This window comes from Sylvia atricapilla, chromosome 1, assembly GCF_009819655.1.
Source record: "Sylvia atricapilla isolate bSylAtr1 chromosome 1, bSylAtr1.pri, whole genome shotgun sequence".
Taxonomy (NCBI): Eukaryota; Metazoa; Chordata; class Aves; order Passeriformes; family Sylviidae; genus Sylvia; species Sylvia atricapilla.
This window is the reverse complement of record NC_089140.1, coordinates 30021513-30165691: the sequence shown is the minus strand read 5'-3', so window position 1 is coordinate 30165691 and position 144179 is coordinate 30021513. Positions and strand designations below refer to the sequence as shown.

The 144179-nt window shown below is 37.7% G+C and overlaps 1 protein-coding gene across 7 annotated transcripts; it reads left to right on the top strand.

Annotated features, from left to right (window-relative positions):
• The first annotated feature begins 53453 nt into the window (after positions 1-53453).
• Positions 53454-118205, top strand: SNX13 (sorting nexin 13). Of its 7 annotated transcripts, none has more exons than XR_010743509.1 (26): positions 53454-53659; positions 74476-74588; positions 79149-79251; positions 83308-83397; positions 83820-83941; positions 86300-86421; positions 86567-86668; positions 87348-87436; positions 87892-87975; positions 90342-90480; positions 90918-91006; positions 91660-91759; positions 93286-93479; positions 94464-94568; positions 95999-96131; positions 96876-96913; positions 101137-101206; positions 103703-103875; positions 106305-106412; positions 107188-107298; positions 108605-108766; positions 109968-110039; positions 110889-111034; positions 112803-112871; positions 113998-114127; positions 114608-114740. XR_010743509.1 is itself a non-coding variant. In XM_066318346.1 (26 exons), exons 1-26 carry the CDS (start codon positions 53648-53650, stop codon positions 114853-114855), a joined length of 2907 nt encoding a protein of 968 aa, XP_066174443.1. In that variant the 5' UTR covers positions 53456-53647; the 3' UTR covers positions 114856-118205. The 7 variants fall into 7 exon arrangements, 6 of the variants coding, with proteins under 6 accessions (XP_066174462.1, XP_066174473.1, XP_066174443.1 ...); XM_066318346.1 differs by having other exon boundaries at positions 53456-53659; positions 114015-114127; positions 114608-118205; XM_066318354.1 differs by having other exon boundaries at positions 53457-53659; positions 103736-103875; positions 114015-114127; positions 114608-118205.
• Positions 118206-144179: the final 25974 nt, after the last annotated feature.

The following is a 144179-nucleotide window of genomic DNA, read 5'->3' as shown; positions in this document are numbered from 1 at the left end:
GCAAGCACCTAACACCACCTGTCAGTGCCTATGAGAAGCTTTATCAAAAAGATGGAGCCAGGCCCTTCACAGGCATGCACAGCACAAAAATCAGAGAAAATATTCATTAATTGAAACTGGGAGCCTATCACTCAACATAAAAAAGAAAAAGTACCATCAAGATAACTAAGTACTGGGTGTGGGTGCTCAGAGAAGTTGTGGAATCGCTTTCCTTGGATCTTTTCAGAATTGAACAAACCCCTAAACAACATGGTCTAAATTCAATGTTGACTCTATTTTGACCAACAGGTCCCTTCCAACTTCTGTGATTTAGCGTAATCATGAGCATTACAAAAAGTAACAGGGAACTAAACTTTCAGATTGAACTTAATACAACCTAGGACACATCCCTGAAGCTTTTTAAAAAAGGAGGTGGAGTATTGTCATCCTTGGACAGCACAGTAAAGAGATTTCAGTGGGCACAGACTATTATTCTGATCACATTTACTGAAAATATCTAAATTCAGACTGAAAAGGATACAGAGAAGGACACAGAGATATTTAGTGGAATAGAGATATTCTCACATGAAAATAAACCAGAAGAGTAAATTCAGGCTGACTAAATAAATACTCAGCAGATGTATGACTTCTCTTTGACCAAGCAGCAAAACGAGGAAAGTTATCAGATAATTTCTATTTACACAGTTATAAATTGACCATGTTCACCTATGTACCTATTCACACATGTACCTAAACTTCTCTTTACAAGTATGTAAACATCTCTATGTCCCTTCCTGATTTACTTGCAGAATTTACAGCTGGTGACAGTCATCAAAGCTAACAATAAAGGTTTCTTTAGGGGGAAAAGACAGAAGGAGGAGAGATAAAAACATACAAAAAGGAGAAAGGTAACTGGAAAAGCAAAAGGAGAAAATGAAAAGGGGAGTGGGAAAGGGGAAAGGGAAAGCTTCTGTGGCTAGTCAAGAAGAGAACTGCCAGGGTTTCCCCATTAAGCACTTTCTCTCAGGTATCCTCTCCAGTGTACCAGGTGATGCACCATACTACTTTTCCCACAGAAATCACATAAATTTCCTTATGATCTGTTCAAATTCCCTAGTGCCTGTCCTTCTTATGATGCCATCAGCCCTGAAAGAAGTAGGTTTTGATCAGAGGCTGGTGTTGCAAACTAACTGGCTGTTAAGTTTTGCATATATTATCAGGGATCACTGGGCAAATACTTGTCTTCCGCCTATCTTCCTAATGCAAACTAAAAGCTAAAAAGTTTTTTACTAAAAGTAAAAAACAGTGCAAATAAAAGCTGCTGAAAGAGCTTGACACTTACAGCAGTGTCAATTACCACCCTGACATAAGAGCAGCAGCACAGTGTGGAGGTACAAGGCTGTGAGAATAACAGTATGAGACCAAGATTATGAGGACAGGAAGGCAAAGACTGCCCTAGAAGCTTTGGTGAAAGGTGACAGAGCTGCAATGGAAAGGCAGCTGCAAATGGAAGATCCTTGTCACTGTAAAAGGTTGGGGCACCAAAGGCACTGTGCAGCACCACCTCCTTTATTAATAACTTCAGCAGCAAGTCTTCACATATCTTGCACAAACACAAGATTGGCATCCTTCAGGTCTGCCAATTTCTCTTGTGCACTGGACATCACCTTTTCAGAAAACTCTTCACCTCTCTTGCAGGTTAAAAGAGCATGGAAACAAAAGCTGGATTCAGTGAACGCGACAATAGAGGCTCATGCATGCTGAGACTAAACCAGAAAACCACACTCAAGTCTGAATAAAGCCCCAAGAGTGACAGTCATCCATTCTAGAGAAGGAACACTCTTATCTTGAACAGAAATGGACGAAAAGGCTGAGCATCTCAGAGCAGAAATCAAATTAAGAGATATAGAATCCATCATCTGCAACTCCAAAACTGAGAAACTAGGGACAAATAAAAGACACACTGTAAGGAGTCATCTTCTTGCAGGCACTTCTGAGCTACCTTCACTGAAAAGCAATTCATTTGCTTAAACAAAAATAGTTTGCAGTTATCCAATAGATTTAAAACAAACTATCCTGATAGGTGCTACATATCATAAACAAACTTAAACAATGCATCATGATTTGTGAATGACCAATGTTAACATTACATTAAAAAAATTAACAATAAATTTCTGGAAAATAAGAAAAAGTACTTGCTTCCTATTACCTTTCCTATCTCACAATCAACATCATACATTGAATAAAAACTAATTAACTCAAGTAAACATTTGCTTGAAGGTTGTGTAACAAAAGTTTTCAATCACTTTTCCCCATAAAGGAATGTATAAATTGCATATCACCTTGTCCACCTTGACTGGGTAAGAATGCATGAACAGTAAAATCTAACCAAACCAAAGACCTGTTCAGAATTCAACATCTTTTCCCCAGATGCCCAACAGCAAATGCATAAGCAAAAGTGAGGAAGTGCAAAGCAACCATGAGAATGGTACCTTCTTGAAATACTCTGAAGCTCCAGAATATTTGCTGGTTAGGGACATATTGATTCAGAATCGTTATATCTCTGCTTTCTAGCCTTTGATTTTTTTCTTTCTTTTTTAAACTAGGAATTTGTCCAAATCTTGTTTTTGAACTCATGTTAACTTTTTGCATTGACAAACTTCTTTGGCAGAAAGTAATACAACTACATACTGTACAAAAATGGAGAAGCGTGGGTATGTCCCTACAGGAAAGGTCTAAGCTGGCCTCAAAGTATTGAAACATTAGTTTTGAGCAGTAGTTAAGCACTACTTCACTATAATTTCTTAGCTGCTTGAAGATGAAGCTATAGATTAGCAGCACAAATAAACTTTGTAATTTATTATTAAAGTTGTAACAATAAATTCAACACTAGTACAGTCTTACCCAGCACACACTGATGTTCACAACATAACATATTAATTCCAAGTTACACTGACTAAGGAAAATATTCTTTGGTCATGTATGATCATCCTAATTTAAAAACTCAAAACCAAAAGGAGAAAATGAAAGGTGATTTCATCAAGTAATGTTAGCTCTAAGATGCGTTACTCATCTACCAGTTTCAACGAACAATATAACCTTAAGTGATTCAGCAATGCAACATTCTCTGCCTATTTATCTGGAAATCATTATTGAATGAAGTAATGGTTAAAGCATGACAAATATGGTTCATCATAGAATAACCTAATATTCTGTCTTTACAGGAGAGCTATCGTTAATTTAACTCAATGGATGAATTCTACTTAATTGCGACTTAAAGAACAATTCCTTACTTTCGAGGACACTGGAAAACCCTGATGAATACTCATTCCTTTAATTTGAATTTATATAGCAAATTCATGTTAACAGCATGCTTACAGGACACAGCATATAATACAGCATACAAATATGGCCCAGAACTCTTTTGTAAAAGGGAAAAAGCCTCACTCCTGTGATGCACTAAGCTCTCTCAGCTCAATGATTCAGCTATGAGCAGCTGCAAGCCACAAGTACTTGGTATTGCAATTTGGACACACATACCCTAAGTAGCTTTAAATTAACTAGTCTGAATACTGATTAATGTGAAACAACAATAGTACATGCACTCTGGTAAATATGTGCTTAATTTACCAATTTGGAGATGATTAGACTACATCCCAACTCTTTTGTCATTTTTCATTGGTTACAGTTGTTCATTCACAACAGGATTTGATGACTTTCAAAGCTGCATTTCGCCTGCTAAGCATTAGTTGAATACTAAGAAACTAACTTCTCCAACTACATTTAGGTACTGTCAGTATTCATGGCAATTCATACCAGGATTCATGTAATTTTCAGAACAGGTAAACTTAAATTTTTATATGCAAGTAATATTTTTAACAGCAATTTCTATGGGGCTATTTCAGGTAGTGAGAGGAAGAACTGAAAATTATTTTCCCCTATACACGCTTTTCAGAAAGTGTATCATTTCTATAACTGAATCTCTTTTCAGTGTTATTTTTATCAAGAATTAGAAAATACATATGCCACTTAATCATAGTATTATCTCTTTTTTTCACAGAAATAAATTCTATTAGGAACAACTGCTCTAAATGAAGCATGTACTGACTTCCAGCAGTGAAGACACTATTTCACTTTTGTTTTTAAACTGCTCTGGGCACAGGAAGATGCTGGTGAACTGAAGATACACAGCAGCTCACAAATTACTGTTCTCATTTAGTCATGTAGACCAAGCTTCATTTGTGGAAAAGCAATTTAATGGAAAACCAAACACTGCTGTTTTCAAAACTAATATTTTAAAGTCAGATTCAAAACATTTGGGTGTATTACACATTCACACAGACTTACAGAAGAATCTGACACTGAGACCAGTGCTTTGGGTAGGCTTAACTGTGGGGCTGTGTTTGCATCAAGCTGGTCACCAAGAAGTATAATGGCATGTTTTTCTCTTTTTTTGGAATTCTGAACTGGCAATGAGATTTTTGTTAAAAAGACAGCTATTTCAATATTTATATGAAGAAACTGGCACCAGTGGTACATAAACATGACTGACTGCAGCTTTTCTCTGGAGCCATGACATGTTTACTCCCAATGTTTTGGATCACATCTTTGCCGTGACAATGAAAAAGAGGCATTAAAATAGTATATTATTTGCATCATTCATGGTAGAAAGTTCTACACAGTTGAGACACAGCTATTTTATGAAAATAACAATGCAACTTAAGTGTATGAAGGGATGTAATTGCCTTCCAAGACTGCTCTGGTGTTATGACAGAGAACAAGCTGGCATCTCTGTCTGAACAAAGTAGGTGTTCCTGGTGCAAAACATTTATGAGCTGGGGCCACTGACATAGAAATGTATTGGACATGAGAGAAAATTTAGAGACACTCAGGAACAAGGTAACTTCAAAAGATACAGGGAAGCTGTTGCAGAGCTAGGTGTGGGGGGAGAGAAGATAGGAGTAGGACAAGATACTCGAGTAGGACAGGACATTTGAAAAACCTTAATGTGAAATATCTCCCATTTTTTGTTCATGAGTTCTCATCACAGCTACACGCCTTTGTGAGCTTGCAAGTTATATCCTGAATAACTGTCACAAAACTATTCTTCTGTCACAGAAAACAAAATGTCAAGGAACTAAAGCTGACAATGTTGAAAGACAAATGTTTAAAATTCCTCGGTTTCTGTGTCAGCACTTGTTCTGTGCTATTCGTGACAGAGAATCTCAACAGCTTTTGCATCAAAAAAGCACATTCATGCATTTTCATATGTCAAAAGGTCTCCACAATTCACCTCACTACTTCTTTTTCAAAGATCCGCTTGTTTTAAGTATTTGTCTGCGCCTAAATTCTCACATTGTTTAACACTGGGTTTAGACCTCCTCAGAGCACTTAAAAACATAAAACTGCTGTGGGCTCGGGGTAGATGTTCAAAGATGAATGCGCATGTTGTGCATTAGGAGTAATACCTGTTTTTCTCTATACGAGTGATAAGCATGAATGATTACTGACTGTTATTACGTTCCATTTCATTTCTAAAACTCAGACATTTTAGATGAGTCAACGCAACTGTACCTTTGCTGGAAACTACCTTGTCCATGCCCTGCGCTGCTAACCGGGAAGCTGCCGGCCGGGATGCACACACCGCTGTGCCACCGTAAATATATACACAATTCTGGCCACCCAGCCGGCACGGGAACGGGATGGGACGGGAGGCACCCGCCCTCCGGCTGCCGCCGGCTCCGGGCAGTCCGACACCGGCCCGGCGGCGGTGCCCGCGGAGGGCGCACCCACCTGTTCGGCCCCTCGGGGCAGCTCCCCCGGCGCCCTCCGGGGCTCCGCGGTCCCGCCGACCGCGGGGAGCCGCCACCGCCCGCACAGCTCCAGCAGCCGCTCTCGGCCACGGCCCCGCAGGACGCGGCGGTCGCCGAGGATCCCCCGGAGCCAGAGACGCGCCACCCGCCCGGCCGGGCAGGCGCTCGGGGAACCGCTCACGCTCCCGCGAAGTAAAACTTGCCAGGGGCGGCCGTGTCCTCCCTCCCCCGCAACCCTGCCAGCAAGCTTACACGGTCCAACTTCCCGAAACCTTCCCGAAGGTCCCAGAAACACCGCCCCGGCAGGTCGAGGACAACGTCCGGGTGGCGGGACCGGCCGGCCCCGCACTCGCTGCCCGCCGCAGCCGGGCGGGGCGGGGTGGAGCGGAGGGGCAGCCGGCCGGTGCCACTCACCTTCCCGCTCCTCCGCCTTATCTCTTCGCTCGCGGGCTGCAACTTCCAGCGCTCCCCCCAACTGCCATCCTCCACCGGAGCCACGGGGGAAGCAGCGGCGCGGCGCGGGGAGGAAAAGTTGCGGCGGCGGCGGCCGCGGCGACGATTAGGTGGCGATCAGGTGGCGATTAGGTGGCGATCAGGTGGCGATTAGGTGGCGATCAGGTGGCGATTAGGTGGCGATTAGGTGGCGATTAGGTGGCGATTAGGTGGCGATCAGGTGGCGATTAGGTGGCGATTAGGTGGCGATCAGGTGGCCATCGCGCCGGCGGGGCGAGCCTGTGCCGTGCGCGGCGGGCGGGCGGGGCGGCGGCGGCAGCTGGCGCGGGGCTGCGCGCTGCGATCGCCGCCCGTGGCGACGCGGGGAGGATTTGCTAAAAATAGCGGCTGGCTCGGCTCGGCGCGGCGCGGGGGGAGGCGGGGGAGGCGGCCGGGCTGCAGCGCTCCCCGCCGCGGCCGCTGGGGGCCGAGCGGGCACGGGCAGAGCGCTCCGGGCCCCGGGGCTGCGGCTGCCCGGGACCGGCTGGCGGGGGAGCCCGGGGTTATTCCGCGGCCCTTCCCGCTGCTGGGCCCTGTCAGCCTTCGGGGGAAGGGACACACCTGCCTGCCCTGCCGGCCGAGGGGCGGCGGGGAGGCGGCGGGGCCCGGAGGGGTGGAACGAGGACACGCGTCTGGGACGGCGCCCGCGCTGCTTCCAGCGGGGCCGGCTTTCGCCACGGGGAGAAAGGAGGTGTTACAGGCTGTGTGTGATCCTGCTCCTTTGGGCTATCACAGCCCGGGATGATTGCACATTTCTCTAGCGCTGCTATCCTCTCATGGTCTTCTTATCCGTCTCAGTATTTCTTGATATCTTTAACTAGAGGATGCCCGCTTTGCTGAATGCACGCTAAGTCTCTTCGGTAGCGATCGAGAGTCCCCAGAATTCTCTTTTCCTAATACAGTTTTATACAGTATACAAAGCACTTTAGTCAGTGGAATCTGTCTTTACCACGTTTATTTCCAATCTTAATTTTTTGATAGATCTCTTCATTACTCAGGAACGATTCACCTTTTATTTTTCTCCTTCCAGGGAAAGGTTGAGAGCTTAGATTTAGAATATCTAAGCAATCAAATGAAAAAAAAATAAAACCAAACAAAACAAAAACTTCCACCTAATGTCTTTGGAAGTTGTATGCTGCACTTTGGTGGGGGTTTTTTTGGTTGGTAGGGGTTTTGTTGGGTTTGCTTTTCGTGTTTTGTTTTTTTTGTATTGGTTTGGTTTTTGGGGTTTGTTTTGTTTTGTTTTGGTTTGGTTTTTTTTTGGGGGGTTGGGTTTTTTTAAGATTGCTTGTATTTATTCTTTCCAGACTTTATTGCTTTCAGATGTGCTTTTCTGAAACAAATGTTTAAAATTGTTGTTGCCAAGACTGGTGAAGAACTAGTTCAGTTAGAAAAAGGTAAAGCTGCTAAAAAAAAAAAAAAAAAAAAAAAAAAAAAAATTTGGAATTTGGGCCTGAATGTCATTTATTGCTCAAGGAATAAAACAGATGAAGACTCGACTGTGGTAAGCAGTGATTTCTGTGACCCTCAAAATAAATCTCAGTTCTCAAAACTAGAAATAGAACTGTGTCTGAGTATGTTTCAAATTGGAGAGGAATCTCATTTGTTTGTTTTGGGTTGTGTTTTAGTTTGGGAATCAGTTTCAGTGGTATTGCTGGATGTTAAGTCATGGAGTGATATGAGACAGATCCAAGTCCTGACTGCCTAATGAAATCACACAGCACTCTTTCCCTGACTGATCAATACACTTCAAACTGATCCATAACTTTTCTTTCATTATATGCTCTTGCCCTCTGTCTACTTAAAGGAAGCATCAGCATTATAATAAGGTTTTAAAAGACTAGTCATTGTTCTAATGCTATATTGGGAATTCCTGAATTTCTATTGGAAAATAACAGGCATCTCTGAGACACCTCCATGTTATGGTTATTGCTGTGCTTGCCCCACTTATTTCCACTTGGTGCTAATAAATATAATCAAGTGGTGGTGCATGGTAGTTATATTCACCAGTCTTTATCTTGCTTTTGCTATATCTACTCAAGCTGTTCCATTTCCTCGTTATCTACTTCTAATCCTACAGACCAAAAAATGATTTATAGGCTTGACTGGCTTGCTGGAGTGAATATGTGCAGTTCTTCATTCAAATGTAGCATTCTCTATGTTATCACTGTCTTTCTGAGTTATTACAAACATTTACTGAAAGTCATGGGGTGACAAAAGAATGTGCTGCGCCTGCATTACAAGCTTAATTTATAAAACTTGAGATGGGGTGCTGAAATCTTTAAAAGATTTTTAGCCCTAAAAGGAGACACACATCATCCTTGGAGCTTCATCTCTGTCACATTGTGAACTGGTGTCTGCTGACTATGAAGACTACAATGCCCTTCATATATGCTCTAATTTACAATAATTACTGGATTTTTTGAATGGAAAAAGCATGTGTGTTTATCATACAGATCATTAGGTCATTTTTGGGAGGGCCACAAACAGTTTTGGAAACCATACTGAAAAAGAAAAATTGTCTTCCCCATGGTTTCTTACTTTACATAGGACCTAGTGAAAGCACTAGGAGAAAGAACATAAACATTCTTTCTCCTTTTTTTCCCCCACTCATATAGCAACACTGAAAATATTGAAAACTAATACATATAAAATACTGTAACATTCAATAAACCATTTGACACATATTTTAGTGTGGTTAACACTGTGGAGAAATAGCTTTTGGAAATTCCATGCTTTCACTGCAAACTAACTTAGGTATTAAAAGTGCCCTGAGGTATAACAGTTCATCAAGCAGTACTAGAGACACATCAAGTGGTGAGCAATTCCCTCACTATGATACGGAAAGGGAATGCCTAGGATGTTCTGTACTGTGTGACCGTAAAAAAATTAAGATGATATTCAACTATATCCCTTTCCAATGCAGTTCATAACATCATTTCACAAAAAGTGAAACCAATCAAGATTAACAGAAAAACTCTTGGACATTTAACAAGACCAAACTGGACTTCCAGTGTACAAGTGCTTTGTTAAATTGTGGCTCTGAGTAAGATTAATTTACTAAGAATATTTCCATTAAGTCCCTCTCTAAAATTTTAAGATTTTACTTCTGTAAGAACACCATCAAAATTTGCTGAGGTGAAGGGGTGCAACTTATTTGTGATGCCAGTTAGTTAGACGGAGAATTAATTAAAAGCTCTTTTGTGCAAGTCTTCCAGTTTTTTAGCAAGTATCTTGCTCAGTAGCTCATAAACAGCTTTACATGTTTTAGATTGGGTATAATTGCTGATTTTTTTTTTTACAGAAAGTGGTTGGTTTTTTCCCCTGGGTAAAGATCAGCCATTTAACTGATCAGTTTTACACAATTTGTACATAACCTCTTAACTGCTAGAGTTAATTGCAGTCTAAGTATATTAACACAAATGCCAACATTTTAAAGAAAATAGAATTTTTCAGACTAACATTTTAAAAAAGGATTGTTTTATATAAACTTAAATGCCTTATGAAAATAATTTCCCATACGCTGGAGATAATTTAATGTGTGATTAGCTCTTTCAGTGCCTGGGCTTTCAGGAATGTGTACACATACCTACATTCAACAGCACTATTCAGGTGGTTAAAATTAAACATGTTATTACACATTTGTCTTAGTGCCAGTGGTTAGCCAATATTTGGAAATTTGTGAGCTATTTCTTCAAAACATGATGAGTCAAGAGGTGTTTGATCCTGACCTATTTGTACACAGAGAATATAGAATATCTTGTTTCTCTGCATGCAGTAAGTTGACACTGTTTTACACTACAACGACACAGACTCCAAGCTTCAGAAAGCTGAAAATGAGTCTGTTGTTTTTGGGATATGTCTCCTCTATATACTATTTTACACAGACCAATTTGATTGGTGACACAAAGGCAAACCTCTTCACTTACATTGTTCAGACCAAAGGGACATCAAGAAGTCCCTCCTAGGAAAAGGAATGAATACCATAGTACAGTTACAAAAACACTTCTCTTGTTTACAAAAAATTCCCTGAGAAAAGAATTTCAGAAAACCAAAACATCTCAGGCATGAAACCAGGGCTGCAGTAAGTCATGAAATGAGTGACCATACTGGGCTGCTCACTCATGCCAAGCCTGCATACAACCGTGCTCCCAAAGTGGTTCTTTTACTTACACAAGCAAGGGTGTTTAAGTGCCCCTTGATGCTGTGGTGAGCAGCACAAAACTCACAAACAATCATATAAAAAGGGGGTCTAAGTGCTTGGGCGTCTGTTGGAAGATTTCCTGTTAGCTTTGGATTAACTGGAGCTGAATCTGAGTCCTGTCCTTGCTTTCCTATACTGCTCTTGATCCTTAATCCTCTTCTGTCCATATCATAAATACTTCTGATGCTGTTTTGCCTGCTTTTTGTCCAAATATTTTTTCCCCATTTTCAATGTTGCCGAACTGTTGAACTTTGTCTTGAAGACATTGGTATGTCCCATTATACTGGTGCAAGGGACACCTCAGGTATCCCTGTTCTGATCTCTGACTTTGTCTTTTACTCGTTCTGAAGCAGGTGCCTTTCTCAAAGTCATCTGACAATAGACTCCAGTGATAGTCTTATCTAGAGTCTTGTTCAGGCAAAACAGCAAGTTCTGCCACTCGATCCTTGTTTACATATTTGTCATGTTTTCTTACCGTCTCCTTGATTTTCTGATGCCCTTGCTTCTTCCTGGCATAAATATGTCAGCAAAGGAGTGCATTTGTATTCACACCTTATTGTACAAATCTTGGCTTACAGACTGAGTATCTTTTTCTGTCTTATGCTGATCCCCAGTTTGGAAGGTAGTTTGTATTCTTTGCCGTTACTAAACTAGCAGACATTCAAGTTTTTCTTTATTTACCCTGAACAAAACATGGATAGGATAGATCACAACTACATCAAGAACTACCCACAGATCATAAATATATCTAGCTTACAAAAATTCCAGATGCATTAGTCTTTGCAAAAGTGCTTAATAATTGCAAAAATAAAATGACAGGCCTTTGCACTTCATGTGTTTTATGTGTTGCTCATAATCATTGTTAGAGAGTAAAGAATTGTTATAGAGGTTATAGAGGTGAATTTCTTTAGTTCCGAACTGAACAAGCTGTTTAATTTAAGAAGAGGAACTCTGTTGGGGAAGATGAATCAGGGAAGCCTTATAAATATGATTGCTTAGCAAAAGATTCTGAAAAATATGAAACCTATAATCAAAATAGAAATGAAAGCTTACTTTGAGTTGTAGGATACCGAGTCTTAGTTACTATATAACCTGAAAACAATGGCCTAGCTAGCTGAAGGAGAATCCCTTTTGATTGAACAATACCTTTCTACTGGCTAAGGGATCCAAAGGTCAATGTAGCAAAACAGAAGTCTAAAGAGTAGCTTTTAGAGTTTAAAATATAACACAGTATGGTAATATAGTAGTTCTTATAGGCTGTATGTAGATTCTATAGGATTTTGTGTCTTGTGTTGGTTGGTCACTGTAAATTAGAATATTCATCACAAAAAGAGATATAATGTATTGTAACAAGGACCTCGCTCTCTTAACTCTTAACCCTTAGCTCTCTTACTGCTCCACTCTTACCCCTGTCCTTTTCCCCCCGCTCTTACTTCTCTTACCTCTTACCGCTCTTACTGCTCCTCTTCCCCCTACTCTTGCTCTCTCTCATTCTCTTATCCCTGCTCTCTTATCACTGCTCTCTTCCCGCTGCTCTCTTCCCCCTGCCACCTTGCTCTCTCACTCCGTTCTCTCTTAGCTCTCACCCTCCTGTTCTTTCTCCCTCTCTCTTTAGGACTTCCCTTCAGCTGAGGCTGGTGGCTGAAGGCAAGGCCCTTTTACCCATGACCCTTGCAATAAAACCATGTGTTCTAGAATATCTCATGTCAGCAGAGTGCCTTGTCCCTGCCGTCCGCGGATGATCCCCTAAAGAACTCTTTGAGAAACACGCTGTCATTAAACCTGTCCAGATCGTGCTTGTTCAGATGGCTGCTTGCATCAGGTTTTGTTATGCATTTATTACTTTTAACTGCAGTAACAGATAATATGTGGTCCTGAATGAAAGAGTGAGTCTGAAATTACACAAACCTTCCTCACTATAATGATTCATCAGGTAAGATTTGTTTCAGCTTTCTGATTTATCTCTTTTTTTTGTTATTATTATCCCACACTCTGTAGTGATGATGGAGGTGTAATGGAGAACAGGCAGAACTTACTGCTGGGAGCTTTTGTCAAAAGCAGGCAGCCTGGACCTGATGATGATTCATTGATGATCAAGTGCATCAAACAACTCCATGAGAGTATCTGAGCAAGCCATTTCCTGGGGTACAAAACAATTTGGTGACATTATTTTTCCTTCCTGTAATTTCTTGTTGTGAATTGCTAATTGCCTGTGTTGCTTCTTGCCTGAGATCCCACAGCTTAGTTCTGGGGCAGTATGAACCCATGATGTTCACAGAAAGAGAGTTTTCAGCCAAGAGGAAAAGGTCTTGGATATTCAGACAGGGATACACTTCCATGATATGGGAGGCTATTGGTAAAATAAAATTTGACATGTTACTGCTAATCTGGTAGAAATGGAAGAGATGGGCTTAGTCCCCATGTCTTTTCTGAACTTTTGCAAATGCAGTATGCACTTCCCACTTACAGGTATTACTGTCAGGCTGAGTAACTCCTCTTTCAATTTAAGGTGGGGCTGCAGACACCCTACAATTATCAGGTCTACTTGGCAACAGCCTTGTCAGCTCCTTTTTGGTGTTCATGTATTATCAGTAAAATAACACTAGTTTCTGAAAATGACCAGTTGCATTTACATTTCATAAACCGTTGAGAGGAAAAACGTTTGTGACTGAGTAAGAGAAGGAAGGAGCTGTCAACCCTGTTTTGTGATTACTGCCCACAAATGTTCTCACATTTTGCTTTAAGAAAGTGTTCTGACAAAAATATTAGCACTAATAGTACAGTATACATATGTTCTCAGAGTATAAATAGTGCAACTTCATCTCATGAGATACCTCAGGGCTCTATCCAATGACTTTAATGAGGTCTGAGGCTGCTCAGCACCTCACAGCAGATGCTCAGCACACCCAAGGAAGGTGACATGGTAATCATGTGAGGTTAAAAGCACCATCCATGCTCGTTCAAGCCAATGAGAGTCACAGAGCCTTGGCGCCTGCACCATCAAACCTTTCATTCTCAATCGAATGCAAAAAAACGCATTCCTTTCTCTATCACGCTGGATCAGCATACTCCAACAAATGCATCCTCCAAACCACAATATGTGTTGGCATCCTGCTTTCCAAAAGTGAAACTCTTTTGTCCTGACTTGGGTGACTACATTGCCCTCAGCTGCCTGTTCAAGCAATAGAGAGAAATAGTTTCAGAGAACAACTTTTCATTCAACTGTAGGTGCTGAACACACCTGCCGTGTCTGCTGTGTGTTATTCAGTCTTTACAGGTTTCTTTTAAATTACGTTAAGTCTTACAGGGGAGTTTTTACCAGTCAAGTAGCCAGAAAAAAAATTTCATATTTCTAGACCACCAAGGGGACACATGTCTACTCTTACTCAATTCTGTATTTGTAGTAATTATTTGTTTACAAATTCATGTGCCATCAAGGTGATGTATTGTGTTCAAGAATATCAAACAGATACTCCTTCTAAAACTGTAGTGGTTTGCAATTTTAACACTACAGTATGAAGTGGACATCAACCATACTAATACATTCAATTTAGAGGTATTGATAGTGTCCTGAAAAATCTGAGGGTGATTTCAGGGGAAGAGTCAGAAGTGGGATTTAACAAGGGGTGTCTTTTACTTACAAAAATCCTATTAGTAATTAGTCTGTTTCAGGTATTTCACTATGGGTTTTTGTGTGCCCTCCACAGTTTCATTCTGTTCTTTTTGATCAATCATCATGATTATTATCTCTCAGCTACAGAAATTCAGGAAGCGTTGCTGAAAAGAGCCTACCACTTCTTTCTCATGTAACCGAATAACTTTGTTGAGGTCACTTTACTGAATGAATTCCCAGTCTCTGAAAGCTTTCACACAATCTGTTGTACCCTAAAGAAAAAAAAATGTACTTGTTCTTGTAGAATACCGCCTATTCTGTAGGAGTGACATTTTCTACACTTTGGAGCCTTATACATTTTTTGTGTTAATGATTATTAAAAAATTATGCAGTACAGCATAAAATCTTACATACATATATATAAACATATATGCATACCTGCATATGATCTCTACCATATAGGTATACCATGTATATAAATAAATGTATATAATATTTAAGCATGAACATACAGATACATTCCAAGTTACAGCTGAAATATTCCTTTTAACCCCCTATACAAAGAGAAAAATTTTATCTTAACTTCCTGCAGTCTTTTTATTGTATGAGAAGAATTCATGATTATAGCAAAATTCACCTGTACATAACCTTTGAAACTCCTCCTATTCCACTGAGTCACAGCACTAGAATTACATAAGAAGAGAAGTAGACAAAGGCTGTTCTTTCTGGATTTCTGTCTTTATATGTAAGGAAGAGGAACTCTGATCTCTGCCCTAAATCTTTTGTGCATACAATGTAGCTCCTAGAGAACATTCAGCTACTTTAAAAAATGAGACTAATAAAACAGTAATAATATTATTTGTTACAGAATTCATTTAACACACACATTCATTTGTGTAAGCATGTTCAATGGAAAGTGTTATGGCCTTGTATTCTTGAGTGTTAAGGCCATGCAACTGAAGTAATCACTATAATCAAAACTCTAGAAAATCGTAAACTCACCTATAAGGATTCATATCAAGCAAGGATTTAATTAATTGGAAAGTTTCTATTTATGTTATCTGCAAAACATGATATGTGAGGTGAGGGTCCGTAGTGATGCAGAGTCCCTAGGCAGGTGCAAAGGAGAGCTGCTTTATTCTAAAATCCTGCCCTTTTTAAGCACTTAGGCCTGTATAAGACACATAGTTTTAAATCTTAACAAACATAATTCAGCCAACCACCACACACCACGATGTGGACATGCCATGGTTATGTAACTTGGTTTTCTACCTCTAATTCAACTGAGTCTCTTTCCCATAGCAGGCCTGAGCCACGATTTTACAAGGCCTTCTTTTTATAAGTTTTTATCTGTATGCAACAATAATACATAGATATTTCTATGTATGTGAATGTGCTGCCTATATATGACATAAATTGTCAAAACTATCACTAAATAGAACAATTCTTATCTTACTTATTTGTCAGTAGCATATATGTAAGACAAAATTCAAGTACTCTATTTCTCTGTTTTTCTCTCCAAACCTTCCCTAGTAAGTCTGAATGTGTACTGCTTCTTGTCTAGGATGCAATGAAGGATAATTGTCCATTCTCTAGAAAGCCACGTTTTGGTCATTTGCCAATACCTTACAAAGATATTTGTGCATTTTTTGATGGTTGTTTTATGTTCTGATACTATGATACCATTAAAATTTTAGAGTACAGACAGTTCTTGGCATAATAAAAAGAATCTATGAGGAGACTACTTCATTATGATGACTCAAACCCATTTTCTCTTTAAAGGTGATGTACTCGTCAGCAATGACCAAACTTTTTGTTATCTTGAATTAAAAAGAGGTTTTTCACTGTTGTATCCTATAAAAATTGTCATGCTGTTATAATTCTGTGCCTGTGCCGGTAGCCGTGGCTGATGTCTGGCAGGATTTAGTACAAAGCTAAATACTGTCAGCGCTGCTGAAACAGAATGATGGAGCATTATTCCTGGTAGCATGATAAAGAATGGGAAATCATAGAATTGTAGAATCATAGAAAGGTTTGAGTAGGAAGAAACCTTAAGAATCATGTTGTTTCAAACTCTCTGCTTTTGGCATGGATGCCACCCACTAAACTGGCTTGCTTAGGGTCCATCCAACCTGGCCTCGGACACTTCCAGGGATGGAGCTTCTACAATTTTTCTGGACAACCTGTTTCACTGTTCCAATTTCCAGTGCATCAGCAGCCTACATAGTTTCTTTCTACATAGAATTTCTTTCTAATATCTACTCTAAGCCCACCCTCATTCAGTTTATGGCCATTATCCCATGCCCTATCCCTACATGCTCTTGTAAAAAATCAGTCTCCTGTAGGTCCCCTTTAGGTACTAGAAGGTGCTGTAAGGTCTCCCTGGAGCCTTCTCTTCCAGGGTAAGCAAACCCAACTCTCTCAGCCTTTCCTCTTAGGAGAGGTGCTCCAGCCTTCTGGTCATCTTTGTGGCCCTGCCTGACTCGCTCCAACAGGTCCGTGTCCTTCTTACATTGAAAGTAAGGGTTACATTTCCCCTGTTCCAGTCAGTGGCAATTTCACCAGACTGCAACAACTTCCCAAATACGGTGGATACTGGCATAGTCACTTAATTGGTCTGTTCCCTCAGGACCTGCAGAGGCATCTCATCAGGTCCCATGGACTTGGCACCTCCCAGTTCTTTACATGGCCTTGAACATATTTTCTCCTGTAGCAGGTGGTTCTTCATTCTCCCAGTCCCTGGCTTTGCCTCCTGTGACTTGGCTGGTGTGGCTGGAGCAATTGCCAGTCGAGACTGAGGCAAAAAAAAAAAATCATTGAGTACCTCAGCCTTCTCCATCTGCCAAGTAGCCACATCTCCCATTTCCATCTGTTAAGGCACACTTTTCCCCCAGTCTTTCTCTTATCACTGACACACCTGTGGTAGTTTTTCTTGTTGCCCTTGATGCCCCTGGCCAGATTTAATTATATCTTTAAATCTATTAACTTTCCTAACCTGATCCCTGTCTGCTTGAACAATTTCTCTGTATTCTTCTCAGGTTCTTTGTCCATGCTTCCACCCTCTGTAGGGCATTTGTCCAGGAGCTCTTTGTTCATTCGTGCATATCTCTGGGTGTTTTTGTTTGACTTCGTCTTTGCTGGAATGCATCACTCCTGAGTTTGAAGGAGGTGATCTTTATCCTTTAAGAAAATGAAAAATAATTTTCTTTAGAACCCAGTCAGAATCCCAGTGCCAATAGAACCATATGAATGAGAATTATTTTGGTACATGTAGAAAAGTACCTTTTAGCAGAAACTGAGGACTGGTATAAAAATTAGCATCTCAGTGCTTCTTCATATTATTAACTGGTGACTATCTCTGATTGTTAATGAAAAGTGATCAGTAATAGTTCCAGTAAAAATATACAAAATGTGTCAGATCTGCTTGTGACACCTCAAACAGTGACTAATATTACAATTCAAACATGGTTATCTTTGGCAAGCATTAGGTCCAAAGAATTTGCTTTTTTCCCTTTGCTCTGTCCAAACCAAATCATCCCAATTATTTTTTCTGGTGTTTTCTCTATTCCTCTTTACTTTCTCTTTACCTGAAATCACCTAGCAGCATTGTGTTAGGTTGTTGGCCTTTCCCAGTAGACCATTCATAGAAGGAATGGCTGCTACATTTTTTCCCAAATCTTGCAGAAAACTAACCAGCAACTCATTAGCATTTGATTATATACTGGACATGAATATCTTACAATATCTTACATCCTGTGGAGGTTTGGGCCAGTGCTTTGGCCAATGATGCAGAAGCAGATTACCTGCAATTGCAGGTGGCTTTGAATGGTGGGCTGAGAAGCTAAAATATAAACCAACTTTCAATTTCCAGCTGTTAGCAGGTGGGGGGGAGGAGATATCCAGTCATTTCTTCAATACTGAAAGATGGTCTTGTGATATACACCAAGTCCTTTCAAATACAGGAGCATAGAGCTGAGCACCCAAATCTACAGTTACGTTTTTCTGTCTGATGTCAATGAAATAGTGATTTCAGCTCAGATCATTTTTTCTCTGATTTCACCATGCAGTTCATGTAGAGTTTGCCAGAGACCAGATGTGATTTCTCGTGCTGCTAATTCTTCACCTTTCAGAATTTTTTACGTAATGGAGGGCACCTTACGGACATATGGGCTGAAGTGTCTCTGGGTTTGGGACTGCAGGCCCCTGGGGAGTGCAGTCCAGGATGGCAGGAGTGTGGTAGCACAGCACAACATGCAATTGCCTCACGGGTTAAAGAATTGACAGCCTCAGAAAGGGCTGAAATTAGGTTATGGTTAGGCTGAGGTGAGCTCCAGGGGAGGAAAGGCAGAGTCAGTAAGGCTTGGTAGTGCCTTCAGGGCCCTGAAAATAGAACAGGACTGCCACACACCTGTGTATTTAATTACGGTAGCATTAACTTCAAGGAACTTGTACCCACATGAATTGTTTTTCCTTCTCATTGAAGAGTACCATCTTGATCCATGTGGTCTCTGTGACTCTCAGAGCAGACATAGTGACAGAATGGCACAATATCCTTTTCCCTCCTCAGCATCAGCAGCAGTGCCATTAACTGTTGTATGTGGGTCTCTAATGTAAGAATTTGCAGGTCAGGATTTTGAATAAGTATAGTAAAGAAATACCTATATCCCTCAGCAGTGAAAGACTATTTGCCTTGAAGAAAAGCCATTTTTTGAAAGCAGACTTAAAGTGCTTCCATCTAAATGTGAATGTTTTGTTATTGCATTTTAATTTTTCCCATGTCCAGTCAATAGCTCCCTTACAGACATTATCTGAGAACATGCTGGTTATTTTATCCTGATATTTTTTCCTTATTTTTTTACTGTAATTAGAAATACGCGAGTAGATATAGGAGAACAAGTCTGACAAACCTCAAACAATTATAATCCTAAAGATTAGTTTTCTGACACTAAAAAGAATTGAAATTGTTAGTGCTTCTAATTTTCTGATAAACTTCATAACAATCAGATTATGCCTAAAGCTGTAAAATAAGATGGTGTACTCCTGTAGCATTCCAATAATGTGAAGATTACTTCTGAAGTAGCTAATTCTCCTTTTTTTGTTATTTCTGAATGCATACATGCAAATATGACATTTTCTTAAAAAGAGTCAGAAATATTTCTTGAACAGGCAAGCCTTTTGCAGTATTTTATTGCCAACCAGGATTCATGGGTTAAATGATTATGAAAAAGAGACAGTAGAATTTATTCACACATAGGTAGAATTTATTCACACATTGTAAATTAACCCATTAAGTCAAGAAGAGACTTACAAGCTCAGCTGAGTAAGGAACTGAACAAATTACAAAAAAATGTTGACATGTTACATTTCAGTAGTTGATGGGAAAATTAATTATGCATACCTGTGGCATCCTGTAATCTTTTACCCCATAAGATTTTTTTCACACAAGTGAATAGAAGGGAAGATACCTGGGAATATATACACCTATTCATGAAGAGCCCTGAGATGCAGGATGATTGTCCCTGTTCTCAAAGCAGTGTTTGAACAGAGTATAAATGAACCAAAAAACTCTGTTGTTTTCCCAAATGAGGCAATAAATGCTGATGTCTTGGAGCATAGAAACAGTAAATTTATTTTCACATTTGTGAAATAGCAAGCATTTATTTGAATGTATGTCATTAAGGCTAAGTGAATGGTCTGTAACCAGAGAGAAACAGGAGAGCTATCCATTCAATATTCAACGGCTTAAGCTGTATTACTCAAGATAGAATCTCACAAATATTCTTGAATACTTTATGATCTTTAGGAATGAACACAAGTTCATCTATATGCTAGTTACATAACACTGTCACTCTTATGAAAATAGAAAGTGCTAAAACTTCAGCTCTGCAAAAGGTATAGCTGCCCACAGTGTTCCAGTTTATGGGTTCCGTCCTCCAACGCAATGAGCACTTTGGTCTCGGTCCAGCAAACAGCTCATAGATTTGCTTAACAGTTTGCACGTGAGTAACTGTCTTATGCTAAACTGCTACTATAGCTAAATAAGAGAATCACAAGGTCCTGATATCATAGATTACATCTCTTCCTCACTGTCTCTATGAAATGTTGGCTTTACACTTACCTAATTCACTGGGGTTTTATACACCACCATTCATAAAAGTCTGTAATGTGTCATATTTCAGTGAGAGAGGGCTACAAAATGGATAAGCAGATTTTTTTTTCCCTCTTACCAGTTTATTCCAGGAGGACATGCTTCTGGGAGCTTGGAGGGATTATTGACATTTGGAGCAGGTACTAAAGGAGCTGTAGCTGCCTTCTCTCCATTAACTGTGTATAATGCAATGTATGCCGGACATCACCTAACTGGGAGATGTTGCCTCTCTTTCTCACCTCTTTGTCAGCCTTTGCACATAGGGTGAATGCAAAGCTTTTCATTATCTGTGCTGGTTGATAGATTTAGGCAGTGGCAGTCAACAAGGTTTATGCTGCACTCCAGCATGCTCATCTTCAGAGCTTCCAAAAAAGTTTTGTCTGACCCTGCCAGGATTCTTGCCCATGGCAATATGGGCATTTTTTCCCCCATGCTGTTTGTCCTCTTCACATCAAAAACATTTTGAAATCCATGTCAAGTCTGGCCTTTAATAACACACAAAGTAGTTTATCATCACATGAATTGTGCTTTCTGATGCACACTATTATTACTAATACTTCATCAACATTTTGCACATCTCACATGATGAATGTGGGCTATTGCATTATCCCATTTTCTGTATGCATCATGAAGCTGCTCCCTTCAATCAGCATTGTTGCAGTCTCAGTTATTTGCTTTCTTGCTATCTATCCATCCGTGTATAATACGACACATTTCCTAGTCTCATCTGAGTATGAAAACACCAAAAGAATTCTTACATCTCCGGAGCACCATAGGTTACTTTTTACCTAAAACAATGTTCAGATGGCTGTCACAAAGAAAGTTAAAGTGAAATGTCAAAAGCTGTAAGGATGAAAAGCTGCACATGGTAGATACAAGATTCAGTGCACGGCAACTCCCTCTTAATAAACAAGCAAAGATTTATTGGAAGGAAAATTTCCCTGCATTTGAAATTTAACTGCCAACCATCCACATCCTACACATAACTGTCAGAAAGGATGTCTAAATCTGTCCTCATTTATAACATGTGTTGTGACAAGATTTGACAGTCTCTGAAAGGGCTATAATTGCCACCTAAACATCCAGCATTTTGTCAACTGCGATCATGTTTAGAGAAAGCATTTATTTCACTTAAAAAAAGCTAGCATTTTTTCTTTCTTCTGAATGAGATGACAGATTTTTTTTTTCTTTCCTCATTAGGGGTTGCAAGTCAGATTTAGGGATTTTTTTTTTGTTCCTTTTTTTGTTTGAGTTTTTACCAGTGACAGGAGTTAGAACTTTTGAGACTAAAAGAATGATTAGCTTGAGGAAACCAATAGCAATTTAACAGAAAGAATGTTTACTGACACCACTGAAAATTTCTGAACATCATGCTAGTTTTGATAAGCACTCTTCTGAATATTACAACAGGAACCTAGGTCAAAAAGGGGGAAGAGTACCCCAGTATTTGCCATTCTGTTACTCTGGATAAATGTTACATAGCATTCATCTGTGCATATAGTTACCCTAATATGACCATAAACATTTGTACATGATAGAGATGGGAGCTGTTGATGATATGCCCGCATCCCATGATGGAAACTGTGGGCCTGAGAATTGAAAGAACATTTTAGATGAGGAAAATGAGACCTATCTCTTAGGCATTAACAGCCCATGTAGTCAGAATTGCAACCAGTGCATAACCAATTAACTGCCCTAATGGTTCAGTAGTACACGAGCTATTACCAGGCCTATGACTTAATTGTATTTTCTTGAAGTTCTGAGCACTTAAACTCCCCACTACTACAGCTAACACTCCCCAGCAGTATTGCTTCAACTCGCTCTGGCAGCACACATGGTTCTTCTGTGTTTATTTACCGAAAACAATCCAGCAATCAAATTTTATTAACGGGAACATTGACAAAATTCAACAATCTGTGCTTTGGAGAGTGTGGTTACTAGCGCTGGTACTTCTTCATACATAGTGGCTGCAGTGGACACATGGCAGCAGGGCTGCAGGCAAAGAAGTCCCGGGGGTCCCTGGTCCTGACCTGCTCATGCTTGCCTGGCCTGCCCTTGCCGGGTGAGAACTGTTTGTCGCCTGGCACATCTGTACTGGGCAGTCATGGGGCTTTTGAGGAAGAATTCTTCCTCTGTTAGCTAGAGGGGTCAATAATGTGCCCAGCATTTCCTCCTGACTGGAGCTTGTCTAAGAAATTGATTGGGAAGCCAAAAGAAGATTTGCTGGACGAGTAAGACCACAAGCTTGCATTGAGTAACTTTCTCCACCTGTTCCATTCTAATTGCAAGACTGCTACACATAATATTCTTATCTGCCAGTTAAGGGCCTCTTACTCTCAAATCATAACCATTACTGATTCCTTCCCACACAGTTAATTGACCATAATGGGTGTCCACAGCGATGCCACACTACAATCCTGAATGGGAGATAGGATGGCTATGCTGTGTAGTCAATCAGTTTCAGATCAAACAATTCATAAAATAATAATCTGACACCAAAGAGTCAGTTTGGAAATAGGAAAAGCCTCATAAACTATTAACTGCTATTAGCAAATGCATTTCCTTAAATGTGACTAGAAAGGACAGTCCCACATCTCCAACATCCACAAATGCAGCGAGGCATTTGATAAGACATCAGAAGATGCTTAAAGGAAGAAAACCAATTGATGCCTCTATCAGCTTTAATGAGCTTACGCTGAGATACTGACAATCAGTACATTTTCTTAGGAGTATCCTTTAAAAATGGAAAGCTTACTTCAGGAAGAAAGTAAGTAACTGATTCAGGTCAATCTGTTTCTCTGATTTATCTGGGCATACAAAATTACTACTTCTGGTTCATTTAGATTTGCTTGAAATTAATATCAATCCATAAATCAGACTCAGTTGAAGCAATTAATAATGAGGGTGTTGGACCCTCATTATTAATTGGTGGGGTTGTTTTTTTTCTTTTGTCTCAGATTATATATCCCTTATCTGTTGAGAACTTCTCAACATTCTTGTGTTGCGGTGATGCTGCTTGCTTAGCAAAGCCAGTCTCCTACCCACATGCTGTGATTTTTCTGTTGTACATAATGCAACAGAACTTTTGAGTTCTACCCTTGAGTGGCCTCCAGGGTCAATGGAAGCTGAAGAAGAAAACATTAGAAATAAAGGACAAATTTAGATACTGACATTGTGATCAGATTTCCAGCAGCTCCAAATGCCTTTGCAGCTGAAGACAGAAGGATATCTCAGGTTTTGCCAGCTGGAAAACTCTTCCAGAGAAATTATTGTTTCATTGTTTCTCTATTCATCTGTACTATGCAGATTGTAAACACTAGCATTCTGAAGGGAGGAAAAAAAAAAAAAAAAGTAGAGGGAACTTGAAAATGTGAAATCCTAGTATAAGAGCAGGGAATGAAAGTATTTTTCTGTGAGATGAGGGTAAGAAAGAATCACTTAGGACCTCAAGTTGTCTGTGATAAATGCAATGCTCAGAATTTTCAGCAAATTCAAAGTGAATGACAGAGCCCCTTTGATGTCAGGTTTCAAACAGCTGGAATTTGTGGTCAGAACTATTATCTACAAATATCTATAAGGAGAATTGAAAAGAATTTTTTTAAGAAGGAGATATTTTAGAAATCTTAAGTAAGCTGCCCTTTTTTTTGAAGGAAGGAAAGTTCTGCTCTCTACTGGTAAACAATGAACAACTTAAAAATTTTACTGAAGCTCATGTTTCTAATCAACTGTAACACCAGTGCAGTATTATAAGTAGACAAAGCATTGGGTTTTCACTCTGTCTTTTTGTTTTCATGATTCCTTGTATATGTTGACTAAATCAGACAGTATCTAACCATGCAGTGGGAATACATCCAGGAGATGACAGCAAGCAGGAGTTTTTGACAGGTTCCTTCGGAGAACATTCTACACCTGACTTTGTATAGGTATTCAATTAGTATCAAAACGTAGATCATACTTCCAAATCTTTCCAGAATGCTAATTTGAAATTCTCTCTGGGGTACCTGTGTCTAGTCAGCAAAGCAGAAAGATAAATTCTTAGCTCTCATGCAGCCAGGTCAAGGAGCACAACAGAAAAGAAGATCCTGCCTGTCCTAAAATGTCATCCTCACTAGATCTAAATAAAGGCTTTTGAACCTGCATGCTAGCTTCCATCAAAATTTTAATTACTTACATGTGAAAAAATGAAACTTTATAAAAAATACTGTGAAAATTCCATTCCCAACTCCAGGAGAGTTTTAATGGCTGTAGTCATTAACATCTGGTGGTAGCTGTCCCTGTGTTTTTTGTGCTAATTACTTCATTGCCAGAGACTTTAGTAATCAGTCTTTGCATTTTGCCTTTGAGATCAGAAACAGCTTATGCTGGTTTTTTTCTGAGTCACCTTTTTCTTAATACTGAACAGCATGCATTTGCTTGTAAAAATAAGACTAAAATAGCTGTTTTGATGCTCAAATGGATGGAGTTGTGCAGCTCTGAATGCTAATAAGCTGCAGGTAAAGAATGTTTCCTCTTGTGGGAGCTTGCTCAAGCTAAAAATAGCTGGCTGACCTGCCCTCGTCACAATAACATTGTGGAACTTGTTTCTCCTTGAGTGACTGAAGAGCAAGTGACATAGCCATACATTTTAAGAAAAACAGAGGCCGTTTTTCTCATCTACAAGCTGGCTTATTGCTGGAATGCCATTATTTATGTGTCTGATGGGAAACTTGCTTCATGAATTTGTACATAAAAATCATTCAAACATAAAAGTCAATTCAGGAATTCTCCAATTATTCTTTGTGACAAAACACCGCTGTATTATTCGTGCTTTGCATTCTCCTGTGTTGCTATGATACAAAGATGCTAACTTTAAGTGAAATGGTGCCAGCAGGCTAAATGGCCAGGAGAGCAGCACAGAGGACCTGGCTTCAGCTGTCTGTTGGGAGGGCTATAGGAAGGTCTGTTTTGGTGCTTGTCAGAGGCCTCAGCTGAATGTCCTTGCAAGAAAGCTTCTCTCTGTGAGATAAGAGCTGATCTTGATGGAAAGGGAGCAAAAGGCTTGCTCTCTGACCCTTACAAATGTGCTGTAGAAGAGCAAAAGAACTGGAAAATATGTCAAAAAGACAACAATATAAATATTTTCAGATTTGGAATGAGCCAATAATATATTAACAAACACTTAGATGAAAACATTTATCTCAAATGGCTGTTTCTCAATTATGTTTGTTCCACAATAATTCCCTCATTACAGGATGACTTAGCTGTTTGAGAAAAGTTTTACCTTCTGTTTTACTGATTCAACTGCAGTGAATGCAGCTGTGGTTGTTTATTGTTCCTAAAGACAGTCATGTTTGTGTTCTGTGACTATAAAAAGATGACTATACAAATACGCAGGCAACAAATTAATTCTGTTCTGCAATTTTTCTCTCTAAGATTAAACTATTTATTTGAAAAATAGTTAAATGGATACAAGAGTTCATCTTCATCACATGCTCAGGGTTTTATGGGAAAGGCAATAAACTGGAAGTGAGTATTTTGAATGCCCCATATCACCAGTATTAAATGTGATGCGTTTTATTTTCTATAAAATGCTATATGTGCTGGATTTTAGAAAATAAAATACGATCACAGAAAAATAGATCAGCTGTGCCTTGTCAGACTTCAGAGAGATTTTGCTCTCAAAAACCTCTAAAGGAGATGATTACACAACCTCCCATGACATCTATTTTAGTACTTAGTAATCCTTACCACAAGAGTGGCCTTGTCTAATTTAAACTTTCTCTGCTGCTGCTTTGCAGGAAGGCTGAGGCAGTTTGGTGACACGTTACCTATAAAAGGAACAATTCTTTTTGCCTAGCAAAAAAACCCCCAAACCTCAAAGCCACCATCTGACCATGTAGCCTCTATGCTGAGTTTCTGGGAACTATCAGCAAATGCTGTGCAGACCATCAGCTTACAAAGCATAACCCCTACAATTTAGTCGTGTCCAGACTGTCTTCATAGAATTTATAGAATAATTCTGTCTTTGGCAATATAGAACACAATTGGTTTACTGATGGCAACATAACCCACCCACCTTGTTATGTGAAAATAGACAAAGCTGTTTGTAAAACAACATAAAAACCTGCATACCTCAGTTGTCATTTGAAGCATTGGAAATTAAAAAAATTGCATGTAAAATAACAGAATTCACCTAAAATAATTCCAGGCTCTTCCTACTGAAAATTGCATATGGATATTTGAATTCCTTGTGTAACTTCTTCATTCCCTAGATTCTGCCTTTCTCTCCATTGCTCCTTAAAGTCACATATAGGATGGAGGCTCCAAATCCCCACTTTGCCTTATCTTTTGGATTCACTCAGGCACCCATATCATTGCCCTAGCACATTCTCTTTGAGGTATTTAATATCTCACATATTAAATATTATTGAAAATATTAAATATAGATGCATCTAATTAAGCCTGTTCTCTCCAATATATTCTTTACTGGATAACAACATGTCCTGTTTTGAACCACTGTAATGAAGGTCAATAAGAAAGAGAAAAGCTTTGGCTTCTCCAGAAATTATTTGAAGAGAAGCTTCTCTTTCCTCTGCTCTCCAGGAATGAGAACATTCATATGAGCACTCTCTCTCACAGTTTAAGTTCCAGACTCCTTGTACAATCAACAGGGCATGTAAGGAATAATTTATTTATTTCCTCTTTACTGTAGTCTTCTACATATTTGTCTGGTTGCTAAGTGTCAGTGTATGAAATTGTAAACCACAATGGTTTCTGAACTTATCCTACTTCTGTATGGGTTTTAACAACTCTTAGATATTTCCCCCAGTAACAGTCTCTAAGCCATTCAATTTAATTAAGAATCATATTTTCTAAAATCAATTATTCTGTATAGAGTAACTGTCAAGTCCTCAAATACAAATCCCATATAAATGTATATCTTTCTTCAACTTTTCTCGAATTTTACTTGCTTCACATAAAACTAAACTGCAACTTTTGATTAAATATAACTTATTTCCTTCAAGTTGAAATGTCTGTTTTCCCAAGAATGTTTCTGCACTCTCCTTTGAGGACTGGGATTACATAAGGTCACTGGCATTTTCATTTTTAAATTTAAATAGTCAAATGATGATCCTGAACCCTCAGTGGTCATGCTTAATAAGCTTTCTTTCATTCAAAGTCAATAGCAACTGCCAAAGTTATCTGAGATTTTTTAGAAGGAATTTAATATACAAATTTGTTCCAATGTGAACTCTGAGGAGAGAAATTATATTACTCACATATTCAAACAGGATCTTCCTGCAAACACAGGAAAAATAAGGGGGACTGAATGGAGGAAAACAAAAGGCTGGGAATTTTGCAGTTCAAAGTATAATTTCTTGGAAGTGATGGACTCTCCTTGAAAGTATCACAGTCAGATATGATAGTGTTTCACATACAACACGGAGCTCAACAGGCTTTGATTTATTTATATGAACAAAAACATTTTAAAAGCTGTAAACAAGTAACCTGATAACGTAATTAATCATGCAATATAACATTGCTCTTCCATAGTTTATTTTCATCAGTTTTATTAATCACTGCAGAGTAGATGCATCAAGGGTGTTCCAAGGTTAAAGCAAATGTAAAATAATAAACTGGACCCATAACATAACCTGAAAAATGTTTTGATTTATAATTCTAAACCTGTAAGTTTCAATATCAACTTCATATGAGTCTATTTCCTTTTTAATCAGTCTGGCTTTGATCATGGGGATGTTTATTTTGCATTAATTTTATGTGCCTTTGGAGGTAATGTAACTGTGATAAAAGCCAATTAGTTTTGCACCATCAAGAAGGACAATGAATTGTGACTTTGCAAAACAAAGATAAAATTAGCCATTTGCTAAACGGTACTGTTCATTGTTTTCTCAGGAGGCTTCTTCTGTAATGTTCAGCTCCATGAACAAAATAACTCAGGATAGGCAAGTTTACCTAAAGTAAAACGCATTCTGAAATGAGCACTACACAAATGCAGTAATCCAAGCCATTAGATCTGTCTAAAGATTGTATTTCACACACATGAATAAGTGATGCAGTGAGGAGTAAGCAAGCAGTTTGGTTCTTGTGGCTAAGGCTTTTTAACTAAGTAAATTGAATTGGGTGGGCAATGCTTCATACCAACCATATGAAGTTAAACAGGGCAAGTGGCAGATTCTGCACCTGGGACAGGGGAGCTCTGGATGTGCAGACAGTTTGGGGAATGAGATGCTGCAGAGCAGCTCCACAGAATGGGATTTGGGGGTCATTATCAGTGGCAAGTTGGGCATGAGCCAGCAGTGCCCTGGCAGCCAGGAGAGCCAAGCCTGTCCTGGGGGCATCAGGCACAGCACTGACAACCAGGCAAGGGAGGGGATTGTCCTTCTTAGATCTGCACTGGGGCAGCATCACCCCGAGTGCTGGGGGAAGTTAAAAGACATTAACTACTAGAAAGTGTCCAAAGGAAGGCAACAAAGGTGGTGAAGAGCCTTGAGGGGAAACCACATTAGGAGAGCTGAGGCCCCTTGGACTGTTCAGCCTGGAGAAAAGAAGACTGAGGAGACACTTCATTGCATTTACAACTTCCTCGTTGAGGAAGGGCAGGACTGTGGGGAGCAGTGACAGGACCTGAGGGAATGGAGTTATTATATCTAAGGAAAAAAGACCTAAAAGGAACCATAGGTATGCTGAATCAGAAGATCAGAACTCAAATTCCTATTGAGAGATTAGCAGAGAAACATGAAAAAAAAAAAGGTGAAATACAATTACAAAAGTAAAAATACTATGCTTGGGCAAGAAGAGTGCAAAACCACAGTTTTTCAGTAAAGGTAATTTGAAACAAGAGCTAAGAGTTAAATCCTATTAGAAAGTGAGCATGAGTTAGCAGTTTCATGCTGCTATGAAAAAGCCAAACATCACACTGGAATCAATTAACAACCATAGAGACTGCGGGAGACCTGGCACAATATTCCTGTTCTGTTCAGATAGATTGATTAGATCACCTCCCAAGGTTGCATCTATTCCTCTTTATAATGCTGCCAGAAGCACTGTTAAAAGACTTTCTTTATTTCAGAAAAATTACTTTCTTTTAAATCGAGATGTTGATTTAAGGTTGAAATTTTCAGAAGACCTAAGTAGCCAACTACTACAGAATTCAGAAAGGTCGGGATACTGATGGTAACTGAGCAGTTCTGAAATATTAGAGAACATTAGCAAATGCATAATTCCAGAAAAAAGATTAGTCACTTTTTAAAGTGAGTCAAAATGTTCTCATAACTAATATTTGAATTAGCTCAGATATTATTTTTTTGTTAATTAGCTCTATTTATGATCAATTGCTGCAATTCACAACACAGATTCCTCTCTTTTGGGAATTCACTTTTGCTTTTCTGTAAGGGTAATAACAACTACATTTTGATTGGGATTTTTCTCATTTTCAGGCCTGTATTTCTCTGATAACTCCCACTGCTTCAGAGAGGAATTTCCATCTCTCTTTCTATTCTTTATCTAAAACAAGAAATACTTAGATCCATCTTTATTGAAACAGCTGAATTCTCTCATGTTTCAAATATTTTTTATTGTTCAAAAAGAATATTTTGGAATCAGACCTGTTTTTCAAAAGATCTTTGAATTTTCATGTATAAGAAACTTTCATATCTTTAAAATAGCCCTGTTAAAAGCTAAACTTTTTAGGAAAAATAGTTGCATTTCATTTCAATATAAATATAAAATATTACTCAAGCATAGAAACAACCTAAAAAATGGACAATCAATCCACAAAACTATTCTGTCAAAATAAAACCAGTTATAATTTCACTAATAGGCAGGAAAGGTCTATTACAGTTTCTTATTTTCATAACAGAGAACACAGGATTACATGCAATGGATAGCCTGATGCTAAGAGCAGTGATCTGTACAGAAGATAACACAGCATAGTGTTTCTATACTCATGTTTAAAGGAGAGCAGAGCAAACTGTTTCAGCTTATAAACCTCGTTTGTTCTTTTAGACTATAGGCTAATTTTTTTTCCTAAATTTCATTCAGAAACATGGAAAACGAGTCTTCTCAAAGGATGGGGCTTCCTATTAGCACATTTGGAAACATGCTTGAAGATGTGCACCTCTGGAGAGATTCTGCAGCTTTGGAAAAGGTACAGTGGTAGCTGTAACAAAAGTGTTTAGCACAAGGGGAGAATGAGAGAAAGATGGATGCTAGTTCTGTTGACTTGAGCTTAATTTACCTTTCTGACTGTTTATTTCTGGTTATCAATGACAAGTTTCTAACATGCTTCTGTAGTAGTATGAATTTAGGGAGTTAACAATATGAGATGTAGGGAATAAGCATGACAGTTTAAACTGCAGAAGAGCATAAAATTAACTACTGAGTTACGTTAAATCAATTTGTTTTTCCTTGGGAATTTGTACCTTTCCTAGCTAACCTCTTTTAAAAGATAATTTCACTCTGTTCTTCATGCAATAATAGAAATTTTGCAATTTCAGCAGTTAAATCAAAAGAATTTGACACGGTTTTGATGAGTTATAGTAATGATAAATCAAAATAATTTTAAATAATATTAATGCTTAGAGTGGTTTTGACCTACAACTGAATGCTTTAAAATGAGAATGCCTCAAACAAAACCAGCTCTGGATGCCTTAAGTTCTCTATAAATATAATTTCAGGAAAATCCAACCCATGGTAAATCATGTTTTAGCATCATGCTTTCTCCTATGGAGTTGGTGACATTTCTAACACATTCCCATGTAGGCACAAAGCTTCCAAAACTGGAAAAAGTACCATCTAGAGCTTACAGTCAACAATCTAAACTGGCCTATCATTTTTTTTCTGTAGTATGTATTTTTGAGGAAAAAATGAAGTGATAGTATGTCTGTCAACTCATGCAAGAAGGTGTCCATCAAATGGACTTGACTAAGTTTCTAAATCTGGAAACAGAGATGGAAGAGACCCTGGCAATGAAGTCCTTTCAAGCTGGAAGCCTGAGAGATCAGGATTTTTTTATATTTTGACAATTAAAATAAACCGAAAAGCTGAACCTCAAGAGAACCCTATACCATATGGAAAAGTTTAATAGAATAAAACTAAACTGCCAAACTTTTTAATGACCACTTCAAGAACTAGTGGTGCTGTCAGGGCCCAGTAGGCATGAGAGCAGAAAGAGAATGGGGATTTTGAAAAGAGAGATGATTGAAGTAGATTAGGGATCTTGCCTTGAGTTAACTTGTCATTAGCCAACAAAACAAAACAAAACAAAACAAAACAACCACCAAAAAAAACCAACTATGAAAGTTTGTTTTAGGCATCCTACCAAGAGTTACATAAACACTAGAAATTAGGTTAGATTTTAGGCATCCCACATACCCTCATACATGATGCTCATGTCTCTCTATTCCAGCTAGATTGTGTACAGTCTAATATGTCTTCAAATAGAGCAATGCTTAAAACCTGTATTACTGTGAAAAGTTAAAATTCTCTTACCTCATTTAAAGAACTTAGACTGTCTGCAAGGATTGCAGTGGTCATCCACAGAGAGTTTCTGACTCTTAAAAAGAAGCAAATTGTTGGGGCTCCTTCCCATAATCACTTGCAGCAATCTATTATATTCCTTAGTAATCACACTCATCTCGATTAGAGATGAGCTTGGGATTGGATATATTTGAATATGCAACGCTGCATTTTGAAATAGATATAGCTACCTAAAAACTCAAATTATCTTTATAAATCTATTTAAATTAAAAATTTAAAACTCTCAGTCTTAGCAGCAGGACCCACGTTATATAACAGGTTTGGATCAGCTGCAATGCATACAGTGACTTAGTTCCTTAGACTCTTCCCTAACCCCTAAATATTTAGTCGCTTTTGAAAGCAATATTTAGCTTTGGAACATGTGGATAATTTTAGAAATACTGTACATCACCCCAAGTATATTAAGTCTGAATTACCACTCCACTGGGATTTTAAGACAAAAAAACCCTACCATAATTTCAGGCTAAGCCGGGGAGTTTTCCCAGTCTAAACCACACAGCTGACCTATGGCAAACTCTGCATGCTGGTTGGGTAGAGTATACTGTTCCCACCTCAGTCAATGGTGTTGGAGTTAGTGACCCTGATGTGCCCACAGCTGAAGTCACAGAATATTTTGACACTGGTATCAGTTACAGCTGGATGGGATCGTTTGCTATTGAATCAATTAAAAGGGAGAAAGTAAAAAAGGTTATACATCAGTTTATTTCTTGAAGTTTCTTTCTTGATAATTTTACTTCCTTCTCTGGATTCTGCTTTCAAAACATTCCAAATTATTACTCTTCCACCTAACTTTGAACATTTTCCTTTAACTTTACTTCTTGCCTTCCTATTTACTAAACCAGAGTTTAGTCCATCAGCAATAACCGCTGGAATTTTAAATTTTAGGTTTTCCAACAGAAAATCACAGTTCTTGATCATTGCTGCATTTCAAATATATGCCTGAAATGTCACGGTATGTCATTTGAGACCACTATTAAAATCTTCATATAGCTCGGGTCTATGTAGGATGGAAAGGAAATCTGTTCAGTTTTCCTAACACATAACACTCAATAATATCCACTGAGTCTCTCAGTTATGAGTTACACTGTCAGTCTCAGTAATTACTTCCTATTAAAATGAAGTATGGACATTCCTTTCCTTTGGCTTTCTTTGCATGTGTAACTGAACACCAAAGTCATCAGTCTGCAAAATTAACTTCTCTGCAGAGAGCAGAGTAACCTGGCCTGGCTCCCAGCTGACCATTCCTTGAGCAGAAGGTGTAGGACTAGAACCCTCCAGGGCTCTTCCTTTACAGCCTGAATTGTTTTATGGTCTTGCATACCCTGAACATCAGAACCTGCAACAGTAAGTAATGAAGCCAAGGGCTGAAAAAAGGGTGCCGACTACTCAGGGTAGCAACCAACATCAAATACTTGAAGCAGCAGTAGCAAGACTACTAGGGATTATTTATTTAGTAGTTACTGACTGGTTTGGCAAAACAATATGGTAAAAGAAGAATTGCAGAGATGTTTCAGAGCCAGTATCAGGCTCTTCCTGGCCATCTCAGAATTATAGAAAAGACTAATAATTCAGGAAAGTAAAATTCTAGTCATACCTTCTAAAATCCATTTGGTCAGTGACATGGTTATAGGAAGAAATACATTTTAAAAAATCAGAATAACTGTCACCACAGCTTTATTTGCTTTCTCTTTCAGCATTTATAATGTTGCATTTACAAAAGGGTGCTGATCACTATACTTCTGCTAAGACTGCATTTAAAAAAATATGGAATAAACTGCCACCTAGAGTTAAATCCTTGATGTTAATATTGGTTACATTTATATTCAAGATAGACAGCTTTATTATTACAATATTCAGGACTCAGGTACCAGAAGTCAGCATAGTTTTTGAACACTGGCAAAGGAAGTACATATTTGATACAGATTACAAATGGAATCTGATGAGGTGCCTAATTCCTTGACTGATATAAATCCATTTAAAAATCAATAAGGAGCTAGAGATCATTACTGGAATATGTTATTCTCACCCTGTTGGTGCTGATCAATAGTCTGAGCAAGTATTATTGAAACCAGGGTGCCAATTTTTCATTTGGCAGTCACTTTCAGTCCATTGGGACTGCCCGTGTATTATCAAGTCTCAACAAATTCATTAGCTGGTTGATTTCATCCTAGATGCATTTTAAAGCAAATAAATATCTTCTGCCTCCTATGCCTGCTGCAAGAATTCTGAGTTATATTTTTTTATTTAAGCTATTATTAACTATGTTAATTAAGTGTGGTGAGTTGACCTTGTCTGAGTGCCAGGTGCCCACCAAGCTGCTCTCTCAGCTCCTCTCCTCATCAAGGCAGGGAGAAGATTGAAAGCTCATGGGTCAAGATAAAGGCACTTTAATGAAAGAAGCAAAGGTTGTACATAGAAGCAAAACAAAAACCAAAAGAAAGAGGAAGATTTGTTTTCTACTTCTTCTCAGCAGGCATTGTCCAGTCATTTTCTGGGAAGTAGAGGCTCAGTACTTACAGCAGTCATTTCAGAGGACAAATATCTTAAAAACAAATTGCCCATTTCCACCTTCCCCACACCCTCACCCCTTACCTTTTATTGCTGGGCACGATATCACATAGTATGAAAAATCCTTGTGCTGAGCATGGGACAGCTCTCCCAGCCTCCCAACCCCCTGCCCCCCTCCAGCCTGAGGGCTTTTGGCAAGGCAGGGATGAAGAGACAGCCTTGATGCTGTGCAAGAGTCGCTCTGCAATAGCCAAAACACTGGTGTGTTATCAACACAGCTTGGGCTGCACAGACAAGCCTGAGCACTACAGAGCTGCTATCAAGAAAGTTCATTCCATCCCAGCAAGTAACTTGAAAGTGCTGACAAGCCCTCTGTTGCCCTGTAAAAAAGTAATTTCTGCCTTAAGGCAGCTGTGACAGCTGAGGACAGCAGTGAATACTGCAGGTGGTCATTGACCAGTCCTTTGAATACTTATCTTCTCCAGACACTGATGGTTTGTGTAATCTGATTTCCCAGAGCAGTTTACACAGACAATATATTTTTAAAAAAATTTCCCTATTAGAGATACAACAAGAAGTATATAAAAGATGCATATCATACAGTCTATGGCAGAAAAGGAGATTGAAGTTAGACCCCTTTAATATCTTCCCTTGCACGAACACCTGTCAGTCCTTTAATGCAGAACAAGCTTATTACATACTCTTTTTGTGCTAGTATTCTCATACAATGTGGTTGACCAAATCGTGCCATATGCTCACATGTCTGGAAGCCTGTTTCCTAGTAAGATTTTAATGCATTGTTCCCTACAATTCAAACTAGAAATAAGATTTCAAATCCTACAAGCTGTAAAGAAATCTATGATGGAGTAGAAAGGATAAACCTAGATTAGTAGCCACCCATAAAGGAATGGTCAACAAGATTAAGCCAGTCTACCTCCCCTTCCCCTCTCCTTTTGCAACAAATTGATCAGCTTGAGAGTGAAGAAGTGGTAGACCAGGTTTGGTAAGCAAAAATTGCTTGAGAGAGATAAAGCAGGCCTCCAAAACAAGGCAGAAATGGGAAAGAAGGAACTGATGAGAGAGAAAACATGTCAGGAAATGATTTTATACCTTTTCTTTGAAGTCAGCAGAGCTGAGTGCCTCTTCAGTTCCTGAACTAACAGCCACCACACAGGGAACGCACAGGGGGAAGGAGAATGGTAGGATAGCTCACATGACTGGAGAACTGTCACAGGTGGATGTAAGCTTTTATTATGGACAGCCCTTTGTTTGTAGGAGCAACAGGAATGCCCAGAAGTCTGCCCTGGGATGGAAAATGACACTCTTGAAAGCTTATGGAATGGGATGAGAGGAGATTTCAGGATGGACAATGTTTGGTGGGTCTGTCCTACAGACTGTCTGATCAATGAGGTTTCTTCAGACAACTGAAGTGCCTTCACATTTGCAATTACCCATCAGGAATGACTTGAACCACCAGTTATCTGATAAACAGACAGCACAGCACAGCACAGCACAAGCAATCCAGGAGGTTTCTGGAAGGCATGGTGGTTACTCCCTAACATAGGCAAATAAGGAACAAAGAAAGGGTAGCTTTGGCTGCAGTGACTCCACATGACATTGTGGAGTTCAAGATCCTGAGAGAAGGAAACAAATCCAATAAACAATCACAGCCCTGACGTTCAGGCCTCTTCAAGGGGTTACTTGGGAGAATCCCATAAGATAGTCCCAAAGGAGAGAGGGCTCTAAAAGATCCAGTCTCTTTTCAAAGATCCTTCTAGCTGATAGGGAGGAGGTCAAGCAAAGGCCTGCATGGATGAATAGCGAGCTCCTGGCAAAATTCAAATGCAAAACAAGTAATAAAAACAAAAAGAAAAACGTGGGTGGTTTGTGCATATTCACTGCATTGTCACTATATACTGGAAGCATGATGCCTTGCTACTCCATAATAACTTACAGCAAGCCTCAAATCCAGCAGTAAATTCTATCTCAGACAGTAGATGACATGACATAACCACGTTACTCCCTGTTACAGAGCTGTCGTGCAGCATTAAGTCTGTCACTAGCACTTTAGAAGCATTTATAAAAGCCATGCTGTTACTGTTGCTATATCATCATCATGGTTTGTGATGACTCCTCACATCACAGACGCTGAAATAGTAAAAAAGTTTCAAAAACATTAAATGTTTAGAAAGTTGCATCTATTCTTGCAATTGAAGAACTTAGTCCTTAAAATGAAGGAAAACTGTGCATTTCAGTCCATGTCAAGTAGTTGCTCATCAAGGTATAGTTATAAAGAAATAAATTACTGTTTCCCTACTTTGTATGTCAGCTCTGCTCATAAGTTTTTCACACCTCCTTCCTGCATAGCAATTCCTTTCTTTTTCATACACCTAATTTTATTTAAGTCAGGTGACCTTGAAAGGAAGGTTTTGACATGTAGTAATGGCAGATAATCCATTTCACACATTTGTAAATGTTTGTTTAGTTTCATTACCATTAAAATCCCTTAAAAATAGAAGAAAAAAGAGGGACTGTTATAAGGGGTATATCTTTTCTTCAGTGATTAAGGATCCTGCTTTTTGTTTTGAGCATACGTGAGATGTTCAGAATCCCAGCCTTATTTAGTATAGTTTGAAAGAGACATGACGTGATGTTCTAAAAAAAATAGAAATACATGCTTTGTATTAAAAGTACATCTATCTTTGTAAATAGTCAGTCTTGAAGGCCTGTGATACCTAGGAAAATCAGTGTGAATACCTGAACCATCCAGGTATTCATCCATAAATGCATGACTATTCCCTAGAAGCAGGACAATTCTTTTTTGAATGTAGAACTGTTTTCATCTGCAGTGTTTACATACAGGTTTCTTCAAGAACTTGTGCATCTCTGTACTTAAGTTCAATTATAGACAACTATCAAAGCAATGGAAAGTATTTGATAATGCATATATTTTTTCATTCAGACAACTCCTTAAGAATATAGGTTTCTAGCTGATTTTTTTTATTAGATCCATGCAGAGGCTGGGTTCTAACTGTACTGGTAGCTCAGGCAGCCTTTGTTCAATAAGCAGCCTGAGTACAGGCAAGATAAGAAAAAGGAGGTATAAAAATAAACTGCAATGACCCAATTCTAATGTGAACAAACACAACCTATGACCTCCACAGTCTGGAGTTTTGAATCTCAGTCCCATCTGGAAAACAAGAGAAGGGGTCAAATATCCCGGTCTTTACCTGCCTAACACAATTGCTTTGCTGCAGTTGGGTTGATTCACTAGTCACATGCTTTGCCAACTTCATCCAACACCGCTGAAATCATGTGAGTGACACTGGAGATAGTGCTGCACTGAAGAGACCTGCTGCTACAATCTAAATATGCCTCTGGCTGCAGAACCCTTTGTTTTGCAATTTGGAAGTCAAATTGCAGAACTTAGCTAAAAGCAGCACTTAATAACCTGCTCTGACATCTGTTGTCACTGAATAGGCTAAGCGATAATGTTCACAATGAAGAAACACAGAGACCAAACACATACCAAATTCTCCTTACAGACTTTCTCCAGAAATTCTAATACTATTAATGTGTACACCAAGTACTGTAGATAGAGAGGCAAGATTAATCTGGAAAAAGTCCTTGCTTGAGTTAAGAAGTTCTTTCATCTAAATTTCTCAAGCTAAGTCCTGTTTCTTCAAGCACCCATCAGTAAAGTAGTACCAGTTAATGGCTGGTGGGTTTATTCGGTATGAATCGTTATCATCTGACAAAAAGAAAGCAAAACGTATGATTAGTCTGATAAAGGCAGTGAATTGGGGCAGGATGACTGGAGGGAGCAGGCTGAGTGAGTCACAGCCCATTTCCCACCCTGCAGCCACACTCGGGCGCTGCTGGCCCTGCTGAGCACCACCACAGGGCGCTGGCAGAGACCACAGCAGTGATGGGAGCTGCAGGAGAGCATCTCTAAGGTCCCTTTCAACCCAAACTGTTCTAAATTCTCCAAAACTTCCTGCAGAATTATGCATGGTTAATAGATGAGCATGAAAATTCATAGCCCCAGTATAGAAGTCATAACCCCAGTACAAAACCAAGACCACCTGGCACATGTTGCAAAAAAAACACACAAGACCTTTTAAAACATAAGAAAGCATTCAGTACCTTTGCTTCTTTTAGGAAAGCATATTCTTGCTTATTTCACTCCTACTGCTTTCCCCACCACTCCGTCCTCTATTTTCTCAGATGCTGCTGTGGAAACGTAGATCAAGCAATAAATTAGTTGCAGACTTTTAGGGAATTTGTTTTATTAACTCTACTCCAAGATGTTAAGTAAGGGGGCTTGTGAAGGAATAGGTTTGTAGTACCTGTGAAAAATGAGAGTTTTGGCATAGTTCTGCATTCATTAACAATCCATGGTAAGGGGCTTAAATTTCAAACAAAGGAAAAGACAGAGCTTAAATGGAGGTCTTGGGCTAGGGGCAGAAGCTGTGTGCTTCCAGGTCTCAGGTAAGGATTCTCTCAGTAATTGCAGCCTCTCTGTGCACTCAGGGCCCTGACATGAAGCATATGTCTTCATTCACCATGAGAATTCCTCTGGAATTACAATCATCCTGATAAAAAAATTAACTCCAAAATTTTGCTTTGAGTGGCCCAACTGTAATCATTAAACAACCAGATCGTCTCTGAAATCCTCTCAGAAAGACAATTATCCTAAAAAAGTAATTGAACATAGGTATACCTTTAGAAAGATTAAAAACACCACCTGGGATGAAGACTCGGGAAAATACTTATTTTCCATTAGTAACGATCTGCTTTGCATCAGAGAATACAATTTTTAATCTTCAAGACACTTTGTACTAAGCAATTGTGATGAAAAAGATACAGAAATTCTTGAAAACAGCTTGTCCCAAATTTTAAAAAAAATTTTAAAAGAAATGTGTTTTTTGACATGGCTGACTGTCGGATGGATAGCAAAGGCCTTAGAGATATATACTCTGACTTTTAAAGAATTTTGTGAATTTATACACCTATCAGTAGCTTTTTCCTTTGATTGCAGAGGGTTTTATTTTTAATTTTGAGTCAATTCTTCAGCTAAACATAAATGTAGAGCTATCATTGTGGAAGATGTAATGCACTAAATTAGGTCTCCTGGGGCTTATGTGGGAAAAAAGAAAGAAGGAAACATGATTAAAAGGAAATTCAGACAGATTGTTACGAAGCTGGCAAAATAAAGAATCTTACGGTATTCCTGAACTAATGTTAGAAGCTTGGGAGAACATCAGAAAGTACTACAGATTTTCATGAATAAACATAATTATAATTGGATTGACAGACAATGTAGAACGAGTTTCACAAGTTAAATGCTCATCAGTGACACCCTGTACTCTCAATCCAGAGATGGCAAAACTCCTGTGGAAGTGGCAGGCCTAGTGTAATATCCACTTGGGCCACAGAATAAAGGGTCATCCCTGAATACATACCCGGGGAATATGATGTGACTTCTCATGAGATATATTGACTCGTAAGTTCATTCTTCTTCAGATTTAGTTTGTTTCTCACTTTTTAGCAGCTCAAAATCATATACTTAAAACCAATATCACTTTGGGACCCTGAGCATTAGACTGAATGCATGGGATTCAAAAAGGTTATGATCAGAATTACTTCTGTATAATTGTTAATGGGTTTTATGTTAAAACCATTATGAATAAAAAGCAAAACAGAGTCAAAAGATAATGTGAGGTTTTTAAAACTTGAATTTGGCTCTTTTTTGTGCATTTCCCTCAGAAGCTATGAAATAGTTCTCCTTGTGCAAGCGCCCCTCCTGGTAACTTGGAAGCTGGTAGCACCAGTGACCACAAAAAGCACTAAGGTTTCACAGTTGATATATGTCCCCATATTCAGTGAAAAATAAAATGACACCTATAGAGAGAAAAAGCTGCTACTAGTGTTCATTAGAAGAAAGACAGATAGAATGGAAACATTTATATCCTATTTTACAGAAGTGCTTGGCTGATCTACTTACACTGGCCGGCCAGCCAGCACAGATGTAACCGAGCCAGTCATAACATACAGACAGCAGGTAAAATTCAGGTAAATTCAGGATATGCTGAGTGCTGGGCTATTTGGGTTCTATTTCCAAACTGTGGTGGAGATTGGAGATGCTGCTAGGAATGAGGGCAATAAAGGTCCTGGAGAAGAGCAGAGTTCTGCAATGAGTGTGCTATATGGACCAGTGGCAACATGGGATTATTGCAAGAGTGCATGACTGCATCATAAATCCACAGGAGACTATACTTTAATATTAATTCACAGCTTATTCTGCTCCTTAAGATTTATAATTAGGCTTTGAAAGTAAAATTTAAACTTAAAATTGCCATGAATATTAAGTTTTCTAATTCTAGGTTCTGTAGGAAGACATTACACGAGCTTCCACCATTTTATTTTGAAATCTCATACCTTAACTGAAATAATAAGAAACTATATATTTATTAAGATAAAGTTTCTCCATTGTGTGTTCTGATCGTAGTATTTAAGTAAATACATATTTAGTTATAAAAGAGTTTGGCTATAAATGATTTTTTATGATTCAATTATGGAATGCATTCACAGGTACTTAAGGTTTTTAATTAGGCTCTGGTTTTTATATCAGTGGTCTTCCATGCTAGTTTCTATAGCAAAATATTTTAGAAATACAAACATTCTCAAAATGCTCCATAAAAGATCACAAACTCCATAAAAGCTTCCAAGTCCTTATGATGTAGATGCACCATTACATGAAAAAACTACTTTAAAGCAATAGTTTCATGCATGGATGATGATTACTTCTCCAAATGTCCTCCATAATTACTTTATAGGAGGCAAATAGTTGTCCTTATATTTATTAGTATTTTAGAACTAGGAAAATCTATTGCAAAATGAAATGTCCATTAATTCAAATAAGCATAGCAATAAATCAATCTCTTTTTCTCCTAATTTCTATATTAAATGCAGTTGCACATAGAAGAAAGCTTTAGTCCTTCATCAAGCATTCTGAATATATTTGCATACAGAATAACCAGAAAAGACCAAATTACAACCTAGAACACATTTTTATAGTAGCCTATGCCAAATGGAGAACGTCTTTTCTATGCAAACAACCAAAAAACCCCGAAAAGTAGTATGTGACTGTAGCACTGCTGTTGCCATGGATGTTCTGAATGTCTTCCTTAATGTCTTTATCTAGTTAAGACATACTACTAATATACAAGGACAATATAAGGACATATGAATTCATTAATCAGAATCACAACAAATACTAAATTATTTTTATAAGTGTGAAGTGGTGGGCTTTTTTTTTTTTTTCTTTTTTGACTTGTTTTTATGTTACTACATAATTTCTTAAAGCTTTCTATTTGACCACAAACAAAGAAACTTTATGTAAGTGTGGGGGTTTCGAGAAAATCAAGATAACATAAGCCCCAGAAGTCTGACTAAAGTACCATAGACAAATGTGACACTAATGAGAAACTTTTATTCTGCCCTACAGTATTTGGATTGGAAAAACGGGGAAAAAACCCAACAACAAAACAGTTGTAAAGTATCAAAGGGGACAGACCCTGCAGAGTTTCTTGCACTTTCGATTCCCTTAAGCTATTAGATCTGGTGTTCTGGAGACCTTTGAAGGCAGCACCAAGTCTCTGCTAGTCCGTGGAGACTGGCCTATGACTTCAGAGGTGAAAATGAGCTGAGAAGCTTCTGCAAATCTATCTTTAGACCTTTCAGTTAATTATTTGACTGCCATGCACTACAGAGCATCCCAGGAGGGATGGGTAGGAAGTGTCCTGAAGGACACTGCCTATTTGATGCTGCTATCAGCAGGCAACATCTACACAGGCTGGATGGAAGCGGCAGGTACCACTTAAAACTCTTCAAGTAATTTCATGGAGCTGGGTATTCCAGGGACTTAACAGCTGTAACATCAAAGGCTGCACATGAATGGAGGACTTGGAAACACTCCCAAGGTTGGCAAAGAAAGAAGATATAAAACCAGACAGCTATGCATCTTGAATATATCTTAATATGCATCACCCAGTTTAGGTATCAGCCAAGAAGTCACTCATCTAAGATAATTATACAGGGTGTCCTTAAAGTAGCTTCTCTACTGTCTAATAATATATGCACCTACACGACAACTTTTCCTTTAACGAGACCACTGATAAGATTTCCTTATTTTACTTGGCCATTTTCCAAGCCTTGTAGGAACATATTTATTTTTAGAACTATGGTCCTAAGTTAATTTGGTTGGAATTAGCCAAAGGGCTCAAAGGCATTAATGTAGAACAGAGAGATAAACATGCATGTGTGCATGCATTCAACACATGCACATATTTGAGCCCGCACAGGCATTTTTGTTATCTTATAAAAAACAATTTGAAAATACAATTTAAAACACAGCCTTCAGCAGTAATCTGCATGCTATACAACAACAAACACATTAAGTACAGTTGACACTTTATTTGGTTTGGAAAATTTCCCCATTGCTCATAAAAACCAAAATTGAACTATAGAATTAAGCTTATATAGGAAAAAAGATTATTTTTATATTCCTAGCAAGATACTTTAACTATATATAAGTCCCAGCATAATAAAAGATTCCCTATTGGTCAAGTAACAGCACGGTGGACTGTAACAAGGACTAATATAATATAGCATGTCAGAGATCAAAGCCTCAGTCCTAAAAGATACATAATTACTGTTTTGATTTAATCCAGGCAGTTTGCTTAGAGCATTTTTTAAAGATATGCAAGCATGTCAAAGAAAACAATTTTCTAAAAGCAAAACAGGAAATAATCTGGTTCCCTGTCCTTCCTCTTTTTATTTTGCGGTACACCTATTTTTGCTATTATATAAAAAGCCCATACCCAACCTACTAATTCCCTCATCACAGTTTTCCTTTAGTACTGCTGTCAACTAGATCTGATTGAAGTGGAAATAGATTTCTTTAGCCCAGGTCTCCTGCTTTGTGCTTAGTATCCTATAAGCTATAACATGATTAAAATGCGCAGTCATTTAAGATGCAAAACTCAAACTCACAGTTTTGCAGAATCAGGTCATGATTATACAGTCTGTTTAATGTGATTTAATCCTGCTGATTACACGCAAAAATGGGTGCATGTGCTCTTTAACTTGCCTGACTGCTCAAAAGCCTCCTTGCTTGTGGCAGCATTAAGAAAGATGCTGGGAGTGAGCAGCTGAGCACATGAGGAGACAGTCAATTTATGTCAGGTTAACATGAGTATGAGCTGTCACTGCAGCCTCTTATTTGCAAGTTATCAGTATAGATGTTGTTTTGCTTATTTCTATGAAGCATACAGTTTCATACAGTTGGGGTACTTGAAAAAAGCCAATTTTCCTTATAAATGTTGCCATTTTTAGATAAACAACTTAAAAAGTATTTATTATGAAGGAACTACCTTATTAGTTATTTATTAGTTTGACCATAAGATTTTAATGTGAAAATTGTCAAATCAATGCTAATGCCTACACACCTCAAAACTGACCTTATGATAGTTTGTGGTCTGCATAACAAGCTGTGTTTTACCTTGTTCTTGAAGAGAAAGGCCTACCACCAATACTGGTGAAGTCAGTGAATGTCTTAAACTTACTGCTTCCTTAATAATCTAGAAAGATACAGAATACAAAAAAACTGAAAGCAAAAATAAATTTGGGGTTGTGTCATTCACGACAGTAAGTATAGTCCTACACATTAAAACTGAAACTATTGGAAAAAGATGTAAGGAACCATGCATCTGTGCCTAAAACCCTGGGAGTTCCAATCAGTAATCACACTAGTAGGCATATGCACCTGAGCCAACAAAATGTTATCTTAAAAACAGCTCAACTCTCAAAATTAAATGTCATTCCTAATTGGAAAACAAATCACAAAATGCCACTCAAACTATTTCATTCTGTATGTTTAAAAAGATTTTTTTTGCATCCCTTTTGCAATCTTTTAATCAGCAGCTGTGTACTTTACATACATGATGAGTATGTTAACTCCAAAAAAAAAAAATGGAAAATGTTCCATGGAAGTAAATGTAGTTTTGCTTTCTCTAGCTTGAATGCAGGACTCCAATTCCTTCTAGATTCATTCCAATTCATTATAATTCATTCCACAGTTGAACTTGCTCTAGATATAAAGTAAAGTTTAAGAAACAGTTTACTAAGACTTTGCCAACTTCTGTAACTAGCCTAGTCCCAGCTATGTGGACCACAATGAATTAATGCAATTCTATTCACATCTCTCAACTAAGGTAAGGAAAGTATTTTTTCCTTATTCTCACAGAAGTAAATGTCCTTGTGGAACAGAGATCTGTCTCTTTATAGTTATTTTTGGATAAAGACTGCTAAAGAGGTTGTCTTTGTCCTGGAAATCTCCAGATTTTGGAGAAGAAGACTGATCACATATTTTTAAATATTAATCTGCTTGTGGAGCACTGTTTGGGATAGAGCTACCCAGTCAGTAGCAGGTGGCAGAAGATGTCTAAATGTGATCTGGTCACAGTTCTACAGACACTTTAACATATTTGTGTTAAAGTATAAGTTCTGTGCATTGAGTGGTTATAAATGTTATTAATTGTAGTGAAGTTAACAGGTGCAAAAGTTTTTGAGGGCTTAAAATATTAGGAGTAACCAAGGTGGAGAGGTTTGAATCCAGGGGTAACTGTATCACAAACTAGAAATACATTTTTTCTACTTACTTGGTTTTCTAAGACTTTAGGATTCACATAAGTAACCATTTCTGTTCCAAGAGGAAGGACGAAAACTTGCTGGCCTACAGCAGAATCTTTCATCATCACATGGCTCAGGCACATGTCTTCACAGATGACAGCTTTAGGTCAAGCAACAAAACCAACCCCAGAACCTGCTACAGTGAGTTTGGAGTAAATCAGGCTTTTTCTGGCAGTTAGCCATATAAATCCAAAATCTCCATCATTATGATGAATAAGCATATCTTAATTTCAAGTCAAGACTGCATTGTAGACTACTGTGCACAGTTGCTAAAGAGATTTTAGCTTATTTTTTAACTTTGCAATCTCAACTTTGACTCCAGAGTAGTCTGGGTCAAGTGATGTTCCTATTCAGTGTTTTCAAATAAAATCCCTGTGATCATACTTTTGGTTTGAGACTATATTTTGACTGCAGCATCTCTGTACTGCTTGTAATATGGGACATAAGTAAGCCTGAAGGACTGTATTCTCAGCCTGAAGAAAAAGTGATATCCTTTATTAAACTCACGGACATCAAGGAGAAAGGGAAAGACTAAACATGCATTTTAAGTGTACAAATTCTTTTCGAGTTGGCATTTCCACAGGAACTATTTTAAGAAAGAACAGGAATTATCAGGAAATTATGGGATTTATTATGGAAAATTTCACCGTCCTACTTTAGGATATGCCTTTGATGCAAGGATTAATACTCAGGTGTGTGAGTCACTCTAAAATCCTATCTAAGATTATACCTTTACTGAACCTTTGTGACCTTAGGTGTATTGCTGGTGTCCTCATGTCAGCAGCAGTGGCATACATGGTTCCAATTCTTTCACAATAAACTGTTGAGAAATGGCTCTGTCTTTATAGGAACTGGTTGTAAATTATGAGAAAGGATAAGTGGCATTTAGTCCTCCTGGTAAAGTGAGGGAAGAACACACAGAAGCTGAGATTTTTTTTTTTTTTTTGTCAAACTGTAACAACAGGAAAAAAACCCCAAAAAACAGAAAGCCAAACTTGTGAAAAAAATTAAGGAGAAAAACAGAATGTCAAAAATAAAGCCACCAAACCATGGAAACAGTTAGAGGATCAAATCTTTATTCAGTAGAGGATCAAATCTTTATTCAGAGACACATCTTGTATCTAAGACTCACTCAAATGAAATTCTTCATAATGGCCTCTCTGACTAGGTGTCCAGAAATGAGGAAGAGGAGTGCCTGAGCAACAGGTTTTTCTGGTGAAGGAGTGACTTGGTAGTCCTTGTAACACATGAAAAACAATTTGGTATTGACATAGGATCAGTTTTTAATGATCCTTCAGGGGAGCAGACACTGATTTCTGTTGTAAAGTCTGCATGGGGAGAGTATTGTGAGAGTCCCAGACAACCAGAGGAAATGTTGTATTCAAATAAGCAAAGATTGCTGTATTCCTCTGTGCTGCCTCTTCCTAATGCATTACAAGGATTTTGTTTCAGGTGTTTGGACTTACTGAGGCTGTTTCCAGTGGTTAAATTAAATCTCTACATTTTGTAGTTGCATTAATGTTTCTTAAACTGCTGTAAGTGGGCAGCAAAATAGACAAGCAGAATAATGCAACCAATCCCCAAGGTGGCTTCAAAGGTCTAAAACTTGAACCCTGAGTGCACATACAGTCCTAATAAAGTCCTGCACACATAGACAAGCAAACATCAAACATCAACCATGCAAACATCAGTGATGTACAATGAAAGGAAAGTATAATAAGCTCTCCAGTATTCTCACAGTTTCTGCCAAGTCCTAAAAGTTTACTATAACTTACAATATTTAGCCTCTTTCTTATAGTTTTTGGAGCCAAGTCATTTATTGCCAGAGGAAATAAGCTTTTAAAAGATTTTGTAGTGTTTATGATTGCAAAACAAAGCCTGAAAATACAACTTGACAATTTCTTACAGGTTCAGGAGAAACAGAAAATGTAAACTTTCAGTTCCAATGTCATGATTCTTAGAGCCTGGCTAATAGCTCTGGACACTTGAGGTTGCTGATACTGCAGACAGAATATTTATTATACTCATACCTATTAGATTCTTCTCATTTTGTCCCCCACTTCCACTCCCTATAAGCAGATTAACTGTCCTAGAAATTTTGATTATGGATTAGGCCTTTATGACACAGTGGAAAACATTGCTTAAAGGGAAAAAAAAAAAAAAAAAAGTTTTAGAACCACTCCTAAAGCCCCTCTGGTCAGATTTTTATTTTAAAATACATTTCCTAACCAAGAACCTTTTGTACCATGCATTAGCCGCAGTAGCATTAGTCAAGCTTCTTAGACTTCTTAGGATGATATCTTCATCTGGATTTATGTAAAGAGGACATAACAGACACCAATTTTGCAGAATACAAATATGGTAAATGTGGTAAATGATGCTAATTTTTTTAATGCCTAATGAATAACTTTACTACCTATTTGTCTCTTTCTCTCTCTCTCTCTCTCTCTCTCTTTTTTTTTTTTTTTTTTTTTTTTTTTTTTTTTTTTAAGCTGATAGTCTTATTAAGTGGATATTTTCTCCAAAAATGCTTTAGATATAACTTATTTTGGGTTCTCTGTGCCATTCAACATCCTAATTTTATTCTTAAGTCACTGGCACAATTTTGTATTGTTATAACAATCACAGCACCAGAACCACTGTAATTGCTACTGTAGCAGTTTGTAACCTGAAAATTCAGGCCCAAACTCCTGCTTGCGACCTACACCGAACATCTGGAAGGATAACTATATAATGATGCAAACAAATTCTTACCAGAAAAGTAAACTGAGTCCACTGCAACACCATCACCAAACAAAACTAAAACCCATGTACACAAATTGTTTGCAGTACATTCTAAAATTGCACATATGTATGCTCGAGAGAATACCAAAAGTATCCTTTTGAAGTATCCTTTTGATACTTTTTAGCCCCATGGGCCCTTCACATAGGCTGATCTACCTGCCAGATACATTCAGGGGTTCAGCTCTCAGAAGAGAAGCCATCCAAACCCTTTTACAATGGGTAGTTGTTGATACCAGGTCAAGCTTGGGTAACAGCAAATAGTCTGAAGAGCAGTAGAAATATCTTGAAATCAAAAATACGCTTTCATGACACTTGAAAGGAGTGGGATCATTTACCATAACACAGAATAAAAATTCCATTAAACTGTTTTATCTACAAATTACTGTATAATTCAGATAAAGAACTGCCCTGGTTGTTTCCAAAGGAATTTTAAGAATTAAGGTGACTTTTCTAAACAGTTTGTTGCATTCTACCTTGCTCGCCTTTGTATCATCAGTGTAAAAATAGCATAGGAAGCCTTCTGTTTGTGTGCAGTATTTTCACAGAAAATCCCCAGGTAGAAGCAAAGCAGCTGATGACTAACATCTATGTTACAATTCTGATATGACTCTAGTTGTGATAGACTTCTGAAAAAGACAATAATTTTGAAAGTTCTCTTTGTATAAAAAATATAGCTTATCTTTATTCCAATACTTACTTAGACAACCAGGATTAAGCTCCTAAGGCAAACAGTGTCTGTCTAGCATGTCTAGCTGCAGACAGCTGTTTGAATACAAAATGTTCACTATAGCAAAGATGTAAGTTGGCAAAAGCTTTAAAAGAAATTTCAGCCTCCCGTAAACAATTCTGAGAGCATGAACATTGGGGAGATATTGCATCCTTATTGCAAAGGATGAAGCAGGAATTAAAGCTGATGGTTCTTCAGTAATTATTTATATAATACCCAACATCCACATCATATTGCTTCGAGTAGTCCTTTCTCATACACACTTGCATCTTCTGTCTGTGCTGCATCTCAGGCAAATGATGAAAAAGCTTTAAGTGAACGAGATATTTAATTGGAAGTTATACAGTTGTGATCCTGACCAGAAACAAACCTTCTGATCAGGCCACTCAGACCAAAGAGCTTAGAATTGGCAAAATCCTGAAATAACGAAATATTCAAATTTCACACATGAAAGATACTTTGAGTTCCCCTTTCAATCACAGTGCTATGTAGACTTTTGAGGTCATGTGACCTTGTTTGAAATGGAATGGAATGCAATCACAGAGAATTGCTCTTAAACAGTTAAGACTCAACACTTGAAATATTTAATGACTACAAATTCTTCAGATCTTCTCCACCTCACCTTCTCCTGCAACAAAAAGAGTGAATCCCAAACTGAACAATCCTATGCAAAATCTAACCATACTGCCAGCCTGCTTCAAGCAACTTAAACAAGAGAACAGAAGCCAAACTTTGGTTTGCATAAATTATTATGGAAAATCAGAACTAATTACAGCATTAAGAAATAATTTTGTAAAACGTATTTCTAGATTGTAAAGAAAAGTACAGAAGTTCAGGCTTGCTGATGCTAGAAACAGTCTTGTAGCCACTTCCATGAAACTGCTTCGTAAAGCAAAAGCAGTCTGTTGCTGTTTCAGTCCGTCCCTCCCCCAACCCTGCCTTGTAGTTTCCCCTTTCCTTAGTCTTCATTTGTTTTCTTGTACTGACCACAAGAACATATCCTTTTGCTCTCCAAATGCAGGCTACTGCTCTTTCAGAGGTTATCATGATGGCAATTAGGTCACCAATTTGATTTTTTCATAAGTTGGTGAGCTAACAGTTATTTAGGTTGTGGAACTGCCCTCCTTTCAGGGCTGGAAAATAATTTGCACTCCTTTGTGCTTCGCTGCAAGTTGGCACAGTTGCTGTTTTATGGCTAAATCCTGCTTATGCCCCTGCTTCTGTGTGTGCTGTGTCCTCCTCCTCATGACTATATTTTTGTCTATTAACTTAGTGCACTTCTTATGCTTTGCTTTACTAAATCTTTATAAACTTCTGGATGTAGAGCCTGATGATGCTATCTCTGTCTCCTCCTGCTCCATTTCACATTTTAATGCTCCATTCATCCATCATTTCAGTACACAGCCCCCCATGGCTCCCAGTGTCCCCAGTGGATTTCAAAATGTGGATCTAGACCATCAGACCACGCCTTAAGCTTATAGTGAAAACTATAATTGAGTGCAAAGAACACTAAGATGTTTGGCAACAGGTCAGAGTTGTTTTATAACTATGAAGGTATTTGCAGCCATCAGCTTTCAGGTACTCCTTCTAGATGAACCAAACATTTGTCTAGATCTAAGAGAAAAAAAAATTCTGTGAGTATTTTAAAGACTGAGTGCAAACACTTTCTGCCAGGTTTGCCTTTGACTGCAGATATAAATACTTGCCCTAACACAGTACTTCACACTGTGCTTGTGGGCTTGTGCAAGTGACATGAAAAATAAGGTGTGTGCTGCTCTGCCTGGATGAGCGTGGTGCTAACGTGGCTGCCCTGCTGCTGTTAGTATGCTGGCTTATTGCAGTGCCTGTCCTGAGCTGTACATAATGAATGCAAAAGGGTGACATGGATAAACTCTCTTACAGATGACTCATCAAGTCTAATGGAATTATTGTCACTTGAAGATGGGCTCAGGGAAACAAGTGTTCTAATGCTTCTGGCCTACCATTGATAATTCTTTCAGTCTCTGTTGAACCCTCATTTCCAGACCTGTTCACACTGATTTAGAAACATCCTCCTTCCTAAGGAAAAGAAATTGCACATTTTTTCAGTTTATTATAAGAATAGGAACTGGCAACATAACTGCTGGTTTGTTTTCTCTTCCTCCTAGCAGCTTTCCAAGAATTCTCTGATATCATCCTCATGCCAAGCTGTTGCCCCTTCTCACCTCTCCTTAATGAGGCTACCTCTTCTTCTGCCTTAAGTCTATGTGGTTCAGTCCTTCCTCACAGCCTCACTCCTTACTGTTGCGATTATACTGCTTTTCACTTTTGAAGCTGAGATGATATCGACCAAAAATTAGAATAATGGATTCTAGCATCAGTAACAATTTGGAACACTATTAAGGCTGTGCTGATTGCTGTAAAATCAGAGAACAGTTTTCAGCAGAAGTACTGGTAGGTTTATTCCAGCAGTACAAGAACAGAAGGAGCTTCCCAGACTGTTATGCTGTTGGGCTGCCAAATCCCAAGCAGAAGTAGGGTAAAATTCAAGCACAAAGTATTAATTGTGACTTGATCTTGCTGGGAGATTTCTGTAAGATTTGATCTTCTTTTACATCTAGCACACTTAGGGTATGTACGTCTTTGCAGAAGGTTGTCAAAAGATATTAATTATTTTGAAAACTGTAACTGCTATACCTAAATATACAAAGTAAAGAGATACAGTGCCTAGAAAGTTTGTTTTTTCTAGGCTATTACCTTGGTTCAATTACTATTATTTATATATATATTAATAAATATAATGAGAAATTTTACTTCCTGCTCAACCCTTACATTTTATGAACTAGGTAATTTATCTTATCAGTTCATGATACTGTGCCTTGCCCAGAGGACATATTTATTGACTCAATGACATGTCAAGCAGCAGGTGCTTTAAGTATTTTGACTCTATTTCCTAGCTACCTAAGTATGTATTGAAATTTTTTTCATAATTACACATTTTACTGATCACTCTGCTATTTTATGGATACCTTCAAGATTTCCTGTAACACAGATCTGATCACAGGGCATTATTTGCTTTCCTTGAAGCACAGTGAAAGCCGCAAATATGGATCCTAGCTGTGTACACACACATCTGCCAAATCAGCCCTACAAAATTTTTGGAGACAAAAGCAATACAGTGGAATTGGTATTTCACAACTCCTATTTCTCAATGGTTTTGAACGATTTTTAATTTATCAAGGTGGTGAAATATCACGTGCAAGACCTCTGCATGGCACTATTATTGCCAAGCCTATTTTTTAAAGTAGTATGTGCTGTAAGATTTGGATTTTCCCTGAGAGATCAGATTGGGGGAAAGAGTACTGCTAACATAAAACATTCAAAATTATAGAGTCAGAAAAAATATGCTGAAAAGTGTATTAGATACTTAGAAAAATTAGGATTTTTATTATTTATAAAAGACAAACTATTGTGAGTATCAAGGGTTTGCTCTTTTTGCTTCACATGACACAGCTGGGTCTCTAAGGGGAAAAACAGTTGTATGAGTAAAACTGAAACTCAGTGATATCACAAATAAAACTAAGAAGTGGCCAACCTTGAAATGTTATGTATTTAACAATCCCTGGGCGAATTACTGAACTTCTACAAAACCCATCAACCTTAAGAACTGCTTAATGCCCTTCACATTTCTGCAAGAAAACAGATTCTGCTTTTATTGAGGGAGAAAAAAACATTGTAATTAAAGGTTGGTTTTCTTCACATACTGCTTTTCCTCCATCTTTCCTGCAAACCATTACTATTTCTTTGGTGTGCATGTTGTGTTACTGGCAATGCAGGGAAAAATAAAATCCCATCTTGTTTCTACTCTCCTAAAGCACCTAAGGTTAACTGTGTAACTCAAAGTCTAGTGGAAAAGCAAGCACACAAACAAAAGCCCACAGAACAGTGCTTAAAGGAAGAGCAAGTTTCAGGCAGGAGTCTTTCCCTGTATTGAAAGACTAAGCTGTGGGGGCACATCATCCCAGGGCACACTGGGCTGGGGCAGACGTGGCTCTGTTTCTGAGGACGCGTTTCTGTTTAAATACTTTATGCCATTACTTAACAATACTGTAGGTAACAGGCTTATAGAAGTTTCTTTCACAGAATCAATGAGTTTGGAAAAGACCTGAGACCGTCGAGTCCAAACAATGACCGATCACCATGGTCCAGTAGCCCATGCCACTGGGTGCCACATCCAGCGTTTCCTTAAACACCCCCAAGGACAGTGACTCCACCACCTCCCTAAGCGGCCCACTCCTGTGCCTAAACAAATCTGCGTGACGAAATTTTTCCTAATATCTAACCTAAACCTCCCCTGGTTTAGGGGCAGCTTAAGACTGTGTCCTCCCGCCCTGTCGCTGGTTGCCTGGGCGAAGAGACCGACCCCCAGCTGGCCACAGCCTTCTTTCAGGGAGTTGTAGATAGCGATAAGGTCACCCCTGAATCTCCTTTTCTCCAGGCTGAACACCCCCAGCCTCCTCAGCCGCCCCTCAGCGGACCTGTGCTCCTGACAGAACATGCTCTTCCTTACCATCTACAACAGGGAAAGACGCGCAGCGCTGCATTCGTCACTGGTGGACGAGAGATGTGCTGCTTGGTCAGAAATTTAACAAAATATTTCGATTACCGTCCGCAGCACAGCTGCCTGACACCGAAGAGCTCTAAGGTCACACCAAGGGACATGGGGCAAAACACCCGACCCGCAGTTTGGAGCTCCGTGCCTTGTGTCCGGACCCCGCCGCGGGCCGGCGCCGGTGCCGCGGGCAGGCGCAGCGCGCTGGGCGGGGAGCGGAGCGCCGGCCCCGGCAGGGGCGGCCCCGCTGGGCGGGCGGGGCGCGGCGGCGGCGCACGTAGCCGTCCCAAGATGGCGGCCGCTCCGGACCGGGCTGCGAGGGCGGCGGCGCGGCCGGGGCCGGCGGGCGGGCGCTGAGCGGGGCGGCGGCGGGGGCTGGCGGCGCTCGCCTCGCCTCCCCGCGGGGTGCGGGGTAGCTTTCCGCGCGGCCGCCAGACTTCACCATGCTGCGGGGCTAGAGCCGCCGAGGCGCCGCCGCAGCGCAGCGGGGTAATAATGTTAACAGAGGTAAGAGCGCTGCCGGCGAGGTGCGGGAGCGCGGGGAGCGGCTCGCTGTCCCCCCGAGCGGACAGCGCTCGGTGCCGCGGCTCAGCCCTCCGCCGGGGCCCCCGAGTTGTCTCAGTTTCCCGCTCGGCCGCGGAGGGCAGAGGCGCTGGCCGGCTCGCCCAGGGCAGCGCCGGGCCCCTCTTATCAGCCTCCCTGCTCTCTCGGCAGGGAGGGGCGGGAGCGGGCCGCTCCGACTCCCCAGCGGAGCCCAGTCCGCCTGCCCGCTCCGTGCGGCAGCTGGGCCCGGTCCCTGTTCCGCCGACGGCCCGGCTGTGCTGCCCGGAGAGGGCCCGTGGGGCCGCGCCCCCGCGGCGGGCCCGTGTCTGGAGGAGCGGAGCGCACCTGGTGAGGGGGAACCCGCCTCGGCCCCGGGGAGATGCCTGGGCCCCGCACGCCCCCTCCGGCTTCGGCCCCTCTGGCCTCCTTCTCCGCGGTGGCTTCGTAAGGACTCCGTGTTTGTGTTCTACTTGGAGGGCTTAAGCCGAGCGGTTCGGCTGTGCTTACAGGAGTTTGTGTCAATAGGTAATCCTTGGAAGTTGCGTGCCCCGGTTCACCTCTGCCTGGTGGAGGATTTCTGTCCCGATGCAGCTCAGCTGTGAGGCAGGCAGGTATTTGAGGATCAGCGTGGGCTATAAATGTCTGCTGTGTCCAAAGGCATTCTAAAAGGTGGAATCTGGCAGTGCTCTCCCAGTTGCTGGAAATTAGACTTTACCCCGTATTCTGTTTTGTCTGCGAAGAGCAATTGATTTTCTATTTTTAATATGAGCAAGGTGTCCTGAGTGCAGATACTTCTGCAACACAATGACTATGTTACCCATGTTTTATAATTTGTTATTTTATTCTACGGTGCAGGTTATTCATCCAAAAGTGTGTTGTATTAAGTCTTGCAGGGTATAGGCTTGCTTTCCAACACCTGAACATATTGCTTTCCTGAATAATATTTAACAGTATCTTACACGTTTTAATTTGTATCAGTTCAAAGTTTTAGGGCATTAAGAAAGCAGTTCTGTAGAGCCATGAACTCTCAGATTTCCTCAGGAAGGTGAAATTTGCAGAATGAGTTAAACCTGTAAAAATCTATGACCTATTTTTACATTAAAGGTTTTTGGTAGCTGGTCAGGATTAATAAGCTGCATTAAAGCGAGTTGGTGAGTGTGATGCATAAGCGTTAGCCATAGTAATTTAGAGTATTTTAAGGGTAGCATAGAATGTTCTGGGTCGGTGCCTCCTACTGGACTGTTTGTTCCTTTTGATGGTGGCTGTGAGTGCCCCTCCAAGACACTTTATCTTGGAACTGAATTTTTTTTTTAGTTGTTGAAATTCTGTGAATAACAGTGTGGATGACAATCCATTGGCTTTTTGAGGTAAAGCTTAGTGATTTCATGTGTGATGACCAGTTATGACTTTTATCCTTGGTGTCAGGAGGCGAGGGCTCTGATGTTCCCCACTTCTAGAACATAAGTTATTTGTAGAGAAGATGCTTCAAGGTAAAGTATTCCAGCCTTGGGCTCTGCCAAGGGGATGAATTAGGGAGTCTAACAAAATTGCAGACTTTGCCTTCCTCAAAAGCAGTTATGGGGAGTTCTTAAGGCAGTCAGACAGCTCTAGGAGTACCCACCTAAGGTGAACTGAGGAGTCCTTTCCCAGTGCACTTATCTGGGTGTTCCAGTGGTGACTTGGTAACTGCAACAGCCTGGGGAAACTGCACACAGCTGCACCGGTGAACCCTTACCACACTTTGGAGAAATATGCAATTTGTTTCAAGTCTACTGATACGTGATTTCTTTATATATGAAAATTGAGATTGACTGTATGGTGAACTGATATTAGAAGCAAAAACTGCACTAATTCTTGATGCTGGATATTTGTGGCCTTGTCAAGTTTGCTATTGTCCAGAGTGTCCAATAACTTTTTTTTTTTAGCCATTAAGAATTTAGATCCATTTCCTCTACTGTAAGTGCTAGTTTTATAACTTGAAAATATAGAAAATATTTTTTCTTAAACATGTTTAACAATGAAGTAAAGGCAGGTCAGGTTTTGCATGTATTGTTATCATGCAGTAAGATAGTGTTGAATTTCTCAAGGTCAGTTTCCTACATCCTTTGGCTGTATCTGTATATTCAGACCCCAGCAGATTAATTTCAGTTTTGTGTGAATGCAGTTAGGATTAGGACTTTGTAATCAGTAATTTCAGGGGAAGATCACACTTCCTGTCAGGAAAAAACACTCTGTGTGGTTTTTATTTGGCCCTTTCTGCCTGTCTTATTTTAGTTGCATTCAGAACCCATGCTAATTGAGTGCCAAGCACATACACTTATTTACCTAGCTGGCAAATGCCATTTCCAAATTTTTCAACATAAAACTTACTTCTGCTGTAATGTTGAGTACATTCTGTCGGGATGTTTTTAGAGTCCTGCTGTGATGATCATTTCCCTAGTCTGTTGTGTTGGCCGTTCTGTGCCTTTTCACTTGTTCCCCTTTTCTTGTTTATCAGCTGTCTCCTCTGCTTTCCAGGCCACTGTGGCCTGTTCCTGTGTGACTTACTGCCTCAGCACTTTCTCATCTGTCCAAGCCATGGTAGACACAAGTTGCAATGATCTTTCTCTTGCCTTTTTGGACAACTGGCTTCATCATGCTTGCTGCTGGTGTGATGGGAACTGCGCTGCACGGGCTACAGGGAAGCAGTTGGTGTTTTACAGCTTTGGCTCTTGGTGGTCAGCAGTGTCTTAAATTCTGATGGAACAAACCTTCAGTAGATTTTGACTTAATTTACAGGTAGTTTTAGGTGTCCTTCAGATTGATGGCCTGTGCTGTCTGCATTTGCAGCCTGTGTTACCTCTGAAGAAGGCACTTCATCTCAGCTGAGAACTAGCTTCCTTTTTTTTTTTTCTCCCCAGCTGTTCATTAAACTGCTTTGAGATGCTTAGGGAGAACTTCAGAATTTATCAGCAGCTAAATTTTTGACAGCTTAATTCTCAGCAAGAGTACCTTGTTGCAGTACTGGTGACGGTTGAGAAGATTTTTGAAATTTGACAAAGTAGGAGAACTTTTTTTCTTACCCACAACTAAAAATAAGCCATACTAAATGAGCTCTGACATGTTGGTATTTCTTCTTATTGCAACTGGTCAAGATAATTCACTAACTACATGCAATATTTATTTTCCATTAAACGATATACATTTTGTTTATAAGAGATGTTTAACAACTTTTTTTTTTCTTTTTCTTTTTTTTGGTTGAATTTTGGTAACTACTAGTCATTGAGAGCTGTTTCTGAGCAAAACCCAAGCAAATTAGCTTGATTTTTAGGAATAAAGGTTGACTCAGCAGCTTTAGTTGCTCTAGAATAATAGTGAATTAGCCTTTCTGCAACAGTAGCACATTGTAAAATGTATTAGTACAGCTCTGAAAGATGCAGAACACAGTTAACTGCTTGATTAATACTGTAGCATTAACTTTTTCTGTTCCTTGATACATGTCAGTGGCAGGTTGCTGTATGTGTCTGAACTTTGTTCCGCTGGTAGAGCCATTTTCAAATGTGTAGACATTTACCAGGGTGCTGAAATAAATTGGTTTCCTGTCCTTTTGTGAAACTTGTGTGCTGGGGCTTTCTTTAGTGCCAGTGTTTTGCTAGATGAGATCTAGCTGGAGCATTAGTTGCAAGCCCTTGGGAGGTAAAAAGCCTCTTTCTCCTTCAGTATTTTCTGTCAATGAGGTTTCCCCTTCAGCTGGTCTGTGCTGTGTTCCTATTACAGCCCTTTTAATAACTGCATAGTCTATGAAGTGTCAGTTGAAAGTATGTGAGAAATGCTAAAATTAAGAAAACTAATCTTTTGCAAAGAGCAGTTATCTTATATTCCTAAGTACTTGTTTTTAAATATTTTGCTGGCTACTAGTAAAAGACAGTGTCTAAACACTCAGGACTGTTCTTTGAGTGTACAGCTGGGCCTAAACTGCTGAGACTGAATGCAGAGTTCTGCAACAATTCTAAAATGTCAGTCTGGACTGTTCCCCAAAACAGCATGGAAGAAGAAAAGCATGAAGGTCCTTACTTCAACAAAAGTAGTAATAGCTTGTCTGGTTAGATAGCTGAAGGAGCTCCAAATGATGATTTCCTCTGTCTGGTTGCACTTTAGGGAATTATCTCTCTTTTAAATATGTTTGTCTCTTCTCTCCACCCTTACAAAGATGACAAAGCATGTTTTCTTTGAGCTGGCATTGGGAGAATTGCTATTATTAGAAAAGAGAAGTCATTGATACTGTATCTATGTTATTTGCAACAGTGCAAGAGTTAATATTTAGAAATCTCACTTGCAATTTTCCCCATTGCTTGGATGAGAATACCAAGGCTGGAATTACATCAAAATCAATTGCAGTTGGCACTTGCAGTTATGTGAGCTAGGACTTTAAGAAGTACAAGGCATTGTCAGCTTGGGCCTGATGCTTGTTCTTATGCCTACACCATGTAATGTCTGATTTCTGAATTAATAAAACAAGGCATTATTTCATGATGTAAGCATATTGACAAGTTTTAAACAAGAGCACTCTACCCTTGTTTACATAATTTGTGTGAAATCACACCTTGAAATGGTGACGGCATGATTGTGGTTTACAAGTTTGAGGTGAAATGAGTGTTTATTTGTACTGTGAGTAAGCATAGATTATAGGTGTGTTCAGCCAAGGGGACTCCTTTTAGAACTGGCATTTGTTTTGGACAAGAGGTCAATTCCTACACTGTCACAGTTTGGGAGGACCTGTTAAAGATTATTACTGCTCTGAAACAGGAGTAGCTGTAAAATCCTGAGTGAGTGGAGGTGGATTTCTGGACAAGTTGCACTGTTGATTGAATATGTGGAATGGGATGTGATTTCAGTGTTGCAGTTGGAATAGTGTGAGCCAAATTTATTGCTGTATTCTGACACTGACATTTTACAAACATTTAAAAAGTCCTACAGATTTTTCACTAGTGTTTTTTCAAGTGGGATGTTATGAAAAATCAGGAATTTCCTAGGATGGAATATGAAATTTGACCATAGTGGTTAGTACAGTAGTTTGTTTCCAAGCTGTTTGACCAGTGACACTGAAATCTTTTGAGTCCTGCTGTTTTGCCTATTTTCTCAGACAGTGAGCACAAGACCAATTTCATTTGAACCTCACCAGTTTGTCAGTCCACTAGTTGGCAGCAGGAGAGGGAGATAAAATCATCTCTGCTGGCTTGAATCCCATTAAATCCCTTCATGCATCAGATAGCTCATATGATGTCCTTTCTTCAACTTCACTTGGAAGGATTTTTTTTGATAATCAAAAATACTGAATTTCAAGAACTTTTTCTTTGTTTCACAGGTGGAAATAGCGCTATGTTTGTTCATGTGAGGGTTCCTATGGCCTAATTAAAAATTCACAGGTACCATTGATGTCTGAAATGCTTAATTCAGTATCCCATTGTGGTTGGAGTTCTGGGTAGGAGGATGAGCTTTTCACGCATTTTCTTTCCAAGAATGTTCATAAGTTTGGGAACATTCTTTGAAGAGTATTAACTGCTTAAATGCACTTGAGCTTTTGTTACAATCTTACTTGTTTCATCTTTTATGATGAAAAAGATGTTTCTTTGCCGTTCTTCCCTTAATCTCATGGTTCTTGGAGGAAGAGGGTGATCCTTGTTCTATTTTAATCAAATCTGTTTGTGTCAGAATGTTTTGATTTCAGAAATGTCACTACTGTAAGATCATGTATTCTTGTTCATCAGTATGTTTTTGCAATTCTAGGGAATGACTACTCAGCTCTTCTTCTGGTGCCTCTAAGGCAGTGCAGGTTAGGCTCTCTCGAGTGATGTAAGGGAATGAACTTGAGCAGGAAGTTGGAATTGCTACATATCCTGTAGGGCACTCTGCATTTCCACTCTTCCAGTCAGCGCTGTTATACAAGGCCAACTAGAAAATAATCTAGAGTAGCAAAATTCTTGCAGCAGCTGTGTGTCCAGCTGATTATGAAACAGTGCCTCAGACTTGTGATCATTTCTCACATACCTCTTAAGTGATACTAAAAGCAGTGGGGAACAAATGTGTATGGGGTTCCCAGTCACCCCTTATTCAGGATTTGGCATTCCAGACTGCAGGGATGAGTTGAAAATCTGGTGATGTCCATGCCTTAGGAAACCAGTGTCCAACCTGTGTTACTGTAGAAAGACTGATTGCTTTGAAGTCTTGCTGATTGTCAGAACGGTTTTGGGTCTGTCTGACTCGGAGGGCTGAAGGAGCCTTGCTTGTTGTCCTGCTGCTGTTCTAACAATGGCTGATGCAGGCTGAGATATATATCTCTGAGTCTTGAGTCTCTTCTCCTGTGTGAGGCCCATTTAAACCTTTACATTCCATGTCCATGATAATAAATCAAAACTTTGTTTAGCTGGGCTTTCTCCAAAGGTTGTCGTGTTTCATACTGTTGTATCAGCTTACTTTTTTGAAGCCTATGTGATGATTTTTTTGTGATACCTTGAAAATAATGGGATCAGTAAAAATTATATATATTCCTTAATCACTGGAGGATCTCTTTGTGTTTGAAATCGTATCTGTATTTGTGTGATTTTTTTTTTTCTAAAAGTCTATGCAAGTGATTGTTGTTCCGTTCCCCTCCCCAGTATATCCTGGTGTATTTGTTGCTGATAGGTACCTTTATTTTTAATGAAACTTATTAGAGACCGAGGTATCCAACCTCTTTTAACATACTTGGAAGAAAAATACTTTTTTTTTTTATAGTTTATGTACTCAAATTAGTATTTTTGATCTCAGTGGTAGCAAGTGGAAATTTTATTAACTTTGTAAAGTAAAATCATATGCTATGGAAGTCTTAAATCTTAGGATTTAATGCCTGAATTACAAATGTAATTTTGATGGTACATATAATGAAGTGGTAATTACTTTTTATGCTTGTTTGTTTCTTCTGTAAAATCTCAAAGTTCTTGTGGAGAACAAATTGGTTTATGTGAATATAGTTTTTATTGTTTTGAGAAGAAGTTATTTGTTTATAACATTAGGCTAGGAGAATAAGGTTTTATTTAAAATTTTAACATTTACCAAAGTTTTTCTCTTCACAGTCAGCATTTTTTTCTAAATTGAATAGTGTGCAGCAGGTGTGTTAAAAATAATTTGTCCTTACTTTGTGTATATGAGTACCTTGCTTTATGGTCTTACAACTGTGTACTTCATTTCTTCTTTAGTGCTTCATGCTTGACTTGCATGTGTGCTTAAAACTTTGAAACGAATTTTATGTTTATTTCTTTATGTTGTTTTTATGGTCTGGACTTTAAATGGTGCTAGGTCTTCTGTCTTTCAGGTGGCAGTTGCCCATCTGCAGATTCTTAAAAATTCTTATGAAGATTATGAATTAGCAATAGTGAGACCAACAGCAAACAATATGTCCATGAATGTTTCTAAGCTCTTCCATTACTTTATTGGATGTTTTCTTTTATTGAATTCTCCAATTAATGATGGTTGGCTGTTGCAAATCACTGTTTTTCTTAATCGTGCTTTATTTTACTGGTACCTTCATGTTTGAAATTTTTTTTTTTCTATTTTAACAATCTCAATATAACTTGATACTTGCGGTCTTATTTTTTCTCTCTAGATTTCTAAAGAATTGCCCATAACTCTTATGTCCCTTACTCTCTATTTTTGATGCATTATGCCAAATGAGGTTTTTTTTGTTTTCCAGCGATTAAAAAAGTACCTGCATTGTTTCTGTGTGGAGTTGTGTACCTGGGTTGATCTATGAATGCTTCCACCTTGCTGTCCATGTGGTTCTTATTTTGTTTATCCTTTGCTTCTCTTGTGTATTGCTCTCTTCATTATTATTTTCTTTATATATTTTTGTTTTCCTGCTTCTGTCACTGGAGTGGCCGTGTATTTTTCCTTAGATGTCGTCCATGCATGAAGGCATTCAAGATGCCAGGAGTGCCATTTCATGTTTGACTTGGCTGGATCTAGTTTGGCTGCTGCTAAAGTGGTTTTCCTTCCCTCCACCAGACACAAGCTGGTCTGACAGCTTCTTGTTTCAGGTCTAGCAGCTAAATAGCAACTGCATGAAGAATTCTTTTGCCTTGATGAACCAGTCTTGTAGAGGGATATGAGGGTGGGAACACAGGATAAGTTGCCAAATCAACAGCTGCATGGTTCAGTGCTAGGGAAGTGCATAGTGTTAGTCTTCATTTCCTTCTGTGTAGATCTAAAATGAGTCAATATCCAAAATAATTCCTGTACTTTTGAAAACAAGGAACGTCACTACTCACTCTGTGACTTCTGAATGCATTTCTGCCTCCAGGAAAAATCACAAATAAGGTGTGGTGGTTTCAGTTAGGTTTCTTTTTTTCTTGTCCACGTGGCAATGATGGAAGCTTTTAGATATCTTCTCTAAACATGCCCTGGGAGCTAGATATTCAAATGACTCAATTAGTTTGATTTATAATTAGTTTCACTCTATAATCTTGAAGAGGCAAGAGGCAATTTCTGTGGTTTCCTTGCTCTCCGAATTCATTGAAATTTGTTGGAAATATTCCATGCCCTTAAGCATGAGACTGAAGTATTCCAGCAAGTTCAAAGAACCGTCCATTTATGTAAATGTTATTTGAAGGTACTCACACTTGCTTTCTCTTTTCTGTGGGAGAGGGAGTACGTGAACCTGAGATGCTGATTCTGGACCCAGATTTTGTGTGAGGAGGAAGATGGCTACTTGATGCTAAAAGATTCATCAAGGACACTCCACAGGCTCTTTGCTTCCATTGAGAGGCCAGATGGACAGAGGTCATGGAGCAGAGTCTTGGAAGAAGTTGTAGGAGGCTCCGCTCTGCTTAAGCTTACCTGCAGCGCTGTCAGCAGCATTCTGTAGCAAACCACTCAATAAAACCTGCAGAGTTTCTCAGGATTGTGCAGGCAGCAGACAGCAGTTTCTCAGTGATGGTGTTCAGGAAAAGGCAAAAGTGCAGAGAGGACTGTGAAAGAGATGCACAGAGCGAGCAAGCCTTCCCCAAAGGGGTGGGCAGTAAACATCTCTGGAAAGCAAGCAGGTAAAGCACACAAGCAATAAGAACTGCAGGAGCTATTGGAAAAGGGGGATATTACATGCGTGAAGGGAAAAGATTTTATTTGTTTCTGTTACATTCCTGTTACATTTGTCCCATTGGAAAAAGACAATAATATTTAAACAGTTTCACCCCCTCTTAAGTAAGGGCTTTTTTTGCTGATTCAAAGCAAAATCATGGTGCTGATTTTTGTTGGCACTGTCTGTTCTGTAAGAGTTAGGCATCAGCTGCTTATTAAAGAGGTGGTGAATTTTTTGTATATTGTGGACTATTGAAAAACTTGCTGACACTGAACTGATCTCTTTCTCTTGCTTTACTTTGTGCAACTGGATGATATTCTGTCCAGGAAAACAGTTGAGAGGAACAGGAAGTTTTTAAGCTTACTCTAGCTTTGTAAAGGGTTGTGTCACTTTGTATAACAGCTGTTTCCATGGTTATTTTGTCTTCATCCAGTAAGCATGCTTCATGTGAAATTTGGCCCTGTAGGAGTTCAGATGTATTCTCAGAGACCACTGGGAATTTGTAGTGAAATAGTGGTTGTCTCAGAGTTACTGTATTTTGTAACTGGAGAAAACCTGTGCCACTCAGAGAACTAAATTCTAACTTTTGAAGAAAACAGTGAAGTAACATCACGACCTCCAGAGGAAGGTGCTGGTATTCTGTCAATGGTTTTAAGTTTCTTAAAAATGGACTGTGTTTGCAGCTTGGGATTCTACTTGTTATTTGTGTACTGACATATTCTTAATGGTGCATACCTGATCTTTGGAGTTCTATTTTTAATATCCATTTCATTTTCCAGTCTGTAAATTATGATAATGATTAAAAAGCACTACAGTATCTATCAGTATATTTTTGACAAGAAATCAGATATAGTGAAGGGGTGATCATTGCAAGCAGGAGTCCAAACTGAAACTACTTCATGATTCTGGCACTGATTGAAGTCTTGGACTAAAAAGAACAAAACAGATCTGCCAAAATAGCAAAATCAGTGAATACAATATTGGTAGCTGTTTCTTCAGAATCCAGTGTTTAAGCAGTAGATGCCCTTTATTACTTTGGTGGTAAGAGTGTAGAGACTACTACCCTTGTTTAATTTTGAAAATAAAGGTGAGCGCCAGGGAGAGGAGGAAGGAGGTAATACTTTAAAAATTGTGTTACTTCTCAAGTCACATAAAAGGGAGTCAGAATGTTAATTGGCAGTGCCAACGAGCTTTCTAAATCTACCCTTTTCTTGGTGGCAAGTGTAGCCAGTGTGTGGCTTCATAATATGGATGGATAAATTTTATTTTAGCAGGAAATCCTTTTTTGGTGGAATTGGATATTGTGCATTTGTTTCCAGATGGATTTGTATTGTAACAGGAAGACCAGAACTGGACACAGGACTCCACAGATGTCCAAATGGAGAGGAAGGTTCAATTTGCTGCCCCTGCTAGTGACAATTCTGCTGATAGAGGGTAAAATACTGTTGGCCACCTTTGCCACAGTGGTGTGCTGCTGACTCATGAACACCTTAGAGGCCACCTCGGAGGCTGGTTCTGCAGAGCTGTTTTGCAGAGTGGGCCCCACACTGTATTGTGGCCCAGGGTTAGTCCACCCCGATGCAAACCTGTGCTTGTTTTTATTGAACTTGGTGAGGTTCCTGTCAACCCCTTTCCCCAGTCTGTTGACACACCTCAGAACCCTCCAGTAAAATGAGTGCTAACCCCACTTTAGGATTCTGTGCACCCTTTTACTGAGAGCTCACTGTGTCATGTCACCCACATTGTTCAGGCATCATCAGTCCCATATTGATCAGTGAAAGTTCTCTCTGGCTACATGCTGAACTCTGTACCACTGATCATGTCTTTGCATCCAGCATTTTTCACTTACCTTTTAATCTACTCATCCAACCTGTACCTCACTAATTTAGTGATAAGGCAGCTGTGGGATATTGTGGTAAAGACAAAGTGCACGTTATCTAAGGCCCCACCCTTGCTCTCAGCATAACTTGCCTCACCATAGAAAGCAACTGGGTTGGTCAGATGTGATTGGCACTTGGTAAATATCTTTTGGTTGCTCGAAACTTTCCGAGGGACTGAGGTGATGCTGACTGGCATAGATTTTTCCTTCCTCCCTGGGTTGTAACCTCTTTCTTGCTGATGGTCTTCTGCTGCCAGTACAGTCTGAGAAATCATTTACAGTGGGTTTCTGTTAAGCTTTGTTATTCTGGATTCCATGATAGCAATTACAGTCTTTAATCAAGGTGACATTTTACATTAGAGGTGAGAAACTCAATGTGGTTTTCCTTTATGAACACTACATTATTGCTTACTCCTCCTTTCTATTAAATTTTCTCCTCCTTTCTCGTAAATTAAAAACCAGCAGCAACACTTTTTTAGGGGTAATAAAAAAGATAGGGATATTTTAACCCTATTATTTCATTTTCCAAAATAATTCTACAAGGATACGTGGCATGACTGTGTTTAGACACAACAGCCTTCATCACTAGGAACAAAGTGGAAATCAATTTTTAGTGTTGTTGAGTATGTCTGTTACTGAAGGACTCCTGGCAATTACGACAGATAAAGTGAATTGGCTTCTTCCACTTGTGTTTTTTCAGATCTGTAACCTGACCTAATAAGGCAAGTAGAGTCAATCTTTATATTTAGTACAGTCCTTGATAAAAATACTCTTAAGTTATGTTTTTAGCTTAGTATTTTTAAAGTAACTTTTACATCAAGATGAGGAATGTTGCTTATTTGAGATCTATTAGATTGTGGTATGTACTGTTCAAGGAACACTGCATCCAAAGCAGTTGCATCTTAACTTTAGCGGAATAATGCTGGAAATTTTGCTGCAAATAGCAACATAATATTACCAGTGGATTAAAGAACTAAACAAAACTGATTTTATAGCCTGAGGAAACCAGAGTACTAAAAGGTTGATCAGAAGTTAATGACTAAATCTTTCTGCAATAAACTTAAGTACTGGATTTTATGTGTATATAATGTATATATAATGTGTATACATATCATATTTATGTATATGTGAAATATGTATAAACACATATAATATGTTTAGGTCTCAGTAAAAAAACCCTAGACATCCTACAGATATATATTGAAATATATGGTTTATCAGTCTGTTTAGAAGAAACTACTGATTTTAAGGAATTTGCTTGAAAATTATTATTTGCTTGTTGCTGCTTTCAAGCAAGTCATCAAGTGATAGAAACAAAAATCCTAGTATTTTTGTCAGTATAAATTTGAAGGTGTTGTCTGCTCCTTTCGTGTAATGCGTTGTTTAGGAAAAAGCAAAACAGTGAAGCTCAATGACTGCTGCTTCAGTGTGCAGTTCCAAAATGTTCCAAATTTTATATAATTTATCTTGTTATACCTTCATGTCTTTGATACTTCTGTATTTGCAAAAACTGTGCATTTTCACTTCATTTCACTTTTTGTTGTTGTGGGATGGTTGTTTGAAGTCAGTGAGATTTTCCAAAGCAGATACTGTATCATTGTGCACCTTTTTTGTACTTATTCTAAGCTGAGTCTATCAATTCAAGATTGTACAAAGTGTTTTGCACACAGCCACTGCTGTGAAATTGTGTGATATCTCCATGGAAAAAAAGAATGGATTTATTTTAAGAACAGTAATTATTGTTCATCAGACCTCTTATAACCCATCTTTTTCCACACAGACAATAATGCATTGCCTTTGAAGAGAAGACTCTGTACAAAATAGTATTTGAAAAAAAGTTATATAAAGATTATTGATATAATAATAGTATAAGTTGGGCAAGTGTGATGAAGCTTTAAGTTCCAGGAGTAGGCAGATGCTTATTGCTTGGCAGAAGGGATGCTGAGTTGAAATTTCTACTACTGTGGAAGAACAGCTTAGAACTGAAGAGATTTAGGTATGAAGAAAACTTTAAAATGTATCCCATGCAACTGCTTCTGTGGTATCTGTGAGCTCTGTCTGCATGTTTTTATTAGAAACATAAAGAGATGGCCACTAGATCTCATTCTTGTGGAGAGAGACTCACTTAATGCATACAGATAAATATTAGGAGAGGGAGTGGTAAAAATTGTTCTTGAAGCAAAGTTCATGATTCTTGAAGTTCATTCAGTGGAATCAGGTTTCTTTAGCAGTGAAAAAAGAAAAATATGGCGAAAAGAACTTTTAGATAACTCCTTGCTGCAGGAAAGTAAAAGGCTTAAGATGATGCTTGATTAGTAGTCTCAAATGAAATTCACAATAATAGTTTGCTGGCTTAGCGCATTCATTATTTTGAGCCAAATAGGAGAACACTTTTTTTTTTTCTTCATCTGCAGCTTCTGGATTCTGGAGGTTTCTTTCTCTCTCCCTTTGCCACTATTTGTCACCAGAAAAACTTGAAATAGGTGTAATCTGTTTATCCAGAGGCTGAATGTAGAACAGTCTAGATTATTTCATTGGCTTGAATTCAACATAAAGGGATTACTTTAGCTCACCTTAGGCAATCCTGTCAAGCCTGGCCCTGTTTCAATCACCTAAGGTGATCCAAAATGCTTTTATCTTTTTGTCTTGCTTTCTGTCCAGATAAATAAATTAGTTTAGGTACAAGTCAATATGGATTGTTACAAAGGAAAAGGATCACTTCATTGGAATTTGTATTAAAGATGAGTTTGAGTGTGTCACTTTTGTATTCAGGAAAGTAGCGGAAAATGGGGCTTGCATCTCTTATTTCCCATTGCTATCCAAGATGCTCAAGTGCTTCTTTTAAATTTGACCAAAATTCCATATCCTTTAACTAGAATATGATTCAGAGTGGGTTTTAATGCAAGCCTGTTATTAGAAAGAATGTGCATCTGTGAAGATAGACTGTTTGTTTTTCCCAGCAAGTTAAATACTTGGGCCACTCAAGAAAAGGTTACATGGAAAGAAACTTTCTGTTCCTTGCTGATACTTCTGCTATAAAATGAGGTAGCTGTTAGCACTGGAAATAAAGGTAGTAGAATGAAGGTCAGATTAAAATTAAACATTTCACTTCCTAATTTCACGTAATGATCAGCAGTGGTGGCAAAGCCAGGTGTGAGAGAGGAAGAAAAAAATAATCTTGACTGTGTTCACTTGAGAAAAAGTTTGACTCTGAAACTATTTACCATTTCTTATAGAAGTGCAAGTCTTAACCAGAAAATTGGTCTCTTTCTTTCAAAAACCCCAGTTGTATCAGAATATGGAACATAATGTTTTTATTTTTAATTATATTACAAGTTGTATAGTGATTATTGCAAAGTAGAGTTTTAGTAAGGGAATTTGTTGTTCTCTCAATAAATGCTAAAATCACAGTAATGTGCACAGTAACTTTTAATCTTTCTAGTTGCACACCAAAATGTTGCACATTTTAAGAAAATGTTAGCATGTATTTTCATTTAAATGTTTACACTTCTAAAAATGAGTTTCAGGAATAGTCAAAACTGCAGTAATAGTGAATACAGATGAAAAATTGTCACCTCTCCATTAGAGCCTAATCTTTTAGACTGCCTTGTATAGCCATAGGGAGGAGAGTAGGGGAAAATGATCCCAAAAGCTTTGGTGTTTCAGGCAGTGTGAGGAACAGCAGTAAAACCCAAACTCAGTACAGTTAGACATGATTGTGTTTGAATTAATGCTGCTGTGAAGTAATTAAGCCATTTGACATACAGAGTGTGCATTAGCAGAAGAGAAGGAGGTGAGGTAGAGAGGAGACAGATGGACTCTTGCTTGCAGCAGAGAGTTTCCAGCCTCTGTACCCAGGGGGGATCAGCAGGAATACTACACTTACCTAGAAGAAACTTCATTGGCCAAACTTCTTAACTCTTAACATTAATTAACATCACCTTCTTTGTTTATTTAAAAGATTTTTAGTATATATTTATATGCTTTAGTATTTTAAGCTTTCTTTGGGAAAAACATCCCGAATCTAAACTTAGAACAATAAAAGCAAAATAGGCTATGTAAAATCCTTTAATTTTTTTTTTTTTTTTTTTTTTTAAATCCCAAGAGTTTCCTTGGGAGTACTGCAGTAAATTATTGTGTAGATTCAGCCCAGTTTTTTTTCTGTAGTGTGAAGTAGGAGTGGAGTTTAGGGTGGGTTTTTTTTTCATTGCCTTTTTGGGCTAAGGAAGGAAAAGGGCAAAAGGATAAGAAGGAAGAGGTTAAAAAGAGACCTTTAGTGCTGTTAGGAAATCAGGATATGCAGAACTCAAGACTCGGCTGACATTTATTTCAGATGATGGCTTTAACTTGGCAGATAGGAGAATGTAACTAGAAAGTTGTTAATGGTTTATTTCACAATTGTTAAATATTTCTCTGAGTAGTGTAATGTAGCAATTTCATTGCACTGAAATTGGCACTCTGGTTGGTACAGCTTTCTAATTTTACTTGTCATGCTAGTGAAGAGACAGTAATTTGAAACCTAAAATAATGTTTTTAATCACTTGACAAAAGTGACACTCACCTTAATTATAGAAAGGTTTATATGTGAACATGTTCCATTTGCACTCAAAATGGAAGTCAAATTAAAAGGCAGATGTGTGGAATTAACAAAATTAAACTTGACATCTACTGTAAATGCAATCCCTGATAATTTTTTTTCATGTGCGCCCAGATGAGGCATTAAAAAAAAAACCCAACCCTAATAAAACCCAAAAAAACATTTAAAAAAAACCCCAAAGAACCCTAGTAATTTAAACTATCCAAGTGGAAAAAATAGTTTATCAGTATCTGTTGGAAACAGGTCAACTATTGAAGCTTTTAAAATATTAATTGAAAAATGTATGAATAGAAAATATTAATGGAAAAATGTAAATTGATAAGAGTAAAAGAATTGTGAGTAAAGAAACGTGTTTTTGTTTTTAAATGTTGCTGTTCTTTCAGAGCTCAGATTATTCTGTTGTGACCATTAAATCTGAAAATAATCACAAATTATAATCTTCCAAGGAGGTATCAGTCTTGTGGATGCTACTGTAAGACTTAAATAATCTTCTTCTGCAGCTTTAAGATTGACAAACAGATGATTCCAGAGCCCTGCCTTCCTATATGGGTGTTCTTTATTTCCTCTCCAACTGTGTCTGCAAACTTGAAACCACAATAACTGTGAATGTGTGTGGGAATTGTGAAGAGAGACAAGTGCCTGGAACAAGAGCTTCCCGCTGGAGTAGGAGGGTGGTGGCACCAGAGTCGCATGAGTGGAAACACTTGTTCTCTGTTCAGTGACACAGGGGGCTGGGGAGAACCTGTCATCTGGACTTGTGGAGTAACACTTGCTTTGCCCAAAACCAGACACATGTGTTACCTTACTGCCAGTTGCAGGCTAAAATTGATAGCACTAGTTTAAATCCAAGCAACAAACCTACATTACCTTGGCAAATAATTTCTTAGAGAAAGATGTGTCAAGACTGAAGATCTTGCTTAAATGTGGGTATGGGGCAAAGGTCTGAAAGATTTTCAGATGGATTTCACAAATAAGGAATCTGTTGAAGCTACTTCTTAGTAAGATATGACTGTGTTTGTTTCTGGAATAAATAATTGCTGTACATTGTGGATTTCTAGAAACTTCTCTCTCAATGGTCATATTAACTCACATAGTCTTAGCTCAGCACTACTAGCTACAATGGCATGCTGCTTAGACCATCAAAATGCTGCCTTGATTAGGAAGCAGAAACCAAAGAAAGAAAAAGCAAATATGCACAAGAAAGCAAATTCTTTATGTACTGCTTTTAGTACTTGGCTGTATACTGTGGAAGAACCATGCAGTGTGAAAAATGGACAAAACCTGACCAAAAAAACCCGATAAATAGGTGTCATTGAGGTGATAGTTTTGTTATCTGTAAAAGCTGAATCAAGCACATATGAATATTCACCTTTGTCTCTTCTCACACCTGATGAGCCTCTCCAGCATACTGTTGGAGCTTGTAGACACCCTTGTACTTCATCTACAGTTTATTTTGTTGAAGCAACTCCAGCTGTGGAAGGACAATTACCATGTTTGGCCACAATGCTACATTAACCCATTTATATATATGACCTTATAATATAATACAGAAGTCTTAGTAAAATCTTAGACTTGAAAGCTAAGAAGTGATGATGGTGAGACAAACATAGAACATCTGTAGTGGTGGTAAGCAAAAGTGGCTAAGACTGATGAAGTGGAACAGCTACTGACATGGAATAAACATCCTTTATCCATGTGTATGTACCCAGTATATAGCCAACCATGCCTACCACAGCATTAAGGCCTGTGTATCTCTTCAGGCTTTAGGTAACTGTCCCTAATTCCTTGAAAGTCAGTGAACAGCACTCTGCCAGATCAGCTTGGAAGTTTGCCCTGCCAATGTAGGGCAGGTCAGCTTCTTTTAAAGGGTCTGGATAGGTGTGACTTAAACAGCAGCAATTACACCATTTCTTCAGAAGAATGGATTGTTCTTTGTGTTGAGTGATAAGCATTCACCCTCAGCTAACTTTAGTAAGACTAATAGATCTTTGCTAAATGTGTAAATCTTCAAAAAAATTAACATTATAAATAAATTTGGAAATAAGCCCTAAGTGAGGCTTGAATTTAAATGCCTGAACCGTTTTCCTACTAACCAGCTGTATAGTCACATTTGTGTATGCTTGGACATTCTGTTAAAAAATAGTTGATTTTTATCTATCAAGAACTTTAAATTTTTACTTTTTTTCCCCTAGGAGTTTAGCTGCTGAAGTCCCTTCAAGAAGTGTGGAGTTAGGGAAAGTTTTGTTTACAGTCAGCAGAAAGGGTACCATCCTGATGATTTAATCCCTTTGAATGTCTCAAAAGCTACAAGACTATAAACCACTCATTTAGAATATGCAAGAATTGGGCCAGTATCTCTTGTGCTTCCTGCAGTGTACCACGTTGTACAATTTTTAAGAAATCCTATTAAAATACCAAATGAGATTTGAATCTCTGTACCCATATGGTGAATTGCAAAACTGGAGCATAGGACAAAAGGTCACTGTTTTATTTATTAGTGTTATAGAGCTTTCTTTGTTGATTATGCATTCATCCAACTCTGACTATACATCCATCTAGTTTAATTAAGTCATTTAGAGTGCTTATCCCATATTTAGAACTTAAACTTTTTTGAATTATATGATTAAGCACAATGGGGTTTTGACATGAAAAGACCATCATTAAATGCTATCTTCTGTGTGCATGTCTTCCTTATCATGCTTATGCTCTTCAGAAGTTTTAAAATGTATTTCTGAGGGTTTGAATATGCAGAATCTTCTTTTTATATTGAGATGTAGATGTGCAATGGGATCTTATGTTTAGTTAATTGTTGCATTAACCAGTTTGCTTGTTTCTTTCTTTCTTGTTTTTGACTCTCTTTTCTATATTTTAAAGAGTTTATCATAGAATCCTAGAATGGTTTGGGTTGGAAGGGACCTTAAAGATTATCTCATTCCAACCCCCCTGAAATTCAACAATTTCTGCTAGACCAGGTTGCTCCAAGCCCCAACCAACCTGGCCTAGAACACTGCCAGGGTTGTGGCATCCACAGCTTCTCTGGGCAAACTGTTCCAGTGCCTCACCACCCTCTCGCCTTATATCTAATCTAAAGTTAATCTATGTTTGAAGCCATTCCCCCTTGTCCTATCACTGCATGCCCTTGTGAGTAGTTTCCCTCTGTCTTTCTTGTGAGCTCTCTTCATGTACTGGAAGACCACAATTATCTACTGCATTTTCTTATTATGAGTCAACAAAACAGCGAAATCATCTACTCGGTTGTGATTTTAGTAGTGCAAATTCAGCATTTTAGTTGCGTGGATTTTGTGGTTCATATTATATATTAAAGCAAATCCTCTGCTTAAAGAGAATTAACTAACTTACAGTGCATTTTTTAATTGCAGCATTTTAATTACACTGATTTACATACTTGTATGTTTAATTTTTCCCAGCCTAAAACACTTAAGAACAAAGCCAGTACAACTTCTGTCTCCTGCTGAGAAAGTTCAACTATGAAGAAAATAGAATTTCATCTCAATGTTCCATTAAACTTTTAACTAGGAAGATTTAAATAATCCTGATTATTACAGTTTAGATCTATGAAACAGTCTCTCTTCAGATCTGTGATTTTGCATTTTGATTTTGCTCTCAAAAAATAATCAAAGCTGCTTTATATAGGAATCTTAATTTATATTATTTTTCATGGTCTATAGGATTTTTAACACTTTCTTTAAAAATGTTGATTTTTTTTTTTTTAATCCTATGTCCTATTAAATCCTATTTAAAAATGAAAAGATGAAATCTAAATAGTTCCTTGAGGGAAATTACTTGTAGCTCCTTGGTATTAAAAGCTAAGAAAGGGCTCTCTGCAAATCTGGTGTTCAATTTCTGTTTGTTTTCTAAATGTCAAACTGCAAGACGAGTTTATTTAAATACTTTCTTAGTGTTACTTGTTGACGGAGTTGTCTGAGTTCCCATCAGGGTGTCATTTGATCACTGTTAGGAAAGGTGTAAATTAGACAACAACAGCAACAAAATACCAAACCAAACAAACAAAAAAATTGAGACTCTTAAAGCTGGAACAGTATGGGTGGCCTATAAATACTTGTCATCCTTGTGTTTCACACTCTTGAGACTTGGCTGAAACATGCTTTCCGTATTGAACTAGAGACTAGATTGAATTAAATTTATATAAGCTTTGTTGACTGCATTGCAGCATTGTCATGGTCTAAAAGCTATTGTAGCTCAGATCAGTCATGTTTTCCTTGCCTTGCTTTTTGGGATTACCATGCATGTGTGTACAGGTAAGTACAGACACACGTCTGTCTAGATAGATGGATGGGTCAAGTATGTGTGTGTATACATGGGTGTATATAAATGCACTTACACTACAACCCATATTAGCACAGTAACTGGAATCCTGCTGCTTTTTTCATACTCCTGGTGGCTGCCAGTGCAGACGGAGTTTTTCCTGCTGCATTATGCCAGACATCAACCCCCAAGATCCCACCAGCCCCACTTGTGCACTTGTGACTGACTTTAACTTCATCATGGGCTTTTCAAACAACCCTTGCCTCTCTGCCACTGCCCAGATATCAGTTTCTGAAGTTTCCCTCCCTTTTATTTACGTGGAAGAGTAAAAGTATACTTGTGGCAATTATTTGTTGCACCTGTGGACCCGCCTGTGAGTTGACTGGAGAAAGGGACAATTTTTCAGTCTTGCACCTCCTTTGATCTAGGGAAGAAACGGTATTGCTTTGGTTGTAGAAAATAACGTTTAGATGTCTAAAACAATACTGTATTGTCTCTTCCTGTTCTATCACAAAGCCTGCCTTTTCCTAGGAAATGAAGGAGAACTTTTCACAGGGTGGGGATGGGGGTAGAGGTGAGGAGGAAGGGATCTCAAGAAAGAAAAGTGCACGAAAGGAGAATAGAAAAGAAAAAAGTGACATCTTTAAGTATGATAGTTTTATCTGAAGTGAGAGATGAGGTGCAGTGTTTGGAAGAAAAATGCTCTAATGTTAGCTAAACTCGATAACTGGCCCACAATATAATGGGGGTCGTACTTGATAGCCATATACTCCTAAAAACAAAGGTAATTTTTTCTTTCATCAAGTGGAACTTTTATCTGGTTAAAATGTATCAAACGTTATACGACATACAAGAATTGCTCTGAAGACTCAAAGTTGTATGAATATAATATTAATTATTCGTTTTCTCTATGTTCTTGTTTACAGACCAGTCTTTCCATATGGGGATGGGGAAGTCTTGGCCTTGTGCTTTTTCTAGTAACTTTTGGACCCTTCGCTATATTTTACTTTGCATTTTATATCCTCTGCTTTGTGGGTGGGTAAGTATATTACTTAGTGTTTTGTTTAATTTGCTGCAAAAGTAAAATTTTAGTGGGTATATTAGCAAAGAACTTGCTCTGAAAATATGAAGTGGCTTTATGTAATATTTTCAATTTGAGCACCTCTTTATGAGCAAAATTTTTGTAATTGAAATTTCAGTTTAGCTATTTTTAGTGGATGTTAGAGGACAAATGCTCACATAAAACCCGGTAATTTCAGCTCATACTTTTTATTAGTGTCTGTTCTTCTCCCAGGTACTTCTAATACTTCTGTTTCCTTTTCTAATACAATCCCATTCTCCTGTCTAAGGCACTTGATTCATGGGAGTGGATGTTGCCTGGGTGTGTGAAAATTATGCTCCAGTTTGAACAAGTAGATCAATTCAGCAGCTGTAGACTCTTCATATGTTACCTGTATAGGCAGGAAGGCAGCAAACAGATGAAGTTTGGCACCATTATTACATTGTATATTATGATGTTTGCCTTGTAAGCATTAAAGCATTTTAATGGCAAAGAATGTCTTAGTGGTATATTCTTTTTACCTTCTTATTTGATACTATACAGAATGCATGTATATTCCTGTACATCTCATAAAAAATGTAAAAGAGTTTAGTAGCGAGAATTAGAGCTGCTATACTTGGGTTTCAGATTGGTATTAGGTTTGGTATTTCATCTCTGACAAATCAGAATAGTCAGTCTGTTAGAAAAGGTATTTAGTTAGAGTAAAACTAACTTGAAGTAAATGCTTTTGTCGTGTTAAGTCTGGATACAGGTATGGTTGGCATGTTTTGCTGTTTGTCCAGGGCAAAAGTCAGAGTTAATCCAAAGGGCAAGAGTGCATCTGCTTGCTGTTTTGTCTTACCACTTCCTTAGTACCTGCAGTATGGAAAATAACGTGGGGTCTAATAATTTCTTAAGACATTGTCCTGCATTCTTGCACAGTTTCAGTTGTTTGGCTTTTCATAGCTAACAGTCAAAGCAGGGTCTCAGAGCATGTCTAAAGTCAGGTACAGTTTGGCACCATTAAACTGCATGTCGTGCCTGAGCTCATTCGTTCTTAAGTCAGCTCTCATATCTCTTTGCTGTGGTTATTGTGCTGCTTTGATTCATTTTGGTAGCTAGTGAATAGACATTGATCTTGTTAAGGATAAATTCATCTAGTGGTAGTGTATCTGTTAGAGCAGAGTGTTTACTTACATATATAGATGTGAAGTCTCAGCCTCTTCAGTCTCTCTGAGACTCTCTCAGTCTCATTCTCTTGCAGTAGAATGTCATCACTTCATTACTTTACCATATACATCTTTGCTATGGCTGTGATCTGGCCCTCTTTTACACTGCTAATCTTTTTCAGAGTGACACACTTACATTCAGCACACAGAACTGTGAGTGCTAACTAGGCCAAATGCGTTTATATCTAAATTACTCTTGCCTGCTTTTTTTTTTCCTTTTTTTTAATTAATTCCCTTGAAGTTTCACAAAATGTTTGGTCATGCTTCTGTTAAAAACAAACAGGAATTGTTATGAAGTAACTTTTGACTTATGATTAGCAATTATATGTTGTTACATCATATATATGAATTTAGAAAACCAAAATTTAGTTTTAGTTCATGATTATAGTGGTGTCCATAAGATTTACTGTGCCTTTCTCTGGAGCATAATAACAATTTTGGACATGGATTTTTGTGGTCGAATTATTTGTTGAACTTGGAGCTTCTATCCAATTTGTCACACAGCTTTCTAGGTCAGTTTTTATATTTTGTTCAAAAAAGAAGTGGCCTGTGTCAAAGTTTTCTGACTTCCACTAGCCAGAAGTCCAGCTTCTGTCCCCTTTGGCAGTTGTAGTGAAAGAAAATGCTGAATCATAGCTGGTTGCATTCTTAGTATTGACCTAAGCATTTAAATAATCTATCAGTGAGCTGTGCAGGAAGACAATAGTGATGCCATATCTGGGTCAATGTAATCAATCTGTTTATACTGTTTAAATCCTATTATGTGCTAATTATTTCTTTTTGATTTGCACTCAACTCTGTGATTGCACAGATGGCTTGTAATAAATGTACTATTGTTTTTGGTGTACATGGAAGAATACTGAAACCATTTGTATATATGAATCAAAATATGTATATATGAATTCAAAATCATAATTTCTCTTTATTTCATTTTGTTCTGTTTCAAGACTGATTTATAAAATGTTAGCCTTTTTCCATTCAGTATCTGGTAACTCATTCTTAGGGAACTAGGGAACTGAGCTCAAAAGCAGGAGGCTAAAGATAGATACTGTTTACTTAACCTGTGTAGAATATTATGAGGTGGTATTCTTCTTTTTTCCTCTTCTTCAAGACTGGTGTAGACCCCTTTACCTGAATGCTGAGCCTGTCTGTTGCCATCTGCCTTTCCTACTAAGAATGTTCCTTATTTTATTCTCTTTCCTTCCCTCTTCACCCCCAAGGAAGTGAAATGAAAATTATGTGAATTGTGGTTTCGCCAAACACAAAAATTGAAATTTCTTGGATCATCAAGTGCTTTCCCATTTAAAAGAATTTGCTCTGTCATCGAATCCCATAATTATTGATACTCAGTCATATCCATATGTATGTGACTGCCTGGCTCCATTAAGGATTGTAACTGCTGACCAAATCAGGAATGGTTCTGCAGCTGCTTTTTGACTTTCACAGAGCATTCAGCTGGGACTGTTACTTTTCAGACTTGAGGGGAAAGTGATAAATCTGTGGTCTTCATTTTCCTATCTTTATTCTGTTGTTTATCTGCCCTTGAAAAAGCTGGCCATCCAGCAATCTTTGGAAGAATTTTAAAAAAATGAAACAAAATACAATCTTTTTCTGCTCTATTCATTAGAGAGGACTAATATGATTTCTCATTCATGTATTGAAAATCTTCTTGATGAATTAAATAAGTACTAACACCAGAAGATTCAGGTTAGCTAACAGATGCCCTGAATGGTCAGATTAAGCATCCTTTTCTAATGCTTACAAGACTTTACATTAGAGAATAAAATGTGTTAGTTTTTGCCAGAGAAGAAGCTCCTAGCATTTCTAGCATAAAACTGAAAATACTTCAAGGTACCTAAGAAGATAAGCACTTCTTTAAACCATATTGGTACTATTCGTATTTTTGAATGAGTCATTAACTTTTTAAGTAGCAAAATATTTGGTAGAAAATAAGGATGTAATCTATAGGTAGTTATTTCCAAGGCTTCAGTCCTTTTGAGTAGAAGAACAGAAGCAACTGGCTGATAGATGTGTGAAATTAAAGTTGATTTTAGGCCAAACTTGAGTATAGTGTTTTTTTAAAAGACATCTGAGGTTTCTAATAGAAAAGTCATAGATAATCAAAAGAAAATCGAAACTTTAATTATTAAAAACAAACCAAAACATAAGTGAAACTAATATTGATATTTTTCTAAGCAAGTCTCTGTGAACCCTGATCGCTGTCTTGACTTTAAAGTTACAGGGAGCAGGAGGGCAATTGAACCTGCTTTTATTTCTTGCTGTCATATGGCAGGTAAAGATGGCTGTAATGAAATTAGAGTATTCACTGAGCTCCTTTTATGCATTGTCAAATTACTGAAAATAGTTTGTGAAGCTATTTTTTTTTTTTCATGGAATTAACCTCACAGCTTCTGCATTACTGGGCCTTTGAGGGACTTAAAAAGACTTTTAAAAAAATTTGGGAATTAAAACCTTTAAATGGCCTTTTTTTAGCTTGGATAGGTTTTTTCTCTAATCTTATAAATGAGAGTATCATATATCAGCAGCTATCTATATTAAAAAAAATTATTACTTCAGCACATTTCAAGCCTGGAATAGCTTTGTGAGTTCCTGTGGTCACAAATATTGGTAGCTGGCCTTTAAATTGAATGCTTTGAAATTTGTGTAAAAAGCTATGTGTGTTTAGTCATCCCAAGACTAATCTATTTTCTTTTTTTTCTTTGCTGGATATTTCAAAGGCTACATGCTCTGCTTACGCTAGAATTGGGACAGAGACTAGGTTTTCATCTATTTCTTAGTAAAACCAGCTCAATGTTCATGTGTGTTTGTGCCCTAGTGTCATAAGCTATAAATACATTCTTGCTGTTCTAGCAAGGGTAAGCACAATGTCTAAACATATGCAGCAGTGAGTTATGCTTGCTGCATCAGTTTATTCCTGGACTATGATTTTGTGGCCTCCACTGCAGTGGAGCAGCCTACAGAGTTTATTTCTTAGTGTTGGAGACTCTTCATATAAATGTAACCAAAGCAACTTCTGTATGTCTCCCTCTTCCCAAGTGCTAATATTTGTGAGCACAGGCAGTATGCCATCACAGCAGACACACTGTAGCATAGACAATGCTATATAGATCTTCTGTGTGCTAAGAATGGATCAAGGCTGACAATGCAAGACTGGGAAACTTCATACTTATATTTTGAGCAGTGTGTTACGATGTGAAAAAGCACAAGAGTAAACAATGAGGATTGTCATGTATTGTCATTTTATAACTTGCTGTTAAATATTTTCTAGACGTGAGAAAATGCAACTGTTGTCTTTCTTTCTCCATTTTAGGGGTTTTGTGGTTACTCTTTTATTTGGAAAAAGCAATTCAGAAAAATACCTTGAGCAGTGTGAACATTCATTTCTCCCTTGTACGTCGGTTGGGATCCCTAAGGTAAGGAAAGTTTCCTTGTCTTAACTTCTAGATCAGATCTTATAACTTGGTTAGAAATAATCAGTTTTAATGTAAGAATTGTGCCCATTTCTCAAGGTAAAAGAGCCTGCTTTTATTTTTTGAGTCAGCTGTAATGTGTAAGTGAAATGCAATATTTTTCCTGTATGAAATACAAGTTTTTTAAGAGGTTATGGGAAGTTTGATTTAAGTATTGTTTCTACATTGTGAGAAATCACTATGGTATGACTGGCTACTATCATCTGTGAGGAATTTTTTAAATCGTTCCTTTCTAAGCTACTTGTGTGTCATGGTTTGTTTTGGGGGGTAGCTCTTCCTTGCTTTTTTGTGCAAGGTTGTTATGACTATTTACATGTCTTCCATCACTGGATCTGTAGTTTCTCCACTTTCGATAGTGGTCAAAAAGTTGCCTGCCTAAGAAAGTTACAAAGTCTAGATTTGCAGTATTTCAAGGATATAGTGGTTACCTTTGGCTTTCTTCAAGACCAAGGAAAAATACTGGAAAAGCATAGATGAATACAGAGCAGCAGTGGAATCTACTTTTCAGCTCCTTTCTTTTCTGAATACCCAACAGACACAGCATTTTGGTTGATGGACCTAAGTTCAGGGTTCCTGGTCCCTAACTGGATAAATCTGCATCTGTTTAGTACAGAAGAAGTTGTTAATAGCCAAGAGGTAGAATTTCTAGGAGTTCCTGGTTTATGAACCAATGCATTTTTTTAGCTCAGAGGTTTAGATGTATCTTGACCTAATCCATTTGTATTCATCAGAATAAACATTTCAACCCAAAGACTGCTAATTATGTTAAATTTAATCTCACAGCTGTTCTGACTGAAGCATCCTGTTTTTTCTTAGCTGCTTTCACTACTTCATGTTATCTGTCAAAGGGGGTGAGTGTTCAGCATTATAGTAGCACATAGAAATTTACCTTGTTAGTCAGCAGTATGTTTTCTTAGTCACAGAACTTTTTCTCTGACTGGTTCATAGCTTGTTTGGTAAGTGCTATTCAAAGACTCGTTTTCACTTAAGTCTTTGAATATTTTAAAATAAATCTGAAAGTATACCCTTAACTGTAAAGTAAGGTCACTGCTCCAGATGTAAAGTACAAAGATTAAGGCTGAAAGAGGAAAAGTTAGCAGTCAGCTAATTTTTCTGTTCTGTTAATGAAAGCTCATTTTGGTTGGCTAAAATTCTTGGCACAATACAGACTTAAGTTCTTCTGTTATACAGGTTATGGAGTGTTACTTAATGTCCTGTGTTTTGAGAGCAGATTTAGAGAAGTTTTTCTGTTTTTTAAATTTCTTCTACATGCTGAAACTTTTTTAAATGTTAATGTTACTTTTTTGGCTTTAGTCTGTATGTATGCTCTTGTTGCTTTATAAAAGAATAAAATCTTGCCAAGTTTTTTGTGTAATCTTTGCAAATTCAGTAGCTTGACATCTGATTTGAGTGTGGACTATTGACACAGCACTTTCCTCAACTGACCTGTCTCGACTAATCTCTGGATTTAAGTTTTGTAATAGGAAGGTATTTATTTTTAGCTGACTTACGAAATGCCATTTGAAGCTGTTCACCAAATAAAATCTGTTTGTCTTCTACAGTAGTGTTTTCTTTTTTGCTGCTGCATTAAAGGACCATTAATAAGTGTAGGTGAGCTTTTCAGTAGCAGTGCAAGTAGAGATGAGTCCCAACCAAAGTTGATGTCTCTAAGCTTCACCCAGAAGACAGAGTTTCTGTGAGCTGGGTACAGTATTGCCAAAGTACAGTAAGAAAACAATGATAACAACTTAAAAGCAGTAGTTGCATGTTGGATCCCTGAATAGTCTCTGAGTCTCTTTTAAATCAGTGTGTCGTATCCTATGTCACAAATTTGAGGCATTATGTGTAAATACCCTATGTCTTGTCCACTCATGAAACCCTGTGACTACAATTGAGGAATTGAGCACAGGCTAAATGAGGCATATTTCATATTTGACAGTTACCTATCAGTTTCAAAAGAGGACCTCAAAAATACCCATTAGTGCAGTGGAACAAAAATCTGAAATAACTCAGTCAGTGCAGTTATATGCTTGTGGAGCCCAGATTTGTTTGTGCTGCACCTCACTTTGTACAATCTGTGTCTAGCATTCCTCCCAGGTTCTTCTTCCCTGCTAAAAATGAAGCAAGGAGATGTCAAATGTAATCATAACAAGTGATACCCATTTTTCCTAACCAATGATTTAATACTGGTAGAGGGCATCAGACTAATTGTGAATGAAGTGACAGTCAAATGGGGCAATTGTCATGTGAGTTGGGTCCTTCCTTTAAGCCTGTCTTGTATGTCAGTGTCTGGAAGGCAGAAGTAAAACCAGCATTGCTTTCCAGGTGAGACCACAGTCAACTGTTGTACCTATAATGGAATAAAAGCACATACTCTAAATTTTGGATGTCTTCAGATGTATCTTTGCATATCAAAAGCAAATTAAATTATACTGCAGGCACATAAAGATTTCACTGAAGATAAAGAATATGAAAAAATGGTCTGACCTTGTAGTTGGCTCTGCTTTGAGCAGAAGGTTGGACAAGATGAATTCCTGAAATCCAGGTCAAAACCTGGATCCCATGAGCATATAAACATTCAAATTTTTACCAAGTAATCTTGCATATTCTCTGTATCCCTATCTTTCTTGTGCCTGCTGCTTTTTTTGCTGCTGTATTTTCTCTTGTTTTCCAAATGTGGTTTTATGCATGCAGTCCTTCAGAATTATTTTGACAGGTCTGTCTGGTAATTTGTACTATGCTGTGCTTAGTAAAAATATTTAGTCAGTTCCATATAACAAAAATACTTTGCAAATTCATTAGTCTATAGGTGGACTATACTAATTGTTTGAATGTGGCCCAGTCTTATTTGTATTAAAATAGCATTGAAGGTTCCCTTGTCTTGAAAGTTAAAAAATATACAGAATTCTGCAACAAAATATTTCTGTGTTGTAATACAGGGTTGCTTAAATAGGAGGATGATTTTTTTTTCTGGCCTCAGGTATTTCAGTGCTGATTTGAATGAGAGATGCTTTGGGCGGGTCATATAGAATGAAAACCTTGGATATATTCCTTCATTTATGGTTTTGGCAGGTCTTATTTTTTTCCAATATAGTCATAACTTTCTGTGTAGATCAAGTAAATTACTGGTTTATTTGAACAGTAGTGTAAGTTCTTGTATTGTTGTTTCTGTGAAAATAGAGGACTTTATTGCCTATTTCATTGAAATTTTATGGAAAGGTACTGCATTAGTCCACTTGAGAGAAGCACTGATAGAGGGAGTTCTTTTTCAGTATGTCACTTGCCAAAAGTGAGCTCTGATGAGGTCATTGTTGGAGTTAACTGCATTGAGTTGCAAATCCTTCTATAATTTCTATCCCTCCTCATCAATTACTTTCCAAAGGCTCATCTGTTGATTGGCAATGGTACAAAAAAGTAATTTCTCTTCGGGCATGTAGAATAAACTGAGATGGATAAAGAGACCAAAAACTCAGCTGGAAATTATCAGCCTGAGATAGCACAGTCAAGTTCACAAACAAGAGGAGAACTGGAGTCTTTCCCAAAAACTATCTTGTGCTGTTCTTGTGTTTCCCCCTTCCCTCCTTTTCCAGTTATTTGAGTTTCCTTCTGATTTAGTAATGAAGCAAACACTTGCTACTTTGCCTAAGCAACAAGTAGGTTTTCAGAAGTTCCTCATCATTATATACTATATAGATAAAAATTATTGTTACCCAGAGACATGGTGAAAGCTGCATTCCTGGAAACATTCCAGGTCAGGTTGAACAGAGCTCTGAGCAAACTGGTGTAGTTCAAGATGTCCCTGCTCATTGCAGGGGAGTTGAACTAGACCTTCCAATCCAATTAATTCTGATTCTATGATTATATCTTCTCTATAAATTATAATAATACAGAAAATATATAAAGTCATTACTGGAAGTATACATATATATCATAAGCAGTAGAGCTGTTATTTAATTAGAGCTAAACCCTGCAAAGTTATATTTCCCAATCTCTTCCAAGTGCATAGAAGAAATGAAACGTGAAGCCAGACCTATTAAGATTGACAGAAGACTGACAGGTGCAAACATAATTGATGAGCCTTTGCAACAGGTAAGTTCTAACCATGACTATTTAACCTACTTTTATTTTTTTGCAAGTATTGACTGTGTAATACGGAAGTAGTTGAGTGACAAATAGAATTTCAAAATTTTACCAGATATGAGAGTGATAAATGTAAAAAACCATGGGAGATGGGCCAGGATACCGGGCAGTATTTGAGTATGTTTTTGGTATATTTTATTTTCTCAGTGTAGTGGTGATAAAAACAATGTGTGCAAATCAATCTGAAAAAGAAGTTTCAGTGTGTGAATTTTATTGTTTCACTCCCAGTTTCGTAATGGCAAAGGAGTATTGTTCACTCTGGTAACCTTTTAGGATAACTGCTATTGCGTTTTCAGGCACAAAAAACTGTTGTATATGTTTTGTCCTTTTTCGTTAGTTCTTTTTATTTTTTTTTTCTTTTACAATTTCAGGTAATCCAGTTTTCCCTGAGAGACTATGTGCAGTATTGGTATTACACACTAAGTGATGATGAATCTTTTCTTCTGGAAATCAGGCAGGCTCTTCAGTATGCACTTGTTCAGTTTTCTGCCAGGTAAGATTTCTTTTTATTCACATCAATATATTGTCAGTTATATGGTAGTACATAAGTGATTAAGTTCATATACTAGCATATTTCAGTGCATTTTACAGAAAGAACATATAAAAATTTAAGATTATAATGTAAGAAATACAATAGTTTGCTGATCTCCTAGGGAAATAATGGAGATGATAGTGTTTGAAGTCATGATCCTTTGCAAAATGGCCATTTCAAAATTCAGATTAATGTCTAAAATCACTGAACTGCTTCTTTTTTTTTCCTTTTTTACAACTTAAGCATTAAGTTTGTGAACTATTACCTCTTTGTATTCAGGTCTTTTTCATGTAAAGAGTAGGGCCACTCCTGAAGTAAGTCTGAATTCAGTCCAAAGGTCTGAATTCAACATATGTGTCACCTCAGATGATTTTTAGAAGTGGTTTGGCCCTTCCATATGTAAGAACAATGGACATTTAAAAAAGAATAGTAGTCTGGGGAATGAGATAGAATGTCACATATGCAAACATTTTTTTTTTGAGGACAAATGGATAGATAGTTTGTTAATTACCCCTTGTTTCTACTGCTGTTCCTTGACTTCCTGCTACTTGATTAAGCAGCTTGTCTGGGAAATTCACTAATTTAGTATGGCTGGTTTTCAGCCCAGGTACCACATGTTGTTATATCCATATACTTGTTTATTAAGCTTTTATTTTAGGTATTCATCCCACTGTGCTTATTATTACATGCTTTCTCTGCAGAAGGGTCACTTAAATATAAATAACTTTTTAGCAATTTTAAGGTGTTATCCCCTCTCTCTGTTGACTTAAAAAGGTAGGTTAGTATGCTTTTCTGACAGTGAGGGTCAAAGATGGAGAGCTGGGTTTAATACTAGGAAAAATTAATTATAATAATTATAAATATTATACAGTAATATATAATATAGGAAAATTAAAATCCTAGGAAACAGTACTGAAATGGTGAAAACTGTGCTAAATGAACGGTTACAGCAAGCAAACTTAAGATTGCATGAAATGGACCTGGCTACCCAGCTTCAGTGTTTTTGTCTGTTTGGCAGAGTTACTTCATTGGACAGTGTCGAGCACTGAGTTTGTGTCGAAGTAGGTCAAATTCTTGCAAGTTTATTTTTCTTTCCTACAGTACTATAGCTCTTCAAAAATAGGCACTGCTCCTGTACAGCAGTTGTGTTCTGCTGTAGAAAGCAAATCAATTTCACAGGCCTGCAGCAGTTCTTCTTCTGCAGAAAAAATGATGTCGTGTATTTATGATGCCGGTAGTTGGATATAGCTGAAGCAGTTTAGGTTAGTACCATCACCTATACTTTCGTACAGCCTATCAGCTTCTGGGGAGAATGAATACAGTGGGAATTTTTTATTCCTTGGGAGCTGCAGCTTTGGGAGCCTGGTGTAAGGCTGCCACCCAGAGGTTTTGTGCGGTTCTGTCTTGGATGGGGGATCTGGGGCTATTTCATCAATGGTCCTTTGGGACAGCTCTATTCTTGTTTACGCGTCTGCCTTTTGCAGTAGCTTTCCCTTTCTTTCAGAGTTCCTTATCTCTTTCCCTCTCCTTGAGAAAAGAAAGAGCAGGTAAGGGAACAAACTCAACAAAAGGAAGTGTTGTAGAAGGATTCTTGCTGTAACAAAGTAGGCATCTTGAGAGAGCTCAGGCAATAAAATACTTAGTGCAGGGCAAGAGCTATTACTAGCATCAGGGTTCATTAAACCTATTATGCACAATCACATTTTTGGGTTGCCTAGTAAGGCACAGATATCATAAAAATACCTCTATCTTTTTCACACTGCTAAGGAAGCAGTTTTATGTAAATCTAACAGTGACTATTTTCGGATCGGAATCTTTGTGTGTTGTTGGAAGAGTATGCTAAGTGCCTCATATAAGCTGTGGAATCAATTGTTGGAAACATTAGATTGCATTTAGTTTCAAGTGTGTTTTCTCACTGGTACATATTCTGCAAATTCAGAAGAAAATTATTTTTATTAGATGCCTTCCAAATGGTAGAAAGTAAGGCTGAAAAACATCCAGAGAGTAATTTAGTTTTACATTGTGAACTGTTTATTTTAGGATATGTCCCGGATATTTGGCAATGTCACAAATCAGAACACCATTCTACATGCAAATGTTGACTTTCGACTAAATCAAACATAAATATTAATGTGATGCAAGAGTGGTATTTTACAGTATTTGGTTTTTCAGTGGATAGGCAATTAGGAGGCTGAATTTATTTCTTTGCTTTTCCATGTTTACTATCAGTGTGATTCTTGTCAGGAAAGGAGAAGTAGGAATTTATTATTGTTCTTCTTGTTCACAATAAAATAATTAATTTCCATGAATCTCCTTTAGGTCAAAGGAAACAGACTGGCAGCCTTATTTCACTACAAGACTTGTTGATGACTTTGGCACTCATCTTCGAGTTTTCAGAAAAGCTCAGCAAAGGATAGCAGAGAAAGGTGATCAAATGAAAGGTAATGTGAAGTATTTTTTATTTGAGTCTGAGTGGGCTGGTATCTTATGTGTGTGAAATATAGTTAGCTTTATTTTATAATTCAAGTTCACGCTCGAGTTTCTAGTCTTGACAAAAATGTGCTTTTTTAATTTTCTTTTGCATAGATCAAGCTGAGGAACTTGTAGATATATTCTTTGAGGTTGAAGTTGAAATGGAAAAAGAAGTCTGTCGTGATCTAGTCTGCACTTCTCCCAAAGATGAAGAAGGTCTCTCAATATTATCTTCTGAGTAAATATTTTAGTATGGGAGACTAAATTAAAATACTAACAATTGTGTTAACTTTATGAAATGCATAAAATCTTAGCATATGACTTCCAAAGTGTGGCTGTGTACCATACATGTAGATTTCATCTGGTTTGTACCTATTAATGCTATAACTAAACCAAAGCATGTGCATATGTAAGTCTTCCTCCTTTCATTGGAAGAATTTTAAGATGAAAATATTTTTTCCTGGGAGGGAGGGAATGGTTTTGCAGATTCTTACTGCTTTTTGTTAGATGTGCCTTCCTTATTACTATTCTGTAGTCTTCCTTCAAAAAACACTATATTTTTAAGGTAAAGTGTTGATGGAGGGGAAAAAAAGCTATATATGTTAAGTAAGGAAAATGAATTAGTTAGATTGTTGTGTTGTTTTGTTTTGTTTTGTTTTTTTAATCTTGCAATTTGGCTTTTGTTGTCTTGAGTTTGAGGTAGATCTTTTTCATAAGTGCTATTTATATATTCCATCTGAAAGGTGTTACTGTAATGCTTGGAATGTAAGAGATAAAAGATTGTATGTTTGAACTCAGAATTAAGGATTTATCTATGGGATTTAGTGATATCAGGTAAGATGTGAAGTAACGTAATCGGAAATTGTACTGAGGTGTTTTTGTTTTTCTTCTCTAGGATTCCTAAGGGATCTGTGTGAGGTCTTACTGTATATATTGCTACCTCCTGGAGACTTCCAGAACAAGATCATGCGATACTTTGTCAGGGTAAGTGCAGACTCTAAAAGCCATCCCAATTCTTTGGTTTAATGTCATAAAAAATTTTTAGATCTAAACTGCAGGTCTTATTTTCTAAAATTGGCCTAATTTAATATTAGGGTATTTTAAAAACATTAGAGTCTTGATAAGCATTTAATAGCAGTGAACAGTTTGTCTGAAATGTTTTTGAAGGTTCTTTTAGCTCTATCATGACAGACAAAAGTGTGAGAAAGTGGATGTTGTTTTTCTCAAGGTTGTTTTTTCTTGAGGAGATTTTTCTTAAAATTTCTTGTAATTACAGATTACATTTGTGGTTTTAATTGGAAGAGAATGTGGTCCTGTTAAGTGTTTTCTGTAATTACACTTTTGTGTTTTAAGCTCTACACAGTGATGTTTAAATTGTTGCAGTTATACTAGCTTTATGAATAAATTTATAAAATGGTCTATTGTTCTTTAATTTTTAGGAAATCCTCTCCCGAGGAATTCTTCTTCCATTAATAAACCAGCTCAGTGATCCTGATTATATTAATCAGTATGTCATATGGATGGTAAGATTTAAAATGTTTAAAATTATTTGTATTTCCAGAACACTTTCTGGAAATATAATATAAGGCTTTTACTCATGTTCCCTATAATCACGATGGATAGGTGTCTGGTATAAATGTTACCTATGGGTATCTTGGCAGAGATAGTGAACTTAGGGCTGCTATATGAAATTTTACACACACATACACACAGAGTCTATATATTTGCACTCTTCATTTTGATTGTTCAGCAGAAGTTGCCTGACTGAGGACAAATGTATCACAAAATGTAAAGTTCACTCCTCTGATTGTTCTGCTTGGCTATTTGGGAAATATGGCAGTAACCATGCAGGTGTTTTCCCCTGCCTGCATTTACAGTTTGGCCTTTTGAGCTTAAGACGCTCCAAAAATGAAAACTAAGAAACATTTGTTTTCTGCTAAAGAATTTCAGAGAAATTGTTTTAGGACTGTTTGTGTTAACTCTAAATAATTCAACTGAGTGGGCAGAAACATTTTTTTTACTTTGATAACTCTCTAATGCACCTGTAAGAAAAGCCCCCAAACTTTATTTAAAGTAATGTTCTATAATAAAGCTAGCATAAATAGAACATTTGTTCTTTAATTAATATTACACATTCTTTGCAAAGCAAGTTAAAACTTACTCTTATACATTATTATCCTTTATAGTTCATGAATCAAGTTTAATTTTTTCCCCCAACTTATCTCTTTTTATTCATATATTTTAGTTTTATGGCGTATACTCAAATTCTGTGCTGAAAACACCCTTGCATTTCAAAGTTCTTGTTACATACGGAATAATGGAATGACTTCAAGTGTATGTGTACAATGTTTCCTTCACTCCAGTCTCCTCCAATTAATGTAAAAGTTTGCAGGCATTCTACAGGAACCTAGCTTTAATAAGAAAAAAATATTGCTCAACTGGACCAGATTTTTCAGTTTTCAGTTCCCCTTTCCTCCTATGTGTGTTCTTTATTTGTAACTTGGCCTCGTTCTTTATTTACTGAGCGCTGCCCCTGGCTGCATCCCGAGATAGGATTCTGAATTTTTTATAAAGCTTCCTGTTATGATAGTGATGTCCCAAAAAACTAATTTCCAAAATTGCTTTCTGAGATGAAGAAGCAAATGTGCTGGGCAAGAGATAAGGAAAAAAAAATTAATACAAGTCTTATGAAATGGAGATTGTTGCAGAAATTAAGGTCAGAAGTAGAGATGACTGAAATAAATCGTGACTCCTTTTGGAACGTTTGACATAAAGTCAGACTTGAATGAAAATATCACTTTCTGGAAAAGAGAAGTTTAATTCCAGATTTCTACAGTCCAGTAGTAATTCAGTTGCAATAAAATACAAATCTTCAATATAAAATTAGAAGTTAATTCAGACTTTACTTTTCACAGTGAAGTTCACAAATTTACAAAGTGTTTTAAGTTCAAGTATTGCCTGTACTATTACTTTTAAAATCAGATTACTAGGGAGATTTTTCCATTAAATTTGGTCAATGGTACCCAGTATTCACTAATTCTGCTTAGTGCCGCTCATGTCAGTGCACTTCTTTGGTACAGACCAAGTATTACATTTTCATGTCAAAGTGAGCATTTATAAGAGATGTGGGTGTAGCTTCAGATGGTAAAGACAGCGTTAGAACTCAACTCTCAGCACCTGTGTGCATGTGTTGTAAAGCTGCCAACCTTTCCCTGATCTCCATGCTGCAGTTACAGCACAGTTTCCAGTGATCTTGGCAGCACAGCAGGCTTCCTTCACTTGCACAAATTCTTTTGAGTCCCCAGAGCAGGTTCACTCTATGCCAGTACTACTAAAATAGTATGTATTTAAATAGCTTAATAATATTTGCCAAGGTATCTGAATTAGGGTTCCAGAGAGGAGTCATTTACTTTTTTTTCCCCCCTCAGTAGGTTATGATTACATTGTAGAATGTTTTACTTATTTTTGTAATTTGATATCTTAAGAAGCCATTACTCTGGGAGCATGTATATTTACAGGGAATCCTGGTAAAGCTGAACATTTTCAGTGGTCTCACCATTTTCTGCCTGCTTAGCTGAGGAGATAATAGCGGGAGAGGGTGCATTGGATTTTGGAGATCTTCGTTAAGGAGGTTGATGGACTTTCCATGTGTCTGTGTTGTACTTCTTGAAAACAGAAAGTGATGGTGTGAAATAGATTTTGACTATGCATGCTTTTTCTGTTTTAGTCCATGTAAAATTTCAGTACCAAAAGGAAGATTTAGAAATGTCAAAGAATTTTCAAAATGCCACTTTGCAGTGCTGTACCCAGCTAATCCACTCGAAATAAAATCACATCTTGTACTTTCAGCTGTTTTGCATTGCTTACACTGTAAAACTTTGTGTTTCAGATTCGTGATTCCAACTGTAACTATGAGGCCTTTATGAATATTATTAAATTAAGTGATAATATAGGAGAGTTGGAAGCAGTGAAAGATAAAGCAAGTGAAGAACTGCAATATCTTCGATCTCTAGATACAGCAGGAGATGGTTAGTGCTGCATTGTTCTGCAAAATACGAAATGCATTTATCAGCATGATCTCTGGAATATTGCAATAATTAAAAAGAGCTCTGATGCAGCATAATATAAAGTATTTTATTTTTAAAAAATTGCATAAGAAGTGATAAAACTTGAGTTTTCGTTTTCGTGAGTGTTTTGTTGGTTGGTGTGTATTTGATTCCTTCTGTAAGTATAGAATATTTGGTTAACTAAGTGTATTTCTGTTAAATCAAAGCTGCCTGACTGGTGGTTCTGAATTTCAGTAATATTTAAGGTATTAACAGTAGTCAGTTAGCCATTAATCTGAAAAAGAGAAGAGAAAAATATTCTTCCTGTTCACTTTCATTAGCAAGGTATTTAAACTGAAAAAAAACCCCAAGACTTTATTTCATCTGCATTGTTTAATTGTCTTTGTTTTTGCTTTCAGATATCAACACTATAAAAAATCAAATAAACAGTTTATTATATGTTATTAAAGTATGTGATTCAAGAATTCAAAGGTTGCAGTCAGGAAAAGTAAGTGTTTAAATTTCTTTTTTAGTTTCAGAAGGGTGAGGCTGCAAATGAATGACTAGTTGTTTGTTTTCCTTGTTTTATAATTAAGGGTTGATTGGTCAACCCTATTAGGCTTTATTTAGTTTCTTGACTCTCCTTATTTAGCCTAGATGTGGTTCCAAGATAATGGAATATTCTGCATGTATTGACTATTAAAAGGATTAGTCCAGCATTCTATAGCTGGACTTGAAGGCATTGCTGTAATAGCAAGAAATGTCATATAGGCAGAAGAAAATGTGACAGAGATGAATTTAAATTGTGGTGACCTGCAGCCCATCAAATGCTGAAATTTATTCTTGTTAATTAATTTTCTGCTACTGTCACTGTCGATGAGGTATTTGGGGTTAATTTGGCCTGTAGAGTATTACATGAACAGCAGTTTTAAAATACAGCTTGTGTAGCAGAATAGCTGCAGCCTGTTTTGAAGGCAAATACTTAAGAAAACATTACCTTCTAATCTAGACTTTCATTTACTAGTGCAAATAGCTAGTCATTGAGATGCTACTTTATTATATGTAATGGAATTTTTTTAACTGATATGCTTTGTGCTAAGTAGAAGTTTTAAAAGTTAATTTTAAAAAAAGCCTATGAACACACTGAACTGTGTCTTACAGGAAATAGATACTGTGAAACTGGCAGCAAACTTTGGAAAACTTTGCACAGTCCCTCTGGACCATATTCTGGTAGACAATGTTGCACTACAGTTTTTTATGGGTAAGTGTCAATTTATCTGATCTGTTTTATTTATAAAGACTATACTAACTCACAGGAGTGTATACTTAAAATTGCTAAATGTCAGTACTAAGAATATCCATCAGTTTTGTTGGTGGCTATAGGCCTTTTAATGCAGTAGATGGAAACAGTCCATGAAGTTCCTGGAGCGTATGGAAGATACTTCCTCACACAGTTGGTGAGGCAGCCAACCTAAAAAGGCACCTCTCTGAACCTGTTGTTTTCAAACAGGATGATGGGATAGTTGGAGGCTGTCTTGGGCATAAAGTGAACATCCTCAGTCAGTTTACAGATGACATTTAAGTTGGGCAGGAGTGTTCATCTGCTGGAGGGCAGGGAGGCTCTCTAGAGGGAAAAAGGTCCGAGATCATGCGTATGAGATTCAATAAAGCCAAGTGCCAGGTCCTGCACTTGTGTCAACCCCAGGCAGTGCTGCAGGCTGGGGGCAAGAGTGGGTGGAAAACTTCATGGCAGAAAAGCACTTGGGGGTGCTGATTGACAGCAGCTGAACACGAGCCGGGAATGACTCCAAGTGACCAAGAAGGCCAATAGTATCCTGGTTTGGATCAGCAATAGTGTGGCCAGCAGGATTAGGGCGTGATTTTCCCCCTGTACTCAGCACTAATGAGGCCACACCTCAAATCCTGTGTTGAATTTTTGACACCTTCACTACAAGAAAGACATTGAGGTGCTGGAGCATATCTAGAGAAGGGCAATGAATCTGGGGAAGGGTCTGGAGCACAAGTCTTAGGAAGAGTGGCCCAGGGAACTGGGATTTCTTAGGCTGGAGAAAGGGATGCTCAGGGAGACCTTATCACTTTCTACAACTGCCGGAAAGGAGGCTGTAGTGAGATGAGGACTGCTTTCTTCTCCTAGGCAGCTAGCATCAGGGTGGGAAGAAATTGCCTCAAGATGTGCCAGATGTGGTTTAGATTGGGTATTAGGAAATACTTCTTCACTAAAAGGGTGAAGCATTGGCTTGATAGGCTGCCCTGGGAAGTGATTGAGTCACCATCCCTGGAGGTCTTTAAAGAACATGTTGATGTGGTACTTAGGAACATGGTTTAGTAGTGGACTTGGGAATGTTAGATTGGTAGTCTTGAACATCTTTTCCAATCAAAATGGTCCTGTGGTTCTTTGAACCTCTTTTTTAGAAATTCAGTTTGAACTTCATGTCCATTTGTATCGTGCTGTACAAGCCTATTATATTAACACAGTAATGATGGATTCACATTTTACATGTGCATTTGAAGATTCAGTGCTTAATTCCTAGACTTCGCTCTCAGGATTTTTTACTGATTGTCACCATAATGGATATATGTATACATATATACACATAAATATCACCAATATGTATATGTATGTATTGTTTTATTTGACTCTATATGGCAAGTATTCCAGATGTATAACCAGATCCTGGTGTTCCATATGTAGTCAACATCATAGAGAATTCCTCTTTCAAGATTCTCAACAGTAACTAAGGTCATGTGGTGTCTGTTTTTTTGTAGATTACATGCAGCAAACTGGTGGCCAAGCACATTTGTTTTTCTGGATGACAGTGGAAGGATACAGGGTTACAGCACAGCAACAGCTGGAGGTACTTCAAAGCCGGCAGAAAGACGGAAAACATCAGACTAATCAGACCAAGGGTCTATTAAGAGCAGCTGCATTTGGAGTTTATGAGCAATATTTATCAGAAAAGGTAGGAGTAAATTAATCCTGCAGTTTGGTGTTTGTACTGATACTTCTTTGATAGTTATGACTAAGTTAATATGGAATGGTTGTTATGGAGCACAAGTTGCTTACATGTTGACATTTAAGCTATTGCTTGTGTATCTTCTCTCTCTCATGTCAAGCAGGCTCATATTGCCACTGACTGCCCTGTCAGATGCACTGTGTTCCTCAGAAGCTGACTTTCTAAAATGCTCAAACTAGAGACAATGTAAAGATAGAATAAAAAGGTGTCTCTCTGCATATGCCATCCTTTCCTTTCCTTTTATTCTGCCCTCCAATCTCGCCTGTCCTCTTAAGAAGTGTTGTTGAAAAAATGGAACTATTCGTCCAAACTTGGATTAAGATTGGGTTATCAGATGAAATAACTTCCTATGTCTCTCTACAATTATCTGCATAAATTGCTCAGATATCACCACTGGCTATCTTTCAGTAGGCAGTAGGGATTCCTCTGTGGAAGAAACCACTCATCAACTTGAATTGACAAAGCATCTTTGTTCTGAATTTGTGTCTGCATAAAAATTGCCTCTCTCTCAGAAATGAGCAGTTGACAAATGTTAGCCTTTCCTCAGATGTTTCAAGACTTCATCCTATGACTTTTTAATTGGCTTGTTCTTGATTTCTGAATCTAAACCTTTTTCATAAAGAAATAAAAACTGTTTATAAGCCTGACTAAATCTGATGTAGGTACTTCTTCAAAATGTATGTATAAATTGTTTTTGAGGCAGTTCCTAGTGTTTAATAGGGAAACTTTCAAGTTTTAATGCAAACTCTGAATTTCATTTTGGGGGTGGAGGGGGATCTGACTCCTTTTGTATGTTCTAGATAGTTACAGAGATATTTGTGAAGAAATTTAGTTTACTTAGAGAGTTGCAGCATTGTATTGGATTTTATTTGTTAAAGTAGCACTTTCTTATTTTTATGCTGCAAAAGTTGATTTAGATCTCTGTGACAGGCATCTCCAAGAGTTAATATTGATGACAACTTAGTAGCAAAACTTGCAGAAACACTGAACCATGAGGATCCAACACCTGAAATCTTTGATGACATTCAGAGAAAGGTATACTCAATTCATCCTTTATTTCATAAGAACTGTTAATGCTATAGAGTATAAAACATAATTACAGAGCTGAAAAAGAAGGAAGTCAAATATCTAAACCCTAAACCCCATGTTACCATCTTGCTGTTCTATGAAAATCATGCTAAAATTGTCAACTTTTGCCTTGCCAATTTTTAGCACATGGTTTTCAAAGCAGTAGACAAAAGGAGTAGGTGTCCTTCTTGTATGAATCTAAATATGAAACACAGTTTAGAATTATCATGTTTTTATTTGTGTTAATGCACCAATTTAAGAAAAATGTCATGAGTAGACTAAGACATACAGTTTTTGTTCAGTTTTATTTCTCTTTTTCAAAAGTGAATATACTTCACCCATATTAAATTCTAGAGCTGTTCCCAGAAATTAGTTTGACTGGTCCATTTCTGCAAACTTCCACTGTGAAGCACTCAGAAACAGCAAGTACTGAAGAAAAACTCACTATATTTATTACCTGCATATGTATACTTTGCCACTCAAGTCTAATATATGTATTTAGAAAGAAAACTGAATGATTAATATTCTGGCAATAACTTACATACCCAGTCTGAAATGTTTTTATTTTTGATCATTACTGTGATGTTCTCATTCATGCTACAAATTAGTGATATGAACTGTAGAATTTAGAATCACACTGTTGTACTTGTGGCCCCCATTTAAGACTAATTAAAGCACCTTGTGAAATCTGGGCCTTGCTTGTGAATTCTGCTGAAGGGCTTAAATTTCCCATATGTTACAAAAGAAATTAACTTCCGCAAACCTGGATGGATTGGGCTTTTTGCTATTCTTACTGGATGATAATACTTGAACAGTGGTCCATGGAAAAAAAGGTCTTTAAAATATTCTAGAGTTGATTTGAGTATCCAAACATTATGAATTAATTCCTGCTATGTATAGATTTTATTTTTTTGTATATGTATATATACTGTATAGGCTGTGAAGGTAAATTGAGATGGTGTGGTTAAATCTTGTGAGATATGACTGTATTGTATTGGCTAAACTAGAAATTGTCAGAAATGTCACAAATGGTGTCTTCCCTCTCCTTCTTTCCCTCTTCTCACCTCTTGCCCTAAGTGTTTGCAGGTCTCCATGTATAGTTTATCCACAGGAAGGGACTGAGATAACCTTTTATGGAGTGGATAAAGATCAAATAGGTTTATACTGCAATTGGAACGATTAAGAGCAGAGGACAGATGCATTTACAGCTATTGTGCTACTTCCCTTCCTAGATGTGCACATCTGACTAGTTAGGTATTGTCTGATAACCTTTCCATTAAGAGTAAGAGACATGTATGCAGAGATACTTCTTGTTCAAGTAGGATTTCTGAAAACTAGCCTGATTAATTCGAAAGTGCAATAAGTATTTCTGAAGTTGGCATTTTTGTTTCAATAAGGTGTATGAGTTGATGCTGCGAGATGAGAGGTTCTACCCTTCATTCAAGCAGAATGTTTTGTATGTACGAATGCTAGCTGAGCTGGATATGCTGAAGGATCCCAGTTTCAGAGGATCAGATGATGGTGAAGGAGGTAAGCTCTGTATCTCTGAGGGGTATTTCATGGAACCATTCTTTTCTCTGCTTTAAAATGAAAATTAGAAATTCATCCGCAGTGTTTTTAGGAAGTGAAATACTCCTGTGGTGTCTCTGCTATCTAAATGAATTCTCCTTGTGCTTTTGTGTGTAAATTGTTTGGGGACTCAAATGGGGTTTCCACTGTAGTAAGTGTATCAATTTTATATAAATTCTTGTCAGATCTTGGTAACTAGTTTGTCACTAAAATAAATATGCAATTCTTCCATTCTACTTTTTTCTTTAAAATATTTAAAACTCTTCAACATGTTGGGTTCTTTTAATGCATAACTATGCTTCTCTCTGGAAATAGAAGTTGAAAGTACATAGGAGATACATAGCTTTTTAAAGCAAATAAAATAATGTTTTCTTGTTAACTGAAGTACAAATCCAGTGAAAATTGTTTTCACTGTTAAACTAGGTCCTTGACAAAGCAGTACCATGTGGGGATATAAACTTTAAAAAATGTTATCTGAAATATTTATGTAGAATCTTTATAAATATACATATCTTTAAGTGTCTTTACTGGAAATTTGAAACACTTGCATGTTGCAAGCAGCATTTAGTTCAGTGCCACAGTTCTCCTTCATTTTCCGTATTGTTTTATGAATGCATTTTTATTTATGTGTGGCCCTACAGTGGGGGAAAATCTTCTAAACTGGTTTTTCCTTTTCTTTCCTTTCCTTTCCCTCACTGCTCCCAGAATCTTTTAATGGGTCTCCTACAGGCAGCATAAATCTGGTAAGTGCTTGGATTTTTTTTTTTTTTTGTCCTCAACAGTAGATAAAGTGTGATAAAATAGTTTAACTTAATGTACATTACAGGTTTTACTTCACAGCAGTTGAATTTCTGAACGTTTTTGAACGAAATTGAAACACACAAGTTATTAATTACTCTGTAAGATAAAACTACTTTTCTGTATTTTCCCATGTTTAATGAAATTTTACATTGTTTCTCACAGAAACAATTAATGGAAAGCATGCTTTCTTATCCCTATTTGTTTTTCTTAAATAGATATAAATTTGTAGTTACATAATAATAGGAGAAAACAAATCCTTTGAAACTGAAATCTCAAAGGGTTAAATTCAAATAGACTTCAAAATGAGGCATTTAATTACATTTTTGTTGGTTGATTATTATTTTTTCATTAGAACTTGATTTGGATACATTAAAGTATCTGGATTTTTTCCAGCCATGAGCCTTTGGTTTTTTTTGATCTGTCCAATTTCAAGTTCAATTTTATATTTTTAAGTGATTCTTGACCTATGTCAGTTTGTCAAAACCTTTATTTTGTCAAATTAGTGTATCTAAACCAAAAATGCAAATACGGTTATTTAAAAAGGAAAAATCCTAGAAAGTTAGATATATGTCCTCCCCATGTTTCTGCAGACAGTGTGTAGCTGAGTATGCAAGACACAGTTGGGCATATGAGAGTATGATTCCAAACCTTTTAGTTTCATGAAGGTTTACCTAGAGATTTACAACTGCATGCAATTTCCTGGATTATGTGATGCCTGGGCCCTTCTAGTTTGTTCTTGAAAGGTGCTGGTCATGCTTGCATGCAAAGGAATGAGTTTTCTAAAGGAATACATGTAACATTAATGTAAATATGTTTAATTGTGGGTGTTTATGGGGTTCAGTTTTTTGCGGGTTTTGGATGTTTTTCTAATTTAAACTGGGATTTTCTTTCCTGTTATTTTCCTATTGTTGACATTTTGAAATGTAAAGAAAAGAGGAGGTGTTTAGCTGATACAATTTATGCAAACTCCTTGTAGATGCAGAAGAAAAAAAATTAATTTAGCGGTATTTTTTCACAAGAGCCTTTTAACTGACTAATATTTTTAAAAGGTCTTTCAAATGTCTTTTAAGTACTCTTTTTAAAAATGTTGTGACATACCAGAGTTATGTTTCATGGATGAGGATTTGTCATTGTATGGCTTATCTTGCTAGTGGTTATCTGCTGCTTTGTTTCAAGTGACTTTCCAAGCTAAGTTACAAAGTCCTAAAGTCTTTAACAAGCACTGTTATAGTACAAATAGGTATTTGCATGGGACTCTTCAAAGACTTGGTTATGGTTTTTGTGGTGACAAGGTATTTATAGAATACTACATTTATTATATAGGAGAAATGCATAACTAAATTTCTCTTTATGCAGAAACTACTTTTACTTTTCTGTCATCCATATTGTTCAGGGTGTTCAGTGCTTTTACAGGTGTTTGAATACTGGTAGATTAGTTTTTCCTGGCTGAATTCCACGTCCAGAGTAAATTTCGGTACACATAGTTTAGCTCCCTTGTGTTAGTCTGTTACATAAGAAAAATAGACCTTGCAAAGGTTACTTCAAAGGTCAGGGAATTTCTGTACTTGGAACTAATGACAATGTATTAAATAAGATTGGGTTGTGATGTGATGTGATATTTTTAGGTTTTTAATTAACTTGTGTTCCTGTAAATGTATCTAATGGCAGAGATATTAGCTCATATTAAATGTCTGTCTGTTGTGTTATCTGTTCAGGTTTCAACCTTTTAATTTACTTGCATTAATAGTTGCTGTATAGTGCCTTGCCACAGCAGTTTAGTGTTTCCTAAAGTTTCTATTATAAAATAAATTGTCTGCAGTTCATACTTTCACTCGAAGAATTTGGAAGAGAGGCTCAAAACTGTTTTGAGGAAAAGTTGTTTTACAAAAATATCTGAATTTCTGCCTTTTGACTTGATACAATGATCTATTATATTAAATCAGTGGGTCACATTTGGGTAGTATAAAATTGTTGTCAACTCTTGCACATTTCAACTCTTGCAAAGTGGGAGCTTTGCATTGAGTAAATCAGCGTTACACAGATGTTCCAAGACCTTGAAGGGGAACAGAAGTGGCTGGGTTGAACTTTTGGCAGTCATTAGCATATGTCAGCTCAAAACCCACTCAGTAATCACAAAGAACTCTGAACTTGAGTGACAGTGAAGGGGAGCAGGAAAACAAGAAATAATTATGCCTTTAAAAAAATATAGCACTACCTTAAATGTCAGTATTTTGTAGCAAACAAAACATTTGAGCAGTTGACAGTTACTTGTCTTCTCTTATAACATCACATCCTTTCCTTATTGATAATCAGATCCTAGAGGTTTCAGATCAAGCACTTTATCCAAGCTTCCACAAATGTCTTCTGTTTGCCAATCTCAGGTGATACTCTGCTCCTAAACTGAACACTGCAGTATAGAGCAGCACGTCTGACACGGCCATGGCTGTCCAAGAGACTTGCTTAAGACTGGACTAAGTCAGAGTCCTGTGTCAAACAATGACTGAAAGCAAGCATAAAATTAAAGGAACACCCACTTACGGTGATACTTTACCAGAATAACTCTCCAGCATCCAGTAACTTGTAGTTTCTTGAGGTAAAGATGATGTCTGCTGTCAAAATATTTTTGCATAAATTCATCTGTTCTACCGTTCAACAGACATAAACTTCTAGCACTATAGCATGTAGTGGCAAAACAGATTCCCCCAAAAGGGCTTTTCTTTCTTCTACCTTTTCTCAGTCTGGGACCTTAGTACTACAAATCTACAAGCATATCATAAAGATATTCAGGAGAGACTCGCTACTGCAACACATTATTCAGACACATTTAAGCTGCCTTTTATTTGGTATCTAGACTTCATAACAGAAATTTTTTTTTCCTCATCTTCAGTAGTAGACATTTAGGCAGAGACTGATTGAGATGGTTGAGGCAGAAAAGAGCCATTCCTTGGAGTGAACTAGGGGAAAGAATAGAGTATTATGATGGGATATTGTGGAGTTGATAAAGATTCAGGTGAAGAAGGGGCAAGAGCATAGTCTTTAAATAATTCATGTTTAAGTCCAGCCGATCTTCTGATTGTAATCTCAAATATTGTTTTATGTTTAAGGAAACAAGAAATTTAGAAATTGAACTGATGTAGGTAGAGGCTTTAGTTTTATATGGGCATGGCACTGCTAACTAGTAAAGTCCCATTGTAAGACTATTAGACTGACTTGGTTAAATTAAAAAAGATAGCAGATAGCTATGTTCATTCTGAATGTGTTTCTTTGGAGAATTTTAGAAATCTGGGGTGAAATATACAAAGTAACTGGGATCCCAGTGTCTGAATTCTACTAAGGTAGCTCCAACTTTCTTCTTTCTTTTTTTCTTTTTCTTCTTTTTTTTTAACTTGGTACTTTAAGATTAGAATGGATAGCCCATCCTTTATTTCTTTCAGTTGCATATGCAAGTCTTTCAACGGTCTTGAAGAGCTTTATTATGTTAAATCTTAGTAATCAGATGTATTAATTTTAACTAAAAACAAGGCTTCTCTAAAAGACCCATTAGGTTTCTTTTGATCCTAGTAGTCATTAAATATGGAGACAGAGCATTAACCAGCTAAAGATGTACCTGTTCATTTTTATGACACGAAATATTCCTGAGAAAAATGTTGGCTGGTTTTTTTTACATAAAGCAGGGTAATATTTCTACTGCTGGGTAACATTTGTGTAGTGTGTAAAGACATTTGAAAGAAAACAGAATGCTATGAAGGTAACAGCCAAAGGACCTGTTAGACAACATCTGTATCTCCCCAGCTGTGTGGGAGATTTTCTAGATTTGTTTGGGTCTTTTTTTCCCCAATGCTCAGCAAAAGACCATTTTTAGTATTTCCATTAGAGTTGAGATATCAAAGTGAAGTGGCAAATAAGTTTGATTAAATAGGAATGGTCACAAAACTATGTGTGAAAATGATGGGGGAAATGAAAGGCCCTATATTGTGCAAAAGAAGGGCTTTGGTGACCAGGTAGTACAAACATCTGCATTGTTACAGTGCACTGAGCTTTTGGTATAGTGAGCTGGAAGTTTGAAAATTAAATAGATTAATCAAAACACATCTCAAATACGATGTATTTCTGATCTTATTTTTTTTTCCCATTTTCCCTCCTACATTATTTCCCCACTCTTCAGTCCTTAGATGACCTTTCAAATGGCCCTGCTGATGAGACAATTCAGCTCCATGCATACATCTCAGATACTGGTAAGTGAATCTGTTATGATATCTGCTTACTTTTTTCCCCACCATTTATTTTGAGTTTTGTAATATTACAGGCCCTTGAAATACTGATTGTCTCATCTTTTTGGCCTCATAAAGCATTTGAATTCATATTTTCCATTAAATCCTTTTGGGAAATCTTTACAGTATTTGTTCTGTAGGTCACAGACTATATATCTGAACTTAAAAACTGATTTAATTTTTATTGCTTATGGTATTATTATTACTACTTTTATCTCTGGAGAATCATTCATTAAACTTACTGTTGAGTAGGATTTATTTTAGCAATTATTTAAAGAAATTCTGAAAGCCGTCTCTCTTTCCAGTCACAGAAATATAATTCTTGAGCGTTTCATTCTCTTAGTTTAATATTTTTCCTGTATTCTTTGTGCTTCCTTACTGACTTAGCTTAGTTTAAGGAAGTGACTTCTGTCTTTATTGTGGTGGCATTTTTGGGAGTAAATAACAAAAAAAAATCTGCTATTATTTGCAAATGCTCTTGTTAAATGAGATTGCATTGGGTAATTAAATTGTGAAGTGGTCTTCACAAGATAGTTTTTTGATAGATTTTACTGTGCAATATGCTTTTAAATCTATGCATTTATGTATGGACGCATGCTGTCAGCAAGCATTCAGCTATTTTACATTTTAATTAAACCTTTTTCAACTCTGTGAGGGCTCAGTGTAATCCAAGTGTCATGGTAGTCAGTCCTCAGGGAAAGGGGAAAATAAGTTAAAAGTTAAGAATCAAATTCTGCTTTTTTATTAAAATGGCATGTAGTACTTTTTTTCTCAATTAAACTTAAAAGTTTCATCATTCTGACCTAAGAAAAATAGGTAAACTTAGAACCACATAAATTCTAAAATATATAAGCTTGAGGGCAGCATGTATTGATAACTACCAGTCTGACTCTGAATGCATAATGCACCAGTTACAGCAAGAGATCTGTAAGGTTTGTATTGCAAGATAATATTAAACTGCATCCGTGGGCAGGTTTTTTCCTCACTCAGTTACTATCCTTTACTGTGCATGAGGGTTATATAGAGACCGGATTACCTCTGTGTGTTTCAGGATTCATGCTGTCTTGGGTTACAAAATAAATACTAAGAGGCTATGATGTAAGGGGCAGCAGGACAACTTCTTTATTTTTCTGCCTGAAGGGCTCTAAAGATGCCACTTAGCAGTGCCCCTGGGGTGCGGTCTGGTGGCTGCTGGGCCAAATGGTCAGTGTGAGTGTAGAGGGGTGTAGAGTATAAAGGGCTTGTGCAGCATTTTTGGGTGGGAGTTTCTGGCTCCACACTCTGGGCAGTCTTTTGGCACCCTCCTGACTGCCTGCTTGTTCCCCTGGGGGTTCAGCACTCAACCTTCTTCTTATAGAGGGTGGATGGCAAAGACAAGATGCTCTGTGTCCACTCTTCACCTTTCTAGTGTATAATTCTTGCATTGGCAGCAGCTGCCACTATCCTGCAGGTGCTCCCTGGCTGCTTAGACAAGCATTATACTTCAGAGAAATCAAGACTAAAAGTACTACAGAGGATGATTTCTCAGGAGAATTGTGTTTTCTGCAATGTGGGTGCATAGAAAAATTCAGAGATCTTGATTAAAAATATTTTCCTCTAGCCCCTGGAAAACTGTAGGTATTGAATATTGACTCAATACTTAGAAATACAACATGTTGCCAATTTAAATGGTGTGCAGTGTAAACAATATTGGTTCTAGGTTATTCTCTAAATAAAATGAAAGATTTTGAAAGAAACTGTGGTGGGAAAATTCTGTGAGGGAGGAATATCAAAGAAGACTTAAATATTTAACAAAGATCAAAAAGATGTTTGCTTCTATTTCAGATAGCTATATGTGTTCATTTATGAATTGACTTTTCCATACAGTGTGTGTTTGCACATGCAGAGAATGCTTTATATATATGTGCACACGTCTGTATATATAGTTGACTAAAATAGCACGGTGTGTTTTTTATCTTAGAGTCAATAACTTACTGCTGAGTTTATAACAAACTACTGATGCCGATAACAATGAATGCTTGCAGCTTGCAATCGTCTTGTATTTATAGACTTTTTTGATGGGCAGACTTTTGCAGTGTGATTGGACTACTTTGCAGACTGGAATTTCTTCTGGTTTCACAGTTGCCTTTCACCCCCATCTTGTGTTCTTTAGGTTAAAATATTTTTTTAAAGTTCAATTTACTATTTAAAAGTTGCAAATTTTTCTGTTTGTTTATGTTTTGCATGTCATTGAAACCTTTCTAACTTAAATGCTGCTTAATCTCTATTTAAGTTTACATAGTAAGTTTTGGAGGGTACAGTACAGTATTTAAGTTAAAGGGATAGTTAGTTTTCTGCTTGCATGTCCATTTTTGTCTTTCAAGTCTGTCATTTCAGACATTTCTTCACTTCACATTTGTGTCCTTTCGTCTTCCTTCTTTCTGTTTGTTCCTTTTTTATTTTTGTTTTCAAAACTACTAGTCTATGCTGACTCTGACCCATATGCTGTGGCAGGAGTGTGCAATGACCACGGCAAGACATACGCCCTGTACGCCATCACCGTCCACCGGCGAAACGCAAACAGTGAGGAGATGTGGAAGACGTACCGGCGCTACAGTGACTTCCATGACTTTCACATGAGGATCACTGAGCAGGTAACCAATCTCATGAAAGTCTTTGTAGGTGCACGTTTCTGTAGTTTAATAACCGATGACTGTATGATTACTCTACGAAAAAGAAATGGAACTTGAAGAGAAACTCTCCCCCCTCTTCCCATACTGGTTCATTGTACTTTAAATCTTTGTATGGAAGTGCTCTTGGTGTCAGAGAGAGTTATTTATGTTTGTCACAGAGATTAGGAAATAAAAGCTGAGGTTGGGAAATACGTATTTAGACTTTAAGTGAATGTTAAGAGCTGGTGGGCTCCCAAAAGGGAGAACTGGTAGCACTTCACTATACTACTAGCAATCTGCCTTTTACTGCTGTACTTGTATTCTCAGACTCTTACCCCTACTAACATGAAAGAAGGAAGAAATAGAGAGTTGTAATTTACCAGCTGGTACAAAGTAGAACCTACTGACATGAAAGAATGACAAAAACACAGTGCTTTTAAAGGAGACTGAAGTGCTTTTAAACCAAGCCTTTGGAGAAGTCAGATTTGACTGCATAACCTTTGAACTAGTCAGAAGTGTCAGTTTATATCCCTTTACTCTGTTATTAATTGAGAGTCGTAAAGGACAAATTCAATGCAGGTAAGTTAGCATTTTAAAATTACAGCAGTAATAAAAATTGAAAAGTCTTACTAAAAAAAAAACGTTGAATATTTGGATTAATTATAAATCAAGTCTGACTTTCCTTTGAAATTCTGATGATCTTAGTGTACTGTCAATAATTTTGAAATACCAATTTTTGTACTTTTTTACTTTTTTGTACTTTTGATTTTTTAAAATTAATTCAGTGTTTTGAATAATCCCAGATCTTAGAGTAAATTAACATTCAGCTGATATGGGACAGTTATTTTAAAGCTAAGGTAACATTAAATTAATAGAAATAAATGGCAAAAGCAAAGATGTTCAAAATATAAAATCTCAGCCTTTCTGGTTGCTAAGTCTGATTGAATTTACAGAGACTAGAAATGTTACCCTAGAGTACTAAGATTGGAAAAAGTAAACAGATTTCTGTGATTCACTGTGGCATCTAAGATGCTCCCAACAGTTTTGCTTTGTCTTGATAATAAAATAGACATTCTTACAGTCTTGTGTGCTTGTCTGAGACATTTTTATTGACATGTTAAGGGTTAAAGTTAGAATATTGATTTAGAATTAATAAGAAGGGCAGGGACTGTTTTTCAGAGAAAATAGATAGTTGATCCAAAATGGAGGTGAAGTCAGCAGTTCAAAGTATCCGAGTTTCTTTTCCTTGGTGCTCTGAATAGATTCACACAAGTCCTTTTAATCATTTGAAGTGGATAGCTGTATTTAAAATAGAGGCTGTTAGTTGCTTACATTGCTACTGCTTAGATACAAGAGTCCAAATGAAAACTAGACCATCTTCTGTTCATTTACTTTCCCATATGACCTACTTGCAAGGGAATGGGATTTGTAAAGTTGTAAAGAGCTAGTCTTTGGTGCTTCTTATGGACCATAGATTTTTTTATGAGCTTCGTGGCCTTCTAGAGTTTACTGATGCAAGAAGAGATCTTGCAGGGACTGAATGGAATCCGTATCTTTAAATCTGTAATGTTGTGGTCTTTTCTAGAGGAAAAGGATGCAACCTGTTTCCAGGTTGTTTCTTAAAGCCTAGAATACTGTTTGTTTCTCTCTTTACCACCTTAAGTATATTATTTACAGGAAGTCTGGATTCTGTATGGGGATAGGCCTGATTCTTCAAGCTTTGTACTTGTCACTTTTTTATTTTTTGTGCATTTTACCAAAAATATTTGGCCTTATTGAGTGTTAGGGCCTCTTCTTCCCCTTATGCTTCCCTGGGACTGCCATTCTTCCTGCAAAACTAGATCAGAATACATGTCAACCAGTGCCAATCACTGTCATTACGTGGAGAAAGGGCACAGATCATGACATGTAGAGCATGTTGTGATAACCTAAGTTTAAACTGGGTGCTGCCATCTCTCCAGGGAGAAAAGTTTAATTATTTCCTTAATAGGAATTTCCTTGATCAGGATAGGAGTGGAAAGAGATTTTAGAAAGATGTACTAGTTCTTCTTGAAAATCTTTTCTCTTTATGTGGTCTTATAATCCTAATAAATGCATTCCAAATAATAATGATAAATTTTGAGCCTAAGCTTTTTGCACACTCTATTGGTTTGTATTCTAAAGTGTTTTCAAAAGAGATTTTCACAAGAAATTGAATTTCACCCTTTATAGTCTCCTAGGAATTTTCATGCATTGGTTCTTGAGAGCATACATTTCATTTTGGCTTTTCCAAGGATTCTGAGTTCCAGGCATGATGCAGAATTCTTTTTGTCAGGTGTTAGATGATATACAAGAATAGGTGAATAAAATGTCCTTATGTGGAGACTTTAAACTCATGGAAATAGAATAAAAAATCTTCCCTTTTTTTCTAGTTTGAAAACCTTGCAAATATACTAAAACTTCCTGGCAAAAAAACATTTAACAATATGGACAGAGAGTTTTTGGAAAAGAGGAAAAAAGATTTAAATGCTTATTTGCAGGTAAGCTGTTACTGTTTTGTTTTAGCTTTGTGCTTGGAATTATTTTTTTGGAGGTAGCTTGCCTTTGTGATTTTTTTTCTTCCATAAGGAAAAAAAAAAAAAAAAAAAAAAAAAAAAAAAAAAAAAAAAAGCTGTATTGTAGTTGGTACGCAAAACTAAATAATATACCATAAGAACTTGATACTATCTCATAAGTTTGCATTTTCTTTGGTATTTTGGTTTACTCTCAGCCAGTTCTGTCACAGCTTTTTTGAGCTGATGAGGTTCCAGGTGTGTTGGTTTTGAGCATTATGCCACTGACATTCTTCTGCTGACATGTTTGTGTTCACTTTCTCTTGTGCTGCTGCAGAAGGATTTCCGTGGCACCCACTCCAGCAGTGTAACAAACCACACAGGTTTTTCTGTTTAGATAGGGCCTGTATCAGCCCAAACAAAGAAATTCAGTTGTCTTCCTTCATAGGGACTTTCTGGTCATTTAGCACTAAAATATGTTGACCAAGTCAATGAACATATTAACAGTAAATAAGGAAGATGAGTAAAATACTGGGAAATGACAGTTTGATGATAAAGGTGTATATTTTTCTCTGAGATGCTACAATTACCATAGTGGTTTAAATTATGGTAATTAGTAAGAAGCCCATTGTTTCTATCTTGAGACTATTGTAATGTTGGAATAAAATTTAGGAATGAAAAAAATACATTGCTATATGTGATGTCTTTGACTGTGTCTTGTTCATTACGTATTAAAATAACTTTTAAAAATTATTTTACTCAGCTCTTGTTAAATCCTGAAATGATGAAAGCGTCTCCAGCTTTAGCCCATTATGTGTATGACTTCCTGGAGAATAAAGCCTACAGCAAAGGGAAGGGGGATTTTGCACGGAAGGTAAGAATGTTTTGTACAGTCAAGGGAACTTTAGAGCATTCATTCCTGCAATGATTGCATTAAACGGACATGTTGAACTGATAATAAAAAGCTATATAGCACTCTGAAAACAGCTTATAAGTGAGTTGTTGTAAAACTTTCAGTGGCAAAGTATCTGAGAACATATGGAACCAAAAAATTGTCTTTTTTATAACAGGTAAATCTGTTTGTATGACAAGGAAAGAAAATTTTGAAATTGGATGCAGTGAATTGCTGTAGAAGAACTGTAGAAGTGTGTTTGTTGCAAGTTGCTTTATCAGATATCTGTGGATTTTTTTTTTTTTTTTGGTGGTTGTATTTTTTTTGATTACTTTTTGTAGTTCTTTACTATGTATTTGCTGCTGTTACCATGCTTTCCACTCTTCAGGCCAAAACACAATATGCGTTTCCCTTCAAAAGCACCTGTAACGTATTTAGGTGTAACCAGGCAGGGTCATTGGTCAAATTCAGAGCTCTGGGCTCTGCATCCTTTTTGTTAAGCCATCAGAACTGTCTTCAGATGAATGTTTCTTTGTTCAGTTGACCAGTTTGTGTGAACATCTACTTTGCAAACGTAGCCATTTCTAAAGTTTTAGCGATTTAGATATAAAAAGCTTCTGCAACTCTATTGTCACCTCAAGTTACTGTCCTGTCCATATTCCTTAAATAATTCACAGTGAAATAGTTAAATATTTATCAAGGTTTGTATAATGACTAAGATGTGTTTTCCAGCTTACAAGATACTTTAAAGCGTAACTTTTTAAAGGGCATCACACTGGTATTTGTGCCTCTATTTGGACTGAATTTAGACTATATACTGAAAGAAAAATTTTAACAGTTTCTGTGAAACTACTTTATGTTTTTAATTATACTTGCCATGATACATACTATTCCAGTGCTGTTTAGAAGAGGCATGTTGCAAGGACGAAGAGTTGAAAGCAGAATTGAAACATCTGGAACTAGAAAGCTTGGAAGGGAGAAATGGTATTGAATGGAGAAGAAAAGGAAAATAAATTTAAGCTAAGAAAAGACAAGGGATGGGAAATGGAAATGACTCAGGAAAACATCTGTTGAAATATGTAAATAGCTGCAGTAGGGTTGTAACAAATGAGAACTATAAATGGAAGTAAAATTAAAACTGTATTCTGCATTCTGTCATGAAGTTAAGTAATTTGAATTGTTGTTTTATATTATTTTTCTCTGGAACAGTAGCATATTTCTCATAGTGTATTAATATGCTGGTGTCCTCATAGATTATACAATTCTGGTTAAACATCTTCCCCTTCAGATGGATACGTTTGTAAATCCACTGCGTAACTCTATGAGAAACGTATCAAATGCAGTCAAGTCTATCCCTGACAGCCTGGCAGAGGGAATGACTAAAATGTCAGACAACATGGGTAAAATGTCAGAGAGATTGGGACAAGACATAAAACAATCATTTTTCAAGGTAAGAAAGTACTGGTGGTTAATACATACTAGTAAACTAACAGGAGAGTACTACTGAATCACTTAAACTAATATTATATAGAAGAGGCAAGTCATTGAACAGAAGACCAATCTGTTTTGTACCTGTGCCTTTTTAATAAGGTTCAAGCAGGCATTTTACTACGAAAATGGAGATCTTTGCTATAAAGTAGCATGTTTTAAGATAGCATCTACAGACTGTTACAGTTCTCCTTCACTTAGTTCAGTGAAGTAACTTGAGAAGAACATGAGATTCATGGCTTTTCTTACTTCTTAACCAACCATTCTCCATCAGCTGATTTCCTGCATCTGCTGTTTTCCCTAGGAAAAAACCCCTGTATATTTTGAAACCCAGAATAAGGAGATAGCCTCTTTTCTGCTTATTCCTTGCTGAATTCTGGTTTAGATTAACTTTTTTTCTGTCTTTCCTGCCATCTTTTTTCATCTCTTACATTCATAAAATATAATACTTTTGAGCTGGGGAATGGTAGTGTGACATGCAGTCTGGAAGTCCTATGAAAGTAGTTACATTCACAACATGTTCATCTTCCCTTCATTTCTCTGGTCTTCCTCTTTCTGTGTGTAGCTCTAAGGTCCATGGTCAAAGATTGTTCCATTTTGTGCTACCAAAGCAGTTATATATGGCAGATGTAGAACAGCAACTGAGATGGGTGAATTAACCCTTAAATCATGAAAGGGAATAAATAATAAATTTGGGCCTGGGGGAGATTCACGAGGTTTTTTAATTGCTTGACTATCTCTGGACTTTATCATTGCTAGTAACTTCCCTGGTGTATGACTGACAACATATTTCAGTTGTGCTTGCTGGGAAGCTATGACTAGGCAAGAGTTAAGATCAGGAAGAAATGCCAAAACAAATATCAGTCTCATAGGAGTTTTTAGGTGTTTTTCAACTGAGGCATTAGGCACTTGATTAATTGGATGTGGGTTGTCTTAACGGTGCTGATAATTTTGGTAGCTATGTGAAAATGTCTACAGACTTGACTTTTGGTTTTGGAAGGTGAAAGGGCCTTCTGTGTATTTATCCGCATTAGTTTGCTGTTACTTTTCACCAAATGTTGTAGTTTTGTATTTTCATAACAAAACTGCTTATTAAATTTTTTCTGATTTATTCATGCTCTGAAGTATATTTTCTGCAATTCACATGGCCTTTTTTGTTGTAGGTGCCACCTCTGATGCAGAAAACCTATTCAGACCCTGACCATTGCCGTGTTGCAGCACCAATTGATGACAACGTGAGTCTGACATTTGTCCTTTCAAAGTTGACACCTCTAAAACCAGACAAACAAGTTATTTATTCTGCATTGAGTTACACTTTTATTGTTTTCTGACACTATACCAGATGCTATACTTCAAAACAGTTCTAAGCTTTTTGAAAAGAAATTTGCACACTTCTTTTTAAAATTAACATTTTTGCTAGCACTGAAATGGTTTGCACAACATTGGAATAACTGTGAAAAGTGTATGTGCTACTGTTTCTGTGTTCTATAGCTGGGATTTAATTTTTGGGGTTTTTTTCTCCCTCCAGCATGATTTTTGTGGGCCAATCTGTGTAACATCAGCTACTAAAAAAGTAAAATTATGATCCCTTTCTTAATCTTCAAGCATAAAAACATTGGATAGTCATGCAGGTTACAATGATGTCTAAAGAAAAAGCATTTTCTTACAGACACCGTTTTTAGTGTCCGTAAGAAAATGGGGCCCAAGAAAAGCTTCTTCCTGAATTTTTGTATAAGGCAGTTGGAAGCACAGCAACCAAAGAAGAGGTCAGGGATAAGTCTCTCTTTAGGACATATTTACATGTATTAATTTTATTCAAGTTCTGTAATAACTGTTGACTTTTGAAATAGTTGCTGCTTCTTGTCTTGTTTTAAAAATTCAGTGTATCTGAATTTAATTTTCAGTCTTTTGCTAGTAATAGTGTTGTAGAAATCTTTAGGGAAGATTTCGTATTCCAGTAAAATACAGAGTAAAGTGTTTGTCATTGTTGATTATACTGAAGACACATAAAAGTAGCTTCTAAAACTGTAGCTTTCTTGAACTGAAATGAAAGTTTACTGTTCATTCTTTTACTTGGTGGTCAGGTGGATGACAATATTCCGCTGAGAGTAATGCTCCTACTTATGGATGAAGTCTTTGATTTAAAGGAGAGAAATCAGTGGTTAAGAAGAAATATAAAAAATCTGCTTCAGCAACTTATTAGAGCAACATATGGTGACACAATTAATAGGTACTGTTTTTCTTATATAGAGCAATCATGTAAACGATGCTGTATAGTTGCTGTCTATACATCCTTCTTGATGTTAGTAAATTATCATGGTTTAAGTCTGCATGCATTACTCTTCAAAGAAAATTAATAAACTGAGTGTAAATGTGGTGTAAAATGGAAATAAACACAAAACATTACTGAAAAAAGAATCCAGTAACTCTTACATGCCAGAGAACTTAGAAAAGAACTTCCACATGTAGGAGTTCATGTTTCTGTGAATGTAACCTAAAATTTATGCTTTTTGCTCTGTTTTACCACTATACTTTTTTAAAATTAATGTTATTTATTAGTTTCTGCACTATTTCTGCTTATATGTCTTTCGTGCCACAAATAATACACTGGTACTTTCAAATTATGTGAACTATCCTGAGTTGCTGTGTCAAGTTTTTGCTCTCAAACTTTAAAGATAAAAGTGAGAAAGGAAAAGGACTCTTATGGGGTCTGTTTTGGCTGCTCCATGTTGTTTGTACTTCACATGTACGCTTATTCATGCAAATGCAAAGCCAGTTAATAGTGCTAATTAAGTAATGTTTTGTGCCCTCAGCTTAGAAGTATACAGTTTCCAGGCTTGTCTTCTGAAATGTGAACAAATATAAAGAACAATAGCAAGAAATTCTGGATACCGGTTTAGAACTGCTTTGTTACTTTGAATTTAGTGCCATGAGTCAAAAACCTAATTTCTAGATGGTGAGAAGTAGCTTCCTATTACTTTTTTTCAGGTCATTCCTCACTGTATCATTTCTTTTTACCCTTCACAATTATATTTCTGGTGTTTTCATCATCACTGTTAAACATCTGGACTTGTGGTAGCAGTAATGATGTAACCATGTGATAAAATGCCACTGGCTTTTTCTCAAATAATTCCTTATGATTAGTTGAAAACTGTCTTGAGAGCTGTACTTCCAAGAACATGCTGCCCTGTTGAGCAGCTCTGAACACTTTTTGCTGTTTCCAGATTGTAGTATAAACAGCTGAGTTTGTGAACAGGTTGCTGCTTCCTTATTGCAGAGATGGCTGTAGTGTAGTGCTACTTCGCTTCTGCATTTGGAGCCATTTCAGATACTCATGGCTTCCTCTGGTCAGCAGTCCAGAACTTGTCCTGGCAAGTTCTTGGGATTTAATGCCATTCTGCAGAAAAATCATCTTTTTCTGCTTCTTACAAAACAATACAAATTGTTGTTAGGGAAACAGTCCTGGGATTGTGGTGATATACAGATGCATGTGTCATTTCTGTAAGCATCCTAGATTTGGATATAGAGCTGTATGTATGGGTTAGAGGATGAAGGCCTGATAAATGATCAGTCTGTATCTCCTGTTAAGGATTGTGAAGTAAGTGTACACATTGCAGTAAGTATTTTGAGATTCTGAGTAGCTCCTTTGTTTACAGAAGAAGAACTTGAGTGCTCCATGAAGAACATGAAGAGGAATGCTCTATAGGCAAACCAGATATCTAATGCTGATGGGAGGTGCAACAGCAGCTTCACAGCCGACTTTGTTATATTTACCCAAAAAGAAAAAAGCTTTAGCTTTAGGGAGTGATCAGTGAGCTTATATTTCTATCTTGAGAATCAGTGTTTGCCATCCTGTTGGTGCAGTATGATAGAACCACTTTGGATGAAGTTGGAATTATACTTTTAAAGAGCACTTAGAATGCTCTTTAAAATGCTTCACTTATGGGTGGGTTCTCTGCTTTAAAAATTAAACAAAAGACTTGTGTCTTTGATTTTAGGAAAATAGTTGATCATGTTGATTGGATGACATCTCCCGAGCAAGTAGCAGATGCAGTGAAACGCTTCAGGTACGTCCTTTATCACAGATGCTAAATACGAGGCACTCACTAATTGATGTCTACTATCTATATGGCTTCTTATTCTTCTTACATAAGGAAATTATTATTATTCTCCAGGATACAGCTGGATCATACAGTGCTTTTTATACATTAAGTGAGAGAAAGCAATTGTCACACAGAAATGAATATTTTTAAATTTTCTCCTCTGCCTTAAGAACTTCTTTGTTAACCAGTCTAGAAAAGCTAGAGTACAGGTGTACTTAGAAATCTCTCAGTGATGTAGTGTCTTGATGTAGTGATGTAGTGTCTCGTTTGCCTTGATGAAGGCATGTACATGTCTTGCTTTTAAAGGCAGACAATTAGTGCTGGAAGAGCCCTAGCTCTGAGATAATGTTTCACTTTGGGTAGATGCAATGGAACTGAAGTCTGAATTTGAAACTCTCAATTTTTCTAAAAGTTTTAATGGCTTCTAAATTGGTGTTGTGGAAGTGTTACACACTTTTTTCTTTCCTTATAGTTTGGGGGCTTTTTTATTGGGGTGAAAGTCAAAGTAGGGTAATGTATTCTCCAGAGAGTCATATTTGCAAGTGTACTGTTGTTCTGTGATTAAACTATAAGAATCCATACTTTTTGTTCAGAAAATAATTGTCCTTTACGGAGGCAAAAATAGCTTACTAGGGGCATGTCTTTTGCATTGGACTTTGTAGTACACTGAAACTATTTCTTCTCAGCTTTACATTGTTAATAACTGCTAGTGTCGAAATTTTGATGAAACAAGTAATAGACCTAGAGTCTCAGTAGCAATAAACCTTGGTAAAAGCAAGACTTAGGTCTATTTTATGTAAGAACTATGTGGTATTTGAATGGTTTTGATTTGCATTATTTTATTAAAATTTCATTTCTTCTGAGATCTGTATTAAAAAAGTATGTGGTAGCTACTGAAAGCTTGAGTGTGTTGTTCTGCTTGCTTTTGATTTCTTAATCTTTTTCATCATTCTTCATTTTTTTCCTCTTTAGACATTTGAAGTCTGTGTTAGGTTGTGTGCAAGTTACTTCCTTGTATTTATTTTATGAGATAGCCTTGAGAGATTTAAAAGAACTTTTCATTTGATAAAACGTTAATGTGTTTTGACAGATTTGCTTTTGTTACAGAGACGCTTTTTGGCCCAATGGCATTTTAGCAGAAACTGTTCCACGAAGGGACAAAGCTATTAGAATGAGAACAAGAGTGGCAGGGAAAACCAAATTGCTGGAGGTAATGCCAGGTAAGTGAGTCTGGGATTCAAGTCCAATAATTCATACCATATATTGTTACTGAAATGAATGTCAGTATTCTTGTTGATTGTTTTAAGTACTGAAAAGAAACACTGATATATGAACTGTATTTAAATGAAAAGGTTTCTAATTATTAAAGCACTGGACGTTTTCACATGTACTGTCAGTAATTCTCTTAGATCCAACCCCATATTAAGTTTCTAGAGGATTTAAGTTGTGCCTGAAATAGGTATATTCCAAAATGGTATAATTTCTTGCAAACATGGTTTTCCACAGAAACAGTGTAAGAGTGAAGTAATTTTCAGAAACTCTTCTGTAGTAGAACTTTTAGTTTAGTCATGTTGTGTAGAGGCACTGTTACCTCAAATTTCAGGCTACATTGTTTGAAAAACTTAATATTCAGTTTAAGTTTGTTGTTAACATGGAAGTAGAATTTAGCTTAAACTTCTGTGTGACTTCTGTCTTTGTAGATGAACTGAAACACATCATAGGCGCTGAGACTACGCGGAAGGGCATTCTTCGGGTCTTTGAAATGTTCCAGCATAGTCAGCTGAATAAGAGGATGGTGTATGTGTTTCTGGAGAGATTCCTAGAAACCTTATTTCCACAAAATAAGTTCCCTGAGCTGTTCAACAAACTGCATTCAAGGTCAAAGCAAATGCAGAGATATAAGCAGAGACTACACTCTACTCAAGCGCCTTCCTTACAGAAAAGGTGACACTTCAAATCCATTAAGCTGGTGTTTGTTTGTCCAGGATTAATTACTTGGGCAGATCCTCTGGGGCTTCAAACTCACATGCTGTCATTTCTGTACCAGTCTTCTAGTGTCACATATTAGATTATTAATGCATCTGTAAGACCTGTGGATCTTCTCATCTTCACTTGTAATTCAACCACTACCAGAATGGTTTGTGTGTCTTAAATGATTTGGTGCGTCTTCATGCAACATTGAGAAGAAAAGTGGCCCGGTATATCAGAATGCTGATCCCTTCCGTTCCTGAGTCGATGTTTTGCCAGCGATGAAAAGTGCCAGACTGTTCAAGTAAAGCACAACTATGATGATACAATTGGATAAAAGGGTGTTTTGGCACTGGGAGATAGTGCAATGTGTGAGAGTCAGGTGGAATAGTTCGACATTACAAGTGTTGAGGCTCTGTAGGGCTATTTTAACATTCCTGTAAAGGCTGAGTTAACTGGAAAAGCAGTCTTTGGAATAGCAGGTTCATAGGAGCAGGGAGAAATAGCTATAGCCCCATCATAAAAGTACATTATTGAATAAAAGTGGAGGTAAAGTGGCTTTGATGCCACAATTGCAGCACCTTTCATATTTTGAAAATTAAACTAACCTTATATCTAATGGGGGTTTTAGTAAAAGCAGAGGTGCATTAGAAACAAACCCCTTTATTCTGATTATTCTGTAGCTTTAAGGGCCATATGCTGCTCTTACAGCACCTGGCATACATTTTGCATGTAACTTCAGTGGAGAACGAGCATCGTATTTATGTTCAGTTGGTCTATTGGAACATAAGTCAGGTTGATAGTTGTAGAAGGAAAGGGATATATGTTTCAAAGAGGATAGGTGTTGTGTTAGAAGATGAAGAAATTGCACTAAGACACAGTTTACACACAACTCCCCACTAAAATCTGGAGCTTTTTTGGGATGTGAAAGAACTATGTCCTACTTAATTGAAAGATTCCTTACCTTTTAGTGTGTAAGCCTCATATGGAAAAACGTGAGAGTTACTTGGTTCCTCACAGGTAAAAATTTCATTAGTCATATGCAAACACTTGGAAATTTCTGAATGCATCTCAGTGTATATATGAAAATAAAAAGGAAATAAAACTACAATATTTTTTTAAATAATTTTTTTATTTTTTGCATAGTGTAAAATTTTAATAAAAATTTGACATCAAGGCCCCACATCCATCTGTTTAGTTTCATTGAAGAAGTTCTGTTCGATTCAAAATACAGTAACATCTGAATAATCCTGTTTGGCCACAGCGTTTCTCAGTTTGTGTTTTCTTTTTTTGTAGTCCCTGATTGTATGAGCATTACTATCTTGACTGAATAGAAGGTAATCTTTTAGAGTCCCATTTTTTTTCTGAATGCTAAACACAGGGTAAAATAGTTATGGATCAGGGATCCCAAGGATCCTTGTTGTAATTTGTGTCTTAATGGGAACAAATGGTCCTTTTATGCAAGAGAGAAGCATAGACCTTTGATGAAAGCATTCTGAGACAAGATAGAAGGCTCTCAAAGGACCTTGTTAAATTGACTGACACCTCTATAGATAATTTTTCTCATGGACTCTATTAATGAAATGTAGCCTTTTATCATACTACTTATTGATGATCATATTGTACTGTTAACATTCTCATACAGTATGCATGGGCTCAAGTGCACTTGTTTTTTTCTTTGTTGCAGAACTAAATGCTGTAAATTAAATCCCTTTCTTTTGTAATCCCTAGGAAGACAACTTGGTAAATATAGAAGAACCCCTCTCCCTTCCTCTCTGCAGGTTCTGTAGAAGTGTGACGGTTAAATGCTTTTGAATTTAACAAAATTCTTGAGTTCTGTGTGAAGTAATCAACATAGCCAGCTCCTATTATTGTTTACATGCCTGTATCTTCCTCTGATGTCAGGGTGCTCAAGCATAACTGATATCTGACTGATGAAAGATCATTCAGAAGTTGTTCTTGGTGATACAGTAAATATCTCATTAATCCTACCAAATCTAGTTTATGTTTTTTAAGTCACTGAATTTGTTAAGCAGTAGGAAAGTGGGAAGTTCAAATACTGTTTTGTCAAATTTGTGGAACCTTTTGTCTATCTGTAGGTACCATAAAAAAATTCAAGATGATAGTGATATACAAATTTGGCGCTTTTTTTTTTCTTTTTTTTCTTTTTTTTCTTTTTTTTAACTTATCTGGTACATTTCTGTACAAAAATGAAATAATATCTCTAGGAATGTGAACTGAACATAATGCACCGTGCTTATTAGTAATTTTACTTAATGAATTTATTACATATACCTATACACACATTTATATACGCATGTGTGCATATGAATATATGTATTGAAGTTTTGTCTTCTGTATTTAATTACAGAATGTGGCTTCTTATATCAGTGATGCCTGTTGGCTAGCAAGAACCATCAGAAATGAGTACTTTTTGTTCAAGTGAGTTTGTATGTATTTTTATTTAAAAGTTTTTCCTGTCGACAATTTGAAGTACCCATCCTGTGAACCCATGCAGCCTATTATCCTGGAAAGTCTCTAAAACTGAATGTTAATATACAGCACTGAAGTGTCTGGGTGTATCTTCTGGCCTTTGGGTGCTGTGACTGGCCACTGGAAATTGTGCCACTGTCAACAAATGCACTTGTTTTAGCCTTAATTATTTTTAAGAGAAAATGAGCAATTGAATTTTTCATTTGGTTCATCCTCAAGCTTGTGCTGCTGGTGTTTGCTAGAACTAAACAGTAAATTTTAAGTGCTACCAGAATGTGTACCAAAATAAAACTATAAATTCCACAATCTAAATTTAAATTTTGTGCAATATTTTCATTTAATGCATGTGTATTTGAATAGCTGTAAAATAAATGAATTTTTAATGTTCTGAAGTCTAAGTTAAAAATGTCTTCTCAGCTAATCAATTCTACATTCTGTTATCTTAGTTTATTTAAGGACTTGTTTTAAAAGTCTTACTTGTTACTCCTTTGTTAATTCCTTTGTTCTCAATGATCCTTGCTCTTCTGAGCAAAGCTCATATATTACAAGGGAAGAATCTGAAGAACACATCTCATAAGCTCATAGAGCTGTTATAAATTACTTCTGCATATCATTGTACAGTAAGTGTCAGCTGTGTGCCTAATTGTTCTATTGATGCTTTTCCCCTCTCTTCTCCCCTCTTCTCATTTCTGTAACAAAGAATGAACATGAAATGGGCTGCCATGGTCACTTCTACTGAATGGCAGAGGACTCTGAATTTATTTTGGAGTTTGCATTTATGTTCTGTCCAATAGAAAGCTAAAAAATGACACTAATAAAGTATTAACAGGATTACAATGAGTCTCCATTTATTTTTCAAATAACATTTTCACTAGCAGGTATGAAAAGTTGCTAAAGATAAAACTATTCCTGTTTAAATAAAACAACCATCCTTTGATTTTTTTTTTTAACATTTTATAAACTGGGTTTGCTTCTAACAAATTAATCTCTACATTCATTTTTGACCAGTGTTTGCAGAGAGTCCTGTATTTTAAAAAGAAGCAGAAACAATGAGATTGTATGATGTGGGAGGGGTTTATATTGCAGTTTTTTAAGTCTTTGGCTTTTCCCCCGGGTTGTTTTTTTTTTTTTTTTTTTTTTTGGTTTTTTTTTTTCAGCAGCTGGGTCTGCCATGGGATCAAAATTGTTACCTTTGATGTTTTTATTCCAGCTGTTTCACATTCATCAAAAAGATGTCCTGAGCTAGTGAGATGATAGTTCTTTGACCTTTGAGTAAAGTGTTTACCACTTTCTCTTGCTACAGTGTATAGATACATAGCAGGAATTCTACTAGCTGATTGGAAGTTCTTATTTGTTGCACCTGTTATCTTAAGGTAATTTCATGTCAAAAATATACTCCATAATAAGCTTATTTTTTAAAAAGTCTTTAAAATATCTGCCCTTTGCTAATTGAGGGTTATATGTGTCTGTGGCTTATTTAAATCTTCAGTCTTTCAGATTATTTTATTTTGGTTTTGATGTCTAATGCACTGTGATTGCTAAAGTTTTTGTGGAGTTCAGTAGGCAGCATCAGTCTTCCTTGACATGGCTACAAATTACATACTTTGTCTTTTGGAAGAAGGTAAATTATTTAATGAAAGCAATAAGTTCACTTTTGTTATGTATTTCAAAAGAAATTAAGTTTTAGTAAACACTTGAAACATGTATGCCACTGCAGTGTGTCCCTCCCCAAAATGCATTTGACTGCTCTTGTGTTCAGATGTCTCAAATAACTATTTCCCAGTTATTTGCCTTGTCTCTGAATCATTATGGCATGTTGGGCTTGGGATAATCTGCATGGGTCAGTTAAATAATTTGATACTCGGTTCAGCAAGGGCTAACTGGAATTTGCATTTGGCATGTTAGAATTGAACTAGTCCACAAATTAATTCTGAGGTTGGATTTAAGTAGAGAGTAAGATTATACCGAATTTGTTGCCAATCAAGATGTACTAAATGGAAATAAGAAATGTAGATTTCAAAAATTGTATTTTTCTTTCTAACCATAGCACTTTTAAACATGAGTCCAAAGTAGCCTTAAGAGGTTTTTGTGCTGAATTGAGAGATAATGATGAAATTTTTCTGTTACCAACTTCCAGGAGTTTTAGGTAAGAGATTACCAAAATTATTTGAATTGGGAACATTCTTCATTTGGAGCATATGGAATAAGGTTCTGCAAGTTACCTGGTAATTCCATGCACAGAATAGCCAGAACTTTCACTTCTTTTGTTCTTTTCCTTAAAATAGCCAGCCTGTACTAGGGTAAGTACAAAATTTTGCAGATGTCATCTCCCCTACAGGTTTGTTATTTTTCAGTCTGATGGTGAAGTTGGAATTCGATTACCAAAGACAATGCTTTTGTTATCAAGAATTTAATACAAAGCATTCCTTTATAGTCTGTTTAAAAAATTGGTTTCACATCTTTCACATCAATTTTATGTTATCTATGTTGATTTAAAACACTGGCTTCCTATTGATCCTGAACATCATTTCTGCAAACAAATAAGACTTGCTTATGTAATGTAAAAACATGGGTATCTGGGGGAAAAAAGGGATAGGACCTCCATGCAATGCTCTTCTGTCTTGTGGAATTGTATCAGTGCAACAGTGAAACGGGTTGTCATGTGTTTAGAAATTCAGCAGTTGTACTGACTTTGTGCAGTGCCGTGTAAAGGAAAAATGAACTCATAGTTCTGTGGATCTCAAGGAAAATTATTTTAGTTTTCTTTATATTGCACGTGGGATCTAACTGTTGCTGAAGCTAGTGGTGAGTAGCTGTGGTAAATTCCTCTGAATGGACTGGAGCCTCGATGTTCTGCTCATGAGGGAAGTGCAGCCTGTAGAAATGTGTTACTGGCAGGGGCTGTCCCCACTGAAAGAACTTGCTGAAACACCTGAGTGATACCAAGTGATTCCACACAGAAATATTTGTGCTGTTCAACTTGCTATAAAATCCATTCTTTTTTACTTTCTGTCAGTGGTATTACTGTTGCCAAGAATATTGTGGTCTCTAGAGGGTGTGTCATCTTGAGCCTAAGGAGTGTAGTAATACTGGATAGAGGGCTGTTTGTGAAGGTGGACTTGGCTTGACAGTCATACTTTTCTTCCAGTGTTGTGGACTACAGCTGAAAAGAATCCATAAGAAGCAATAATAAGAATAAGAAGAATTTTAAATAATAATTAAGATTAGCTATTAAGAACAATAACTTTAAAATTATCTTAACTGGATTTTTTTACTGATGACTTATTTATTTGATACCAAGTCAAGTGATCACTTAATAAACTGAGAGAGATAGGGCTCTCAGAGTGGGTCTACTAACCCATTTCTTAGAAAAAAAAACAGTAAAATTTTGAACTCATTTAGTACATGATGTACAATATTCTGAGTTCATTAACTTGAGAGAGAATTGAATAATCTGAAAAGAGAGTACTGCAGAAGAAAAATTGGCAGGTGAAAAATATCTCTCAACTTCAGATTTATTTTGACAACTTAAAACCTTTATCAACATCCCATTCCAATACTTTAAGCTTTTACTTTCTTAATAGAAATTAGACAGTAATTGATTGAACGTCGAAACATAAGTAATTTTTTGTGCATCTCTAATATTGTGTGCATTTATACCTCTGAGACTTACATATTTTGTATTGACCATTTCACATCAGAAAAATACTATTTCATGTGCAGTACTTGTTTTCTTTCCCATTCGCTATTTATAGGTTTTATCTCAGATGAAGGGAAGCACTCTCAAATAAACTGCTACTCTTTGCAAACTGCTTTAGTTGATCACATCAAAATTAGTTAAATTTGTTCAGCTAGAAAATACTTCTCTTTTTGTTAAAAGACAAAAAAGACTTAAGTGCCACCACTAGTAATTGCCAGTGATAATGTTTGTTTCTTCTGATTATTTTTTATTAATTAACAAATCTCATGTTCTTTCTTATGAGGAAACCTAACCCAAGGAAGTCTAACATGTAGCATTAGGTTATATATATGTACATAACTGTATGTTGTGCATTGCAAAGTACAGAATTAAGTACAAGCCTCCTGACCATTTTGGGGGAACTGTGCAGTTTTGAAGACAAATATGGGGAAACCAAAAACTATGCTTTTGATTTTGTTCAAATTTAAAATACAACAATCTTAATGCTTTTTTAAATGAAGTCTTTTTAGTTGATTTTTTTAAAAATCAGATCAGTACTTTTATACTTGTAATAATCCCTCACATGAGAAATGGCCCCCCAAAAAGAGAAATGACTGACATTTGCACGTTTGCTTTGGCTACATAGAGTGTTTTCTGCTACTTGGAATGTTTTCATGAAGTTGCTCTTAAAATATGGACAAAGGTAAACACGTTTATGGTGAGTGATGCCATGCATCCATGCACTGGTTAAACAGCAGTCAGACTAGCTTACAGGCAGAGGGATTTGGTCAGTAGAGGAGATGTGGGTAAGGAATTGTGTTTTGTGCATTATAGATATTCAGAACATGGAAACACTGGAGGTGTTTACTTTCAAAGCAGAAGACAGAGAGTGAAATCTTGGCTAGCAGAAGCTGATTACAAAACAATTATGCGCATCCTGGTTGAGCATGCTCCCCAGGGAATGGTCACAGCACCAAGTCTGAGATCAAGGAGCATCTGGACAACACTCGGCCACGTGGTGTGATTTTTGGTGGTGTCCTGTGCAGGGATCCAGGAATTGGACACAATCCTTATAGTCCCTTCCAGCTCAGGATACTCTGTTGTATGATTCATGAATTGATGTCCAAACCTGTTTTGATCATGTATGCTGCCTTCTACATGGTGGCCATTCCTTTAAGTTAAATAAGAAAGAAACCGCAGTTCTGTTTCTGTGCCTGTTTTTTATGGGCCTGGAATAATTTCATTTAAATGAATCTTCTCTCTCCTATTAACAATTGCACATGTAAGCTAAATTCCATTCTTAACAGCCTGCTGCATCTTTTAGGTAATTTCAATTCACAAGTCCTAATAAAAAAATGTTGCAAGGATAGTTACCTGAGGTTTTTCATGCTTGCACAGTATATTACCCTAACACATCAAGTTGAAAATATTCTGTTCTTTATTTTTTTATTTAATTATGTTCAAAGTAAACCAGACAATTCTAATAATGTTTGTGCTCACTAGGTTTTACAGCAACATCTGTTTACTCAGTGTAGGAATAAGTTTGAAAGACTATTTTTTGGTAAACTAATGTAAGCTTACCAAAAAATGTAAAATATTTCCAAATGCAATTAAACCTGATAAAACACTTTTTAAAATCTTTTAAAAACACTTCTAAAAATGGTTTTCAGCTCTGTAGTAAAAAATTAACGTTGTTGTTGCTCCTCAAGTTGTTTTGTTGTAAGTACAAGCATGGGTTAGTATGTTTCTAAAAGCTGATGTATTTTGAAGGTGATTGCATGGTGCATATGTGGAGTTGTGAATGATACATGTGACAAGGCACTTGTGGACAGGCAGTGAAGTTACTGAACTCAGTTAACGGAGTAGAGGAGCTGAAACCCTTTTAAACTGTAGAGGTTAAAAAGAGGTCAGGCACTGGAGTTCTTGGATCTATATCCCTTCCTCTTGTCCATCCTTCCCACTCCCTGCAGTGTTTTGGTTATGCTTTATGGCTTCAAAATTCAAGAAGCTTGTCTCCTGGCATGATTTGCTGCTGACATTTCATAAGAATAATTGGTTGTATGAGATGAAAATAAATACTTCAGAAATATTTATGGATTTTCATCCAAAGATTCATGGCAGCTAGTTCCAGGCCTCTGTTCTCATTTATTCCAACCCTGAGCCACGTTCCTGGTCTGCATTCCTCTCTCTACACAAAGTGTTTTATGTTCTGTGGTTTTTATCAGCGTGTGATGATCCAATAGTGCCTGAGATCTGCTTGGTATGAAGAAAGTGGTTGTGTATGTCAGTATGAGCAGTGCATGCAGTAAGGGAGCTCCACTGGGGGAAAACTGACACACAGCAGGTGTGCGAGGAAAAAGCAAAAACATTTTACTATGATAAAGATCATGAAACTGAAGGCCAGAGAATGTCAACTATTTCTAAGACCCCTGATATTTTCATGAAGTGGTCTTATGGTACACGCTTGCCATCATCTGTTCAGCTGTGGAGGGTTTTAGAAAAAAGTGTTAATTCAATGCTGCTGTCCTTGATAGAGTCCCAAAACTTCATGTTATTGCACAAAAGTCTGTAACCTTAAAAATTAGTGGAAGGTATCATTTGAAGTATTTTCTTCCAAAGCACTAAGTCTTTGTGTACTGTAGCATGTTTGTAGTTGGTTGTGGGTGGGATCATACTTTGGACTTTGGTTTGAGGAGTGCAGGAGTTTGTGTTTCTGAGACCCACAGGATAGGGCTGAGTATTTGCTACAGCAAGGTGTGATACAAGATGGGCACAGCCTCACACAGACAGAGGTAAGCTCCACCAAAGGCATTTTTTTCTAAAAATTTTGGTGCTTTTGGGAAGAGGGGAAGGTCTGCTTTGAAAGCTGCCCTTCTGAAGTTCTCTGTTCCCACAGTCCTGCCAATCCTTTTGTGTCAGAAGAGATTTTTCTGAAATAACATGGTCTGTTGGGTGTACAAGGAGGTTGTCCTGGATTTAGCAGTTGGATATAGCATATCTTCTATTTAACCTTATCCTACCAAAAGTCAGGGATTTCCTTGGCATCTGAGTCAGATCAGGAGATGTGTTTGCAGGTCAATTTGCTGCAAATCTTCCATAGTTTCCCTCCTAAGAAAGAAGCTTTGAGTAGGAACAGGTTGTGTGGAGCCTGCACTGAGCAGAAGGCTTGAGGAAGGAACCTCTGAGCATCCCCCAGGTGAGAGTGGACCAAATTCAGCACTGAGCCCATGGGAACCTCCGTGTCTGAGCAGGAGACACTGCCCAGGCAGTGGAAGAAGAGTTTTCCACCCCCAAATTTGGTGTGACCAGAGGAATGGCATTCAGGTGTAGCGGTATCGAGGTGATCTCCTGCACCCTCACAGGTAAAGCCTTTCTTTCATGGAGCCCCAATGGAGTTTATACTAAATCATGGTTCTGCTTTCAGGGGCACAGAAAGCACAGGGCTCTGCAGGGAATTTGGTCCATCACTTTTCATTTTAGTACTTCCCAGGAACTTCAATATTGTGCTCATGGGTTTCAGCTTATTCTCTGAACAGTAACTAGTAGGATAGCCTTGAATGATGCAGATAAATAAATTCATGACTTTTCCAGCCTAGTGCTACTTTAAAGCCCTTTCCTTAGTGCTCTTTTAAAAAAAAATAAAATAGAATTTAAGTGGTTGCATCACTATATTTTTTGCTTTGGTGTATGAGTCTGGCCAGCCCAGCTTCACAGTAGTTGGCACTTTTACCCTCTTGGAAAAAAACTTTCTTGCTACAGGTGTTTTTCTTTTTCTGTAAGGGGGTTCTAGAAGGTCACAGAAGCATGAAATCTATCCTAATTCAGCTTAGCTGCTAATCACAGAAAGAGAAAGGAAAGTGTGACTGAGTATTGAGTAAATGTCAGTTGGCACCTGTTTTCACAATCTCAATTTGTTTTTCTTCTCACACCATATTACACCTCTTAATTTAATTTGTGACTAGCCTTTTCTCCTTCCAGCTGTCCAGGGCTGCAGGGCACACGTTCCAGCTGGTGTTATGGGGGGCTTTGTTTAGCCTGAGGACTGAGCTGAGCAAATCACCAGAGTCCCGCAGCAGCCCAGGATCTGGTACTCTCTTGCTGCCTTATCTCATTACAGGCTGGTAACTTGATTCTCTGGATCTGAAATGGAATATGCATATTTCAAATACCTTTAAAAAGTCTTTCCCATCCTAACTATGTTGTTTTGGGATTAAAATGGACTTTAGGTAACAGAGTGGCCCATTCATCAGCTTTGCAATAATTATGGTGCTAATGTTGATTTAAGTTTGGGTTTTTTTTTTTAAGATAATGGTTCCTAATGGCATTTGCAGGAGGGTAGGCTGCCTGGCAGTTGTACTCTGAGTGTGTCACGTGTAAGGGCTGCATTCCCTTTCTCTCCCGTGTGAAAGCACATGAAAAACAGCAGGGCTGGAGAAATCCAACATCCCACCCCCACGCCTCAGAAAAGTTTAAGACAGTCCCAGAGTGACATTCAGAGAAAGTAGCAAATTTAATTTCTTGGACCTCAGGCTATGATAGCTTAATTCTTCCTCTCTAGAAGAGCTATCTTCAAAAATAAGATGCATGACAGTTTGGCAAAATTAACAGACAGACTGAGAGATGATGAATTTGTAAGATACAGAAGCCAGTGTTATCGCCAGAGCTTCTCTTTGTGTAGATCTTGGCATTCCAGGTCAAGAAAGAAAACAATTGCCCAGCCCTGTTCTCCCTGAGCAAATGTTTCTTGTCTTCTGTCTGAATTTGTAAAAATTATAGTGTGTGTATGTTGTAGTGGATATTATTAAATAGGCTGTTAATTTACTGTACAGAAGCTAATCTGTTACCAGCTCTGACTGCCACTGAAATGTGCTAGCTAAGGATACTTCCATCCTGATAAGCTCACTTTTTTACAAAAATCATTGTCACAATTTCTCTGACTACTGTTGGCGAGATTTCTCCCATTTTAATGTGGGAAAAGTCCTTATGTAATAGTATGGTTCCTGTATTAAATGATACTGCTTCTTTTCCTCTCCATTAGTTGTTCCAGAGTGAATGTTAGCGATTCCCTTTGAATAAGTAGTCAGACTGAAAATGTATTTCTGAAAAGGGGTTCTAAAGAGCTGCATGAAGGGTTTTTTGTTGACAGTTTTTGTTTGTTTGTTTGTTGTTGATTTTTTGAGGGAGTTGGTGGCTTTGTATGGAAAAAAATTGAAAAACATTTAATTTAGATGCAGTTTTGGTCAGCACAGGCTATGGTTACAGGTGGTGTTGGCAGGGCAGGCATCAGACATGTGGTCTTGGAGGTGGAAAGGGCAAAGACTTCAGTGGGAGTGGCTATCAGCCCTGCCGGCTCACAGAGGCTGTTTAGGGAGGATCTAGAAAATCTTCCTCATTTTCTCAAACCCCAAACAATTGCGTTGTTTGTATTAAGGGTGACCCAACGTTGAATTTCATGTCAGCAGGTCGTTCTCTGTGGCCTTTCTCTATCATTTTCTTGGCTCTGTGTAAAAGCTCCTGGTGGGCAAAGGATCTGACATCTATTGAAATGTTACCCCCGTTCTGCATGTATTTCATGGATGTGGGATGGATATTTGAGAAGAAACAATCTTTCAGTCTTCAGGTTTTGATTTTTAGTACGTCTCTGCTTGCACGTGATGACTAAAGAGGAATTTTTAGAAAAGTCACTCTTGTCACAGCTGGTGACCGCTTGAAGCTTGAAACTTAACACATGTGGAGGCTGTCATCATATAGGTTATTTCAGCTTGCTTTGTACCCCAGCCTTGGAAAGGGCAATCTTATCTCTGCAGTGTACTGCCACAAAGACTTTATTTTTAACAGGAGCTGTTATGATTTTCTGCTTTCCCTGCCCTAGTTGTTTTCAGAGTACACAATCTTTTTAGTCCCTCAGAATCTGTAGAAGCAGTAACAGGAAAAATTAAGCTGCAGAGACATCCCATAACAAAGTCAAAAAGTACACTTTGGCAGATTTTGGCAAAAAATATTTTAAAAACCTCCACATGCTCATTTTGATTTGCAATAGTCCCTTTTTTTTTTTTTTTTTCTTTTCTTTTTCTTTTTTTTTTTTTTCTTTTTTTTTTTTTTCCCTAAGAAACTGTCCAAGCTGTACTACTTTATAGTTCTCATAGACCTGCTTCCTGTGTACAGCAAACACACTTTGAGCAAATGTGAAGAGTCTGGTCCCCAGGTGCAGTCTGGTGGCTGCTTCTGCAATTGGTAGGAGATCTGGGTCTGCTCATAGTGTCACCTTCCTAATCACCAAGGTGCAATGCATGAGAAAGATACATCCGCTGAGTGAGAGAGATTAATTTTTCTTGATTTTTCTGGTTGTTGCTCTCCTTGTTGTGCCTGATACTTGGCAAAATTATGCCACAGAAATTGGAATTGTCTCTGTTTTGAATTTCCATATTTCTTTTTCATCTCTCCCAGTCTTGCAGGTTTGCCATAATAAAATTATTAGGCTGATTTTTTTGCCTCTATTTTTCCATCTTTATTTTAACCCTTAAGTTGAACCCTGCGCTATCAAGAAGGTATCATAGGGCTGATATGGCAAATAATTTTCCTTGTGTGCCTGTTGCTGATGACAGAAATGTCTGGTTAAACTTGGGCATCTGCAGATTAATGTGTAGAGGTTGTTGAATTTCTCTTCCATTCTCTCTAACTTAGGATTGCTGCTGCCTAAGATTGTCACACTGAGATAGAGAAAAGTAAAGCTTGGAAGAGAAGTAAACACTTGGGAAACTTTTTTTTGCCTAATTATGCCTTGTGGGAGCAGGCTGGATTGAACTTCCTAAGATCCTTCTGTGTTCTGGTGAACTTTTATTTTTCTAAGTGAGACTAATCCCCTAACAATAAAACAAAGACTAAAACACTTGGCTTTAAAGTAGGACCACTTAAAGATAAGTATTCCACTTTTCCTGCAGTAAAAGTTGCTATTCTGAGTATTTCAGGCCCAGCACTTCTTGGAAAGCAGTGAGGAGCAATATCTAAACAAGGTCTGTAAGGAGAAGTGGTGCATCCTTTTCCTGCACAGAAGAGGCTTCTCTTGAAAGGAGCCGTAAGTTCAGTCTAGAGAAACAAGCAGTTTTCCTGGTTGAAAGTGCAGCAAGATTCTCTAGAGAAGAAAATACCGAGTTTTATTTTATCAGTTCTGAATAATTGACTCAAATCTATGAAATGAGACTTCTAAAATAATTACCTGTTTTAGAAGGTCCCAATTATATGGCTACTGTAGTGTCTATATAACCTTTTTGTCAGACCTGAACAACTTTTGCCTGTGTCTCTTAAATTGCTCACATACAGCTCCGCTCCCAGCCTGCGTGGTGGGGGAAGAAAGCAATAAACCTGCTACTGTGTGGCAAAAGAAGAGCTACAGAGCTGGGGAAAGGTCTGCAGCACAAGTCTTATGAGGAAGGAGCTGGGATTTTTTACCCTAGAGAAAAGGAGGCTCAGGGGAAACCTCATGGCTGTCAACTAATGTCTGAAAGGAGGCTGTAGTGAGGTGAGGATCAGTCTTTTCTTCCAGGTAACAAGTGACAGGACAAGAGCAAATTACCTCAAGTTGCACCAGAGGAGGTTCAGATTGGACATTAGGAAATATTTATTACCTGAGCATGTTGTCAAGCACTGACACAGGCTGCCCAGGGAAGTAATGGAGTTGTATTTAAGAGATGTGTAGATGTGGCACTTAGCGACATGGTTTAGTGGTGAACTTGGTTAATGGTTGAACTCTATGATGTTAAAGATCTTTTTCTATGTAAATGATTCCATGCTTCTCTGAAATTTGTCTGAAGCCTCTTCTGCTGGAAGGACATGGCTGGGCACTCCCTCACTGGTCACCTGAAGGACTCCAGTGCTGCACTATTTCACTGATTCAGCCATGTGTGTACACCTGGATCTTTTTGCATGGCTGAGAATTAAAATTGATGTTTAAGGTCTTCTGATGTCCATACCTAATAACTGAGAGCTGCTGTTTGTTCAAGCTGCCTTTGTTAATTGTGACCCCCTACCTCTTTCTGTTCAGGTTTTGTAAACATGCATTTCTAGGTTAGACATGCTTCACTACCAAATCTACTTTTAAAGGAAACTTTTCTGCCTCTGGTTTTTATGGCTGACTACTCTGACTTAAACACAGACGCAGGTTTCCCTGAAATAACATATTTTCCAGGGTAATTGTGACTTTGCTTTTGGCTGCTGGCTCCTGTGCCAGTGTCATGGTGTTTAACTAAGGCAGGAAATACATGACTATAGTTGTTGCCTGTCTTGTACTTCCTTCTTACTGGCAAGCTCTCAGACAAATGAAATGTTCAGAGCAGTGTGTTTCTCCCAATGTTTATTGACAAATCAGTGTTTAATAACTGGTAATACTTGGGTGCCTTTAAATAGAAATTTGTCTCTGTTGAGCTAAAAGTGCGATAACTAATTGCATTTATTTAAAAAGTTTATATTTTATGTAAAAAACTTCTTAAGTATTACTCAAACTGATGGATATAAAGCATTTATTGAAAGGTGACCTAGAATTTTCATGTGCAACAATGCCTAATCTAAACACGCTGAAATACAACAATATTATCTAAATTCAAGGGGAGAAATTATATTGGGTTTTTTTTTGCAAAGTTTAGCACAGTGGTGGCACCTCCCCAACAGTTCCCCTCACAGAGGGATGGCTGCAGGGCTTTCTGGCAATGCAGAAAGAAGTATGTTGCTACTTTTTTTCTTTTTTTATATTTACAAATTATTATTTTCTTTTCTTATATTTATCAGCTACCATAACAAACTTGAGCAGAGGGCATTTCTCAATGACCTGATTACTGACTGATTTTAATGACCCTCAGCTTTTCTCTGGGTCATTAACTCTCCTAGGTAGTTATTAATCCCCAGGAAACATCCTGGGTCTCAATGTGCAGTGTTTAAAGACATGACAACCTCTTCCAGATATTTTTCCTACAAAGCATCCAAAATACATATTCAACTAAATTTTTTTTTTCTTTCCAGATGTTCCAGTGTTTTTCAGTCTCCAGGAGGAATCTTCTCTTATCTTAGTGATTTATTTTGGACTCGTGTTGTATTGGTATGCAGCTAGCGTACATCTGTGAATTGAAGGTTTCCACACCCTCTGGTCTTGGGGTCTTTACTCTCATTTCGTTAAATGAACTGCAGCGGTCTGCACACAACATAATGATAGTTGTGTGTGAAACATGTAATTTATTGACCTATTTCCTGCTTTATGTCCTTTCTGTGCTGTACTGATACCCAGAACAGCAGCCTCTTGCAGAGGATGGAGGGATTGATGCTGTAACAGGCACAAACCCATCCATTAACTATGAGAGCCAGGGATGAGGAACCCTGGGCCTCAGCAGCCACAGGATGACTTGAAAGGATGGTGTCTCAAAGCACCAGAAATTCTTTGATTCTACTCTTGTGCTTTTTTTTTTTCCCTTTAATATAGGACTGTTGTCAGGATGGTTCTTTGAAAAGATTAACATGATGATGAAAAAGCATCTGTTGCAAGATGCAGCTGAGTCCCAGAGAAAGGCAGGTGCTGTTCTGGGAGGTGCAGCCATGCATTGGTGCACCAAACACAGGACTTGGCAGTGGTGGGGATCCTGCCACTGAGCATGTCATGGGACACTGCTGAGAAGCCTCAGTTCCTGGTCTGTGAACAAGCTCTTCCCTTAGTGTTGAATATTTTGGAATCTGCAACATCTGAAATGAAATGGTTTGTTACTAATGGTAGACCTCTGTAGAAGCTGATCTCTGGGTTTTACAAGCAGCTTGCAAGACTAAGTTCTTTTCTCCAAACATAAAACTTCTTGAAACGTTTCTGGGATGAAAAATACCAAATTGTGTCGTGTTGCCTCTGTTACAATAATCCCTCCGGAGAGCAGAAGAGCGGCTGTGATGCCTGTGAAATTTCCCAGTAAAAACAGTCTCTGTGATTCAGCAAACCAGGACTGAATTACTTTGTAGTGTATGCATATTTTTGAGTACCTATTCAAATAACGTTTTTGTATGTTCAGATACTTTTTTTTTTTTTTTTTTTTTTTTTTTTTTTTTAAATTTTACTCAAGGTTCTTTCAGGAAGCAAAATTTACACCATCTTTCCCATACTGAGCTCCTCTGTGCTCATTTTGTGAGGAAGGCAAATCCCACCTCCTGTAAAGGGAGAAGAACTTTCCATTAGACCTACTTCCACTTTAAAAATTCTGCCTATAAAATAAACTCATGAAAAGTTTCTCATCCCTAAATGTAATCTAAGATAAATTTAAAATAAATTTTAAATTGTGATTTTAAATAAATAAGAGACCTATTGCAAAATGATTCTACTTTCCAAGAGCAACTTTTAAAAATTTTTATTTCCATTTGGAACAATCAACTTTAATATATCTTTATTTCTAGAAATGAGGAGTTTTTTCTCTTTTTGATGTTGTGCCTATAGGAAGATATAGCTGCCAATTTAAAATTGAGTTGGTTTTCGTTATTTATTCTGCAGGAGTGCATAGGTCAAAGTCCTAATGCTGAAGTCTGGCTGAAAACAGCACAAGTGTGAAATCAGATTGCCACCTCCTGGTTGGAAATGGAGCTGAATTGGATGGATTCCAACACATTTAAACGGATTTTATATGACAACATTAATGCCTGCTTTTCTGGCCATTTGCTAGCTAACTGCATGCCTGGTCAACGACTGTGATGAGTTGGGATCCCTGGGAAAGGATGTCACACAGGGAAGCCACCACAGTCAGCTCTGTGGCCCCTTTCAAGCCCCAGAATCCAGGCAGGCATACATGATGAAAAATTTAGAGATAATAAGTAAAGCTATGGGAAATCCAACCAGTTAGAGCTGTCTTTTCTGCATTAAAAAATGGAAAAATAATTGTAGTGCCTCAAATATTCCTGTAGTGATAAGACAAGGCAAATATTTAAATATTAAAGTTCTTCAAACTATCTCTTGGAAAGACCAGTGGTGGGCAATATGGATGTTTACCAAAGTAGTACTTTGTTTTCAGAATTTTGTACTAATTCCCTAATTTGATGTCTGGAAATGAAGCTAACAAATATTGCTTTAAGCACTGTGATAGTATCTCTGTATTCAATGTACTGTGGTATGGGTAAACATTTGCAGTCCTGTTCAGCTCCAAACCAAGAGTGATGTCCTTAACAAGTAGGAACTGCAATATCAAAACTGAATTACTTCACTGATCTGGTATTTTTCTAGTGGAACAATCAACCTTACATTTACATTCCTATTGCACATACTATTTTTGAAGACATGTATTTAGCTGTTGGCATAAGTCAGTCTAAAGAAGGAGAAGCTATAGAAATTAAGACAGAATTTTTTATTAAAAAACTGTATCTCTAATAATTTTAAACAGAGTATTCTTCAAAACTGTCTGTCTGGGACCACTGTGGGTGGAGAGCCTTGTTGTAGGTCCCCTCTCTTGGCAGGTGCCTTTCCCTTGGCCCCAGGCAGGGGTGGCAGTGGCCAGTCCTCTCCCCAGCTGCCCAGTTATGTGTGTGCTGTTTCTTGGCTACTGCTTCTCCCTGTGACTGATGTCTCCCCCTGGACACTGATAACAGGGACAAGCAACACTTTTGGTTCTTTACACCATTTTCATTAAAACATAACTTGTCTTCTTGCCCTTCTGCCACACTTACTGGCAGCTGTTTTCTGCCACAATGGCATCTGAAATGGCACTTTTGCTAGAAGATCATAATTAAAAATTATTTATGAAGGCTGAAGTTAGTTCCTTGACCTTTTCTCAACTGTGAGGGAAGAACTGACAGACTGTATGGAAGCTGTATAGACATACATCCGAAGTAAGGATAAATCCACTTATCCATAGTGTATGAGCAGTGGTTAAATGCTCTATCATCTAAACAAAACTAGGTAAACTCCATTTACCTTAACCCTCTGAATATGTTAGTGTGATTTATTTTACCTCATGCATTTAATTTGAACAAGTAAAATTATGATATATGGCTGTAGATTACAATACTTCTTTTCAGGTTAACTGAGCTTGTCTCTACTCCCTACAGCCTACTGAAATTCTCTTGCATTTTTAGCTGGCATAAAGAAAAGCTGCAAAAGAAAACTTACCCATGAGAGAAAGTTTTCCCATGTGCACTTTGTTAATGGAGTCCAGAAAATGGATTTAGAAATAAATCCATTTCTGAATGGAGGGTGCTAATTACTTATTGCTTATTGCTGAAATAGAGATTAAAAAAATCCCAAGCTTTTGAAAACTGGGCCCCTCCAGTGCCCATAGGTGCTGTGTTTTTGTTCAGCATTTTTTCTGGAAACTGAAATATCCTCCTGCAGTACACACAGTGGGTGAGGTGCCAGGTAATGCACTGTCTGAAAGAACCCTTGTTGTTGAGGACACCGAGCATAAAACTTCAAAATGTGTTTAAGCTGATGGATGTTGGAGGCTGCTAATGCTCTCGGGTAGTTTGTGTGACAGGACCATCCAGTCATGGTGGCTGCAAGGTCTCAGTTGCAGGGTTAACCTCACAGCTCACTGGGGTACAACTGGCTGTGTGCAGCTACAGCAGGTCAAGGCTCACATGGCCTGTTTCCTTCCCAAGCCTGGGTAAATAGCCGAAGGGGAGATTTATCTGCTGTTATTTATCTGCTGGGAGTTGGACTGAACCGACTGACTCACTCAGCAGAGGTCATTACTTGGAGATTTGCAGCTGTCTCAGTCACATTGCTGGGAGGAAGACTTTAGACTCTCAGCCATGAAGCACTTGCAAAGTAATGCATTAACTCCTATTAAATTCAGCACTTGTTCTTCCTTTTTCAGGGCTTGCTTGGTCAAACAGCAAAATGAAAGTGTATGCCTGGAGACAGAGCTATAGCACTAAGCATTACTGCTGAAAATTTGAGGAGAGCTGCCAACTAATTAACACATCCAAGCAGCTAAGCTTTCCTGCTGAGTTACAGCTGCCAAGGGACTATTCAAGGAGCTGGTTGGGAGCACAGTGGTGCTCTGTGCCTTTTTCTGATCTTTTGATATGTGAGCAAGTGACAAACTGGAAGAAGAAAAACATTCAAATAAATACTTTTAAAAGACCTTGGGAATGACTCATAAGCACACGTCCCTGTGAATAGTAATATATGATTTTTAAAAAATATCCCGCTTGGAAACACTGAAAATATCTTCATTTAGGAGGGATTTTCATCTCTCGTATTTATGATTCTGACACCTTCTGAGAGTCCGGTATGCCCCATCTCCTATTTCATCACCTGAGATCTAGATTTTCAGAAGTAGTCCAACTAGTAAGTGTATTTGAAAACATAACTCTAAAGGGCTCTTGGTCATTTGTAAGCCCAGTGCATGATTTACTCTCTGAGCAAGGCTGGAATTTGTCCTGTGGGAAGGCTGGGACACACACATGTGAATGGACCTTTCTTTTCTGTGGCACACAGATTATGGCCTTCATAAGGCGTTGCAAGAGGTTGTGCACCTCTGTCCTTGTGCTGGGTACCTGTCAGACCTGCCCTGGCATCCTGGCTTCTCCTTTTCATGTCTCACATATGGCAGTGTCTGCCATTAGCTTTGTTCTGTAGATAGACTACAGACCACTTAAAACTGTTGCTCACGACGTACATGACCTTCACATCAGGGAAAAGACTCCAAGGGGAGTGGACTCTGGGTTCATTGGGTCTTCACTTTGACAGAGGTGTGCCACAGCTGTTTCTTATTTTGGCTTTATTTTGCTTTTTCTTTGTTTTTCCTCTCCATGGGCTGGTGCTGGGTACAGACCATGCCAACTCCTGGCTGCACCAACTACATCCACAGCCCATGGACTGTGGATGGGTCTTCAGGAAAAGCAACTCACCAAGAGTGCTGGAGAAAGAGCACAGGCATACAGCAGGGCCTGCTGCTTCCCTTTGCTATCGAAACAAAATCGGCTTTTCTCTCCACTTTTCTCTCGGTAATCAGCCTTGTGACTCATTGGCTTGCTGGCCAAACCAATATTGGAGATCAGAGCAGAACTCAGTGTGTTTTCATGTACCATCAGTCCTGCTGCAGGCTTCTGTGAGAAACCCATGGGCTGGCACATCCACCCTCCCTGAAAGTGTGCTGTCCTCAATGGAAAGCACTGGATGTCGTGTCCTAAGATATTAGCCCTTCAGGTTAAGAAAAGTCAGGCTCTGACTTAAATTCCCATCATTTTCACTTCTCTTTCTCGGTAAAGATCAGCAAACCTACTACATGGGCTATTACTTTAAGTTTTAGTAATCAGTAAGTAAATAGATACAAACAAAATAAATACCATTTATTATTATTATTATTGCAGCTCGGATTCTCTATCAAAACATTTAGGAATATCAAGCTTAAGGCACAAATTTTTTGTTTCTTCCTCCCTCCATGCTGGATCTTTCAGTTTATGAGGTTTTATCCGTTCAGAGCAAAACAAATATAAAGTAATTTACATGCTGCGTTTTGCGGATTTAATTTCTTATGGAAAAATTGCTTTCCTGCTTAACATGACAAAGCATGTCAAGTTAAGCCCCAGAAGAGCTCTTAAAGAGGTCTTAAAATGATAATATTACTTTTTCAGACAGACATCTGCAACTATAGTAGCAAATACTGATGAGCTTTAAATTCACTGCTGGACTCCTAGTGCCACCTAGTGAACAGGGAAGAACTAGCCACCTTACACAACCCTCTGCTAAATGAATTTATTTTTTACAAATATATCCTAACGTTTGAAAGAGTAGCTTTGAGAGTAAATAGACTTTCACTGGATTTCATGTTTGAAATGCTCGGGCATTAAATACAGGTTGTGTTTAGCCTTGTGGAAAGGCTTGTCTACTTGACAAAGTACTGCCACAGGGCGATATATATCATGTAATGGGCTATTTTTTCCAGATATTTAATTTCCTAGAAAGTCTGTAAAAGTCTTTTTTTTGTGGCCTCTTGAAAATTTTCCCATTTTGTGTCTATGTAAACTTCTTTTATGCTCAATCCTGAACACAGGGTTAGCTTGCACATTTAGAATTGTGCCTAAGTGACATTTTCCATGGTGGGATATAAGGATATGGCATCAGGAAATCAAAAGCAGACAAGGTATTTTTCTGTTTATTTTTTTGGGTAGATTTTTTTGGGGTTTGTTTGTTTGTTTATGTTGGGTTTTTTGTTTTCTTGTTTTGTTTGGGGTTTTTTTTTGTTTATTTGTGGTGCAGGTTTGGTTTTCTCTCTGGATTTTTTTTTTTTTTTGAGAAGGGAACTCTCAGATGTCAGATTTTAATTTGTTTTATCAATACATATTTTTGTGTCTGTCATTCCCATGGTGACTGCTTTCTGCTTTGTGTAACTTTTCAGAGAGATATGTGCTGTAAATATTTGGCCTTACACACAGAGAAGACATATATAGGATACTTAGTTTTTTTTCTTACTTGTATATATCACAACTTGAGTGAATGCAAACAGATTTTAAAAGGTATTTGCTTTAAAATATGCAAAGAAAAATGGGAGCAATTCAAGTAGCATGGAAGTAAAAGAAGAAAAATGATTGCCTCTTTGTATTTGGCAGAAGTATTTTCTGTATTTTTTTACTTCCATTTAAGCCATCTGAAACACACTAAATTCTTACTGGAAACAAGAGCATTTTCCATCAATAACCTTGATGTGTCACAGTGTTTGCTTCCTGCTTTGACCTATTTGTCTTTTGCAAGAAGAGAGATTCCTAAAGAAAAAAAAATTGTTGTTTTCATCCACTTATTTGAATGACTTGGGAAAAAAGTCTGTATTTCATTCCCGCAGTTTGTGTTTATTTTGGTAATAATTGCTGTAATTTCCCTTCTTATACTGTTGTCCATATACTGGGAGTTCTCTGCCTGTAGCAGATTGCAGATAAAAGCTCCCTTGTGGCTCCCTTGTATCTCATTGCTGTAGGATAGCTCTGATTTTGTATATTATTTTTGGCTTTTCCCCCCTCCCCTGCTCTAAATAGTTAATTTGGTTAATTTTACTGGGATGTAAAGGTTTGTGATTGCTCTGCTTGGCAGTTCTTTCTTAGTCAGTACAAATGGAGCAGACCCTGTCCCCAAGTGCCTTGAAAACCACCTCCAGGTCAGATGAACCCCTTTTTGAATGGGGCCATAGCAAATTGTTGTAGAAAGGAAATGCAATTAGGGAAACATCAGCCCAAACTCTTAGATATGAGTCTTCAGGAAAACCAACCAACACAGATGCACAGTCTGTTGCTGACCTCCAAGGTCAAAAACTGGCATATTTAAGAGAAAAATGCTTTGGTGACTAATGGAACCCTTGTGGTAACATCCTTTCCCAGCCCTGGAGAGTGGCCATTTCAGCTTCGTCAGAAAACTGCCTCTGAATTGTATCACAACCTCGGCAACTAACTCTTTCAAAGCAGAAGCAAATTCTAGAGCATTCAAAAGCCTCTCTGATCTTTTATCTTTATCCACACTGTGATGAAAAGAGTGTGTGCACTCTGGGCATGCTATGAATAGGGATGCAATAAGTCTGCTGGCAGGTACTTTTTTTTCAAGGCGGCCATTCTATTTAATGCATTGAATCAAACTCCTATAAAGTTAAATTTCAGATACAAAACTAAAAAGTGGGAACTTAGAGTTCAGGTGGCTTGTTGCTTCTTTAATAACTCCCTTGTGAATAATGTGCGTTTATTTTAATGTCAGAATCTTTCATGGCATAATCACGTAACACTGACTAGCCTCACCTACTAATGTATTTAATGATACTGATCATTATGTAATTTTTCCTCTTCAACGTGTATATTTTTAGGGTGTAATAGGAAGACAGTGGGTTCAGATTCTTAAGGGTTTTCGACAGTTTCAAAATTAATGTAGCATTTTTCTTTAATTTCTTTTAGTAAAGCAATGCTTTACTAAAATCTGAGGTTCTTTTCCCCAGACAATGATAGAAAAAAGCAAAGTAGAAAAGGGTGATGATCTCAGGCTGTGGAAAGGTTTCAGAACTCAGTGTTACACACACAGATGGAAGCAGCTCCAATGGGATGGAGACAGATACCTTTCAAGCCTGTCCTTACTGAGAGGCCTTGGCGTGGGATCACACAGCTCAGACACTCAGAGAGGCTGTATTTGTTGGCTGCATAGTCAGAAAAAGGACATTTGCTTGTCCACTGGTGAGTCAAACCAACAGTTTTCCAGAGGTTGTTTAATTAATGACTGTTTCCCAGAGCTGGGGAGAGAACCTTGTGTTATATCCCTGTTCCTAACTGCCCCTTGCATGCTCCCATTCCTAACCTGTCAACCATCAAGAAAAATGGTGTTTTCTCATCATGACTGCATTGAGACCCTGCATACAAGGCCATTCATGATTCCCTCACCCAAAGTGAATTTTTCTTTCCCTACTTGCTGGTCTGGGTCCATCCTGAAGGAACAGGTTCTCTCACCAGAACGGCAACTTGGCTTTTAACATCGGCCCTGGAATGAGTCCACCTCACACCAATATAACTAAATCAATCAATTAATGAATGAAGTTAAGTTAATGAGTTTGAAGTGCTCTGCTGTGTTTTGCTACTTTTGGTGCTAGCAGTAGTTTCAGAGACACTGTCATATTCAGTTTGGTTGGCTATGTGAAGGCTGTCTTTTTGGGAGACAAAGGAAAGAGACTGTCATTAAGATTTCAAGGCCATTTAATTTTTGTCCTTTCCAGCTGAGATAGCTATCTTTAGTCCTAAACAACTGTAGTCAAATGGCAACTAGAGACTGAAGAAATTTTTACTATGAAAAATATACTAAGGGTCATGTATATTCACCACTGGTTTCAGGCTACTGTAGGCAGCTTGCTTCAGTACTCTTCAAAGGGTCAAAATCAGAAGCCTAGACTCTTAAATGCAACACAGATGGATATAGATATTAAATATGCAGAGCCACAAACAATCACTAGTGCAGATGAGACTCCAGGGAAAATTGGTCTTGCTTCCTTAACTTTGACTTGTATGCCAGCTAGAGCCAAGATTTCTGTGTATCTTACTTGTTTACATGCACTCTGTGTTTCTGTTCTGAGTAAAGGAACAGAATTATGTTTTTGTAGTACTGCATTTGTTTGCCTCACTGAAGCTGGTGCTAATGGTGGAAGCATGTAAAGTTTAGACTGACTTCCCTGAGCTGCTGTTATCCAGCAATGCTTCTGCTTTGGCATCCAGTAAGTGCCTTGATACATGGCCTTCATAATAATTCTTAGTGACTCTTGTTGAGAGACTCTCAAGAGATGTTCCTACTGGACCAGGATTTGCAGAGAGATGTTGAGAACATCAGCCACTGGCTGATACTGTTATCCTGTGGATGCATGTCTGTGCATGCCTATGTTAGCTGATGGCTGAAAGAAAGACAACTCCTTTTCCACTGCCAGACGGCATTGTGACTTGGGGCAGGCAGAAAGTTCTGCACAACTCTATGCTCTGTTGTATCAGCATATCTTTTCCACTTTGTTTTAGGAGCTGGTTTTGTTGGTTTTTGTTGTTGGTTTTTTTTTTTTTTTTTTTTTTTCCCAAACTGGAACATATTTTAGTATTCTGATGCAAAAATACCTATTCAGTTAAAGATGTATTATTACTATGGTTCACAATATGGGGGAAGCCATATCTCAGATCCTTTATTTATAATCACTACTTTCTAAAGGTAACTTTCAGCCTTAGGCTTGAAATGTGGCTATCCAACAATGTGCTGATGGGCAGAGTTATGCTTCTGGAAAGCTTTCATTCTGTTGTAGAACGATTCAAAAAGGATGACTGCTTGAGAAGTTTACTGGGTGGAAAAGGTGATTTGGGTACTTGAACATGTACCTTCAAATTGAAGTCATCCATTCTCACATCTCAAATGATTTGGCAGGCTAATATAGAAAAGCATCTAGCTGAAATCTAACCTTGCTGTGGTTGGATAGGGACAGGTGGCGCGGAAGATTTCGGGCTGTAACGGAAAGAGCATACCCCAACCCCCCTAAGATAAGCTATCTCTAAAGGAATGTAGACCCTTACTAACATGTGCCAGTACTTTTCCACTCCTTCTTCTAACACAGGAAATGTGGCAATATCCCCTCTGACGTAGTAAAGACCCCAGAGTATATAAACTGCATTTTTTACTTAATAAACGCCTCTGTAACCGTCTGCCACGTTGGTGTTAGCGTTTGTTACTAGGCCCGGTGGTACCAGCAGAGTGTACACGCCGTGCTGTCGGTCCTGAAGACCAAGCCTCCACAGTTGCTGAAAAAGAAACAGCAACACCTTGCCTCATTGAGGGCTGGGGTGGGGAGAGAAAGGAAAAGTTACACAAGGAGTAAAGCAGAAAATTTATGGCTTCAGCTGACTGAGGCTTGGCACAATAGGCTGACTTCAAAGTGTGCTAATAATCTGCAGAGATCAGTAAACATGATTAATATATAGTCTGTGGAATATTATTTTCTCTGTGTGTGAAGTTATATAAAAACAAAAACAGCTTTTATATTTAATGTCTAATGTGTTCCATACGAGGGAATGTGTGTCAATATGTTCCTGCTAAGGGACAGATTGGGGACAAAGTGCACTACATGCTGAGTAGTAACTTAGTCTGCAAGTAGTGCAACAGCGCTCTTCTAATGAGAAAATAATTAGCATATGAGTTTAAACCTCCCATATCAATATGTTCAGAAAACCAGCAACATGTTTCTCCAGATTTTCTCCTCTGTGGTCTCCTATTGGTCTCCTATACTGGTTTTCTATGTATTTTCTCTCTGGGGTCTCCTATTGGTCCCCTTTAACAGGCAGTCTGGGGAGCCATGTAGCTCTGATACTAATTTTTATTCTGTGGTGGGTCTGCTGTGTCTGACTATGTGGTCTGTGCTACTCATGCCAGTGTGGCTTTACTGGAAATTCTTTCCCAGAACCCACTCTTCCTTTGTGCATCTTTTTTTAGCTTAATGGGTGATACATCTTCTCATCAGCGGATGCTGTGAGCCTAGAGCAGTGCACTGGCGAGTCTTGTGTCTCACATGGTAATCATGCTCTGATTCAGGTGTCCTGAGTCATCTCTTCACCTTCCTTAGCCTTCTTCAAATGTCAGAAGTTATGTGTTCTGTGAACTTGTATTTTGTAGACTTAAAAAGGTCTCCTTTAGATATTTGTGGAGCAGTTAAACTCCAGCCTTTCTCCTAGCTAGCTAAGGGTATAATCTGCTCTGTTCTGTTATGACTGGTCTTTCAGCTGGTACACAAAACTGATGTCTCTAAATGGCCATGTTATTTCCCTGCAATTCTCTTACTTCCTTTTAAAATTGGGGAGAACAAGGGGGAGAATATATGTTTAATGTGTTTGCTTTCTTCTTCCATTTCTCCCTGAAATTATTTCAAAGTTATATGCTGTTAAATTGTAGAATTTCCCCTTTTCTCCTCCTTTCCTCTGCAGCTGCTAAACAGTTGGCAGCCAGCTGTAGCTTAAAAGGAGAATTTTGATGGCGTTTGTGATTTTTCTGCTGGCATCAAGGCCAGCTCTGCCTGCAGCCCCACTTGGGTTCGCTGGGCTTTGTGCAGCGTATGTGTGCTCCCTGTGCCCTAACTGCTGTAATTACTGTGAGCCTGGAGAACACAGCCTTTTCCTATTGTTACATTACACTACCTTGGCCAGCCTGTGCCAGCTGTCCTTTCATCTACAGGCATTGCTTGCCATGGTCTGCCAGTGAATGTAGTGAAAGGTGCTGTATTTTTCTTCATTCAACTTTTGTAAAAAGCTGCTATCAAATGTAAGACGTTAACTTATGAAAACTAAACACTGAAATACTGTAGATCCCAAACTGAAGTCCACAAAATGCTTGTATGCAATGTGCAAAGAATTGCCCAGTGGTGCAGTATGGATTATCCCCTTCCCAAAAGGCAATGTAAATTTCCATTCTTTCTAGTAGGAATGTGGCTCAATCACTGTTTATAACAGAAATAAAAAAAGAGATCCTTTCCTTTTTGGGATTATTATTTAAAACAAAGCATTTTGAGGTGTAAATCTACTGCTGTGGGTGCCCAAGAGAAGTCAAGCAGATGGGTTTTTTTGATGACTTCAGCCCATTTTTCACCTGTATGCTACTCTGACAGGCCAGTTGGCAAGGATGGCGAGACTGGGATGTGGCCCCTTGTTGTGATATCCCGCCACTGCAGAAGCTTCCACTTCCTGCCACTCCAGAGGGTTCCATTCTCTGAACTTCACCTGTCCATTTAGAGATGGCCCATGGGTATCCTGGATGCTACAGCTCTCCTATTCTGACTTTCATACTGACATTGACAAGGGAGGACATCAAGGGCTGAGTTTCTGCAGAAAGATCCTTCTTTATCAGGCTGAAGGTTTGGATTGCTGTAGAGCATGGGTTTCTTGCAAGATGGAGAGAAATGACAGGGTGTTTCCAGTGCTATGGAGCTACCAGGAGTTGTGAGGATTTAATGGATTCTGGTAAGGCATTATGTAGGGATTTTTATTTCTGATCCATGACATGAAGTTAGAATTACAAAAACAGTAAGCCCTTGTAAGGATTTGGATTTATTAGAGTTGTTTTCATTTTGTGTCAATTAATGAAATTTGTAACTACAATTTTTAAATGGACTTTTACTGTCCTGTAATATGACCATGGATCAAAAGAATTAAACTTATACCATGTGCTTGACAATATGTTTGGACTGGAAATCTGTTGAAGATCCATTCAGTATGCTAAAATCTTACAACAGACTGTTGCTTTACTCAATAGCAACAGTCAATTAACCTAGAAACTTAATATAAGCAACTTTTTCAATGGGATTTCCTTGCTTCTGCAAGCAGCAGCATGGATCATGCTTTGACAAAGCACATTGTGTAACCAAGATCAGCAGAAAGTGAATAGATGAGGTTTCTGCTGGGGACAGTGAGCTCTGGAGGAAAATATTAGCCATACAAAACCATCAAAACCAAAGCAATTAGACATACAGCATTAGTGTAGGAAATACCTGCTTGCCCAGTGGAGCAGTTCCTTTTTCAATGAAATTCTTCTTTTGAAGGTGAAATTAAAGGCTCACAGCATTGGATGGAGAAAGATCAGGCAGTGAAGTTTTCCACAATATGCAGGAATCCTAAAGATCCTAAATAAATCCATTCCCCTTTGCCATTTGTTATACTAATCCTAATTCAAAAAGCCTTAAATGATCCCAGGTTGCAAAGAGTTAAATATAAAGATATTTAGATGTTTTATTTAAGGATTTCAACGCTCTGGATTTCACAGTACTCTATCAAAGACAAATACCACAATGAACTAAATATTTTGGAAGATATTTCTCCTCTGGGAGAGAGACATTTACAGAAATTCCGTACATGAAAATGTCAAATGTTACTCATCCTCTGTGGCTTTTTTCTTTTTTGAAGTATATTTACTTCCACTTGCTAGCTGAGGGTGTCACTGCTTGTTATTTGATATGTGGAATTGGGGCACACAAAAGGATGACTAATCCCATTTACTGGAATTTTACAGTTTTCATCAAGGCCACAGTTTCCATTTCAAGCTTTATAGTAAAAGCAAAACATCAACTGGCAAGCTGCCTTCTGGTTATTGTTTGAGTAAATTAACATGGATTACTATTAAAGTAAAAAGGTTCTTTTTGAAGGTTGTTTCTTGAATTGAAAAGAAACTTACATTTAAATATTTTCTCAGGGACAGTTTATAGTAACTGCATTGCCAGTACAGAAGGCTCCCTGTCCTTCACCCAGCAGTAACAGGCAGCATATTGTGTCCTTTTGCAAATACACAGGGCTCTTACTTTCTGTGTCACAGTTCCCCTCTCGTTTTTTCTTTCATTTCATGGTTTCAAGACGATTGGTTTGCATCCATGCTGAAATAAACTAATTGTTATAGCTATGTGACTCTCATATTTATCAATGAAAAATGCATGCATCACTTGTATCTTGAATATTTTTTCCTTACAATTCAGCAGACCTTGAGGAAAAAGAAGACCTCATAGTCATCATCTTAAGCTGTTCCTTGCGAAAGCTTTTTCTTTTTCCAGTTTCTCATGCTTCTCTTGCAGTGGTGTTTCTAGAGCCTCAGTGGGGGCAGCTATTGTAAGCTGTTCTGAACTTATTGTGACATTTGACTCCCCTTTTTTAAAAAAAGAAATCAA

What these genes read in the sequence shown, in the direction of transcription:
- SNX13 (XM_066318346.1), top strand. An exon ending in TGCACTACAGTTTTTTATGG is followed by an intron (nt 91,760 to 93,285) that starts GTAAGTGTCAAT and finishes GTTTTTTTGTAG; the next exon opens with ATTACATGCAGCAAACTGGT. An exon ending in ATTGCTGGAGGTAATGCCAG is followed by an intron (nt 114,128 to 114,607) that starts GTAAGTGAGTCT and finishes CTGTCTTTGTAG; the next exon opens with ATGAACTGAAACACATCATA.